A 144,179-nucleotide genomic window follows, 5' to 3' on the forward strand; every position below is an offset into this window, starting at 1 on the left:
CTGTCCTGCAGCTGTACAGATCCAAGATAAGGACAAGGCATGGCGGTTAGACTCAATCTGGGCCTAAGACATAGAACCAACTTTAGGTTAGAAAAGAGGATTTTTAATATGCTGCTAAACCACAGCAATCAGTTTGAGTTAAACACAATATGTGATTGGTGTTAATAAATATTAGTCAGTATTTTGATAGCTAAGGTTAAAAACCACTTGTGTCACTTGTGCTGTCTATTCCCACATGTGAATTATCTTTGATTAACAAATACTTATTGCTGTGTACTATTTGTATTTTCTCCCAATCCATTGGCAACAGAGGGATTTTTATTCTGAGAAACAGTGACTGACCTTTGTTTTGTTTCCTCAAATAAAATCAGTTTCTGCTCTTTACAGCGTTGGTTACCCTGTTTCTTTCTATTGTCAATGTCTCAGCCTTCATCAAGTTGTGTGATATGTAAATTTAAATCTAACTGTATGGGGAAAATAAAGCTTGTTACAAAATCTCAGAGTTGCATGGCTCATGTGTGGAACACAAACATGATTTTTTAGTAACTATGAAAGTGTGTCAGAGGTCATTATATCCTATATGTTGTGTGTGTGTGTGTGTGAGAGAGAGAGAGAGATAGATTGTTCTGATATGAAATCCAATCCAATGATAATGGTATCAGTGTTTAGTTTAATCCCGATTTTTTTTTTCTTATGTAACCGAGATGTACTGTACATACGTACTGCATTTCCCGCATGACGCTTTCCGTTCTGCCTCCCACTTCCTTTGCTAGTAGTGAAGGTTTAGTTTCACTTTAAATCGCTTCTCAAGAGGTCTGCTTGCAAATTCAACCGACAAAATAATATATTTTATGGCACGCAATCTGACAGTGGACGTTAACGAGAAACAGTTGCACGTTCTTAAAGGTAATGCCGAGGGCAAACTATGTTATATTTATTATTAATAATCTACTTATATTATTATTAAAACTATTATTTTGTCTCTAGACATCCAGCCATTATTATGCTCTTAAACTGCATGCCGGTTTTAGTTTCGGTTTCACTGGCACTGTGGAAAAAACAAGTAGCCTACTTCGACTCGAATATTTGTATGTAATAAACACATTCACTCTTGTAGTCTTGCTATCACGTAGCCTACTTACAGCACCATATTAAGTTACAGAAAGTTATTAGCGCAATGTACGTGCCCGGGCGCAATCGCTCATTTGTGTGACCGCGGCATTGTCCCGATGAGACTATTAAAGTGGCCGTAAATGCAATGTTCGTTCACTTTTAAATAATAAGAACACGGTTTTATGACTACTCGCTGACGGTGTAACGAGAAAATATATTAATAACCAAATGCTTTGCTATAGGTTTTTAAATCTTTTTTAAAAAAGTTTTAGGCACGGTGCCATCTTGGGGCGGCAACCTTGTAAACACGACCGTTGTTTCAGATGAAGATTGTGGGGGGGGGGGGAGGTGGGGCTTTCTTATGCTGCGTAGTTAGAGGTGAGCCTTACGTGAGCACAGGCTTAGCTCGCCTTGTGCGGAAACCGTTGCATTTCGTGTTTGTGGTGTTTTTATGTACAGCCAGAGCGTCTCCATTGATAGAACCACTAATTTGACTACAGAATTTCAAATATCTGAGGTTATCTGTGCAGGTGTTTGTAAAAAAAAAAAAAAAAAAAAATATATATATATATATATATATATATATATATATATATATATATATATATATATCAAAACTAGTAAAAACTGTTGATTTTGGGCTAATTGTTCAGCAGACAGCATAGGAATAAATAAAGGAACCAATACAAACTGCGCCACTTCACTCTCCCTGCGGATGCAGGTTAAACAAGCAGGCCTACTTCGTACATTGGTAATAGTTTGGAAGCGTAAGGTAAATCGTTGGCTCAGATGAGCAGTTTGCAACTACTAGATTATTCGTACTTTTTAGCTCATCAAACATTTAAGTCTTTAGGCGTCCTCATACCGTCTTGCATGTCCTGTTGACGGTGACATAGCACTAAGTACCAACATGTCTTACCAAAACAAATGCATCTATAGTCTTCAACTGTATGTACATGCACAGTAGGGTAAATAAATATAAGCGGGTGTAATGTAACCTTTTAAACTACGATAGCAGTTGCATTTACCTTTCATAAAATACAGAGTTCATCGCATTATAATTGAAATTGAAAGATGAACCTTTCAATAAACATAATCACAGAGTGATTGGTTTGTATAAACCTAAACAAGCTTGCAACTGCAGTCACAAGACCACCTTAAGAGATGATACATGGTCTGAGTTAAGATGATGTGGCTATGAAGTGGAATAAGCATTGGGGAAACATTTTTCAGGGTTCACCTGGTGAGGAACAGATATGGACACCGAGGGCCCAGTCTGGTTGGCAGATTGCCCCTCAGAGGGTAAGGTGAGGGTCAACCCCATGGCTCTCTGTGTCCTGGCTGAACTCCCACCCCCCCTGCAGGTGGTGAGCATCTTTGGACCGCGACAGTCTGGGAAATCCTACTTGCTCAACCTCCTGGCAGGCGGCACAGGTAGTGTCAAGTTTCCTGTCATCATGTCGCAAAATGACAGTATTTAATTAATGGCTTCCCACCCTCCACATCATACTATCACCATAGTTTTTAAGCAATATCGTAAGGTTTTGTCCCCTAGGTGGGTAGTGTTAAAGCAACATAAAGCAACATATGGGAGTTTCTTATCAAATATCACTTATAAAAAATGATCTAAACTCCTGTACCATAAATGGGTGAGGGGAAAAATGCATTTTTTAAACATAGGGATTAGTCTCTAATACGTCCTTTTGGTGCTATGAGACCTTGTCAGTTTTGGAGATGTGTGGAAGGAATCTGCTCATGTTAGTGCTGGTGAAATGCAAAGCCTGCAAGCTGGTTTTTACTCAGAATTGTTGCTTTGACCCAAGAATACCATATCACTGTCTTATGCCCATTATAAGAGTTCAGCAAGTGACTTTACAGTGGTAGTCATTGACATAGGTGCACTTGGGTGCCCCTATCAGCATTTTTTCTTTTAACTATTATTGTCCACATTTCCCAAAACACATGTCTGGATGCACTATTGACCATACTCAACATCAGAGACCATGCAGCCAAAAGACTTCATGGTTGCTTGCAACTTCAAGTCCAATATACATGCATGGATTTTTGGGAAAGACAAACAATAGCTCTTTTATGTGTTGTGTCTCTTATGATCAGGTTTAGTCAGTGTTTGTGTCGGGACCATTGGGAGGGGAGGGAATGCAGTTTTGAGCAGATGGAGATATATAAAAAAGTCCCATAGACATAGAAGATGACTTGCCTCAGGGTGCTGATGGCTATTAGCAGCTCTGCAGGTGTCAAGCCAGAGCAAAGTACATGTTGTGATGGGACAAAGAATGAGTTCTGTAATGAATCAGAGGGGTTCAGAATGTATGGGGCAAAATCATGAAAAAAAACTAGGCTAATTTAGAGGTGATCCCTTGATTGCTACCCAGTAGTGGCTTGCTGTTTTTTTGTTTGATTTTGCATTTCTCACGTCAACATTTCAGAGTGTTTGTCTCCTGCAAAGCTGACTGTGATCAGTAGCGCCTGAAAACAAGCTTGTGTATGTTTGGAGCCCATGTTGGAGACTCCTTGTTAAAACAGAACTCTTGACTAACATTCGTGCATTGTGAATGCCACATGTGGAAGAAATCAGTTTTAATGGAAACCTGGAAAAAGGTGAACTGTGGCCATTCTCTTGGATCATTATGGGTGATAGTATCTGCCTTTTTTGATTGGTCCTCCAGGATTCGCTGTCTCCAGGGATGGCTCCTCTAAAGATCCAGGCATCTACATGTGGAGCATTCCTGACCAAAAGGGTGATGGGCCTACCCTGGTATTGTTGGACACAGAGGGCTTTGAAGAGGACCTGGTAAGTCATGGAAACTGTGCTTTTGTCTGGTATTTTTTGAGAACATGGAAACTTTGATGAACCATCACTGCTTAGGTCAATTGGCTTCTATTGTTAAGACTGAATTGGCACTCAAGGTATAAAATAACTACAAATCAGGGTGCCCTCAGATATGATTTTTAAACAGATGGTTACAGACTTTGAAGGGAAACAATTGTGAACATGTGAAATGTGAAAAGAGAACAGTGGGATTCAATTATAATATATTAATTACATTTTTCATCATGTTTTGTCACTTACCAGATGTTCTTATCCTGAGTGACAAAGCAAGGGGTACAAATTGCATATAAGAGATTGCATTAATATCACTAGTGAATTTTCACTGGAATGATAAACTGTTACCACTTATCCATTAATTCATGAAGTCTTTAAAAATACAATGGCACTGTAAGTGGTGCACTATTGTTCATCGAGTGGAGTCTCCTGTTTTTTGCTCCTTATCTCATCTCCTGAATCACCTTGAGTCACTCAGTGGAAGGAGCATTGCTAGTGGTCTTTGAACTACAGAGAGAGATCAGACTCTGCCTGGAATTTTTATTAAAAATGCAATGAATAGGTTAGGGCTGTGCAGTCATTTCTTTCCCAAATGTTTTTTCAGGACTCTTGTGTTTCTTTGGTCCCACATGCTGATGCTTTTTAATGTTATGAACTAAAATATGTTCACTTTAGATAATTTTTGTACATTTCTCAGTTTTACTAGGTTGCACTAAATGAAACACCAGAACATTGAAGGTGATAAAAAAAGCCTGTGTTTACCTTGAAATCAAGGTCCAAATATCAGAGTGTTCTGTTTTGGGCCGTAGCTCTGAACTTCTGAAAACATTTTGTTCTTCAAAGATGAGGGATTAAATTTTGTATGGATTTGAATTTCCCTGTCTTTAGATGCCAGCAATTGTAATAAAAATTCATTGCATTCAACACATAGTTAAGCAAATAGGTCTGAAGTGTTGTCAGGTTTTTGGAATGGTCATTGATAGTGTGTAGAACTTGATCAGTTGTGCTGGAAACCCATGGGCGTAAGTACTTGAGATATGTGTGGATTGTGGATGTGTGCTTGTATGGATGATAAACACACCTAATGGCTTAGAGCTATGAAATGACAAATTAAGCGTTTGTCCATGTATCATTATTGTATGCTTTGACTGTCCTTAGGTTAGATCACTTTTGTAGAATATTTCAAGTCGGACCAATTACTATGTCTGTGTTTACAGTTTCAAGTACATGTTTTCTGCTCTTCCAAAAGCTCTCTGTCTTCTTTTATCTCACAGGCTATGGATGGTTCCTGTCCAATATTCACCTTGTCTCTGCTGCTCAGTTCAATCTTCCTCTACAACACCAGGCACCCCCTGAATCGGGACACACTTGATCAGCTTCTGTATCCTTCTCTAAAAGCTGAATACAGAAATGGTAGCTAGCTGACCCTCTATGAGGTCCTGAGTGATTGACCAGTAGTCAGCGGCTCCAAGGATATAAAGTAGAACATCACTTGCAAAGACAGTGTGCATTTAAATATGGTTCTGATGTACTCCTCAACTTAAAGGCAGTTTGGGGAAAAGAAAGCACATTTATTCATTATACTAAAGTGATAAACTTTTTTGTGCATGATCTAAGGATTGGCTCACTGTGTGAGCACGGCATGCTCAGAATTTGTTTCATAGAAGGAATAGCTAAAAGTCTTCCTTGACAACCGTTTTCCAGTCATGTGGCTATGTTTACCAATCTGGTGAGTCTTCCTGACAGAGCCTGGGCAGATGAGAACCTTCTGCCAGAATTCATATGGTGTGTACGAGACCTGGACCTGGAAATGAGTCTGGGTGATGTGGAGTTGATGCCTGCGGATTTCTTAGATGCTGTTCTAAATGATGTGGGAGGTATGCTAGCTACCTGAGAAATGTCCTTTTACTGATATTCAATGGCTTAATTGACTAGAACAAGTACTAATCCAGTGGCTTCCAATGTGGGATGTGATTGAGCGATGGACTGACTGATGGATTTTGTCACTCTTTTTGTTTCTGACATCAGACTATCAGTCTCCATCAGGTTTTATTCAGCAGCTGTTCCCCAGGCACAGGATGAAGATTTTTGACTTCTGCCAGCCAATAAGAGACAGCAGTGACGACATTGAGAGCCTCTCTCTGAGTGATCTAAACCCGCGCTTCATCAAGCAGACAGACTGTCTGAGAAACTGCATCCGCAGGAGCAAGCCTAAGACATTCCTGAGCAGCCAGGTTGTCAGTGGAAGAGGTAGGCACCGAGAGAGTTACGGACATCCCTTTGAACCAGCAACAGCGGCCCCTTTAAGGTGTTTTGCCACAGACTATGGAACAACCCAGAGTGAAGAAGCAGATTCACTTAAATCTGTATAGAACTGGCCTTTAGCATTGTACTGTAAGCAGCATGTGACCCACTAGGTCCATATGTGGTCATGGTCTCTGTGAGGTTTTAGGCTTTAGATGGTCCTGACAGCACATGTGTCTCCTCCTCCAGAGCTAGGAGCCCTCTTGGAGAGGCTTGTGGACAGCATGTCCAGGGGCTCGATCATCCAGCTGGACGATGTGCTTGAGCAGAGCCAGAGGAAGGTGATGGAGGATGTCATGGAGGCAGCCTCTCCCATGATACAGTGCGTCCCACCAAAGACTTACCAGCCAGCAGTGGAAACGGAGATGCCTCAGTGCAGCGGGTGGGTGAACACAGCACCCAGGAAGAGCTCTAGGAGTCCAAAGCTCTCATTAACCGGGGAAAAGGAGAGAGGCCTGGTGAGTTGGTGACTGGAGGTATTGGCATGGACATCTGATGTTAGCATCTTTACCAGTAAAATAAGGGCTCAAACATTATTAGCCCCTAAGGGGGGACATGTTCAAAATATAATGTTTCCCTCTTCAATCTGTAACTGCCCCCTCCCCATTTTGTAACCTCAAATTACAATTTTAACCCTCAATTTAATAATTATAGCCCTCATTGTGCTAATTGGTACCCTTGACATACTAATTGGAGCCCCTGGATTGATAATTTTTGCCTACAAATCACAAATTTGACTGCTGAAATGAATAACTCCATTTCTTAATTATGGAAATAAACTGTTGATTCCAGGAATCGTACCCTGGAATGACTAATTTGAAGTTGAAAGTGTTACATGCATTTAGGGTTTGAAAGTCAGTAGTCAGCCAAGGAATAAATCAGTAGTCAGTGTACGAATTGAAAGGGGGATCATTTTACTGCTATTTTAGCTGTTGAAATGCATTTTCAATTTGAATGAATCGTGTCTATGAAAGCTTACTTTTTAATAGCCCATGTTTAAAGCTGCATATCCCCCTCTGGGTTTTACCTGATGAGCTAATATTCAGTCATGTGAGTCAAACAAAACTAGAGAAAGATGTTGTGTGTCTTATGATGTTGTGTGTTTTATTGCGACCGCAGATGGACAGGGGGCCAGTGGCAATGGACAGGCCTGTTTGTCTCATCGACAACACAAGCGATGGTGAACTGCAGGTGAACCAGGAGGCCTTGGACATCATGAGCTCCATCAAGCAGCCTGTGGTGGTGGTGGCCATTGTGGGCATGTACCGCACTGGCAAGTCTTACCTGATGAACAGACTGGCTGGGAAGCACACAGGTATGACTGGGAATAGGTTTAATTTGTGCTGTAGAAGGATTGACAGCTTATTGTATGACTAAAAAGGTGGTGTGTGTAGGGTATGTGCGTTTCAGCAGTCCTTTAAACAGGCAAATGCCAAATGTGCTGTAGTGATTTTACTCCTGTGCTGTAGTATTTTTCACCCACTTTTCCTTCCCCAGAATACAGCTCTCTGGAAATCACTTCCGCCAACCGTATGAAAGCACTGATGCATGCAGCCAGTAATTATGTGAACACTTCATCCAACAGCTTATATCCAACATCCCTTGAAGGGATATGCAAATTAAAAATTAATAATTAGAGGGAAGCATATTTACATTTTAATTGTGTTTCAGGTATTCATCTTTGCGGAATAAAACCTGCTTCATTTCTAAGCATTTTGACAGAATTGTGTGTGATATTGGTGTCTTTTGTTGGAAGTGTCGTGGTTCTAGTGTCTTTTTGTCTAGTGTGGTTTTGTGTGTGTTTTGTTGGTTCTCTTTGTTTTTGGTTGCTCTCAGTTATCTACTTATGTTTTCAGGGTTCTCACTGGGTTCCACCATACGGTCTGAGACAAAGGGAATCTGGATGTGGTGTGTGCCTCACCCCTGCAGAGATAACATCACACTGGTCCTGCTGGACACTGAGGGTCTGGGGGATGTGGAGAAGGTAGGATGGCCCAGTCTTCATGGTGCCATTAAGGGTGTCTGCTTTTGTGGTGAGCTAGTACCTGATGACATCATATGTAGTCCATTGACATTAAATGCATCCCCATGCTCTTAAATGTCTTCATGTTGATCCACAGATGTTCTTTGTGCATATTTCTATCCAACATTTCAAAGCAAAATGCATGCTATCTTTTTACAGTATGCTTCCAAGACAGAAATTTAAATGTGCAAAGGCTTTATAACATCCCATAGGTGTGCTTGTATGATTTCCTTTCTCTAGGTAATATCTTGCAGATAAGTTTTTTCTCAAATGCAAATATGAAGTTCTTGCATGTAACAGGGAGACCAGAAGAATGACAACTGGATCTTTGCACTGGCTGTCCTACTGAGCAGCACCTTGGTCTACAACAGTATGGGCACCATCAACAATGAGGCTGTGATGACTCTGCAGTATCCTGGCAATCAGACAGGCGTGGGTTAGCTCTAACAAGGGATTCAACCACATGATCCCTATAATCTTTCCTCTCTGCAGATGTAACCTAGGTTTGAAAGACCCGAGTCAATGAATCTTTTCACCAGCTTACATGTAATTCTGTTAAAGGATTTATCTGTGACCAGTGATTGCAGGACTAAGAAAGCACCTCAAGAAAAATGGCTGTCATATCATGTGCCCAGCAGTGACCATATCAGATCATGTAAAACTGCCTATAGGTCCGTTTTGTGAGTTTTCACTAAACTGACTTTACAGACATTTTTACAAAAATTTGGTAAATATGATAATTTTAACAAAAAGAAAATTGTTCCAGCATCTTCAGTTCTTGAAATACTAAAAATGAGTAATTGCATCTGATCTTTTTTCTGGCTGTATATTAGTTTATCCATCCATATGTGTAGCAAGATTACTGAGTAAAGAGGACTGATAAATTGGCATAGTTTTACATATGTAACTACTAGTGTTCTGTCCTAGATCAACAAAACCAGAAAGCATAAACCAATGTAAAGCATTGAATGGACAAAAAAATAATCACTAGCCAGCCATCTTGTATGTGATATATTTGTGTGAATACTGGTGTTTTGTCAAAGAGCAAAGGCTGTATTTCCTTAGGGTTAATGCAGATTTTTAGGTAAACTAGCAAGAACTAGGTAATCCACCCAATTATAACAACAGTTTGTCATGTAGGTAGCTAGTTAACTAACTTCTAGCTCTCAACATTTTTGTAAAAATTCTACAAAAAGCACAAAAAGAATAGAGTTCCACACCATGGTGCTAGTCCTCATTGTAATCTTATCATTCGTGAGTTATCTTCTCACCTGATTTTAGTGTGGCCTTACTTGTTACAGTAGAATTATGTTCCATTTTTATAGTGCCAATGTGCTTCAATACTGGCATTGAAGTAGTGGTTAGTAGAACAGTGTTAATAGAGCTTCAATGTTGAATATTTTTTCTAACATAGGTCAACACATAATTATTTTTAAAATGATTTTCAATGGTGAAGTGTATGAATATCACTTCTGCATCAGACCTTCAGATATAACCACAATTTATACACATAGCTCAGATGTTGACAGAGAAGGCCTTAATTGAATGCGTAGTTTAATCACCTCTGATTATGCATCGAAGGTGGGCATTGTAGGTCCTCAAGGGATTCTCAAGGCCATGGTATCTAGTCCCATTGGGTTCCACCTTGTTCCCATCACATATATCCATTGCCTCTTCCTAAATGACTGAATTCGACAGATATGTGACGGAGCTGACAGAGCACATCAAGGTGAAGTCCAGCAGGGAGAAGGAGGAGGAGACGTCCTCTGAGTACATGCGCTTCTTCCCCTCATTCGTGTGGGCTGTGAGAGACTTCACCCTGGAATTGAAGCTTGATGACAAAAAAGTCACTCCTGATGAATACCTAGAGAACTCGCTCAAGCTGAAGCAGGGTAAAGCCAGGACCTATTGATTGGAATGACTGGAATGACACATGGCTTTGTGGATGATTCTTTGGAAGCACAACATCCTTGTTTAGTGGAAGTGCTCAGGTTTTAATCTCCAAACTCCAAAGACATATTTTAACTTGTAGGGTTTTGTAGTTTCAAACCAGAGAGAAATTGCTTTCAGATGATATATATGAACTGTAGGATTGATATGGTTTATAGATTGATTGTCAAGGTAATATTTATGAGTAGTAATTAAATTTTTTTTCAAGAACACGTCAACAGCTAATTAAACTAATCTGTGCCCATCTTTTAATTGTTATACTCACATTAAGTGTGCTATGTGTGTGCTAATATCCTCAAGCCTAACTTCCTCCCTCAAACCTTTCATTTATTTTGCTGAAGGTTACTCCAAAACAGTCACGCTCAGCAATGAGGCTCGAGAGTGCATCCGGAACTACTTCCCCAGTCGGAAGTGCTTTGTGTTTGACCAGCCAACCACTAAGGACAATCTAAAGAATATCGAGCTGCTGAGCGATGCTGACTTGGACCCTGCTTTCCTCAGGCAAACATCCGACTTCTGTAGTCACATTTTCAACCACTCCAGGGAGAAAACCATGAAAGGTGGCATCACTGTCACTGGGAGACGTGAGTTTACACGCAACGGGGCGAACAAATGACAAAAGCTTGATATTTGCTTATGTAAAAGTGATATGTCAGTATGTAGTATGATTAAATAGGTTCCTTATTTCTACTGCATATTTTTATATCTGGCAAAATATACAGGCTATATCAGACATCAATGCATACTCAGCAGAAAACAGTACCAATAGGGGACATAAGAATTTATCTTTATGGACAAGATTTCCAGTATAGGGAAGGATCGTCTAATGGTAGCTGATGTGGTAACATTATCTTTGTGTATGTTAATTGTTTTAGCTTGTTACACAGAGGTCTAATTTGTCTTATCACAAATCCGGACCATATTTTATGTTAAAATGAAATGCTCTGGTTATAACTTAAATGATTTCATGTAAAAGAAATCAAGGGCAGAGCTACCTACAGCAGGGTGCTGAGGCAATAGTATTTTTAGGGTTCATCATGTCATAATCGCGATTATGTCAGGCTTTCGATATTACCAAATGGTGATGAGATACATAAATCAGTATGTTGATTTTTCCAAAGTGGTTACCCTGAGCTCATGAGATACATAATTACGGATTTTGACATTACAAAAGTGATAATCTTGTGATAGGCTTTCCTATTGTGACACTGGTACGTTTTTAACACTTTGACAGCTTGTTTTTGTAATTGTACATACTGCAAGCTAAAGCTCTTTTACGAGGCACACTTAGGCTTGTGAAAAAGAAAAAACTTCCAACATGATACACAATGTTACATCAAACAACTATTAATATGTTTGTCTTATTGTTAATGGATAAGCACAGCCAATTATCTTGCTTAGTAGATTAACATTACAGGTTACAGAGAAACATGATAGATTCTAAATGAATTGCAGACTTAAAAAAACATCTTGCTGAATATGCTGGACTGATTTTTGAGTGATCTTTATTTAACTTAACATTCTTGTTAATGAAATAACACTCAAGAACATCTTAGGTTTGTGTGAGGTGTGTGAGGTATGTCATTCTTATGTTGTATGTAATTCAGCATCGCAGTGTTTCGTCTCCTGAACTCCTTGCTGCTTATTTGGTTCTGATTATCTCTGTGTGGGTTCAGTGCTAGGGAACCTAGCCGTGACATATGTGGATGCTATTCGGAGCGGACACATCCCATGCCTGGAGAACGCAGTGCTGGCCCTGTCTCAGATTGAGAACTCTGCTGCAGTGGAGCAGTCACACGCCCTCTACAGGCAGCTGCTGGGAGAACGAGTGGTGCTGCACACTGAGACACAGGAGGAGCTCTCCTGTGTTCATGAGGGCTGCCTGAAGGAGGCGCTGCAGCTCTTTTTGGATCACTCCTTTAAGGATGACAACCAGCACTTCCAGGAAGACCTCATGGTGGGTGGGCTTGTTTGCCTTCAGAGTGCTCTTCCTTCTCAGTTGTGCATTTAACTTGTCCGTGAAGGTTACCAAGGGATTTTTGATGAAGCTCAAACGCTTTTGCCTCACATAAAGGTATGTCTAACTGTGCTGATATCTCCTGTTGTCCGTAGGAGAGGATAAAGGAGGAGTACGAGGGGAAGTGCCGGGAGAATGAGCAGATCTCAGAGAATCACTGTACTGCTCTGCTTGTGCAACTGGAGGACAGTATGAGGCCTCAGGAATTCTACATGAAGCCCGGGGGCTACAACCACTTCAGGAAGGACCTGGATGACTTTGTTGAGTCATACAGCCAAGCACCTGGCAAAGGGGTCAAGGTACCGCCTGGGAACAGATTAGACATACATGCATTCTTTTTCCATTAATAAAGAAGCATCCAACCTGCTAATAGAATATTAGATATGGCTGATAAAATAAAGGTATGATTACTTTGTTAGATAGGTCATGGGACGGTTTGGTTGACAAAAGTTCGATTCTGTGTTTGCACGTAGTTCACCAGTAAGTCAAGTCAAGAGTCAAGTCAAGAGAGCTTTTACTGTCAGTATATCCATGTACAAGTATACAGCAGGGTTGAAATAACGTTTGCCTGGGACCCATGGTGCTACATTCAGACAGTGCAGGACAAAGACAACATAAGATGAAGAGCATAAATTCAACAAACGACAAGACAATAGGTACAATAAATACAACAAGGCAATAAATAGACCAAATAACAAGAATAAATGGACAAAGTCGCAGGCAGATGTGTGCGAGTAGCAATTCTAAACAAAATTACACACTTCATAAAGTGGCTGTGTGCATTTAAATTTTTGGGGTGTTCAGTCCAGGGGAGTGGATGGAGGCATGCTGTGCCCTGGAGGTGTGGGTCAGTTGTTGTTCAAAACAGTGTAACAGTTAGCCCATTAGACCATCTATTTGAAGTCCTTAATGCTGGCTAATGGGATGCCCATTTAATCCCCAAGTTATATGTAGCTTATCTAGCTCCTGTGCACCCCCCCTAGCAATATTTGCCCTGCCAATTTTTACGAGAAATCCAGCCTCCCTGAATCAGACAGCATCATAAACATGTAGATGTAATTCAAAATGTGTATTGTTCAGTATGTTGACGTGTGTGCGTGATATATATATATATATATATATATATATATATATATATGTATATGTATATATATATATATATATATATATATATATATATATATATATATATATATATATATATATATATATATATATATATACACACACACACAGACACAGCTTATGTATTGCCTTCAGTCTCTTATCACACAGCGTACACTGTATTTCAGGCTGAGCAGGTCTTGGAGGAATACCTAAAGGACAAAAATAACCTGGGGAAAACCATTCTGATGGCAGACAGAAATCTCTCAGAGCAGCAGCGGCGTCTCGCAGGTGAGGGGGACTTCCCACAGGCAGCTCAATAGGAAGAGCTAGTTACTTAACGTCACATGCACACACTCAAAGAAACAGGCTGACAGGTTGAGACAGCGCAACTGATAACTTGTGGCCACAGATCATAAAACTGAAAGTCTTGCTTTCATGTCTTGTGTTGGCTGCCAGTTGTGGAGAATGGTGGGGTTTTTGGGTGTTGAACTGGTTATTATGACACAATAATAAGAAGAGTATGAATCACTTAAACTCATGTAATCTGTACAATACATATATATATTACAACTAATTCAGAGTCAGTACAGTCCAAATTAGACTGTATTGCCTCTAAATTGTAGAGTATAGTGCATTAGAGTCAATACCTTCTCTACAGGGTATTAGTGTTTGGTATAAATGCAACCACAGTCAGCAAACACAATTTTTAAAATTTGAGATTTTGAGTAGTTGATCCATTCCTGTCACTCTGGAGATATGGGGCCATGGCTAAGTTCTGTTTTCTCCTGCAGAGGAGCGAACCCGTGCTGAGCTGGAGAGGCAAAAAGTGCAGGCCGCCAGAGAGCAGCAGAGGGTCATGGAGAGGAGGCTGGAGGACATGGCCAGAGCACGCAGGGAGAACGAGAGACAGCTGCTGGAGAAAATGGAGAGGGACCGGAAGGCAGCCGTTAAGGAACACCAGAGAGTTCTGGACCAGAAACTGAGGGTATATACCTAGTCCATTCCATTCACTCTCATGTGCCTCATCGGATCTTTTCATATTATGTATGGTGGGGGGGGTGATTGGCTCTGTTGGTTGCACAATTTGCTGAATCAGTAAGCAAAGACAAGAAGTTACAGTAGAATGAACGCGATATAAAGAGGTCATGTTCCTGCGGTCAGTGTTGGTTAGAGGGCTGATTACATCTTGCAGAGTGTGCTGCCTCATCACTGATCTCTTAGCACCCTATTTGTCTCTAATTATACATAATATGTATAGTATAATATCTAATATCTGAAGTGTCCTTCAGGGTTTTTTTAACTGTAATTTAGTCTGTTTCACTACAAACAGCATGCATTTGTATCCGTGGTGGTTATATTTAGCAGGTCTGGTGCTTGTTGGGTCCATTGTGAAATATTTGCACTGGCTTCCTTGTAGACCTCAACAGACAAGCAGACACCTCTATTCTCTGTGTGATAGACACCCCCGCTCAACTGTCATATTCTGTGAAATGTGAGAATCTAAATACAGGCTTTCCAAAGCATGAAACTTTGGGAAGAAGATAGTCGTCTTCACCCCCTTGTCCCCTCCTTCTTTGTGCAGGAGCAGAGTGCCCTCTTGACGGAGGGGTACAACGAGAGGGCGAGGAGGCTGGAGGGAGAGATTGCGCAACTACGTCGTGAGGTGAACCAGTCGCGGCGATCGAGTGGGGGAGGAGGTGGTTGCATCATTTCCTAAGGGGCAGCTGTAGTAAGCTCACAATAGGAAGTGTGAAACAGTCCACTTACTGGTATGGTTCAGCAAGAAATTATTGATGATGATTATGACATTATTGATTATAATCATGATTGCAACATGTTAATTCATATGATCATCAAGCTGGGCACATATTCACATTTCTCAGCATGAGAAGCTGAAGAGTTGTTTAGCCACCAGCCACATGTGTTTATGGGTATAGTAGAACAAATATATGACTTATTGGAATGGTTGTTTGTGCATACCTTAGGTCATATTATTAGATAAAATAACAATTTCAGTTCACTAATAGTTTAATTATCCTTACCATATACAGTGTTTGAAACCTTAGTCTCACACAAGTAGGACGCCCTAATGGAGATGTGTGTGTTGAAATGCTGAATTTCTGTTTTTGTTCCACAATAAAAGTCATGAAGTAAGAGCGTGGCTCCTTTCTTTGGTTTTATCAATTTGACTGTCGGGCATATCTGTAGTGTATACTATAAGTATAAAAGTGTGACAACATACACATTTTCAGTTAAATGAACACTAACATGTTGAATTAACACTTCATTTTGCTATGTATATCGAGCTCAGAACACTTCAGTTTTTTGTGTGCTTTTTTGTGTTGTGCTCATAACTCTGTGCCTGTGCCTTGATTGAGTGAGTACAGTGTCTGTTGAGGGTCATTTGGAGTGGTTGTCCATACTCTTTCCCAGGGGGGCACGCAGCCTCACGTTCGTGTCACAGTGGCTTAACAGGGACCGCCTGCAATGAAAGATTTTTGCTGTCAAAGGCAGCCCTGCAAAGATGAGCTCATCCAGCCGTGATGTCACCATGGAACCCATCGTATTCACTCTAGCCTCAATATAGCTATCATTGGGGCTTTGTGAATAAAGACAGACCCCTGGCTAGGGATTAGAGTTGCTGCTGAAAAGTTAATGCATTGTCACATAGCTCTCTTCTTAGGGGTGATGTGTTTTCTTTTTAACTTGTTGAAAAAGGATCTTTTCTCTATCTGTAAGCATGTACCATTTCATGTAAATGTAATCTTTCAGCAACATGATAGTACCCTTCCCTACCTTTCGTCCAGGGCAGCCTCTGTTATGATAACCTAGGCCTATGCTTAAGATACGCTGAGTTGAGTTTTTCTGCCATAAATGGATGCCGTTTTAATTATTTGTTAGACTATGTTAGTATTCAAAAATTAGTCAAAGGTGCTGTACCTTACATGCACCCCACCCCACAAAATAAGTCCAAAGTCAGATCTACTAGATAGGTGGCTTTTGCGCATCAAAATGCTTTTGAACAAATAAGTGTAGTTACCCCTTTCTGTCTGCTAACTGCTTATCTGCAGTAATGGGTTTTTATTGAGGTTTAGGTACTGTACATCAAATCAACATACACAGTATATTCTGTTTGTAAGACAGAGAATTTGTGTGATGTAAGATCAGTAATTTTATGGTCCAATCTGTATGGCTGTATGGTGTATTGTGATTATTTTACAATGCACCTATACTGTCCCCTTTACTGGATTGTCTGTTAGTGCCCCTGTCATAAAGGCAGAAACTTGTCTTTTGTAGTGATTTGTGTTGTGGCTGACAGATTCTGGTCTGAGGCAAATTGACTCCCCCCTCGGGAAACAGGTAATTTGTGGAAAAAGAATACATTGAATCGATGAGTCATTTCTCCCTGGGTAACATGATGACATGGCAGACCACTGACATGCAAGAGTGACCCACACAAACACGCGGATGGGGGGGCTGGGGGGGCTGGGGGGATGGTGCTGGATGGGGTAGGGGTTGTTGCAGAAACACAGCGGATCCAGATATTGGAAAACATTGGAATATGCTCAAGTTCTGACCTATTCAGTAGTATCTTGCAGCATGCCACAATCAAGACAAGAACACCAAACCTTTTGATTTGACTGAGGGAATCTTGGTAAGGACAACGACATGAAAACCACATTATTGTGAATTGTGTATTGGCATACCTAAATGTCTTAAAACCTGAAACCACAATGGTAAAGCTTGTCTCCAGTTCTCAGACTTTCTAGCTTTTTTCAGTATGGCACATGTTTTACATCAGAATCCTTAGAGAACAGGGGGAATTGTGGTGTCACACAAAAAAAATCCATATACACAAACCATCCTAAGTGTGTATGATGTGAATTTAACATTGTCTGATCAAATGTAACAGGCATGCAGTCTTTCTAGAAAGAGGAAGGGCACAGGAGGAGGCGTGTGCCAAAGTGTGGAATTTCATGAGTTGTGTAACTTCTGTTATTTCAGGCTTCATGTTTCAGTTTCTCTTTCAGTACACCAATGTCTCAAGATAAGCAGAAGTTCTCACAGCGCTCCACAGAAAGCACCTTTCCGTTTAAAAGGAGACTTAATGGTGGAGAAAGGTAATTGCTTTTCCTGTACATTAATACATAAAAATTAAATATCATATTTAATGTAAACTCTTTATATGTGATAGAATGTCTTAAAATCTAAATATGTATAAAATCTAAATGTGTATCCATTTGAAGTGTACAACAGCTAACTTTTTCAGGGAAAGGTATTACTTTTGTTATTATTACTAATACTCTTATGAAAATATTGTGAGCAATGAACAAAGAGAAGAGCAGTAAGGCATAATATGTATTTTGACCAGGAAATTAGAAGCCACTAAAATTTTCTTTTCCATTCATTGCCTTTTTTAATGTATATCTTTTAAGTTCTTTATCTTTTTGGTTTTTCATGACTTAATTACCACTATTTTGCATTTTAAATATGAAGTAATTTTATATATTTCTAAATTCAAAATCTATTGTCTTTCTCATTGATAGTTGCCTGTATGAATTTGTAGGTTGGGTCCAGGGGAGTTTCCATTACACAGTGGTCACATGTGGACAGGCAGGATTTTCCACATTGGGAAATGACAGACTCCACATTTGTACCTTTGCACATTACATTACATTCATTTAGCAGACACTGTTATCCAGAGCGACTTCCAGCATAAGTGTTTACAGAAAGGAAAAACACGCAAACATACACACACTGTACATTATGTTCCACTCTCCTCACCTGAAAACCATCGGATCTGATTGTGTTGCTTGAGCGCAGGAGTGTTATTTGTTCAGAATTAATGATTTTTCACAAAGAGACAGATAGCCTCCTCACAAATGCAGCTGAGGTGATTGATTAAAAGACATGTGTGTCCATATATTGACTCTCATCCTCCAGAGTATTCACAGTGAACGATTTCCTTCAGTTTTTCGTTACAACTGAGACCTCAAGGACCTGATTCTTTCCAGGGACCAAGACTTGCAGCCAGTGACACAGAGGCCCCTTCTCAAGACTAGTCACAGAGGCCTAAAATCTACAAAGAAACTTCCAAATAGACCCCATCACTAGGTAAGCTCTGCCTTTAACCCAATGGAAATTGAACATTCTGCATGAAGCACATGAAATCCCCTCACCTGATTGTCCTTTTGCCTTTGTGCTCACGTGCCTTTGTTGGTGCTGGTTAACTGGTTAACTGAAGGCCATTGAAGATGGATGGGCCTGTCTGTCTGATTGAGAACACAAATGAAGGTGCGCTGCAGGTGAACCAGGAGGCCCTGAACATCTTGAGCTCCATCAAGCAGCCTGTGGTGGTGGTGGCCATTGTGGGCATGTACCGCACGGGCAAGTCTTACCTGATGAACAGACTGGCTGGGAAGCGCACAGGTACTGGTTCCACATTCATTTTCGTCTTACACTTCTGCTTGGGATTTTTGCAACTTTACAGTCAGTTTCATGGTCCTCATCATTGTTTCAGGGTTCTTTTTTAGATTCCTGCACTGTTTTGCTGATCTCTGGATTCAGGTGTTTTAGGTTCCTCAAAGGTTTTATGTCTCTTGGGGGATCCAGGCTCCTCCATGAAGTTTTTATTCTGTTATGGTTCTAGGGTTTCATGGTTCCCTGTGTGTTTTCAGGGTTCTCCCTGGGCTCCACTGTCCAGTCTGAGACAAAGGGCATCTGGATGTGGTGTGTGCCTCACCCCTGCAGAGAAAACCACACACTGGTCCTGCTGGACACTGAGGGACTGGGGGATGTGGAGAAGGTAGGATAGCTTGGACTTTATTCCATTGCTAAACAGCAAAATCTGCATTTTACAATAACTGCAATTTTGCCTTGTCTGGTTAAACCAGCTGTGATTCCAGAATGGAAACTTTTCATTAAGATTAAAAATTACATGTATGTCTTGAACATAAGCCTTTTCATGTCAAGCTTCAGCACAAATCTACATACTCTTTTTACATAATAATATTTAATACCAGTTGATCCTATAACAGGGAGATAAGAGGAATGACACTTGGATCTTTGCACTGGCCGTCCTCCTGAGCAGCACCTTGGTCTACAACAGCATGGGCACCATCAACAATGAAGCACTGATGAGTCTGCAGTATCCTGGCAATCAACAGGGGCCTGCAGGGGCAGGCTATTATCCCTACCTCTTAGCAACACCTTTAATTACGACTCAGAACAAATTCATTACCTGAATTGTATGTGCATGTATTCTACCTTAAAAGCATGTGTCCTTTCTTTGCTAGGATCAAAGAAACGCTTGATTTGTTTGTTAGACATTGAACCACAGCTTAAACAGACCATTGCAATATAGGCCTGTTAGGAATCCCCTTGGCCCATCTCACAGCTTTCATTTCAGTGCAACCCTTGGGTTCATTTCCCTCAATGCCCCTGTGCAACAGCTATGTGACGGAGCTGACAGAGCACATCAAGGTGAAGTCCAGCGGGGAGAAAGATGAAGAGCCGTCCTCTGAGTACATGCACTTCTTCCCCTCCTTTGTGTGGACCCTGAGAGACTTCACGCTGGAGCTGGAGCTGAACGGGAGGACCATCACAGCTGATGAGTACCTGGAGAACGCTCTCAAGACGAAAGCAGGCAAGAGCACGGAACGAGGCCTTAGTCACACAACCCCCTCAGACTGTTCTGACTTGGTGTCCTGTCAGATTAATGCAGTATCTTCAGAACACCTTACTAAAATGTTCTGTACCTTCAGCAAACACACCATAGGTACTTTTAATGCAGAATGAGTATATTTTAGTACATGTTCCATTAGGGAGGGCTGACAAAGATTTCAGGTTTCTATGCTCTGTTGTATCTGTGCCCATCTCAGCAGTGCATCTGGTAACCTTGGGTTCATTTTGCTCTGGCAGCCTTGGCCTCCCACTTACTAACATATTTAATGTCAGAAATAAATAAATATGTTTATTCTTAAAGGAAACCTCTTCTCTGATTTCTTCCTTTGTCTGCTCCTTCTTTGCCTGCATAATGCTGTCTTTTATTTATATTATCCACTGTACCATTTGTGAAGGGAGCATATAAAAAAGGGCATGGTCTTGCTGGTGGAAGGAAAAACAGTGAAAAGCAATGAAGCAATTACTTTTGTTATAACTTTACCTTGTTCTTTGGCTGATGTTCGTTTCAATGAACTGTTTGATTCGGCAGACAATGTGTAAGCAGTTCTGTCTCTCATTTTGCCCTGAAGGTAAACCTTCACAGACGGGTCTCCGCGATGACCCCCGGGACTGCATCTGCCAGTTCTTCCCCACGCGGAAGTGCTTCGTGTTCGACCGGCCTGTCGCCAAGAGCAAACTGAAGATCATCGATCAGCTCCTTGACACGGATCTGGACCCCGACTTTATCCAGCAGGCGACGGACTTCTGCAGCTACATCATCAGCCACTCAAGTGAGAAGGTCATCGCAGGGGGGCTCGCTGTCACTGGAAGCAGTAAGTGTGAACATGCTGAAGACAAAATAATGAGCACAGAGCCAAGTGAATGCTTGACTGGTACCACAAAGCATTTAACTTGATGTCATTAAAGAAAAGTGACAAAAGTAATGTCAAATAATATCTCTCTCCAGTGTGCTGTAGCTTAACTAATTATAGTTTCCCATAGTGTACAGCTGTTTAAGAACTTTATCTTCTCAGAAGAAATAGGATGTATAGCCTAGAGTTCTCTAGTTCTATTCAAGGCTATAACAATCAACTATGATCAGGAGTCTGAAGCAATGAGACAATTTTTGCCATTTTGTGGTTGGGTGTGCTTATGTTGACCTCACTTCCTCAGCTCACCGTACCATCAGTGCATCTGAATGATTCATTGAGGTGATTTTATGTTAAGTTGTGGTCAGGGAGAGATGTTCCAAATCCTCTCATCAGTATTGGCTCTCCTGTACTGCATTGTGGGACTTGTAGTGTATAAGATATCCATTGGCTGCCATGTATACGAGGACTCCATGTCTCTCACTTAAACACCTTCCACACAGATATGGAAGGTGTTGCAGTGTGGCGAACTCAAAATCTGTTGGTACCAAAATTGTGGTAAAAGGGGGACAGTAATTTAAAAATGGGTAATGAGTGAAATATGAATTGTGAATATGAATTGTCATTTAAACTGTAAAAAGTCAGTGTTTCCAAGTCTTAAAAGTGGCAGCTGCTATGACCCTGTGACACTAGTGATGTTAATACTCTTACATGTATTTTTTTTCAAGTCAGCGCCGCGCGAAGTAACACACTGATGACCACTTTTCAATTGAATTTATTTATTTAGATGCGCAAAGGGAGACTCACATGGGTGCAGCAACAATGCGTTCCAACCGAATCTTGACATACTGGCCACAAGTGAGGGTTTAAGTACCTTGTCTGTGGTATACCAAATGGCAGGTGTGAACATTCCCATCGGGAAGTGCATATCACACCTGGATGTCCTGGGGACACCCACTGGGTCAGCTACCGGGGACATCCCTTTGAACCCTATATATGGCTGGCTGTCTCTAACAGTCAGAGGGCTATTACAGAGTGTGCGTGTGGGAACGTAAATACAAAATGTAATGCAAACAAAATGCAATTTAATGGAATGGAACTGGTTCAAACCTATCGCAAATAACATTGTCTGCATCTCTCTTTGTTTCAGTGCTGGGCAACCTGGCGGTGACGTATGTGGATGCCATTCGGAGTGGGCGGATTCCATGCCTGGAGAACGCAGTGCTCACACTGTCTCAGATCAAGAACTCTGCTGCAGTTGAGAAGTCACACGCCCTCTACAGGCAGCTGCTGGGAGAGCGGGTGAAGCTGCCCACTGCCACAGAGGAGGAGCTCTCCAGTGCTCATGAGGGCTGCCTGAAGGAGGCGCTGCAGCTGTTCATGAACAGTTCCTTCAAAGATGAGAACCATGTCTACCAGAATAAACTCATGGTATGGTTTTGGGGTTCCACATTTGACATGCAAGTAGATTTAAGGCTTTATGCTTACATGCTGCTGCAACAAAATTTACACTCTTTGCCACCCTCTTAAACATCAAGCCCAATTTTACAACACTGTGTTGCTTGGTGAATGCCATTTTTACCCCATTTACACTTGCAAATTATGGTGAAAACAGCATAGCATAACAGGAATTCATAAAGTAACTAGTATATGGTTTCCTGCCAGTCTCCTGTGTTTTCTTACCACAAATGCTGTCCGTCTTTTCTTTCTCTCACTGACCTCTTGAAAAGCTTGACAAGACATACATCACCCACAATGAATACTTCGAGAAATACAATTCCAAAGTCTGAAAAGGCTTCAGTTACTAAGAGCTATCACTAACAATTTTAAGGTCACTGGATATGTACACTTGTGTCTTCCTAAAGGGATATGAAAGAGCTCTGTATTAAAGTGCACTGTGAAAGTGTTGTGGAAAAAATTTGAACACCTATTATGTCATAACTGCGAGGAAGGTATTGCAGGTTTGGAAGTAATACACTCATTCTGGATTTCATCCTGGCCCAGGTCATGCAAAGCAGGCACTGTCTTGGAGACAAAGTGCTGATGCTTAAAGACATTGTGTTATTGTCTGTGCAGTTACAGTATGCATCACTGCGTGACTGTGTAACCCCAGCATTATTTTATGTGTCCTCAGGAGTATGTTAAAAAAGACTATGAGAGAAAGTGTCAAGAGGTGTCAGAGACTCGCTGTACTGCTCTGCTGCAGCAGCTGTGGGCCACTCTGGATCTGCAGTCCTACACGAGACCAGGAGGATATGCTGACTACAGAGTCCAGCTGGACTCCATCATTCAGCAGTACAGAGACACACTTGGCAAAGGCACACAGGTACTGTTAGGGTGACGTGTCTCACACAATGTTAGCAGTGTGGTGTAGTGGTAAGGACCAGAACTCATGAACCAAAGCCTTCTGGATTTTCCACTGGAGTGCTGCTGTTGTAGCTTTGGGTAAAGTACTTAACCCAAATTTGCCTCAGTAAATATCTAGCGGTATTGAAAACTATGAAAGTGGCTGTGGATAAGACTGTCTGCTGTATGTCGCATATCATGGGATGTCTCAAATTTATTTCCTAATCACAGAACTGACCTTGCGTTTCAGGCCGAACATATCCTGGAGGCATTCCTTCAGGAGAAGGACGACCAAGGAACAAGCATTCTGACAATTGACAGAAATCTGACCGAGCAGGAGGATCGTTTACGGGGTGAGTAGAACAGAGTGATCATGTGATATTCTAAATTTTGAGAGCAAAAAAGTGAGACTGACAGTTAAGTGATGTTTGCGCCTAATGTGTCCATATATTGTCCATATATCACTGGTGCTGATAGGAAACAGTTATAGTTGGAATTTACTGCATCATAAGAACACCAGTCATTGTGTATACCATTGGAAGTATTGGATCCACAGCATCATAGAGCTACACCACATTTTAAACTGCTGTACATCTCACAACTCTCACAACTTGAGCTTTAGCAGAATAACAATGCTAGAAACAGCTCTACAATAGATGAATAAATTCCACCTTGTAATTTTAAACATCTCAGAATAAACACTGTGCTATATTTTACAGTCTTTTTACAGAAATTTTCCCATTCCTCTACACAACAGCTTCATTTCAAGTCTTTGTGTCCACTTCATGAAATAAAGTAACTCTGATGGGGAGGGTACTTTGCCTGGTTAAATGATGTATTCTATAGCCAGTTTAGGAGAAATAGTCATGTCGTCACTAAATTCATTGATGCAGGGATAGCCTGTTCATAATGCAGCCAGCATTATGGAAAACTTGCAGTAGTATATAGTATCTTTGTATTAAAAACACATTTGTCAAAAATAATAAGAAGCGGGCTGCTCTCTTAAAAATTAGGTTGAATAATTACCAGAGTGACGCGTGTTGCCTTATACATTTGAAAATACAAACTAGTATTTAGTCCAAAGGCAAATGTTTCAGAAGAATCATTGCAAAAGACATTAAATAGCCCTTATTGTAATGGTATGTTTAAATGTACTACCCCAGAGGAGAGAGCTCGGGCTGAAATGGAGAAGCAGAAAGCAGAGATGGCTCGGCGGGAACAGGAGGCCACAGCTCAAAGGCTGGCAGAGATGGAGCGCGCCCACCAAGAAAAGGAAAGGCTGCTGAAGGAGAAAATGGAGAGAGACCGGATAGCGGCCCAAGAGGAACATGAAAGACAAGTGCAGAGGAACCTGGAGGTACCTATCCAGTACATGTTTGGCCATTCTCATCTAGGCTTGTGACTAATACTTTATGAATGCGTAAATTGGGCTACACAACTAAGTTTACATATGAAATAACATATTGTGAAATTTATATGAATGGAAGTTAAATCACCAGGGTTGTGGATTTCAGATGTTTTAAAAGACCTTTTACGTGTTAAATATCACAGTAATTTTTGCCATTGTACACCACTAAAAAAGGGCTGTTCTTATGCAAACCACAGGTAGCTTGTCTTGCAGTTAGCAAAGCTGTCATTCTTACTGAAAGGCTGCCCTTCCTGTAGTGAACCACAAAAATGAACCTACTGCCAAGTATATTTCATGAAAAAACTTACATTTTTCTCACTTATTACAGTTATGGACAGGGGGAATCTTGTGCATTTGAATATGTGTCTGACAGAAACCTGCCATTTGGAAATGAACGTGTGCCTTGTGTGAGTGGTGCAAGACTGATGATCCTCTCTCTCATTTCACTGGCACAGGAGCAGAGAGCCAGGATAGAGAGAGAGCTTCAGGAGAGGGAGAGAGCAAAGCAGCTTCAAATCGAACAGTTACACGCCATTCTGGGAAATCATAGCGGAGGTGGAGGGGGAGGGGGAGATTGTGTGCTCTTTTGAATATGGAGAAAAATTAGGTGCTGCCCTGAAATTTTGTTATGAAGGGCGAGACGATGTTGAGTTGAAGGTTGGTGACGGAAAAGAAATGAGTTGCCAACCAGGTTGTACCTCATTCCTGAACTGTGTTTGATTTTTCTGTATTTCTGTTCAGTCCAATAGATAGTTGTAAAACACACATAAAAGAGAAACACTGAGTGTGATTTATGCTTTCAAACCAAAAGGTCTATGCTTCCGTTAAAATAGAAATATGTATTTAGTATATGTATGTGCATATGTATATGTAGTTAGTAGAAGCTCTTATCTAGAACAATTTACAGAGCTTAAAATGCAGGTGGAGTACCTTGGCCAGTGGAGCAACAGCAAACCAGCAACCACTGTGTTATAAGCCCTGTTTGTTACCCCTGTACCATCCTGCTGCCCAAACAGCTGCATTTAGTAACATTAAAATGTTTGTAACAGCAGCAACATGGTGGAACACTACTGATACTTATTACTGATATGTATTACTTGCAGACATACTTAAGAGTGAAACTGAATCAAATGGGGATAAAATATGATTTTTAAAAAATATGTAATGACTTACTGGAATGCTGAGTCACACAGCAATGAACATAAATAAAAAGAATATAAATACATATACAACCCAAGTACTCTGCTGAAAATGTTTCTCCGCACCCAACTCAAATAAGGCATTGTTTGCACTTTACCTACTTTCCTGTCCCAAATCACAGAAACGGGCAGACTTAAGGACATCTAATAACCCGATCTCACAGATGATGTCTCATCTTCTTATCTCTTATGTCTGATTTTCTTATTGGTTTCCCTCAGAATTAATTGAAGAAAGTTGTCTGTCTGTAACTGGCACAGTTAAGTGGATCCTTCCATTTTTGTACAGTTTTATTTTTGCTGTTGTCTTTTTTGCTAATTTTTAGCGAACAAGACAATATTCAGTGCAATAATGATATAGGATTAACAACCCTTTTCAGGACAGTGTGGCTTCCAAAGTTTTCATTTACATTGTATTTTAATTATTACATTATATTTTAAATATACATATAACATCCCAATCATACTTTTTGATCAATACACACCATGGTACTACCGTTTACAAGGACATCATACTACCAGCAAATACAAGTACCCGTTGTAACCCTTGGCTTACAATTTCAAATCAACAACTTCTATGAGCACAATGAGAACCATTATAAAGCAAACAAAAGACTTCATAGTAAATAATGTATGTATATCTTTTTTTCCAACTCAAAGAGAAATCTAAAATACCAGACAACAATTTCTGGGATCTTCAGGTGAAATTTTTTATTGCAAATCATTATCAGCTTCCCCAGTCTAAAACAGTTAGTAAGATGGAAGACATACTCCTAAATGGTGAGAATAATAAACACCCTACAGGAAAAATATACAAAGTGGTCTATAAAACGTGCTAAAATTAGAAAATTAGATAAAGATTCAGGAAGAAACAATGTGGCAAAAAATAACCTCTGGCAGTAAAACAATCACCACCAAATGAACATTTACATCTTGTCCAATTTATATTAAAGAAATGAATTATTTTATAGAATAAAATTCATAATTCCATCAATCAAACTTTAGAAAATGATTCTTTTTTGCATTCCTTTTGGTGTTGTGGGAAAATACAAGTTTTGGAGAGAGTTATACAATTGGTTATCAAGAACACCGAAAACCATAATAGGCCTCTCTCCATATATATGTCTAATTCACTCAATTTATTTGATAGTTGTGGAGAAAATGAGGGTCAAATAGATTTGGGGCATAGACTGAGCCAAAGCTAAATTTAATAATCTCATTAACACAACTGACATGAACAAAACATAAGAACATACGAACATATTATGATGAGAACAGGCCGTTCAGCCCAGCTAAGCTCGCCAATTAAAGAGAATCCAAAACTGCATCAAGTCTGGACTTGATCACAGAAAGGGTCTTTGCGTCAACTACATTACCTGGCAACCTATTCCATGTATTAATAACTCTTTGCCAAAAAGCATTTACCCACATGTAAGTGGACATTTTATTTGACCAATCAAATCACTGATTCCTACAATGTCATTGATTGGGTGAATAGCTCTTGGGCAAGAGGCTGTTGGCATTGGGACTGTTCAAGTTGAGCAATACTTACTTTAGTATCACCCAGGTCCCTGCAAAATACCTTTCACTTCTGAAAGGATTTTTGCTTAACTTCCATGCATATACTCTCCAATGGTTGACTATGTATCAACATCCATCCTCCCAGTAACAGGCATGGGGTTGATTGTTATACACACACCATGAAAGGCTAATATGAAGCCTGGCTACCCCAGTCAATGAAGGGATCGTATTTGACCTGTTGAGCCCTATTCATTATCAGTTTGTTTAGGCAAAATATTGTATGAGTTTTGGGGTTCCACTGAAAATGGATATGAAATTCTGGGACCATCAGGTCCTCCCCCTTTGCAGTTATCCACCATAAAGGTCCAAGACACAGAGTATTGTTTACTGGGCAATTTCATTAAGAGTACATTCAGGTTTTAATAGTTCCAGTAACTAGTGAAGGTAAGGGGACTCCAGGGAGGCCACCAGAGATGAAGGGAGAACGTAAGGAATTGGCATTTAATTAAAGATCAGCAAGAGTCTGCAGCAGTAGATGTAACATGTAAATGAAACAGCCTTCAACAAACACATTTTCTTCACTATCCTCGGTTATAAATTACATGTTGCTTTCAGGATGAGTAAATTTCAGATCAGAAAGCTGTTAAATTTCTGTGTGTATTTAATTTGTTGCTATGGTTGGAATATATTTGCAAATATAAACAGGTCATTCCATTAAATATATGCAGTTTCGTATTTAAAAGTCTTTTGAAACAAGTTTGGCTTCTTCTGACAGAACTTGTTGTGATGAAGCATTTACCTGCAGTGCAGGTTAATACATCACGTGCAAAGAAGTGTGCAAAGAAGCCTAAAATGGTAGTTCTGGAAAAAAAAAAAAAAAAATAAACAGGCTAAATTTTTCAGTTTCTGTCACTTTTTATCTTGCAGTCTGATTTACAGTGATTAGTGCATTTTATCATCAGCAAGATAAAAAGAAGCACTCATCATCATTAATTAACATATTTCTTCCTCCATTAATGGCCGTCAACTAATCAACAGTCAGAAATATGTCATTTACCCCATGCCCTTGAGTAAGGAGCAAATCAGATATCTAAATTCTGCAAAAATTATCATTTGTATTTTTCATTTCAAGTTAATATGTTTAAACAAAATGAGTGTTTAACAAAATTAAAGTATTAATGTGCCTCTTTTTATGACATTTTCATTATCAATAGACTACATACTAATAATTCCCTTCTGGACCTTATGTGTGTGATGAACCTCTTTCAAGTCATATAACAATCCATTTTGAAGGAGTTGTATCTTTAAGTCATGCTGTAAGTTTGAAAACCTTTGAGGCTATCTGCTGTACATACAATATTGTGCATACAGCATTTTGAAGAAAGAAGAACTATCTGGAAGAGCGAAGATAACATCGTAAAAAATACTGGATTGTGCATTTGTTTGCATTTCTGCTTGCAGAATGGGCAACTGGAGAAGTCACGGACTATCTGTCTCATTCATACTATAAAGAATGTGAACTAGGAGGCCCTGGACATCCTGAGCTCCATCAAGCAGCCCGTGGTGGTGGTGGCCATTGTGGGCAAATACCACACTGGCAGGTCTTACCTGATGAACAGACTGTCTGGGAAGCACACAGGTGTGACTGGGAAAATGGAGAAAACTGTATCCTTCTCATGTTTACAAATGGGGTAGTGCCTCTGTGTACACAGGGGTGGCAGGTATGTCAGGTATCACACAGTGACTTTATTATGATATAGTACTGTGTCCAGGATACTGGAATTCAGACAGATATTTCAGGGCAACCTCTCAACTCAGATTGGGGCACATTGGCACCCATATTCATTTATGTGGAGACAAATTCCAGTTTGAGAGGAATTCCAAAAAGAAGAGAAATTTATCACCTTGGGTGAATGTTGTCACATTTTTTGGATCATGATGAAGTAATAGAACTATTTATCAAACGGAAAATGACCTGGGTCAGGTGCGCATTAAACTAAGCATTAACTAGCATTAAATGACATTCTTCATTTTATGTGGAATTAACAAAGGTTGTTACATATTACTTGGGTCCCAGGAACATCCAATGTCACTAGGAGGTGAGAGGGTACATTTCACAAGGTGAGTAAATTTGGGTATTACAGATTGTGAGTTTCGGTTTCTCTTTGGAGAAACTAAACCTTATGGTAAAGGCTTGTGTCTTAACCAATGATGATATTGACTGTAAAATGCTAGTGAACTCTGACAACATTCAAAAGAATCTCTGAAAGATGATTTAGTCAAAAAATTCTGATTACATCCACTCAAAGTTATTTGGTGAATTCCTGGTGAATTAACCAAATTTATCCAGAGGATTCTATCTGTAGGGCAATTTACAGGACCACATCTCCTGAAAAACCCACCAAAGGAATCAGAAGGTCAGGAGGGTGCAATAGTTATCTGGATACCTCAGTTACCATGCAACACCCACCAAACGTGACTATTAAGCAACTCAAGCGAGGGGTGGCTGCAGTCCACCCCTTGCCGCTAATCTCTGGTCAGCAGGTCACGCTAAGGGCAGCTGCATCCTGCACTCTGGACTCTGTCTGCTGCCAGGCAACCTAGAGCACAGCCACACTCAGGTCCCTGTTCATCTCTTGTCAAAAGTATGGAATATGGTCATTCTCATGTGCAACATAATCATATTTGGTGTCATCTGAAAGCTAATTTCACATGCATGTCAATGATGTATGTAGCAGGGAGGTACGATGGGTTCATAACAAAGATTGTAACATGTGGCACAAAAGTGTTATCTTTGCTTTCCTAACACCCCTTCGTCCCCCCCCCCCCCGGTTACCGCAAGATTTGCAGTATTTATAATTGCTGAATCATGACTACACTGTTGTTTCAGAGCTTATCATGTTTGGTCACAGCACCAAAGTCCAGATACCACATTTGATGTTTGGGTATATGGGGGGGGACTGTCATAGTTTGGGGAGACTCGTTAACACAACCTCCTGCACACCTTTGCGTATAGCCCATTCATTATTCTTTGCCTCTCTGTTGTACTCTGTTGCTTCCATTGCATTGTCTACTGTTCATTACTTTGGAAGTTCATACATTGCAACAAATAAATTCATTTCTCTTAACTCGATGCTCATTGTCCGTCTTACTCGCTGCAGTTGATCACTGTACCGTAAGATAACTGCTATATAGAATCATTATGCTATTGGTATACTCCGTAGTCCCTCGCCTATACAACTAGCGCCATTTGTGGTCGAGCTCAGGCCACAGGCATGTATGCAACTCTATGAGAGACTGCAACCCGTATAGAGCAACGCTACACGAGCCCAGAGGCTACAGTCCCTCTGTTGCTTATAAGCATTCTGTCTTAGCGATTAGCAGAGAGGCATTTGAGTGATTCGGTTACTAAGTTAAAATGTGTTAACACCTACAAAATTTGGAGTCAGATGAATTAAAATTATATGTTATATTTAATGAATCCTGTTCCCAAACCGCCAAAGGCAAGACAGCATGCCATCCTTTGCCACTCGGGCACTTCCGTCATTGGTGTGATCAAGTGAGAGCTCTACGGGCAGCTCTACATGTCTACATGGGTTTTTTTTCTTAGAAAATCTAGAATATGGTCTTACTTGTCACATTTATTTGGTGGTGTTCTTGTCAAGATTTCCAAAACAGTAGTATCTGCATGCTGTGGTCTTTTTGTATATGATTTTACACATCTGGATGAACAAGATGACTGGAATAGATTTAAAGGATTTGCAAGACCCTTAACAGCCCAGGATACAGTACTCTCCCAAAACAAGGAGCTCAAGGCTACCATGAGACAAAGCTATGATGACACGAGAGCTTTATTTTCTAAGAAGCAAAGTGCCCATTTTAAATTGCAGAAGAGGTCTGTACTGTATGTTCGCACTGCCAACTGGATTGGCTGTCTTCAGTTCTTATCCTCTGTATGAATGTGCACTGTGGTGTCTGGTTACAGGGTAGCTCAGTGAAGATGACCCAGCCTGTTTGCCTGATTGCAAATGAAAGTGGAAGTAAACTGCAGGTGAACCAGGAGGCCCTGAACATCCTGAGCTCCATCAAGCAGCCTGTGGTGGTGGTGGCCATTGTGGGCATGTATCGTACTGGCAGGTCTTACCTGATGAACAGAGTGACTGGGGAGCGCACAGGTACTATAGGGAATGTGGACTTTGTTGTGGATTTGGTGAAGCTGTTGCATGTGGTTTGTGGTTGTACTGATTTACATAATATGGCAGCTGAAGTCTGACACTGATCACACTGATTTGTGATGTGGAGAAAAATCTGCTACTTCACCCTGAAATTTTGTTATGAATGGTGAAAGGATGGTGATTTGGAAGTTGGTGATGGAGGCAAAAGTGTGATGTAGTGGTAAGGAACAGGGGCCATAACCTAAATGCTGCCAGTACAATCCGCTACTGGAGTATCGCTGATGTAGTCTTAGGTAAGGTACTTAACCCAGAATTCTCCCAGTCAATATCCAGCTTTTAAATAAACAACATGTAAAAGTTGTAACCTATGCTTCAAAAATTAAATGTAAATTGTAAAGGAGACAGGTGCAGAGAGCCCATGTTGGGCATGGAACAGACACAGGAAAAGAATTCTCTACATGTTAGCATGAGCACATCTGGAGTGGGGCACAGAAAACCTGGAGCAGAGTGATTACAACTGGAAAATGGAGTCTTGACTTTGATTTAAAGAAAACCAAAACAATAGGACATTTAACTGAAAGGGGCATGTATTTGGGCATCTTGCATTTTACCAGGGTTCTTTGACCAGCTATAGTTGGCTATGATTGTTATTATTATTACACAAAAGCACCCACCAGAGTGGCTAATGACCCCGCAAATTTCATCAGCCAAAAAGAAAATCTCACCTCACCAGGTCCAGAATAAGAACAAGTCTTACCTGATGAACACACTGGCTGGGAAGAGCACAGGTACAGCAGGGGATGTGAAGGTATGGACTGTGAACTACAGTATGGTCTTTGCATGTCAACATGCATACTCTATGAAACTGACTTTAATAAAGATAACAATACAGGCATTTGTCTCTGTGTCATTGATCCTCTTGGTGCGACTGGTGGTGGATGTTTGTGGGGGTGGTCAGGGTTTTTTCCTCATTTTTGTATAGTGCAATTTAGAAACAAGTTGTCACACAGTGGTTCCCAGTTTCTCTCTTTCTTTCTGGTTATCTCTTTAATCTTTTTTAATGGGTCATCTTGTTTCTCACAGGTGACAAATGCAGGCTTTACCAAGAAATTTTCTGTTGTATCTTTCTCATCATCATGTGACGTGTTTCTATGATTACATAGTCAATTATTACACTTTATACCATACTATAATCTGTTTATCATTGACAGCTAAAACCTGATGTTAGCAAATAAATGCCATCAAGCTGAGCAAAGATACCAGAGACAGCAAGGGGGAGACGCTTCATGGAAGCAGGAGAAGGCACCATGCAGGAGCCCAGTGTGAAGGTAAGGAGGCTCCCAAGAGGCTGCCAGAGACAGGTGCATGTGCACAGAAAGGGAGATCTTTTTTCAGTCATTAATGCATACCAATAATTCCATTATCTCCATACCTCAAGGTAATGAGGCATGTTTATAAGCCTTTGTAGCCATACAAAATGTTGCTGATTTCCTGGTGTTAAATTGTACATATTGTGTTGATGGTTTTGGGGTAGATTTGCTCCAAAATAGGAAATGGCATGTTGAAGAAACTGGAGATGCCAAAGCCAGTCTGCCTCATTGAGTCAATGCAGAAGAATGACTTTCAGGTGAATCAGGAGGCCCTGGACATCCTGAGCTCCATCAAGCAGCCTGTGGTGGTGGTGGCCATTGTGGGCAAATACCGCACTGGCAAGTCTTACCTGATGAACAGACTGGCTGGGAAGCACACAGGTGACTGGGAAAATGGGGAAAACTGTATTCTTCTCATGTTTACAAATGGAGTGGTGCCTCTGTGTTAAGAGGGGTAGCAGGTCTGGAAGAGTGTGCTGGTGGATTGTACGTATGCAAAGTGAAAAGAAATGATAAATAAGACAAGTAAAGTAAAGGCAGGATGATAATGGATGATGGATAATGTACTCATGTGGATCATGCAGATCAGGGCTGCTCATCTCCAGAGGGGGCTACAGTGCCATGTAACAGGTTTAGCTGAAATAAGCGTATGACACACTCAACCCTCTACATACATACCCCTCATTAAATAGGAACAGAAACAAATTTACACCAGCTTTTACTTTTCTTTCCATCATGCTATTCTACTGGGGAATTCTGGCCTTTCCAGTTTTAGGATCTTCTTTGTTGTCCCATATTTCTGCTTTGCTCTGATTTCAGGGCTGTAATATTTCAGGATCATCTTCATCTTTTCATTGTTCTTTCAGGGGGTTTCATGTGCCTCTATGGGGATTTCATTAGGGGGATTTTGTGCATGTTTTCAGGGTTCTCCCTGGGATCCACCATCCAGTCTGAGACAAAGGGCATCTGGATGTGGTGTGTGACTCACCCCTGCAGAGAAAACCACACACTGGTCCTGCTGGACACTGAGGGACTGGGGGATGTGGAAAAGGTAGTCCACTCTTATTATTATTATTAATTTGATAATTAATTTGCTGATTAATTTATTTATTAATCAGCAGTGTGATGTGTGAGATCTGGTGACCATTGATCACATCACATTGGAAATGTATAAATTGATCATAGAACAAAGATATGTATGAAGTCATGGTAAAGATTGGTTCTCTTTCTCATTGTACAATTCATATTGCTCAATGTATGTGTTGTTAGTATGAATACATAGCATGAAGTGACACAGGAAGGTAATGCAATACGTTAGATGCATTCATCTTTACAGGGATTCAGATGTCTAGCAGATGCTTTTATTTGGAGTGACTCATCTATATAACACCATTTTATGTGTAATGTATTTATACAGCTAGCAATTTCCTGAAGCAATTTAGAATAAATACCTTTCTCAAGGACGCAACAGCAGGGCTGTATTTGGGAAGCAAACCTTTCCTTCTTTCCAAATCCTCTGACATCTGAAGTGAACCCATGTACAGCACCCCCCCTTTAGCAAAATAGTGTGCCCTGGACACATTTATCAGAACATAACCTTCATACCAATTTGAAAACTATCAAAGAATGAAAGGTGCATTTACATTATTGGCATTTAGCAGATGCTCTGATCCAGAGCAACTTACATCAGTTACAGCTTTTTACACGGTGTTCCATTTATACAGCTGAATATTTACTGATGCAACTGCGGGTTAAGTATCTTGCCCAAGGGTACAGCAGCAGTGCCCCTGTAGGGAATTGAACCAGCAACCTTTCGGTTACGAGTCCCACTTCTTTACTGCTACGCTACGTTGCCGTGTAGTGATTCTTTATTAGGTTTGGACTTTGACCAGGACCGGGTTGTCTCGACTTAATTATTTGCATAGGGATTGTATAAGTAATCTGTTTTATACAGTTTATATTTTCAAGCATGTTGTCTTTTTGGTCCAGACATGTTAGTTGTGATCCACAGATTCACACTGACTGCCATACAAAACTTAGCAGTTACATAGTGAAATGACAATGAAATAATATTTTTACAATGATTGTTTTATACCACAATATTTTCAAAATGAAACTGGTTTTAGTGGTGATCTGCCAAACTCAATTCCTGTAGCGAGTGATATACATAGCATTGTCTTTTTAACAGGGAGACCAGAGAAATGACACCTGGATCTTTGCACTGGCCGTCCTCCTGAGCAGCACCTTAATCTACAACAGCATAGGGACCATCGATGATGAAGCTGTGATGACACTGCAGTATCCTCCCACCCTCACAAACTGGGCTGAGATCTCATGAGCTTCAGATCAGTGAAATGGGCCTCTTGCCCTATTTTCTGCTTGGAAATAGGAAACTACTACTTTCTTCAGGAGGATATTACCAATGTTTATGCTCCATAACATTTCATTAAATTACTGACATTTATGGCTCTTATCCAAAGCAACTTACATTAGTTGCATTTTTTTTTTAACACTGCTAGCCATTTACTGAGACAGTTGTGAGCTACATGCTTTGCCTAGAAGTCTAGCAGCAGTGCCCCAGTGAGGAATTGAACTAACAACCTTTCAGTTACAAGTCCTGCTCCTTAACCACTATGCTACACTAATTCCCACTTTTGGCAGTGACACTGATGATTTGTAATTGTATCTGCTCCTAGCCTAACCTTTCTGTTTTTACTTATGTAAGTAACCCTAGATAAGAGATAAATTTTTAAAATGGTATTAAGATCAAATTCTCACATAAATTAAGGTGGCTTCTGAATAAGTCTTATCATCTGCCCTAAATGACCAGAAGCCCACAGCAAATTGGCTTTGTTCCGGGGTAGGGGTGGGTTCCATTGTTGCACCTCTGTTGGCACCCTGCAGCACCTTTGAGCAGCTATTGCTCACTCGCCCCAATATATAAACCCACAAGAGGAATTAATACTGAGTGGGTTTTGCTCATTATTGTATAACTGGATAAATTACATTTAGAATAAAGAGCTGGAAAAGGTATCTTGAATCTATCTTGAAGTGCATCAAATTACACATTCTTGTGAAGATCTTGCAGTTTGGTCATTCGGTCATTTTTTCATCTTTTCATCTTTTTATTTTCTCCATATTTGATAATAAGCATACCCGAGTGCCTCAGATTTGTGAACAGTTCTTTATAGGACATGTGACCTTTGTATCTAAATATCTTTTCCTGTGAGTCCATTCTTGAAATCCCTCCTGTTCTTTCTCCTTGATGATAGTGTATAATAGTTATGTAACCGAGCTATCTAAGCACATCAAGATTTCCAGTGGCAAGAGTGAGAAGGAGGCCTCTGTTGAGTTTGCCCATGTTTTTCCCCACTTTGTGTGGGCTGTGAGAGACTTCATGCTGGAGCTTGAATTAAATGGAAAAATCATCACTGCTGATGAGTACCTGGAGAACTCACTAAAGATCAAAGTGGGTAAGTGCATGATCTGAAACTACAGGCCAAAAAAGAGTCCTGAAAGAGATGAAAAATTTCCCAGGTTGACAATGGCTTCCATTTTACATTGATGCAAGGCATGTGTCTAGGCTGCACATTATAATATAGTATTCCTCTCATAGCCATGCAGTAATTAGCTCTCTAGCTAAAATGTACTGTGTCTGAACACCTTGAGAGTGAGTTTTATTCCACCTTACAAGAATATTAATCAGAGCGTAAAACATAATTACATAAAGAAGGATGACTTAAGAGTAATTTGTACTGCTAATTATACAAACTCAAATCAAACTACTACATGAGCAAGGTTTCAGCATTGTTTTGAATACTAATGATGGGTGGTGATGTGTAATGATGTGTAATATTCTGAATAATATATATATGTAATATATACCAAGCTTTGTGCAATTCATATACAGTAGCAACCTTATACTTTATTGTCTCACTGATAATATAGATGGATATTCAGGGTCATCTGAGCATTTGCTAGATACATAAAACACCATGAGGAGATACATCAATGTGCCAAGAGCCATGAGTATTGTATATTGCATGAAAAATATTAGTCATTACACCAGGGAAAACAAATAGTATATGCTATAAAATTATAAATAATCCTTCCCTTCTGTGATTTTGCTTTCAATGTCACATTACAGAAGCATCAAACAGGAAGGACCCCCGCAATTACATCCAGAAGTATTTCCCCAGTCGGAAGTGCTTTGTATTTGACCAGCCTGCATCTAAGGCAAAACTGAAAAAAATAGAGCAGCTGAGTGACAATGACCTGGACCCTGCATTTGTTGAGCAAACATCTCACTTCTGCAATTACATTTTCACCCATTCCTGTGAGAAGATCATTCAGGGAGAGACCACAGTCACGGGGAGCAGTAAGTTTCAGATGCTGTAGCCAGGAGAGGATGAAGGAAGACTGGTATAATTTTTATAAAATTCCACACAAACTGAACCTTTTGGTCTTGGAACCAATAGCATTAAGTTACCATCTAAAACTCAACATTCACAAATACTTACATACTTTACACATCACTATGAATACTGAGAATAATTAAATCATTATTAATCTATCATATCAATCTGTCATTTATGTACATATTTCTACATTTATTCAATCCTGTATTTCTGCATCCAATATATTAATGTGTTGGGCCATCCTAACCTGATTCTACTGCACCATTGAGCAAGTGAGTGAGGGTAGAGGTACAAGACATAAGCAACCAAAATGCTGAATGACTTTACTCCTTGTAGCTTCTATGAATGTTGCAAACACAAACATGTAGTGGACCAAATTGATAACTATCAATGCCTGTCAGAAGGAGCTGGTGATGTAGTACTGCTAACATCAAACAGCAGCTCTTTAGCTAGATCTTTACTTTAGGTGCTTGATGGCACATGCTTGTGTGCAGCTAATTAGTCATCTTAACTAATTAGCAACCAAAATGATAGGAAGAGTCATTTTTTCAAATTGTCACAATAATGCAATATTCAGAGATTTTCACCTTAATAAAATCCAGAAAGGAAACCAAGATGCTAGCTGATTTGAATATAAAGTCAAGTGTTTGTCAATTTAAATGTTACATTAATCACCCAACCCATAGATCATAAACTGTTGTGAGGAGAGGGAGGATTATTTCAGAACGCCCATGCCTGATCTGCTTGTCTTATTTAGAAAACATTAAAATTCCAACAACTCTGTATCATTGAACTGGAGAAACATATTATTTCAGTCACTCAACATCAGTGGGCTGTTAGCAAGTTGAAAAGATAAGTTGAATGCCAGTAATGCTACATACAAAAGATATATGATTTAAAAAGGAGATAATGTTACTGATGTGTGTGATAATGCAGTTCAGTTATCATTTAGTAGTTAAAATGGTTCTTTTAGTGTGAGAAAACATCTAAGTAGGCCAAAATGTTGTTTGTGACTTTGCTATTCACGAGCTTGCAAGCTAGATTTGTCTGCATTCGCTAGCTTGCAAGCCAGATTTGTCATTATACTCATCTAAATTCACTGTGGTCTCCTGGCTGACTAGCTTGCTTTGACGTGTACAGTTTTACCTGATATGAGGGATGTCTATGCACTTCTACATTCATTTCTTTTTTATACCAGAGCCAGAGGTAAGTAGGTCAACCAGGGTCGCCTCCCTGCTCTTCCTTCAACACATCTTGTGTAGGTGCCTATGAGTTACCTAGATGCACCTGTCCTTTGACATTGTTTGCCTCCTGGTGCACTGTTGGACTTTAGGGTGAATGATTGTTATGGTAGGCATGTATTTATTGAGGGATTTCACTCACCTTGCCCCATGCTCCTATGTGAGTTCTGCCAATTGTTGCCTGAGTTGGTGAAATTGTGATGGAAAATTGGTGACTGCTAAAAATAAGTTGGGTGAAAAAGGGGAAAAATGCAAAACAAGAATTAAAAGTATTTCTTGGTGTTGCTAATAGTAATTAAACTTTATGTTAGATGTTTATATGTTGTGTATGTCTAATTTTTTTTTTTTCTGTCTTGGTATGATGGCATTAGTGCTGGGAGGCCTCGCAAAAATATATGTGGACACCATCAGGAGTGGGGAGGTTCCCTGTCTGGAGAATGCAGTGGAGGCCTTAGCTGAGATAGAAAATTCTACTGCATGTGAGCAGTCATTCACCCTCTACAGGCAGCTGCTGGGAGAGCGAGTGAAGCTGCACACTGAGACACAGGAGGAGCTCTCCACTGTTCATGAAGTCTGCCTGGAGAAGGCGCTGCAGTTCTTCCTAGCCCACTCCTTCAAGGACGAAGATCTGGTCTACCAGAAAAAACTCAAGGTAGGAATGGAATTTTGAGCAACATAAAACAGAAACACAGGAGGGAGACGTAACTCCTTTTTTTTTGTTGCTCAAAGTTCCATTTATGTGCTAAATGTGGAGAAGTACTAAGGATGACGATACAAATAGTTTGGAGGCCTTTATGGAGTGTCTCTTACTTCTGATCCTATGTACACTGTTTTAATTATCACGTGGCCTTCAAGAGCCCAACTCAGCACAAAATTCCAGTCTAGCTGTGGGTTCCTATGTCTACCACCTAGCATCAAAGGGGTGAATTCTTATGAGGTCCATGCGTAATTACAACAAGATAGATGTGAAGAAGAGGAGGCATCCAACAAAGACTGAGGAAACAGCACCTTCTCTGCATGCCTTTCCCCATGGTTATCCTCACAGACATCCAATCTCTTCAAGAGAGATGAATTACAGTAAATGGCACACTTCCCTGAGAGTGCAGACAGGAAGTGGGATCTCACCCTGTTCATCACATCAGGCACAGAGCATTCACAGTCTCCATTTGTACATAGACATAGCTGAAGGTGTCTCAAGACCCTTTCATTGCATATATGACAGACAGCCAAAAGCTGGAAGGACAGAAAGATTAGGACACCTACTTTAGCAATCTTGCCTACCCTTCAACATTCAAAATTCAAGTTCTTTTAAGCATGAAATGTAAGCTTGTAAGCACAGAGGGTAAAAGTTATGAATTATCCCATTCTGTATCCCAAGGTGTGTATAATAGAAGAATATGAAAGAATTTGCAAGGAAAATGAGAAGCTTTCCAGGGATCACTGCATAGCTCTTCTGCAGCAGCTGTGGAAACATTTGAATCCAGAGTCATTCATGAGACCAAAGGGCTACGCTGATTACCAACTAAAACTGGACGAGATCATTAAGGAGTACAGAGCTGCACCAGGCAAAGGCATTACGGTACTGATTCTGACTGTGTAATGTGATGGGTAATGTACTGTGTTTAAGGTTGTGCAGATGATGAAGACAATTTTTCTTCCTAATGTTGATTTGCTTACAAATTAGAGCTCAATTAAAAAAGACACTTATAGGCACAATAAACATCCTGTAGTCAGATAGATTATTATTGTTAGCTACAGGCCTTCTCTATGATATATCAGCAGTGGCACATCCAAGTCTCACCATGAATGCAAATGTAAAATTTTGACAGAAAGAATTCCAGTCTTACCAAGAACTTTTGCATTAAACATATTTTAAAGACAATCCAGGCCAGGACTGTAATCAATGAACTTCACTTCCAGGCTGAAGAAGCATTGATGGCATTCCTGGCAGAGAAAAGTGATGTGGGATGCAACATTCTTAAAGCAGATTTACAGCTGACTGAAAAAGAGAGACTTCTGGAAGGTGACAGACTGTCAATGCACAACTTTAAGCAAAAAAATGCATTGGCCATCCCGTTCAAAAGAAACCATTCCTCTCCTTCCATGAAACTCACCCATTCATAACTCATTTTCTTAACTATGATTAATAATGCAGAATTATGTTTTACAACATTAAAATAAGTAATATTTAACAATTTAATATTTTCTATTAACAGCAGAGAAACATAAACAGGAGCTGTTGAGACAGGAAAGAGACACAGCCAGGCAAAATGAAGCAAACCTAATGGCAGTACTTGAGGTAAACATTCTCTTATATGTAACTGTTTCCATGTTGAGCATATACAAGTTGCCATGCTTTTAAATTTCCCCAGATTAGCCCTTTTTCCTTTGAGGCTGTTTTAATTTTGTGTTAAGCATGTGTAAGTGGACATTCTGAAAGCTATGAATGGGTATACAAAACTCCAGTGTTTTCTCATAAAACACCTCACTTACCCATTATATTGATTATAATTCCAACATCTCTTTTCTCAAAATGTGACATTGAGCATAAATTTAATTGTGAATGGAATTATTACCTTACCAGTACTTAAATTATCACCTCAAATACTATTTCAATCCACAAGTGTGTATCCAAATAATTGGTGTTAATCAAATTTGAATTAATATTTTATCTACTTAAGGAATTTTCAACAACTCAGTTTTAAAAATGGTAGTAAAGCTGGAGTGATTCCTACCTTAATTTCATGGTCAGTGAACTGAATTAAGAAAGTTACATTTTAATTAAGATATTTTGGTAAAATATCCACATTTCAGTGGACTTCAATTCAATTTGGCTTGCTCTTTCATTTAGTTCGTCTAATGGCTAATCCAACTTACTTCTCTGTGCAACTGCCTTGTGCTTGTGTTGTATGACTAGCAATATACAGAATAATATCAGATGGATGGTTTTGAGGAAATATCGTGAGCTTCATATTGCAGCAATGTGTCCACTGTAGTTGCCCTGGGACCAAATGTGATTGAACATGGACTTCCTGTTGGTCCTTTGGTCACTGAGAAACAAATAGATAGTATTAATATGCATATTGTAAAATTTGAAAATTTCTTGTTGCTACTATGATATAATTATGATACTTATTCATACATTGTTTCATAAATATAAAGTTTAAACATTTTATTAATGTAGCTCACATAAAAATGTAGCTGTAGAGCCATACATTATTGGTTTGTGGTGATAAAGAGCAGTATGGGTTCGACTCTGTAACATATTTTCTATTTTTGCCCTGTTTACAGTGCGTTTGAAATCCTCTGTGCTGATTCCTCTCCATTTGTATCTGGTTCATAATGAGATTGGGTGGAGGGTCTGTGTTTGGGATGCTCTGTGCTTCTCAGATACAGGATGATTTTACTGTGATCAGTGGTTGGGGTTTGGCTGACTGTAAATGCATGATGTTCTCTGGGTCTACAGCTGTTATATGGCATGTGGTATACATGATGTAAAACACTGCATAGTGTAGAGCTTTTGGGGAGCATGTCTAGTCCTTCCTTTCCTCCCTTTTACTATATGGGAGGATACATGCTCAGGCTATTTACTGCTCCCATTTACTGTACAGGAGATCACCAAGTTACGATGGGGTTCCGTTTTTTTTTTTTTTTTGGTGTCGTAAGTTAAAAAAACATCGTAAGTCGCTTTTTCGCCTCTACCGGCGTCTGTAGCGGTATGTAGCGGCAGTTACGATAACGTTTATCATATATTTAACAATTCTATGCATTAAAAAAACATTAAACAAACGTTTATTTTCACTAAACAATGCACATACCAACCTTTGGTGAATATATTTACATAAGAAATACATGTACCAATATACATATACAAACCTTTGACAAATAAATAACCAAAATAAATACACACCTTACCTCAAATACACACCTGAATCAACGCTACGCTAACTGGAATACGCCGCTGAATCTGGTCCTCCATCCATATAAATTCGAAGTTACGTCGCTCTCTCCATAGACCCCATTATAATTTTATTATGGCTTACGACGAACAACGATCGGCGCACTACTTTTGTCCGCGCATCGAGAGTAAAGTCTTGCGCCGATTGACGGTATCAACCATCATCCATGATAAAGCTCGAAAGCTTCTAGAGCATATGAAAACAAAGCTGCCCCATTGAAAGACACTATCATTTGTAAGAAGTGTACCTCCCTAGTTATTGAGATGGAGAGCCAGTTGATTCGTCGTTACTCGGTGACCTCCTGTATATAGACCCAGGGTTTCACATAGATTCAACACTCTGTTTCGCTCTCCTGTTGGTCACAGTAACATGGCTCTTTGTCTTTTTCTAGCAACAGAGACAACATTTTGAAAAACTAGCTAAGGAAATGAGGAGGATGAAGAAGAGAAGATGGTATCACTTTTTTTAAAAATTCATGCTAATGGATGGAGAGTCTTGGAAAAATAAATGAAGAACAATTTTGTGTTCATAGTTTGTATTTTTGTAGAATTGTTAAACTAAAAAATACACAAAGAATTAGATTTTTATTGATAACCATAATGAAAAGATTTTTTTAAACTTTGTAAATTTTTGTTCACTGTATAATCTTGGTGGTGCCAACACAGAACAGGTGTAAACCAGGAATTTTTCTGCATTGGACATACAAGGCACAATTACTAGGGTGCAAAAAGATGTTCCAATGATCAGACACAACTAGTTGAGGCAGAACTGGATTAATATATGGACCTGGTGCAAATGGCACAAAGAAGTTACTAAGATAGATACTGAGGTTGCTATTTTCATCCTTGTGTTTCTCAAGGAGTGTGGACTGCAATAAATGTAATGCACAGTAGTACTTTAATGGTAATATATGTAAAATATGTTTGTAATGCTAATGTATTGATCTGTTATACCAATGATTGCAATGATCTGTTATGCAGTGCCAGAAAATTTCACAGGGCTGTCAAGACAAAATGAAGATTTTACAATGTGCATGGCATAATCACACACAGATACCATTATAGTAACACTACAGTGACACAGTGACAGTGATACTGTATGTTATATTAAATTAATTATTCAATTATGTATTCAACATTCTGTTTGCAACTAAAGAGAAAACAGTTAAATATGATTTTTTAAAGCACATCAACAACATGGAAAGCTTGGTAATCAAATATATGCTGTGTCACCAGATCCTTGATTTTCTGTTCCTCAGAGATCAATCAATCAAATCTATGTTGCCCTGCATTCACTCTTCTGAGGCAGGGAATACAGAGCCCTCCAAGTTTATTCATGCCCCTGAGCACAGAAACAAAAAACAATGCGTAACTGAAAATGTGAACTTTGTTTTGTTTTTTTTTGCTTAAAGAATCTTAAAATGATACACCTTAATCCTAATAATGTTACACAGGGCAAAGTCATGCCATCGTCATTAATGAATTGTGTTCCACAAAAAAGTGTCACATTTATTTAGACCCCTGTGGTTAGTATTGTAAGAGTTGAAACTGCTTGTAATGTGTTCTCTTGTTAATCATGTTAAGAGCTGTTATTCTGAAGAGATGTTGTTGATTAGGTTTGCATTGATGTTGATGTTCAGCGATAGTTGAGTACTGTCCAAAGAGTAATCAAAGGAGATACAGTAGGGTTTTGGAATGGCTGCTCTGTATGTTCTGTAGGCTTAAGGCAAGTAAACGACTTAAAAGAATCTGTGGTCTCCCAAAAGATTTATTTGGTGTCGCACACATTCTCACATGCAACATAATCAACCAAGAACAACAAGTATTACAATATTTTATAAATCCTCCACCGGATTACAGGGTTACTGGATTACCTCCTTTAATGTTTTCTGAGGTTCACTTCTTAGGATGGTGTTAAGGCTCAGGCAAGGACTCAGTCACAGACCACGAGAGCTTCGGGTTCCAAACGGGTTTATTGTGATCGTCAGACAAAATCGTGAATCAAAAACAGGCAGGGTCGAGACCAGGAAGGCAGTCCATGGGCAAAACCAGGATCAGGAACAGGGGCAGGCAGGGTCGAGAACCAGGCAGGCAGGCTATTAGGTGATCGGGGCAAGGTGGCAGGCAGGAACCGGGTCGGAGCTCAGGCAAGGTTGAAAACCGGGAACAACACAGACGGAAAACACGGCGGGGGTGAAACAGGTGAGAAACACACTGTAACGAACTAGCAACAGGCCAGAGACATGCAGGGAAGATATAGGTTAGGGCTGACAAGGGGATGGGAAGCAGGTGTGCAGGCAGGCAGGTGAAGGCAATCAGGCAACCAGGTGGGTAGAGACAGGGCGGGGGGCGGGGAGCGGGGCAGGGCTGGAACACAAGGAAAAACAAAAGCACATCGACCGTGATAAGAGATGGGGAAAACAAAAATACAACAGCTAGAGGTCGGGAGCACTGACAGAGGGATTTTTGACCATTTCCATTTTGACCATGTAAATTTAGCAAATGCCACGCACACATACACTATATGGACAAAAGTATTTGGCCACACCTGTTTTTCAGGGTTTGGGCTTATCTCCAGTGAAGGGCAATCTTAATGCTTCAGCATACCAAGACATTTTGGACAATGCTATGCTTCCAACTTTGTGGCAACAGTTTGGGGAAGGCCCTTTTCTATTCCAACATGACTGTGCCCCAGTGCACGGACTATAAAGACAAGGTTTGATTAGTTTGGTGTGGAAGAACTTGACTGGCCCGCACAGAGCCCTGACCTCAACCCCATCGAGCACCTTTGGGATGAACTGGAATGGAGATTGCGAGCCAGGCCTTCTCATCCAATATCAGTGCCTGACCTCATAAATGCTCTACAGAATGAATGAGCACAGATTCCCAGAGAAACACTCCAAAATCTTGTGGAAAGCCTTCCAAGAAGATTTGAATCTGTTATAGCTGCAAAAGGGGGACCAACTCCATATTAAAGTATATGTATTTGAATGCAATGCCATTACAGTCCCTGTTGGTGTAATGGTCAGGCGTCCGAATACTTTTGTCCATATAGTGTACATATGAATACACACACACAGACACACACACACACACACACGTTTGCATGTGTGTATGTTTGTAGTGTTTGTAGAACTGACTCATAAGATCACACAACTTCTTGCACTTTCTTCTTGATTTTCCTCCTCTCCTCCAGTAGCAACATCTGCTCCCAATAGTAACTCTGTAGCCAATTTCAGGCCAAAGAGAACATTAATGGCTAAATTCCAAATGTTTCCAAAGTGTGTACATCTGATACTAAATAAGTCAGTTGGAGATATCAGAAAACTAACAAAAAATCTGAATGGCCACCATGTATTTGTGCATCTACAAATACATACTGTGCATTTGTTCAAGTAGTCTTTACTAACTTACAATATAGAGAATACAGGCTTACTTATCCTTTTGTATGGTGGTGTTTTTGTCAAGATTTACAAAAATTCAAATATCAGCTGATTCCTTTTACTTGAAAAATACTTGTACACGTACAGTATTAGTTGCACATTGTGATCATTTTTTTGAATGATTGTAAACATCTGGATGAACAAAGTGACTGGGGAAGATTCAAAAGAGTTCCATGACTTGATCTTAATGACCCAGGATACAGCACTCTCCCAAAACAACACATCATGGATGACAGAAAGGGGACCTCAAGGCTACCACCATACAGAGGTACAGGGAAAGAGCATTCTTTTACCTGAGAGCTTTATTTTGACAGAAAGCAGCAAGGTAATGTTTGTGCAGTATGTTAGTGCTGCCAAATGGATACTCTGTCTTCACCAATTACCTTTTACACAGTAAAATTCACATACCGATAACACATGTCCTTTGAAAGCACAGGAAGGTAGATTTGAAGAAAGACCATTGCTCCTTTATCAGTTCAGAAGTCCATATATGGTCTCAGTAGACAGATATGAGTTGAGCTCCTATCCTCTGTATGAATGTGCTCTGTGGTGTCTGGTTACAGGGTAGCTCAGTGAAGATGTCCTGGCCTGTTTGTCCGAATGAGAATGAAACTCTCAGTAAACTGCAGGTGAACTTGCAGGTAAAGCTAGCGAGTGTGTTAAGCCATTGCAGCCAAACCATTACAACCAAACCTTTATGTTTAAACCATTACAACCGAACCATTACACCATATCAATTTGTTAAACTATTACAGTACATTAATTGTGTTATGTTATTGCTGCCTGTGGAATATGCCCTTTTAGGTAAAGAGGCACACCCTTTCAGAAAAAAGGGAAACAGAGCTCTCATGTTAAAATCACACCAAGTGCACACATGGTGACATCTGGTACTTGGTGGAATTAATTATGCCATTGAGCTTAACTAGTGCCCCTGGACCACTAGACATCAATGATCCACCTCCATATTTGATAGTAGCTATGAGGTCTTGTTCCGCTGAACATGCCGATGGTGTGCATGGCCAAAAAGTTCTCATCTGACCATAGCGTTCTCTTTCAGTCATAATATCAATGGCGTTACGTGAACTCTGAATGCTTGATATTATTTCTTGTGCTCTGTAAGGGCTTCCTTTGTGCGATTTATTTACAATAATTTTGACACCTATCAATAAAAAATAATGAAACATGAGAATAAATGTATTGAAATAAAAGTATATAGTATTACCATGTTTGAACATAACATATAGAATATTATTTGTATTTTTATTATCTGCAGCCTGTTTTCTTCATTTTTATTGGGGGGAGGGGGGGGGACATTAATTCTGGACCTAACTCTATCTATAAATGCAAGTAATTGCTGTATATTTGTATTCTGGTAGGTTTCTATGTTGATTACCACTCTGTAATTGTGTTCATGTTGCACTTGTGATATGCATAATGAGTTCTGCAGGTACAGCCTTTTATGTCATTGCAGAGAACCTGCCAAATAAAGATGTGTTTGTTCATAACTACACAGGTTAGTTCCCATCTCCTCTCTCTGTCTTGGTTTCTCTCTTGTAAGGTACATTCACATTTACATTTATCAGACGCTTTTATCCAAAGCGACTTACATAGATTACAGTTCTTTACAATATTATCCATTTATACAGCTGGATATTTACTGAGGCAATTGTGGGTTAAGTACCTTGCCCAAGGGTACAGCAGCAGTGTCCCAGCGGGGATTGAACCAGCAACCTTTCGGTTACGAATCCTGCTCCTTAACCACTATGCTACACTGCCGCTCTTGTAAGGTAGTCACTCTTGTAAGTTATGTAGTTTCTCACAGAGAAGAGCACCGGCTTTGGTGAGAACGTTTTTGTTTTGTCCTTCTCATCACCAGTGACTTGGTTTAATCACTTAGCCTGTTATTACATTGTACAGGTATATCACATTATAATCTGCTGACTATTCACAGCTAATGCCTGATGTTCTCATTAAGTAGCATACTATTTGATATCGTGATATATGGATTGGTTGATGTGTGGTATGGTTGAATGCTTGATGTATAGCTTTTATCAATATCCGTCAACCTTTTTTCTTTCTTTATAAATCAGCATTAGAAAGCTGGGGTTACTTTTTTCCAAACCTGAGGTCTCACCTAGAGAAGCCAGTGACCACATTTTCCAAATAAATGCCATCAAGCTGAGCAAGGATACCACGAAGCTTCATGGAAGCAGGAGAAGGCACCATGCAGGAACCCAGTGTGAAGGTAAGGAGGCTCCCGAGAGGCTAACAGAGACAGGTGCATGTGCATGGAAAGGGAGAAGAAGAGTTCTGGATTCTTGGAATTAATGAATTGATGTAGAATTGACCAGAACTCTGATCAATAGAGATTTTTAACTCACTGTCATTGGTTATAAATCATGTGCTGTTTTCAGGAGTAACACATTTCACAATATTCCATTGTATAAACAACATTTTGCTTACATTAGTTATATGGTATTAAAATAATTAACACAGAAAAAGCAACAGGAAATCTGAGAATCTGTACATGCATACCAAATTTGTGAATTATGATTTTTGGATGTATGCTTGAATTATTTGTTTGAAACAATCAACTTTTTATGAATGTATTGATAAGCATATGAGGCACCATGTAATGCAATTCAGACTTTACCTGGCACACATGAAACCCTTACAAATTCACATGAAATGCTCATGTAGCAGAGCTGAAGTGATTAGCTCGTGTGAGTCCTGCGTAAAGCCTTAGGTAGTGGGTAGCAGGTAGCCGAGTGGTTGCAGCAGCTACGTCACTCCCCCTGAGACCTGGTTAAATAGCGTTGTCGCCAACAGGCTAACGGCAATTTGCCTTTAGCTCAACTGGCAACAACGCTGGCTTTAAGGGGTTGGCAGCGAGCAGTAAGAACCTCAGTTCGAAACTCGCTCGCTCGCCGACCCACGTAACATCACATTAAAACACAACGCAAGAGACCACCCGTTACACTCACACACTGCTGAAATCCTAGGACATTCATGTGAATACACTTATACATACACACACATATGAAACCCTTGCATTTTTCTCAGCATCCATTCACAGCAAATTTTAGGTGCTTTGGATTGTTCAACACTGTCCAGACACAGGGTCCACCTTGGAGTTACATTACAGGTCTTTACTGTAATGTCCACCGTGACTTAATCATAGTGGTCACAGATATTTTAGGAAATGCTTTCAAAGCTGGCAAGACATACTTTTTCTGGTGTTTGTCCCTCTACCAAGAGGTCCACCCCACCCTGATCCCACCCCAACTATCTAACTGGTGTGGTGGAAAATTTTTGACTAAGTGTAGATCCCATATGTAGATTCTAAGCATTGCCAGTTAGTTTTATAACATATATAATTTACATATTACATATATAATTTATAACATATATAATATATATTATAATATATATGTTAGTTTTTGACTTTAACCACTTTATTTTTACTATGCACAGATAATTTAGTATGTTTACCTTAAATAAACTTCTTGCTTTGTTTGCATGTGAGTAAAAACTAAAAGGAAGGGTCAGAAGAGTACAGAAGACTGCAGGAGGGGTAAGCAGCTATAAGATACCTGTATGCCAATTAAGGCTTGTTATTGGGGCTTAGCTGGACATTTTAAGCTGTTTTTTCATACATTGTTTTTGAATTGTCTTTTAAGGGAGATAAGAGGAATGACACCTGGATCTTTGCACTGGCCGTCCTCCTGAGCAGCACCTTGGTCTACAACAGCATGGGCACCATCAACCATGAAGCTGTGATGAGCCTTCAGTATCCTTCCATTCCTCCAGTCAGGGCTGAGATCTCGTATGCTGTTCCTATATTTCAGTGAGTCAGGATATTCATATAACATAGCTACTGCTACTGATAATCAAATAACTAACTCATTTTTGAAATGTCTAAAATATAAAGCTAGAAAAAATGTTCCGTCAATATGCATATTTAAAGAAATTCATCAGGGGAAACATTTCAATGAGTTTACTACCTTTCCTGGTTGACTTATCAGTTGCCTAGTTAGCTTGCCAGGGAGCTAGCTGAAAATAGTCTGACACAGTTGATAACATATTGCAAATGACTGAAATTGTTCTGAATTCTGCTGAATTGACATGCTGTATAATGCAATTTTAAGTTTCAATAATTATACAATAATAATACATCCATTAACTAAAACACAAACTAACCACTTATTTTAGCTCTTTAGCTTACAAAATTTGTTTTGAACATTAATACATTATTAATAGAGCGATGCTAATTTGGAAAGTCTATGAAGTCAAGTATGACATCATTTGTGGTGTTATATATCTTAAACTTAACAAATGTCCCTTGCTATTGAAATGTTTATGTCAGTACTCCGGCCCCCTAGCTGTTGTGTTTCTGTTCTCCCCATCTGTCATTGTGCCCATGTGCTTTTGTTTTTCCTTGTGTTCCAGCCCTGCCCCGCTCTCCGCCCTGTCTCCACCCACCTGATTACTGTGATCATCTCCACCTGCCTGTCTGCGCACCTGCTTCCCATCACCTCATCAGTCCAGCCCTATATCTACCCTGCTTGTCTCTGTCTTGTTTGCCAGATTGTTGCACTGTTTATCGCCTGTTTTGTTCCTGCCATGTTTTTGCCTGTACCTTGACCTTGATTCTGCTTGCTATCTTGCTCTGTTTGCCTGATTTTTCTGCCTGCCTGGTTACTGACCCTGCCTGTTCCTGTTTTGACCTTGCTTTGCCCTTGGACTGCCTGCCTGTTAAGAACACTGCCTATTCTGGTTTTGCTACTTCGCCTGACGTCTTTATTAACGCTCTTGGAACCTGAAGCTCTTGTGTCCGCGCTTGAGTCCTTGCCTGAGCCCTGACAGTTTAACTTATTGAATTTATCAGGCTCTGACATATAATGGCACAAGGATGTTGTAATCTGACAGTCACCCTTCTCCATGTTCCAGCACAATTTCTGTAACCTGCTGGTCCATGCTGCAGACTGGTCAGAATATCTGCTCTGATTTTAGACTTTCAGGCACGCCTAGTAGTGAGTCCTATTGTGTGAAAGCAAATGGTTGCTGGAATAATAATTACTTAAATTACACTGATAATTAAATGCCTACAGTAACCTCTGGTGGAGAATGACATGCACAAAACATTTCCAACCCTAACCATATTACATGCTTTCATCAAGCCTTAAATTAGCCTTAAATTTCCTAATGGTAGGCAATACAGAGGAAAGTGGTAGATTAAGGTTTTGTGAGTTCCTATGTAGCCATCTGTCAACTTGTGGAGGTCAATGCTTATTTGGCTGCTATATTGGGATAGCTCTCTGACCTTAATCTTTAGGTCTGCATGTTACATCTTTTTTATCCCCCAAGACATTGGATGCCTCTGTATAGTTTCATATACTTCAACTGAACTTCCAAAAACCAGAAGGGTGGTGTAGATTCGTTTTTGGATTTTATTGAAAAGATTACTTAAAGGTGTGCTTAACTATGCCCCTCACGGTTCATGGAATAAAATGTATCATGACCTGAATCTGCTCCATGTAATACTGTTAATGTTGAACTATAACATTTTTAAATGTTTTAAGCAGAAAAAAATACAACATACTAAACTATGAGATGTCTGAAGGTACCCAGTGTAAAAAGGCTGAGACTCAGCATAGTAGTATAAGGTATCTTTATTATTCAGTATACAAGATTCTTGTGGTCATATAAATATTTGGAAAAACAAGTTTTAGAAAAAGCTCAAATAGCAAAAGATTATAACATGGAAAATTGCAATATATAGTTGTCTAGCCTTTTAAGTGCATACTAGCTCATGATATGTAAATATGTTTTAGTGCCTCAGACCTTAGTAAACAAATATTCTTTTACACTGTAATTTATATGTAAACTTAATTTGTTCGAATTGATTCCTGCAATCTGTTCTGTTCCTCCTCCTTAATGAATCTGTAAAATAGCTATGTACATGAGTTAGCTAAGCACATCAAGGTGAAGTCAAGTGACAACGGTGAGACTGCGGCTTCTGTTGAGTTCATACGCATCTTCCCCCACTTTGTGTGGGTTGTGAGAGACTTCATGCTGCAGCTTGAATTAGATGGAAAAACAATCACTGCTGATGAGTACCTGGAGAATGCACTGAAGAATATTGTGGGTAAGTGAAGAATTTGAAACTGCTGTACAAAAAAGGGGCACTGAAAGAGATGAAGAAATTTCCTGGCATGGCAATGGCTGACATTTCACTTTACTGCAACATTCTACCAGTGACATTGAATGAGTTTTGTAATGCAGATCCACTTTCATCAGAATTTCATACTTCCTGTTGATCCTCTTTTAAAATTATGACATGGGCCCTTTACATGGCCACCTTAGTTTGCATTCTGATCAATGTAATCTTAAATGCCATTGAGTTCTCAGTTCTCAGTGATGTTACACATAAGGGGAGAAGGAATTTGGCTATTTTTATAATCTTAGTCAATGTTTTCCTTTTTTCCAACTTTTTGAATGCAATGACTCACTCAGGACACAAAATGGTGTAAAGAAAGATGATTAAAAAGCACAATTTACCCTGTTAATTATACTAACATAAGATTTCCAAACTTCAGTAGAATGAAACAAATTTCTTAATCGATCAGCCTAAGCTTCCACCACCAATTTCAATTTATTACAATTGGAGGCACTGATCTTTGGTATGGAGTAAAGTGATGGGATCACATCTGGCCATAAGGCTAAGGTAGTTGACCCTCCTTTTGGACATCATAAACAGGGAAAAAAGCCAGGACAACTGGGATGGAGGGGGGATGCAGTGAACAGCTGACACAGAAAGGAAGTGGTAAACTGAATTTTCATTTTCATGGACAGGGTCGGTTCATATTGGTTTGGTTTATTGCATAGGGATTGACAGAAAAATTCTCTGGAAATTCATTTGAAACTACACCAGGTAGCATAAATCCTTATACTGAGTGGCTGTTATGACTACAAAATCTTTTGCAAGACATCTAAAAATAGGTCAATGATTGGAATTTTAGGTGTTCTTCAATGCCTGTTTTAAATGATGTACTACATTTACATTTACATTTATTTATTTAGCAGACGCTTTTATCCAAAGCGACTTACAAAAGTGCATACAGTAAGTACAGTGACAGTACGGGGACAGGATGTGTACAGTTCCACAATGAGACAGTTCTCAGCTGAGAGCAAGGTCTGTTTGAGGACGCAGTACTACATGTAATAGTGGTGATGATGACAGGGTTAGGGGAACTACATAACAGAAGTCTGTGAAAATGGCTGTATTACCCGTCCAGTAATTTGGTAAGATAGGCCTTGTGTACAGTTGACAAAACTGCCTTATCTATTGAATAATTGCCCTAGTTAGCTATTTATTAGCTAGATACAGATAAGGAATCAATGCAGAAAGAACCATCAACATCATAAAATACCGTTAACTTGTGCTATGCAAGCATTCACAAAATTAACTCACAAAAACATGATACAAACTCCATGTTTAAAGCATAACAAAGGTCTGACCATGTATCTGAGAAAATCAAATGTTACATATCAAGTACCCTTTGCATCCTGCAATCTTGTTTTCACTCTCAATGTAATATTTCATAAGTATCTGACAGCAACAACTCGAGAAAGTGCATCCAGAAGTATTTCCCCAGTCAGAAGTGCTTCGTGTTTGACGTCCCTGCCTCTAAGGAGAAACTGAAGATAATAGAGGAACTGAGCGATGAAGACTTGCACCCTGAGTTTGTTAAGCAAACATCTGAATTCTGCAATTACATTATCGAGCACTCCTATGTGAAAACCATTAAAGGAGAGACCAAAGTCACTGGGAGCAGTAAGTTCCACAATGCCACATAGAGGAGTTGTTGATGTTTTACAGTTTTTGCAAAGATTCCATAGAAACTGTCATGTTAACTGGCCTTTGAACCAACACCATTACATAAAGAGAAGGTATATACCCACTAATGGACAAGGTACAAATAGACTGGTGCAAATTGCTGAAGTGAAAGATTGAAAATCATCAAATACTGTATGTGGAGGCCTGCTAGCTTCTCAGAAATTTCCTTGCATTATTATTTGTAATGGTAATATATTGCGGGTTTCTTTCTTTATAAATTTGTTTTAATAGTGTTCGGAAACCTTGCAAAAATATATGTGGATGCCATTCGGAGTGGGCAGGTTCCATGCCTGGAGAATGCGGTGGAGGCACTGGCGCAGATCGAGAACTCTGCTGCAGTTGAGAAGTCACACGCCCTTTACTGGCAGTTGATGGAAGAGCGAGTGAAGCTGTCCATTGAGACACAGGAGGAGCTCTCCAACGTGCATAAGGAATGCAAGAAGGAGGCACTGCAGCTATTTATAGGTCATTGCTTCATGGACAATGACCAGCACTACCAGAATAAACTCAAGGTAGTCTTTCAGTTGGCATGTAAACCTTTTATGATGAATGAAGAATCCATATTAAGACTTTGGTCAAGATATAGTAACTTCATTAGTCTGCATGTTTAACATGTCAATATTTGTTATCTGTCAAAATTACCTGTGTAATATACATACAGGTTTATGTTTAGGTTATGGATGTAATTATGGATCTGTTAGTTCAGGGCTGCTCCAATTACAGTGCTTCATGCACAGTATCCCCAATATCAAATTGAGGGAGTTGAGCAGATTGCAAGCAATGCATCGCCAGTGACCAAAGGCATGATGCAAAAGTGGCGTAGGGACAAAGTATCTATTATTCCAGTGTTGTGCCTGTGTGTCCCATAGGAACATATCAAGGAAACATATACTGGGATTCGTGAGAGAAAACAGAAAATTTCTGAGGATTTCTGCAGAGATCTTCTCCGACAGCTGTGGCAATGTGTTGACCTGAATTCATACATGAGACCAAACGGTCATGCTGATTTTCAATGCAAATTGGACAAAACTGCTCAGGAATATAAAGCTACACCTCATAAAGGCATGAAGGTAATATTCAGTTCTGATATAACACATCAGTACATTAATTTGACTGTGTTGTGGATAACTTAGTGAAGGTACTGAATGTTTTTGTTCCTTTTGTTTCAGATGAGAGCTTGAAATAAAAATATTGTTGAACAAATGTCCTTATCCAGAATAATTTAACAATATTTTCCTTCAATTCAAAATTAATGTTCTGTAGCCAACTGTTAGATACAGCCTTTTACAATGGCAAAGTAGCAATGGCACACCCAAACCTCACCATCTATTTAAGACAAATATCAAACAATGTTACTTTTTGATTGATATCCAGCAATGTGTTCTGTTTCAATTACTTCCTACTTTGCAAAACTTTAGCTGAATGATAAATGGAAAATTTCATGAATCCCAGTCTCAGTTTTTGCATGGAATTTACATATATGTTTTGAAAAGACAAATCTTTTCCATGAACCAGACACTGCAGTATCTAAGAATTAAGCATGCGTCTATATACATGAGCCACATTATATTACATTAGTGTCATTTAGAATATGCTGTAATCCAGAGCTGCTGACATAGGTTATAATTTTATCCATTTATTTTAGCTGAATATTTACTGAGGTAATTGTGGGTTAAGTCCTTGCCCAAGGGTACAATAGCAGTGCCCCAGCAAGGAATTGACATTTATTCATTTGGCAATTGCTTTTATCCAAAGCGACTTACAAGTGAGCTACAATACAACACAAAGTGAGGTACAATACAACACAAGTGAGGTACAATACAACACAATTGAACCAACAACCTTTTTTTGGGTTATGAGCCCTGCTCCTTACCCCTATGCCACACTGCTGTCCCACATACATGACATCTTTTCCCTCTCACCCATGCTTGGATTGTTATCAGTGAACTTTACTTCCAGGCTGAAGAAGAGTTGCAGAAGTTCTTGGAGGAGAAAAACGTGCAGGGGGGAGTCATTAAAAATGCAGAGCAGGAATTGGAAGAAAAAGAACGATGTTTGAAAGGTGAGAGATTGTCAACACATAAATTTATGTTTTAAAAATGCATAGGCCATCCCATTCAAAAGAAATCGTTCTTGATTAATGTCTCATCTGAGATGAGTATCTACTGTTTTGTGTAATCCCAATACTTTCTCATTTAATATCAAGTATATCTTTTTACTGAAAAATATCTTTAATTGAAATGGTAATTCATGATCCATGAAGAATATCTATATGGCGTCTTTGCTCATTGTAAAGCATGACATTTAATCTTATATGGATCAGGTTGATTTACAGCAAATAAACAATCACAGTGGCTGAATCAACAAGGTGTTTGCTTTGAACGCAGCCCTGTGGCCCAGGTTTGAAACCCGCTGTGTCATTTGTCAAAAATGACGAGGAGCCCACAGCTGTGAAAAAAATAGCTTTTTCCACTGGGATTTTGGTGGGTTGGTCAGTCAGGGCATGCTTGTCTCACCACTCTCATTCATCCTGTGACTGATCAGGCACCTGTGAGTTGCTCTGGAGAGCCAGTGCAGTAGCACTTATCCTCTGATGAGCATCCAGTCCACTGTAGTATGCTGTGTGACTTGTAGAGTGAAAAGTAGCTGTTGGCTGTTTGAGTGCATATCAGAGGATGGCATTTGTCTTGCCTCAGCACTGCTGTGCAAGTGCAGAGGTTGCCATGCTGAGATGAACCTGGTATACACAGAAAAATTGGAAATTCCCAAATAAGGTTGTATAAAAGGAGGTAATAGCATAAAAAATTACATATGACTGATAATGAAACCCATTCATAAATTATTTTCTCAGTTAAGATTAAGAATTAATAATCATGATTATATTTCTGAGGTAATACTATATATAATAAAATATATTTTCTATGAACAGAGGAGAAACGTATCCAGGAGCAACTGAAGCGTGAAGCAGAATTGGCCAAGCAGGATGCAATTAAGGAAAAAGAAAAGTGTGAGGTAAGTCTTCTCTTCACTGCGAAAGAGCTCACACAAGCCATTAATACCTATTTGCAAACATTGACTATGATTTTAAATTTACCCAGATTTGTGATTTGTCTTTTGATTTTTGATTTTTTTTAAAGAAAATGTAAATGAATATTCTGAATTCTATAAGTAAGAAATATTGTGTTTTATTCAGAATATCTCACTTACCTATCAAAATAAATTTTCAACATCTGAACTGTACAGTTAATGTTACAACACAAAGTGCCTTAAAACAGAATAAGCGCTCAGCTAAGAAAACCAGGCTCACTGCCACTGTAACATCTACAGGGTAACATGCACCATTATGCAACAAGAAAAACAATTGTGTGTAGATGCCTGTATATCCTTAGAGTTATATCATTTGTTGTTTCATGAAGTTTGGCCCAGGACACCTTGGGAAGGCTCAACAGGTAGATCTGGTGTCCCTGAACCACCATACTTGCTCTCACCACCTATGCTACCCACTTATCCTACCTAACAGCTGACTGTATAATTACCTAAATGGCTCCCTGCATGCTCTTCTCTGATCAACCACACTGAAATACACACTGCTAATAGAGCACGCTGACTTTGTCAACCACTAATAGAACATGCTAACTATGCTAACTTTGACAATAACTCAAACTTTAACATATGGCATTAAGCATCAAATGAGTCTCATTGGAGTGTTTGGGGAATTAATGCTTTGCCAGGGAAGTTTTCTTCTTCTTGGCAAGTCCTCGTACAAAGCTAGATGTGATTCAACCAAACTTGAACACATTCTGCAGCAACATCATTGTATTCTGCAAGACCCTGTGCCGTGCATTGGACCCTGTGCTCCATGGTTTGTGGTTCTGCACCACATTTACAAGTGAGATCCTGGTATCCCCATTTATTTAGGCACACTTTTGAACATCTTAATCTGTTGAGGCATGTCCACTTTGTCCAATGTAAATGAGAGCCTGGTGGCAGACCTTCTTGTATACTCAAGAACATTTTGTCTGCTGGTGAGAGGTGCTGTAGTCTTTCCTCCCACTTTAGAACTCTGGTACTTTCTGGTGAGGCTTCAAGCAGGTTGACAGTGCAGTTCTCAGGGGTTGTTCCTGACTATGTAGCTTCAAGCTTGCACTTCGCTTCACGATTTCTGAGGTGGAACGCACACATCTATGTCTTGCATAGATTATCACAAAGGTGGTTTTCTTCATAGTACGGTGTCAGCTTGGGTTGTGCGATATGTCTAAAATCTCATATCCCGATATAGGTCATTTCATATCCCGATAACGATACATATCACGATATAGCACATTTTCTGTAAATTCAATGAATAAATAGTTTATATAAAATGACCACATGGAAAGGGCTATTTCTGATTACATTTTGAATTATATTCTCGACAAATAAAATGCACGCACTACATAGCATAAAAATAAGTTACATGCGAAAGGGTTAAGCAAGTAACAAAATATAAAATATTAATGTATAAAATATAAAAAGGTAAACAGAAAACACTTTTCAACTATAGTTCTGTGTCACATTTACTCTCCTCCATGTTTGTGTTGCCTTCATACTAATTTCTTGCCTGCATCCGTGCAGAGTGGAAGAACGCAAAGCGTCGTCTAAATGACGAAAAATATTGCCGTAAAATGTGTGTGATTTGTGATACAACAAAATAAACGATACAGCATAATATGAAACAGACGTTTTTCTATCGTCACACGATATATATCGTCATATCGCACAGCCCTAGTGTAAGCTCATTGAGAGCATTGGAGAGTCTTTCTCCAACAACTCTGAAATCGGTGTCTTGAGCTCCTACACGAGGTTGTCTGCATGAATGAACCGTCTGGTTTCCTCACTGTGTGGTTGGTTGGTAGTGTAGATGTTGAAGAGGAGGGGTGCTGGCACACTTCCCAGTGGAAGACCATTCTTGAGTGTTCTCCTTCTGTTGTCTAGTGGAAACTTCGAATAATGACCACACAAGTGTCTTCTCCAAAACACATTTACTGACTGACTACATGGTACATAAAATAAATGAATCAAATAAGCAGACTCGTGCATTCGCCATTGCAAGCCTTGAAAACCTATTATCAATACCGCAAGAAAGCATAAAGCTCTGGACAGGTCACTTCCTCTCAACTTCAAAATGAAAGTGTCTATAAATGCAAATCAACCCTAAATGCATTTCCTGTTAACCTGTCAGCATTATTTATGCTGTTCAAATAACTATTAAATTTCTTGTATAAACATCTGTAAATACTGTAAATATCATATTTTCAATATTTTCACGTCTTTATCAACCATTTTAAACTAATGAACTGTCTTTAACTAAAATAAGTCACAACACCATCTACTCTTCTTCCCACCCGATTAATCAAAAAACGCTTGTTAGCTAGCATGCTTTTAGTGAATTCCGTCAGCTTGATGTCCTTAGTGATCTCTAAGATTTTACAGAGAAGGCATCTGTGGTCGACAGTATCATAGGCAGCTAACAAGTCAATGAACACAGCTCTGGTTACCTTCCCTTCCTCATAGCCATCTTTGATGACTGTGTGCGGTTGAGTACTTAGCTAGTTGTTCACTTGCCTGGACGGAAACCTTGTTCGGGGATGAGGTGTTCATCAATGGCAGGAGCAACTCTGTTAAGAATGAGGTGCTCAAGAAGCTTGTAGGTGTGACTCAGTAGCGAGATGGGCAAATAGTTCTTGGGAACTGATGGATCTTTCCCTGGCTTTGGCAGAGTGAGAACATGAGCTTTCTTCTGGATGTTAGCTCATGGGATCTCAAGCAGTAGTTGTACAGTTTTAGAAGCCAGTTCTTAGCCAAAGTGCATGATCTCAAAGTGCATGGTCTGCTCAGTTGCAATGTCATCCAAACGATAGCTTTGCCAGGTTTAAGTGAAGAGATGCCTGCGTTCAGCTCTTCCATGGTGACAAGTCTTGTGACACCAGGGTCATCGCTGTACTTTTTGTGGTTGAGCTTCATCTTGTTCTTTCTCTTTCCACTTCTACCATTGACAAGCAGTTGGTGGGCAACTTGATTAGCAGGAACCTTTGGGTGCTGAGGGATTGTTTTTGGGTCATCACGAAGCTTTCTGATGGTTTACCATGCTTTTTTGCTGTTGTGTGTCATGTCTGTTGACTCAATCAAGGAATTCCAGGTTTTCTTGCATCCCTGAGAAAGGATTGGTCTGGTACATGTCTACATAGTCATAGAGTTTAGCACTTTCTTTAGAAAGTCCAAGGATGTATTCAACTCTACAGCCTCGTGGGATATGTCTTTGAGTGGTCTTCTTTACTAGATCAGTGAACTCATCATAGGTTATTTGAAGTTGGGACAATTCTCCTAACTTTCTGATCTAGTTCTTGTGTGAAACCATTTCAATTAGCTTTCTTGTAGATGAAGCACCTTCTAAAAGGCACTATTGTAGGTGTTACTGCAGCATTAACTTTAATGCTGATTAGGCGATGCTGACTCTGAGGGATAGGATCCGACAAACTTTTTGCACACTCCAGCAATGGTGTTGGTGACAGCGGAAAGATCTGGGTTGTAACCGTGTCTCCAACGGGTACTGTGAAACAAAGATGGGAGCTTGGGGTCATGAATGAGACTGAGTTGGTGGATGTCCATCCATTTCTCTACAGCTTCACCATCCTTGTTGGTTTCTTTGTACCCCCATTGGGTGTTATGGCTGTTAAAGTCTTCAGTTATGATTTGTGGTTTGTTGTGTACACTTGGAACAGAGTAGGGGAACTTAAAGTCTGCTGGTGGTGGTTTATAGACAGAAGTTACTACAGTGCCATAGCTCAACTGTAAGAACCTTGAGGTTATTTTCTTCAGACAGTGATGTTGCTTCTATAACTGAGTCTGCTTTAACAAATATGGCACTGACATATTGTCGGTGAGGGCGTTGAGTAACCAGGACCATACCAGGTATGGTTGGGTGGTAGTTGGAACTTCTGTGTGTCTCCTGAAGGCACACAGTGTCACACAGGAGATTGCTCTACAGCTCTGTTTTGCAGTAGAAATCTCTTCAACGTTGGCAGAGATGACTGTGAGTACAGGTCTTAGAAAAGCTCTGCGCTTACGTCTGCTTGCGTTTCTGGGCATGATGTTGTTGGTCCACGATGTTCTTGTGGTTGCTGTTGTTGTTCCTGGTGGTAGTAGGATTGGTTGGTTATCCAGGGCCGCGTGAACAGATGCTTGGATGTTCCTACCATGGCCCAGCCAGGGAAGTGCTAAAAGCTGAATGATCTCGTCTCAAACATTTCACTGCAAACATGTGTATTAATGAAATTAAAAATATCAAATTGTTAGGTCGTCTTGAAAACACATGAGTAATATGGGTATGTATTTTTCATTCACTGCAAAGTAAGTGAACTGAAAAAGAATATTATTCAGATGAATTGTTAAAATGCCACACGTTAGTGAAGAACTCAGTCAGACTTATTCTTTGAATTACTTGGCTGATCCAATTTCTGTGGATTTGCTTTATTTTTGTTTTCTTTGACCTGGAACTTTCTATCCAGTGTAGAGCTGCCTGTAGAGCTCTCACTCAAACACACCAATGAGGGAAGTGCCCAAGTGGTGAAGGATGGCGTGTCGTCTTATCTTTGGTGGTTCGGGAACAGAATTCATCAAATATAACTGTTTTGATATATCTGACTCCAATTTTGTAATTGTTAACATATTTTATTTTAGTAACCGGACTACTCAAATGCCTCTCTGCTAATCGCTAGGATAGAGTGCTTATATATGCAACCGAGGGACTGTAGCCTCTGGTCTCGCGTAGTGTTGCTCTATATGGGTTGCAGTCTCTCATAGAGATGCATACATGCCTGTGGCCTGCGCTTGACCTAAAATGGTACTAGTTGTATAGGCGAGGGACTATGGAGTATACTAATAGCATAATGAAATTATGAGCGCGTAATTAGCGGTTATCTTACCGTACAGTGATCAGCTGCAGCGAGTAAGACGGACGATGAGCATCGAGTTATGATGAATGAATTTATTTGTTACAATGTATGGTTATCCAAATTAATAAACAGTAGACAATGCAATGGAAAAAAACAGAGTACAACGGAGAGGCAAAGAATAATGAATGGGCTATACGCAAAAGTGCGCAGGAGGTCATGCTAACGAGTCTCCCCAAACTATGCCAGTTCCCCCCCTATATACCCGAACATCAAATGTGATACCTGGACTTTGGTGCTGTGACCAAACATGATAAGCTCTGAAACAACAGTGTAGTCATGATTCAGCAATTATAAACACTGCAAATCTTGCGGTAACCGGGGGGGACGAAGGGGTGTTAGGAAAGCAAAGATAAGTGCATTCCTCACTGTCCCCTTTTGTGCCACCTATCACAATGTTTATTATGAACCCATCGTACCTCTCTGCTACATACATCATTGACATACGTGTGAAATTAGCTTTTAAATGACACCAAACATGATTATGTTGCACATGAGAATGACCATATTCCATACTTTTGACAAGAGATGAACAGGGTCCTGAGTGTGGCAGTGCTGTAGGTTGCCTGGCAGCAGACAGAGTCCAGAGTGCAGGATGCAGCTGCCCTTAGCGTGACCTGCTGACCAGAGATTAGCGACAAAGGTTGGATTGCCGCTACCCCCTCGCTTGAGTTGCTTAATAGTCACGTTTGGTGGATGTTGCATGGTACCTGAGGTATCCAGATAACTATTGCCCCCTCCTGACCTCCTGCAAGCCCAGAGGTAAACACCTGAATTCTTTTGGGGGATTTGCAGGAGATATGGTCCTACAGATATTGCTCTACACCAGAATACAGCAATAATTATGGAATACCATGACTCTGGCCAATTTAGATTTGCTGTAGGTGCCCATTTCTGACAGTACTGTGACAGCAGCCCCTCTTTTGTGCAAGCAGGAGGACTTGGTATTCTGCATACAGCAGCAATTTAATTTTAGTGCTGAGTAACATTGTCAGGATGGACTTGATTGATGGATGTCTCCCACTCCGACTGCAGCGAGATAACAGGGTGACATGGATGGGTGTGGGGGTGGTATATTGATGGGACCTTGAGTAAAGACAAGTAAGAGTGGTTTGATTTGCAAAGTTTCTGACTACCCTATTCACTGTAAGTATAAGGTAGGGAAATTCATCCAACAACAGCATCCTCACCACCAATCTAGATGTGTTTACAATCCATTTTTTCAGTGTGATCAAAATGTACACATTTGTTCACAGGAAAGTTTATCAATGTGTGTGTGTTTTTTAGAAATACACGAGTTCAAAGTAAAATTTTTGCTTGTTTAATTTACCGTATTTGCCTATCATATTTTTTTTCTTTCAGCAAACTTTTGGATTCTTTGCATTCTTTTATAGTAAATGAGATCAATGTGATTTCTGTTGGAAACTGCCTGCTGGTTTTTCTAGAGGATTCTCATTTTGGATTTTTGGTTCATGCTTATTTTATTTCAAATATGCTTACTTTATTTCACATTTTTGCTGTTTTATTGTCATTGTTTATTGTTTATGTCATTTAAACTCTTTGTCATGAAATTGATTCCTTTAGAGTTGGTTGCAATGTGCTGATTTAAACTGTCCATCATTTCGTTTTAGTGTTTTAACATCCTCTCTACTGGTTTGTGTCCATTTGTATTGGGTTACAAGGGGATCTGCAGGCAGGTCTCTGGTGGAATGCTCTGAGAAGAATGTCCATCTGGTTCTTCTGTTTACTACATATAAACTTAATCCTTTACTGAGATGCAGTGCCTGTTTCCTGCTCTGTTGGTCACACCATCATGGCTGTTTCTCTGCGCTGGAATGTCTGTGTGGTACAGAGAGGTGTCTCGAAACAAATTTTTCCCTCTGCACTGATGTTGTCTCTCCCTCTCTTTCTCTAGGAACAAAAGCAAATTTTTGAGAGACAGGCTGAGATGCAGAAGGAAGTGTTAAATCGGGCAGTGAAAAAGAAGAAAAACTGTGTAATTATCTGAGTATGACAAAGCGCATCGTTATAACTGCTAATGAAAAGGGGACATTAAAAGATGATCCACATGCAAAAATTATCCAAAACATCAATAATTTGTGAAAAGTATGTATCCTTTGTTCAGTGTATTCAAACTATGTTAAAATTTAACACACAGGCCTAAGCTATTTAGTGTAATTGTTTTTGCCAAACCTTTTGTCTGTATTTTTCTCTCTGTTTTCTCCTTTATTGGTCACACTGTCTCACTGTATCTATGGAAATATTCTTTGTTGCCTTGGATAAGATAGTTTACTATGTTTGTACTAATGTGTCTCTTCTTTTTCCCCTTCATAAAGGATGGTTCAAAGGAAAAAAAAGACATTCACAAAAATATTCATAGTTCAATGCTACAAAACATGCTAAAAATGTGATATTTTCAGTTTTGATAAAAGAATTCTTTGAAATTACTAATGTCACTTTGTTCATTGTACAGAAATGGAGGTGTCAACACAGCTCTAGAACACACCATTGATACAGATTATCAATGTGAAAATAAACATCAACTGCCTTTGCATGTGTTGTCTGGTAATATGCCATTCACTGAAAAAGTGCAAACTTTGTTTGTCCAAGCAACTTACTGTTTGCCATTCTGAGTACTCAGTACTCTGACCTTTCCAGCATATCTAGCATATTCAGAAAAGTAAATATTTACATATGTCACTTTGTCTAACATCCCTTTGGCTACCACATTGGCCTGTATTAGGTATAAAACCCTGGTGGTGGCTTACAGGTCAGAAAGAGTTAATGTTCAATATTACAGCATGGAGGCTGCTACCAAACAACTCTGGATCAGGACCTTTACTAAATGACAGACTTAAACACTATTGTTAATATTTAGTGATTGATGTGTTGAAAAACATGATGGAGTAAAAAAAAAAAAAAAGAGGAACAGTAGCAAGTTGAAGCTCACTGACAAGGACATTTAACCAGCTGACATAAATAGTGACTAAACTGACTTGCTCATTTAAGTCTCCCACATCCTTAACAAGTCCATCCCAGACCATGCAAGCATAAACAAACCTGGAGTTGAATAAAACAGTCGATTGTTCATTTACACACAGTTCACTCTGATGGTTTAATGCACCTCAGTGTCTGAAACATTTTGGCATGAAAAATGTGATCTGCTTGACCCACAAGAGGATGGAACCTGGCAGTGAATGTTCCAATAGCACAGATCAATTATTTTGTTGATGTCAGTTTTATTGCCATACCTCAGAGTTAACAACAAGCCAACTTTTATACAGGGTAACCACAGGGTACTTGGGCTGACAGGATGGTTCTGTCTGTGGTTTGTGAAATAGTGACAAACTCTGTGAAACATGTTCACATGTCACTGTATGTTTGCAGTGTCCTCAACATGAACATTATTTTAAGTCAGACCCCTGCAGGTCAAAACCATCTAATGCAGTCAAATCCATATAAGATAAATTCCATTTAACAGAAACAAGCCTCATCTTACAGGAAATCAGTAGGTAACATTCAGATGCAATATGGCTAAAAGTGACAGATTTTTACATGTAATATTTGTAGATAGTGAGCAAAACCAACATGTCCTTCAGCTATCTTTACATCAATGCTTAGATTTGATGGTTGGGTTATGCAAAATGAATTTGCTGCAATGTTAGTATTCCTTTGTTGTGTCATTGGTCATAAAAAGATGCTGGTATGCTGTGGTATTTACTCAGTCATGTTTTTGTCTTGCTTTTAAACACTAATAACTCAATAACTAAACTCTTATAACTGTTCTTTGCAATGTAATTTACATATCACCACCCATTATTCTAGAGCAGTCTATCTTACATGTGTGATCTCAGAGGGAAATGGGGTATGTGAGACGGTAAAAATACTATTTTTGTAAAGAGGCTAATAGTAAGAATTCCATTTTTTTTTACTGAAAAGCAAAATGAATAAAATGATTTATGTTGAAATTCAAATTTGTGATCGCACAAAAAGATGGGTTGTTATTTTAGTCCTTGCTTCATCTGACCTGAGGGAAATGTATTATCTCTGTGATAGTGATGTTGGATTTCGGTGAAATTGATGCACTTGCAAGATAGCTAATAAGCTGTTACACAAAGAACTTCAGTCTGGACCTTTGTTGCAGAAGAGGCAAAAGATGTTTATTGATGATCTTCAGTACAGCAAGGCTTCACAGAGTTTCAGATGTTACACGCACTAAGTTTCACACTTAGAGGCTTACGCCTTACACACTCATCAACCTCTGACGGTCCGGTCCGTCTCAGCTGCGGGGCAACTCTGCTCACAAAGAACATCTTATAGCATCCTAAATAGTGGGAAACTGATGACATAAGCTGTGCAGAATATTTAATTATAACTGACCTTGCATCGCCTACAGTCTGGCGCCTAATTGGAAAAACATTACTTCAAAAGGTACCCTTGGATTGATCGGGGAGCACACACTGACCCGACTCCTCTTTGTCACAAACCCAGACAAGGGAGGCAGAGTGGGAGAAAGTTCAGCCAGGTAGAAAATTCCTATATCACCTGAGAACAAAACCTTTAATGTAAGAAGCTTCAAAGAACTGAGGTATTTTGGTTGTGATATATGCATTGATCTATCTGATATGAAGTGACTGACCTAATACTGAACTACAGCTATATGAGTGCTCGAAATCATAGGCCTCTACGTTGGGATGGTCTTGTGCCACGTATACACTTTCAATGTGCCTGTGTGCATGATTAGTTCAAAATAGCAGCATCACTTGGAATGTAGGTCATAGGTTGTAACTCTGATCAACCTAAAAACTACACAGAATACAATCATCATCATTGTCCCGGTGTATACTGATTCTACTAAACCACTGATTCCCAATCCTGGTCCTGGGGCCCCTCTGCTCCGCACGTTTCCATCTTTCCCTGCTCTACCTACCTGGCTGAACTCATCAGTGGCACTTTTGATTAGCTGAGCACACCTGATTTAATCAAGAGCAGGTTAGTCATTTCAATCAGGTGTGTCTGGAGCAAAGATAGATATGCAGGACAGGGGGTCTCCAGGAGTAGGATTGAGAAACTGTTAACGAAACCAATCAGTCTATTGATATAATGATCACTAAATAATCACCACTATTCTTCAGTGAAAATATTATTTTGGTAAAGAGGCACACAAAAAGGAAGGGGGACACTTGTAAAGAAAAAATAATGTGTTAATTTTTTTTTCTTTCAATGAATCTGTTAAACAGTTCCAAAAATTCTTATGTGGGAATCCTCTTAATGAATAAAAAAAAGTTTTTATTTTAAATCTGGGATTTTCTTCACAGTGTGAACTTTGAGATGTCAGTATAGAAGACACATTCTAGACTAGAAATGTTCATGAATTGAACATCCAAGTCCCAATTATGAGGGTGCAAAAAGGTTCCAGTGATCACACATAATTTTAAGGCAATAATGGATTAATATGTGGACCTGATAAAGCTGGAAAAAATGATAATAGCAGTGAGGTTGTTATTTTTGACCTTGCATTTCTGAAGGAGTGTGGACTGCTGTAAATGTAGCACACAGTAGTACTCCAATGGTCATTTAGCTAAAATATGCTTTTAATGCTGGTAAAATGTTCTGGTACAATAAATGTGCTTTTAATGCTGGTAAAATGTTCTGGTATAATACCAGCACATTTTCACAGGACTGTTATGGCAAAAATAAAAATTGATGATATATATCCACACCACACCATATCACAATATTAACAATACTTTACCAAATTAAATATTTACAATGTATTTTCTCTCTACCTGTTTTCTTTTCAGTGGAAGATTAGTGATGAAATTTGTCCTGTGTCACAAGTTTGATTCCTTGTCCCTCAGGAATGAATCAAATAAATGTAACCATGCATTCTTGATATTGCAGGACAGTATACAGCATTTCAAATATTTATTTATAACCGTGATTATATGAATAAAAAACAGGACATAACAATCTAATGCACACAATGGATCAAAATTTTATTTAAAATGACATTTTAATCTTAATAGCATTGTACGGAAGTCGTATTATTCATATATGATTTTTTTTTATCCCCAAATCACAACACATTTATTTAGACCAGTCCTCCTCAGGCATGGATTACAGTGGCAGAACATTTCTTGTTTTTTCACTGGGCAATTTCAAAAGGGGATTTTTGACTTTCACTTCAGAACTCTCTATGGCTCAGGTTACATGTCACATTATTATAATACAGCACTGTATCCAAGATATGGGAGTTCATACAGATATATCAGAACAGCCTCTGCCTTCATTGTGGGGTACATTTGGGTACATGCTTCTTCATGGTGGGGCAAATCCCAGTTTGATAGGAATTCCAAAAACAAATTTTATGTTGAGTGATAACAAATAGACCTATTTATCAAAGGTAAAATGCCCAGCTAACTAGCATGAATGACACTATTCATTTCACATTGGAAAAAAAAAAATCATTGGTGCCAATAAGTAAGAAGAACACAACCAAAATGCTGTTCTTTCTGTTTATGTGTGCAACATAAATAACATCTAGTCTAGTGAAAAGGTTTTTACAGATTGGTTGGGCGTCAGGACAATCCATTTTCAGCTGGAGGAGGGACGGCACTGAAAAGGGCACCTGTCTAAGATAGACAGTTACGCAACTTCTCTTGCAGGCTGTTGGTTTCACTTTGTGTTTGAGGAAACTAAAATTTCGTAACAAAGGCTTGTGACTTAAATAGTGCTAAGACCTCTGACAGTATAAGAACAACAATCTCTGAAAGCAGAGCTATTGTGGCTCTAAAGAGTTTTCAGAAGAAGACTCACCTTAAGGACAGGTATGTTTGTTTCTCATTTTCCACATGTGTGTATATATTCAAGCCATTTAGATTTGTGTATATGATATAAAATATAAAAACAGCCATTGTCATAAGAGGATGGTAGATGGATTTTTAAAAATTGATGAAAAAATGCATACATCTTAAAACATCTTTCATACAAATAGGCAACATCCTGCACTTGTTCACAAATGAAAAGTATATCAGAAATCAAATGTCATACATCTCATTTTCCTTTCTTGGTTTAATTACACACATTGCAGCAACAGCTGTACAGAAAAGCATTGAAGAAAAGTGGATTTATTGTTGCTGTGACGTTTTAAAAGGAGGCTTAACAGAAAATACAGGAATGTGTGTTCCTTGTTCTCATTTTCCGTTAAAATGACGTGCTTACATATTCAAGTTTGTTAGATTTGTGCTTATTGCATATAAAATGGGGAATAAAACAGCCATGTTCAAGATAAGGTGATATTTGAATTTAAAACTAGTTTATGTTGATAATGATGAATCAATCAATAGTCAGGATTGCTGTCATTTACTGCTTAAGTACTACTTCCCTTCAAGTAATCTGTCATTTTCTTGCACCATTTCTGAATCATGACAGGAGTGCTTCTATGTCTTTTATGCACTCATGTGAAAGGGATTTTTTTGGGAGTGTCTCAAGAGAATTTCCATTACAGTGGTATTGATATATCTGCTAAGTGACAAAAAGTGTCTACATATAGACATGAAAAGTAGGGATGCACGATATAGCCATCGCGATGCCTCGCACAGCTATTTAGCGGAACAACAGCTGTCCCCGGTATGTGGCGTTAGGTTTTTTCCCCGTATGTTTTTCAGTGGCTGCGGGTGAGCTGGAAACAGGGGAAGCGGAAACAATACCTTTAAATCATTACTTTCAACCTGTTCCGTTTATCCTTCTTGATTGATAAAACAAATAATTCACAGAACTGACACCAATCGTAAATAAATGATTATGCTCACGAAACAGCGCAGATTGTCTGTAGTTTGTGTGCTTGCGAAAGCTACAACATGAGATTGTTTAATTAACAAGGATGGCAATTTGCATAATTCAGTGCCAAGTAATCCCAAAGCTTTCTCTTAAATGTTCTACATTATAGCGTTCTTGTGTTACGAAATTCAAATTACAAAACGGAGCTAAATTTAGTTAGATCGATTTAAATTACTGAGAATAAACTTTTAGGTTAAGTTGAGTGCAATGAACAATAACTTAGTAACACAGACCTCACAAAAGCTGTAATGTGTCATGAGCATTTAACGTAATTTAAATTGATAAATGCCGTCTATGTTAAACAATCTCACGTTGTAGCTTTCGCAAGCACACAACCTACTAATCTGCGCTGTTTCGCGAGCATAATCATTTACTCTATTTACGGGGTTTGTGTCAATTATTCTGTTAATTTGTTTTATTGTTAATCAAAGAGGATAAAGGGGAACAGTAATGATAGATTTAAAGGTAGTGTTTCAGCCCCCCCTGTTTCCAGCTCACCAGCCGCCACTGGTAGTATTTAACTTGGAGCGTGGAAAGTCATGACGTTGAATACTTTATGAGCTACGCTTTTGCAAGATTGTGTAACTTCCTGGCCCTTGCGTTTCACTTTCAGTTTTGAGAAAGCACGGCTTTTTCACAAACTGCAGACTCATGTCTCAGTAGCCTCAGCTTGACTGTGAGAAGAACATTTTTGAAGAGTGAAAACCTCACACTGAGCGCAGATTTCTGTCAGGTTCGTGGACCGCTGCATAAAAGAAGTTTGACGGGTAGGGTCAGCAATGAATTTCTTTACCGTAGGCATGAATCCAGCGAGACGCGATAGGATGTGTTTTTTTTTTTTTTTTTTTATAGTTGTACATGAATATACCATAAAGTGTAGCGTAATAATGAGGAAATGAGCCAAGCAAGGAGGAGTAATTTGCATTTGAATAAATAGCATTAAAGATGTCTTTTTTCTCAGACAGACGATGAGAGCACTAAAGTATTTTTTCTTAGCATTTCTATTTAGTAGTTTCTCATTAAAATGAGAACTTAATGTGTACATATTAACCTTGCTGTTGTATTTTGTGAGCAAGCAAAAAGAAAGCAACATTCAAATCTATAAGACGCGTGTGTTCGGCATGTGTGCACCATTTCAATTCTTGTAAGTACAATAATTCATTTGAATTAGTTTAATATAAATTACTTCAATGTATATTTAAATCAATAACATGTAATTCCTTGTATATACTCGTTTACAAGTTTAAAGTTTACAATTTAGGGAATGCCCAGAGTGTTTGACTATAGCCCCTTTCACACATGCACTGGACGCCGGAACGTATCCGGCCCTTAGCCGGAGGACCTGTAGGCCTATGTGAGAACGCAAATGTCCGAATCAGTCGGACTGGACATGTGACGGACTTCGTTCTGCCAGCTCCCTAGTACAAAGTCAGTCTCATGTCGGAGTGAGCCCATGTGTGAATCGAGCAGGCAACGTTCCGGAGAGTCCACGGCCAGCGAGTGGACGTGTTGATGACGTTTCTATTATGCTACTGGCGCGAAACCGGAAGAATACAAACATCTGCCTCGTACCCTTTTCCGTGTGCCTGTACATAGCTTTCCACTGTTTAGTTGACATTGCGGATATGTCCAAATACATGCCATTTTGAGTCCAATGATCATTAGTTAGCTATAGCTATACTGTCAAAACTTGTGTCTTACGATGATTAATAACTTTGGTTAGTAGTTTCTGGTTAGTAGCTACCTAAGATGTAGCCAAATAATAGTGATAGGTATAGTGAGAGGTGAACTGGTGACCCATCATTACATAAACAAAAACTTACCTTATTGTTATAATTAATAGACTGTACTGGTAGCAGCATTTGGATGTCTGGGTTTTTTATAGGCTACCCAAAAGTACAATAGCTGTGTTCGCCGCCTTCTCCGTGCCACATTATGTACCCGTACCACCGAAAGGTAAGACATTGAAAAGAAAAAAAAGAAAATACTTCAAATCTTTAGGTGATCTCGTCAATACTTTTCACTCGTGAGAATGCAAGTGGCGTCTAACTGGAATACCACGAGGAAATCTGGACGTTTCTAAACTCGTAATGATTTCAAGCGACAATGTAACATACTACAAATGTACTTATTAATGGTCGCATACTCGGTACTACACTGAAAAATAGCATACACTATACAGTATATACTTGTGTAGCACGCAGTACACAGTATGCAGTAGGCGGTTTCGAATACAGCCACTGCGATTTCTGCAGCGTACTTTTTGCGTCATGTCCTGCCTCCTGCACGGTCTACCCAGGCGCCGCCCCTCACCTAAACCAAACCGGAGTATTTCCTGTAGGTGAGAACGCGTCTGTCACGGACAATCTCCTGTTGCGTGCTACATGTGTGGAAGGGCAATTCCGACCACGTTGCGGACCTGATTCTCCGCACTTTGTCCGGAGTTCACACCCGAAAACGGCTTGTGACAGTGCTCAGGAGGTTGTGGGAGTGGCAGTGGTGATGCGGGGAGTTTCCACGAGAGGGAAGTGGAAGGTTTAACTAAGGCAGAGTATCCTTTGTTCAGTCGTCATTCAAAACATTCAGACACAACCAAATTGGTACAGAGTATTAGTGCTGTGACAATGCAGTGGTTTGATGAAAATCATCTACTTTCTCACCACATTATGAATAGAAAACACTTTTCACTGCAAAGTACAAAAGGGAGATTCATTTTTATCACAGGGTGAGTCTAAATGGTAAAAATCACTCCATTAGGAGTGTAACTAAGATGTGGCTGTGTAAGAGTCACATGCATTTACTCTTACATGAGGACATTTTTTTCAGGATTCAGGAGGAGAATTTCACACAATCCCTCTGCAGTTAATCAAACCTACGGTATATAAACCGGTTGTTTACAAGTATAAAGTTTCTCCCATTTATGCATGTGTATGAGTTTCTTATGTGCTAGCATTTTCTTCAAGGGCTGACTACCCCTACCAGAGGGCTTTCATTTCTGTTTTCACAGAGGATAAAGGGGAACAGGTTGAAAGTAATGAGATTCAAAGGTAGTGTTTCAGCACCCCCCCCCCCCCCCCCCCCCAAAATTCACAGAAATCATTTTATTCCTGAGGGAACTGTGCACGTCAGGTCAGATTCATAAAATGTGCTGGACCACCCAATTTCATTCCTACCTTCGTATGATGATGAATCCCAGCTGCTCTTAAGTTAGATGTTCATCCATGTTACCTGTAATTAGGATAAGTGACCACTCAAAAAATGAGCACCATGTAATGAAACGGACTGGGATCCAAGTGCAGTTAATCACTGAAGCCAAAACGTAGTCAGGAGCAAACCAGGTCGTCAACAGAAGCAGCAGTACAACAACCATATCCAAAAGCACAATCAAGGTCCAAAGAACAAGCGAGGGTGAAAACACAGGGATAACACTATGGAAATAGCAGCAAGCAGGCTTGGTAAAGTCTCATGAAACAATACCTCACAATGAGGCAATTGAAACTGAGTCCTTATATAGGCAGGGCTTGATTGAGGAATGGGTCACAGGTGCACTTGATGAGTGGGTGTGGTTGAGCCAGGTTGAGCTGGGCGTGGCTGAGCTGGCCGACTGGGAGCGGGTGTGACACACCATATATGGGCAACTCGTACCAACAAGAATAACTTGCTAACTTGCTAGACATTTGAAGGTTATGAAATCCTGAAATAATAATAAAAAAATATATATCAAAAAAGTAGAACAGTGAACCAGTGCAAACAGCCCACTGAAAAGATTCATTCAAAATTATTTTAGTCACAGAACAACACTAATTTCCATACAGAGCTTGAATACTGCCTTGCAAGGAATGCAGCCGCTGCTTCCTGGGTTGGTCATCATATGGCCACAGAACTTCCTTGTGATCTCTATGTCTCATTTAGTTCATGTGTGTCATCTATGTTGATTAATTATTGTTTACAACTGTTTGTAGCCTATTTCAAGTTGATAAGAGCATTAATGACTAGATGCCATTTTTGTATAGTGGAGCTTTTGTCAAGAGTTACAAATACAGTAATTCAAATGTCAGCTGATTCTTTTTAAATGAAAAATACTTGTGCATGTAAAGTATTAATTGCATGCTGTGGTCATTTTTGTAAGAGATTTTACTCATCTGGATGAATAAAGTAACTGGTGACTGTTCATTTTCAAGACTAGTCCTTAACAGCCCTTGACAACAAGCCATGGATGAGTCAAAGGGACCTCAAGGCTACCACCAGACAGAGGTACGGGGAGAGAGCATTCTTTGACTTCCTACTTTCTGATAAAGCAGCAAGCTGATTGTCTTCTCCAAAGACCCTTTACACAGTGAAATTCCTATACTGAAAAAGCACAGGAAGGTAGATTTGCATAAAGGCTGGAGTTCCTTTATCAGTTCAAAAGCCCATACAGGGTCTCAGGAGGTATATACTGTATGAGCTGAGCTCATATCCTCTGTATGAATGTGCGCTGTGGTGTCTGGTTACAGGGTGGCTCAGTGAAGATGCCCCAGCCTGTTTGCCTGATTGCAAATGAAAGTGGAAGTAAACTGCAGGTGAACCAGGAGGCCCTGAACATCCTGAGCTCCATCAAGCAGCCTGTGGTGGTGGTGGCCATTGTGGGCATGTATCGTACTGGCAAGTCTTACCTGATGAACAGACTGGCTGGGAAGCGCACAGGTACAGTGGGGAGTACAGAGGTGTGTGTTTGGTAAAAATTCCAGGGGCTGCAAGTGGTGTGTGGTTGTATTGGCTGGTAACATTCTTACCTCTCTATGGCAATTGAAGTGTGAAATATATACACTACAATATTCAGTGCAAAGCTGCCATTAATGTTATGATCACCAACTATTATTAATGACATTATTTGCTGTTGTTTTTAGATGCTTTTTTGTCTGTGGTTACAGGGTTCTCCTTGGGCTCCACCATCCAGTCTGAGACAAAGGGCATCTGGATGTGGTGTGTGCCTCACCCCTGCAGAGAAAACCACACACTGGTCCTGCTGGACACAGAGGGCCTGGGAGATGTGGAGAAGGTAGTACAGTTCAGTCCTCATTAACTTATTAATTTGCTTCATCCAATACTGCTTGGGCTGGTTACAGTCTTTGGTGTTACTTTGGGCGCATTCCCCACCTCTGGTACGTATATATCATGGCATACAGGAAACGTACATTTATTTGATCAGTTTTACTCCACAAACATAATGTGCATAATTTCTTTAGGAGTGAAACGTTACTTTTTGTAACAGGGAGACCAGACAAACGACACCTGGATCTTTGCACTGGCCGTCCTCCTGAGCAGCACCTTGGTCTACAACAGCATAGGCACCATCAACAATGAAGCACTGATGAGCCTTCAGTATCCTCTCATTCCTATGGTCAGGGTTTATATGATTAGTTGCATGATTTTCTACAAGGAGAGCATTTGTTTCTCATGATACAGCAAAACTGACTAATCAAGTCGCAAGTGGCTCAGTTGCTAAGGTGTTTGATTTGAGCACAGGCTAAGCTCTATGGCCTGAGTTCAAAACTGGCTTACCCACATTGATCCCACATCTCATAGCAGAGAAACAAACTGGCTTTTCTCCACCAAGGATAGGGGTGTGTAGGCCTGGTTGGTCTGGATTTCCCCATTTCACTGACCTCAGGCCCCTGTGAGTTGTTTGGGTTACTCTGGTATAGTGGCATCTGTAGTGATCTCCCACTTCAATGCATGACTTGCAGTGGAAAAATAGCCTTTTGCTGCATGCAGATGTTATTGATAATTGTATTTATTGCATTTTAACGCTCCTGCAAGAGTGCAGAGTTTGTCATGGTGACACAAGCCTAGCATATATTTCACAGTAACTGGCTAATTAATTATTCACCACAAAGCTAAATCCTCTTTTGGTCCATATTTTTTCATGATAGCTCCGATAGCTCACCAGGACCCTTGCCTTCATATGGGACATTTTCTTTATACACCAAAAAGGACGTGATCTTATGAGAGTTTCCCAGAAGACCATTTCAACCTCTTGGATATATCAAATCTCTCTGTCTCAGTGGACTTTTGTCCTTAAATTTCATTTAAATGCAATTGTGACTTTTGTGCAAACATAATTTTTTACCTTAATTGTGATCATCACTGAGCTCACATAACTGATGTTGTAAATAGACTGATAAAAATATTAACACCCCCATTCATCTGTGAGTCAAAGGTTAAGGTCATAAGTTGTTTGAATCCAGAAGGCAGTCTTTATGTCCGTTTCTGTTACATAGCTGTGTCATCCTTAATTTGTACAACAGCTATGTGACAGAGCTCACAAAGCACATCAAGGTGAAGTCCTCCCAGGAAGCTGAAAGTGAGGCCTCTTTTGAGTTCATCCGCTACTTTCCCTCCTTCGTATGGACCGTGAGAGATTTCACTCTGGACCTAGAGCTGGATGGGAGGGCCATCACATCTGATGAATACTTGGAGAACTCTCTCAAGCTCAAACCAAGTAAGTCCCCTGTGTGAGGCCAAGAACTAGACAATGTAATGTAATGGTGATTACATAAATATGACAAATCTTTTGAGAGGAAGACAAGACCTTTGTGGTAAAGCTGGACATTCTCATATACAGTTACAACAGTTACAGTTATGTTCTCTACAGTGTTTCAAGAACTGATGGAAAAAGAAAAGCGATGAATATTAATATGGAGGACAATAACTGACTCATTTACACTGCAGTTAATCTAAACACATGACGAAATACAAACTGAACAGGCATGATCCCAATCCAATGTTATCCAATATTTCTAACCTTATGTGTTCAACTTTGCCTTTTGTTTTTGACATGTCTTTCCAAATTAACATATTAGCTTTAATTTCACTTTTGGCCTTTATATGTACTACAGTACCTTTGGCAAAAAAAAGCTTTTAGCATACAAGTGGGCTAGGTTACCCATTCGAACATTCAGTCTGGCTTCAGGGCTAGTCATTCCACAGAGACTGACCTATTCTCCATTACTGAGACTCTTCAATTAGCCAGAGCTTCCTCCAACTCCTCAGTCTTGATTCTTCTAGACCTTGCTGCAGCTTTTGACACAGTTGACCACTGTACTTCTTTGTACGCTGGCTATATTAGGGAGTGTTGACATTGCTCTGGGTTGCTGCCAGGTTTCTGCATGCATCTCGGCTTGCCTGAAACACATTTCACAGTGGATGTCTGTACTGGTCCCTCAGTGGTTAGGACAGCGGAATCTCTGGCCATCTTCTGTCGCAGACTGAATACCCCCCTCAGTTCCACCTCAATCCCTGCCCCCTAACCCCCAACCCCATGAGAGGAGGAGACATTTTCTCCAAAAGGCAACAATAACAGTAGTGCAAGATTTTCACCGTTAAGAAACCCAAAAAAGAAAGTAGACATGCTAGTCATTTTGAATACAAAGTCTATTGTATGTCGATTTAAATTTTACATCAATTTCCCACTGCAAGATTTTTAGATTTTAGAAGAATTCCCATTATTGTTATGCAGTTAGAGAATGAAAGAATCCTTTTGAACAAATCTATTTCAACAAATCTTTTTAGTTTACTTTATGTAGTGGTTCTCTATTCTAAAAGATGCATTCATTTGTATTAGAAAGCACATTGAGGATGTTGCCTGACAAATGAACAAATTATATAGAATAGTGAATTAGTACATACAGTACAAAAAAGATTTGCTCAAAATGATTTGTTTCTTTGTGAACTTCATAACACTATGTAATATGTATTTGCACATAGCATTGTCTGTATCTCTGTCCTTTCATCATTATTGAGAGGATAGCACAGATGTCTGCACTACTTTCTCAACTTAATCACTATGTAATTCACGTGATTATGTTTTTATCATCCCGGGAACAGATTTAAGACATTGTCTTAAACTTTCTGTGATAATAATGTTTTACATTCCTTCCCAAAGGTAACTCAAAAGTCAATGCCCCACAAATCGCTCTCAGTAATGGCCCCAGAGAGTGCATCCGGAAGTACTTCCCCCTTCGAAAGTGCTTTGTGTTTGACCAGCCCGCCACCAAGCGCAAGCTAAAGAAAATGGAGGAGCTGAGTGATGCTGACCTGGAACCTGATTTTATCAAGCAAACCAAAGACTTCTGCAGTTACATTTTAAGCCATTCAAAGGAGAAAAGCCTCACAGGGGGGATCACAGTCAATGGAAGCAGTAAGTGTAAAAGTGTAAAAGCGGAATATTACTGGGTAAACTGTGATTGGAACTGTTGCTTTCTTGCCTTAAAAAGGCATCAGTAATGCACTCTGACCCTTTCTTTAAAAGGTCTTATGGTGTTTATTATTTTATTGTGTGGTTGGTAATGACACTAAATTGTACATATATTTATTTGCTTAGTTGATACTTCTGAGCAACTTACATACTGTGTCTTACAAGCTTTCTTAGCTTTTCATCGCATTTAAATAGTTTTCCAGTTTTTCTCTTACAATATTTAGCATTTAGCTGTCAGAATTTTCACCTGCCCAAGGGTACAAAAGCAGTGGCCCACCTGGGAAAAGGCAACTTTTGAGTTATGTCATAATAGTACACCACACTATTCCTTTATCTACCCAATAGACCTATAACCTTACAATAACCCTTATCATTCTATTTCTTTGATTGTGTTTCTATGTGGTTTCAGTGCTGGCTAATCTGGTGGTGACGTATATGGATGCCATTTGTGGAGGACAGATGCCATGCCTGGAGAACGCAGTGCTGGCTCTGTCACAGATCGAGAACTCTGCTGCAGTTGAGAAGTCACACGCCCTCTACAGGCAGCTGCTGGGAGAGCAGGTGAAGCTGCCCACTGAGACACAGGAGGAGCTCTCCAGTGTTCATGAGGGCTGCCTGAAGGAGGCGCTGCAGCTGTTCATGGCCCGCTCCTTCAAGGATGAGGACCAGCTCTACCAGGAAGACCTCATGGTCAGTGAGCTAAGCAGATTTCTCTATTTTAGCTGATCTTATGAGAAGCAATGTGGGATTTCATTGACAAAACTGTGTTTTTTCCGGGGGTTCATAGGAGCGTATCAAGGAGGTATATGAGGAGAAGTGTCAGGAGAACGCAGATCTCTCCAGGAAGCACTGCATTACTCTGCTGCAGCAGCTGTGGGAGTCTCTGGACCAGGAGTCCTACATGAGACCAGGAGGATACGCTGACTACAGAGTCCAGGTGGACTCCATCATTCAGCAGTACAGAGATACACCTGGCAAAGGCATACAGGTACTGTCTGGATTCATTCTACATCAGAATATATACATCAGTTGTAATCATTTGCCCACCCACTCCCCCACCACCAAAAAAAGAACAAACAAAGCAAAACAAAACAAAAAATGCCATTTTCAGTCCCCTCATTTTTGTCAGTGAAGTAGCGTATGCTAAAAGGCATACATAGTAAACATAGTACACCTTATAATAACTCTGTTATTGCTGATGGAACAGTGCATAAATGTTGTTCCTAATGTGCTAATAACACCCAAAGACCTTGTTATAATGATACACAAGCTGAATTACAGGGTGACCATGCCTTGGAGGCCTTCCTGAAGGAGAAGAGTGACCTGGGGAGAAACATTTTGATGGCAGACAAAAGTCTTACTGAAAAACAGCAAAACTTAGAGGGTGAGGAGACCAGCCTGGTGGGAGTTCCTGACAATGAGTTCCAGCATCAATCACATGAGTTTAAGATGAAAGGGATTGACCCTTGGTTCCATTTATCACTTCCTCAGCATTGACTGACAAATACAACGTGAATGCAAACATTACTTTTTTGCAGAACAAAGTGTCAGTGTTGGAAAAAGCTAAACGTGTTAGTTTGCAAGTCAAATGTAAGCACAAATGTTGATTGAAGCCAGGGATAAATTTCATGACACTGTCACATTTTCAAAAAAATGTTTCACTAGCATCTGTACTGAAACAATTACACATGTGCTGAAAAATGTATGAAATTAATCATTCAGTATGTTTTTGTTTTGTAACAGCGGAGAAAGCCCGTGCAGAGATGGAGAGATTTAAAGCAGAGGTAGCCAGGCAGGAACAAGAGGCCATGGCTCAGAAAATGGAAAACATGGAGAGAGCGCACAGAGAAAATGAACGGCAGCTATTGGAGAAAATGGAGAAGGAAAACAAGGCAATGATGGAAGAAAATGAACGAGTTCTTACCCAGAGATTGGAGGTATTCAGTCATTTCAGCCTGTTTGTCTTTAATGGCACTGTGACATTCATACATTTACCTTGTGCATGTCCTCTATTTGACCAACGGATCAGAAATCTTGATAGCAGCAACAATCAAAAACAGTCCACTGTTGCTCTGCACCAACACTTGTAAAGATTAGATACTAGAAAACAGACTTAACCTGACTTAAATACAGAAAGTATTTAATTTATAATATTTTAATCAATATTCGTTGTAGTTATCGTATCATATGGTAATGCTGGAGATATTTGACAATCATTATTCTACTTTATTATTTGCGATCAATGAGGTGAGATCAAGCAAAACTGTGACACACACACACACACACACACACACACACACACACACACACACACACACTGCAGACTCAGAGGGGAGGCTTGGGATCTCACATCTATAAACCTACAAGTGACAACGCACTCAACCCCCCCCCTTCTCTCTCACTGAACAGGAGCAGAAGGCCCTCATAAAGGAGGGGTACGAGCAGAAGGCAAATGAGATGGAAGCTCAGATCAAGAGCCTGCAGCAGAGGGTTGCATCCAGTGGTAGTACATGTCGACGCCGACGCCGACGCCGAGGCTGCGTGATTTCCTAAGCCTCTCTGCCAAGGAAATATAAATATTAACTGCCTATAAATATTAACTGCCTTGCATTCAGTTTTAAGCCATTTTATTTCTATATTCTCTTGTTTCTTATCAGTAATGTGCATGTACTATACTGTACATAGTATTTCAGACATTCCCAAAATGGTCCTGATATAGACATACAAGTTCTTTTTTGGATTTTTTGGGTTACTTTGTTGATCAGCAATGACCACTGGAAGCATTGAGAAGATAATGTGTCTGTCTTTTCTATAAAGGAACACATGGAATATAAAGTCCATATCTCATAAATTGATCTGGATAAAAATAACATAATATGGCTCTTTCACAGGAAGAAGAAAAGATAAATGTGAAAGTATAGTTTGTGTTTCACTGTTCTTAAGGAAAAGAAAAAAAGGCTGCTATTTTGAATAAACCACAATCTCCTGCTTTTTTGACATCACACACGAGAGACATGGTACTTTGTGATATGCGTCTGCCAAAGTTATTTTCAGGTGTTTATGTAATGATGAAAAAAATAAATAAAAATTTTAAAATATTTCAGTAAAAAGGTCTGTCTTTAAAACTGAGTTTTAAATCAAGGTGAGTTAATTTAACCATATGGCCTAATACAAACTGAGCAAGCATGTTCCCAAAGTAATGTTACCCAATGTTTCTTAAATTATCTGTGTAACTTTGCCTTGTGTTTTTGATATGTCTGCAGAGAATGTAGTCTTTCTACACTTTACATATCAGGTGTAACATCTGGCTTTTATTGTATGTACTACAGTATCTATGGCAAAAAAAGCTTTTAGCATACAAATAGACCAAGTTACCCACTTGTACAAATCGTATATCATCATTACATTACATAATTGTCATTTAGCAGACACTCTTCTCCGGAGCAACTTACTGAGGTTACAGTTTACATATTTACACAGCTGAATATTTACAGAGGCAATTTGGGGTTAGGTACCTTGCCCAATGGTACAACAACAGTGCCCGAGGGGAATTGAATTGGCAACCTTTTGGTTATGAACCCTGCCACTTACCACTACACTACACTGCTTCCTATGTGTCCTCCATGTTCTCCTCCATATGTCAGTACATGCACTCTTACAAAAATAGGAGTGCCACACAAAGTTTATATATCTCTCAAAAACACTTTCAGTGTACATCCATGCCAACTTACTCAAGGTACAAATCATATATAGTGTAAACAGCCATAGCACTGATAAAGTATTATGGTTAAAATAGTCTGGCTGTAAGAAACAAATTCAGGTGTGCTACACAAGACCACATACTGGGAAATATGATTTAGCTAAACACCAGTTACGCATGTAGCCTGTACATGGCATGCAATACCACAGCCATGTAGAATCATGGCTTATTAATCACTGTATTAATCTGATGTTGTGGCCCTTTTGTCTGTGAGATAATTTGGTAAAATTTGTTACTGTTAAAAATCTATTGGTAGAACTATTTATGCAAATGTGTATATGAACTAGCATAGCATAACATTTACATATGACTCAAATTCATTTCTCCCTTACACTTTACAAAAGGAGTGGACTGCATGATACAACTCTTAGAATTGTGCAGCATTGTGCAGAACTTGGCCTTAGTTGCATTAGCTAGGCAGGATATGACACCACACACTGTAGCACACTTTGCCTCACACACAGTTGCGCAGCAAAACAATACAGAAATGAGCATGACTAGTAAAAGGGCTGACATGGATCGCAACCAGGCAACTTGCGGTCATGAAATACTTTGGACATTGCAGCTGTGCAAGTCTGTGTGCCATTGGACCTATGACACAGGGGGCCCTCTGCATTGAGGCACAGTCAATCAGAGGTGTATAGGTCCTGTCTCCCATGGGCCTAGAAGGCTGGTGTAACCAGGCATGAGGGTTGGAAAGTCCCAGATAAACTTTCAGTAGTAGTAATAAATCTTATGGTCCCCGAGGGGAAATTTGGTATAACATTTGTTACGGCCGGCTTGTCGGACCGCAGCATAAAAAAGGGAGGCGGACAACAGAACTGACTTTCAAACAAAGAGTAAATTTATTAAAGTTACTAAAAGAGAAAGAAAGTGTCTAGGGGAATGAATGGGTGTGCGTGTGCGTGTGCAGGAGTGGAGTAGACAGGTGCGTGTGTGAGGAGAGGGCCTGTGCAATGTGACGAGCTATCCCTGGAGAGACGCCTGCTCACGTTCTTATAGCTCACACCGGCGCCAGGTGTGACTAATAAACAATCAACAGTTCCCACCACGACCTGCAACCTAGGTGTGGCCATCACAGAAACTACAGGGTAAGCAGGGGGTCGTAATACATTAATCAAAAACACATCTCAAAGGTCACGCACATCCATGCAACACATACTATACGCATGATCACTGTGTCAGTAAAAAGAGAACAGAGAAAACTGCCTACTTGACAACTGCTGAAATTCATGACTCAGCGAACACATGCTTCCAATTTCTGAGAAATGCCCAGTTAGTTCTAGTAATACCATTGCAAAAGAAAAATTGCCTCAAGAAATGAGTATTGCAATAGCACAGCAGACAGTATCTGTCTAACAGTTTTTTGGGGAAGTGAAAGTTGCCCCACAAGAAGGAAATTTGCACATGGGAATATTAGAATATTTATTAGAATATTTAGTTATATTCAGTGGCGGCTGGTGAGCTGGAAACGGGGTTCCCCTTTATCCTCCTTGATTAACAATGAAACAAATACTTAACAGAATAATTGACACCAGTCGCGTAAATACAGTAAATGATTATGCTCGCGAAATCTCATGTTGTAGCTTTCGCAAGCACACGAACTTGCAGACAATACAGACAATCTGCGCTGTTTGGCGAGCATAATCATTTACTCTATTTACGGGATTGGTGTCAGTTATTCTGTTAATTATTTATTTCATATTTCATGTTAATCAAGGAGGATAAAGGGGAACAGGTTGAAAGTAATGATAGATTTAAAAGTAGTGCTTCAGCCCCCCCTGTTTCCAGCTCACCAGCCGCCACTGGTAGTATTTAACTTGGAGCGTGGAAAGTCATGACGTTGAATACTTTGTGAGCTACGCTTTTGCAAGATTGTGTAACTTCCTGGCTCTCACGTTTCACTTTCAGTTTTGAGAAAGCACGGCTTTTTCACAAACTGTAGACTCATGTCTCAGTAGTCTCAGCTTGACTGCGAGAACAACATTTTTGAAGAGTGAAAACCTCACACTGAGCGCAGATTTCTGTCAGGTTCGTGGACCGCTGCATAAAAGAAGTTTGACGGGTAGGGTCAGCAATGAATTTCTTTACCGTAGGCATGAATCCAGCGAGACGCGATAGGATGTTTTTTTATTTGTACACGAATATACCATAAAGTGTAGCGTAATAATGAGGAAATGAGCCAAGCTGGGAGGAGTCATTTGCATTTGAATGAATAGCATTAAAGATAAGTGTCTTTTTTTCTCAGACAGACAATGAGAGCACTAAAGTATTTTTTCTTAGCATTTCTATTTAGTAGTTTCTCATTCAAATGAGAACTTAAGAATAATTCCATTAATTCAGACCCATGACGCTTTAAAAAATGTGTACATTTTAACCGTGCTGTTATATTTTGTGAGCAAGCAAAAAGAAAGCAATATTCAAGTCTATAGCACGCGTGTGTTCGGTTAGCATGTGTGCACCATTTCAATTCTTGTAAGTATAATAATTCATTTGAATTAGTTTAATATAAATTACTTCCTCAATGTACTTTTAAATCAAATGACATGTAATTCGTTGTATATACTCGTTTACAAGTTTATAAATTTAGGGAATGCGCAGAGAGTTTCACTATGACAGTGCTCAGAAGGTTGTGGGAGTGGCAGTGGTGATGCGGGGAGTTTCCACGAGAGGGAAGTGGAAGGTTTAATCAAACCTACGGTATATAAACCGGTTGTCTACGAGTATCAAGTTTCTCCCATTTATGCATGTGTATGAGTTTCTTATATGTGCTAGTATTTTCTTCAAGGGCTGACTACCCCTACCAGAGGGCTTTCATTTCTATTTTCACAGAGGACAAAATCATTCAGATATTCAAAGAGACAACAGAGTGTGAGATCTCAGTAGAGATCTGTGGGATCAGAATATTTCTGAATATGAAGTTAACAACACAGCCATTATGAGTGACACAAAAAGAAGTACAGACCACCATAGGGAGGTAATTGTGGATGCATTATTTAAAATTAAAATTCTTGTGAACATTTTTCATGTATTTGTGCTGGATTTGGTTTCAGGGGGAACCAATGGCAATGGACAAGCCTGTCTGTCTGATTGAGAACACGAGCCAGGATGAATTGCAGGTGAACCAGGAGGCCCTGAACATCTTGAGCTCCATCAAGCAGCCTGTGGTGGTGGTGGCCATTGTGGGCATGTACCGCACTGGCAAGTCTTACCTGATGAACAGACTGACTGGGAAACGCACAGGTATTGCCATTATCTCAATGCTGTGTGTGGTGATTCAGGGAATTACATGTAGTCTTAGAGTGTAGTTTGGTGTTTCTTGGTTTAGAGTGCAGCCCTAAGCCCTTAATTGTTTTAGGATTTTAGCATACCCTGCTGACAACTTCACCTGTGTCCTCACAGTTCTGCTCTCGTGTGTCACTACTTTGAAAACGCTGCTTGCACTCCAATGGTACTCACACCATTGTTGTCCTAATGTTGGTGGATCTAAATGGAGATTACCATTTACCATTGACATTTACTGTTGAATAGGTAATGGTGGTCACCTTGTTAACCTCTTGACAGACTCTTGACATCCTTAGGCTGGGGGTAGGGGGTGTGCATCTTTATGAGCCTGTATCAGTGATGTTTATTGCTGTTGTATATTAACAAATGAGTTTAACACAGCAAAGCCCTTTTAATGGTTTAATTCCTCTGTCAGAGGCTTCAGGGTTCTCTGTGGAAGTCTGACCTGTGCCCCAGTGTTTTGTCTGCAGCTAATATGGTTCCAAGAGCCTTGTGTCTCAATATTCTGTTTTTGAGAGTTTTCACTCTGCTTAAAGAGTTGTAGTGTTTTATGGTTCTCTGTGCATTTTCAGGGTTCTCTCTGGGCTCCACCATCCAGTCTGAGACAAAGGGCATCTGGATGTGGTGTGTGCCTCACCCCTGCAAAAACAATTGCACACTGGTTCTGCTGGACACTGAGGGCCTGGGGGATGTGGAGAAGGTAGGACAAGCCAGGCTTCATGGCAGGGTAAAGGGGAAACCTTGGTGCCATGATGTAGTGCATGATGAAGAGTTTTATTCAGTCATCAGTACAATCAATATTTTGGTCTTGAAACTTAAAATGACCAAGAATATCATGTATTAAAATCCATTTTTATTTTCTTTATCATTCCTACAGGGAGACCAGACCCATGATACTTGGATCTTTGCACTGGCTGTCCTATTGAGCAGCACCTTTGTCTACAACAGCATGGGCACCATCAACAACGAGGCTGTGATGAGTCTGCAGTATCCTAGCAATTACGCACTGCATGTGGGAGGTTCCTAAAGACATCTCTTGTATCAATTCCTGGTAGAACCCAAGAAACGACCACTTTGGACCACTGGAAATTTGCATTTGAGAACTGTGTAAATTTCAATTTGGCAGTCAAATATTATTGTCCACCATTCCACAAATGCAAAGCAACTGCTGGAAAATATTTCAGACATTTTGCAAAATGTGTGATGTCAAAAATGATACACTTAGATATAGGTTGACAATCTGAAACAATTTAAGATGTCACCAACATCTCAAGGTCAGATATGTAACTTCTGAGTCCAAATTTTTCACCAGGCCTTCAAAACGTGACATGACAAGATGGACTTGGTTTTCATCCTTCCTGCAAATATTTGTAAATAGTAATAATTAGTAAGTAATTAATTGGATTGCTTAATTGTACGGGTAGTTTAATCACCTCTGTCTAAGGCAGGTATTTAAGGTCCTCAAGAGATTCTCAAAGCCATGCTGTCTGTTCCCATTGGGTTCCCCCATCATAAACATCCAGCACCATTTCCTAAATGACTGAATTCAACAGCTACGTGACGGAGCTGACAGAGCACATCAAGGTGAAGTCCAGCAGGGAGAAGGAGGAGGAGACGTCCTCTGAGTATGTGCGCTTCTTCCCCTCCTTCGTGTGGGCCGTGAGAGACTTCACCCTGGAGCTGGAGCTGAACGGGAGGACCATCACAGCTGATGAGTACCTGGAGAACTCGCTTAAGCTCTTGAAAGGTAGGTGCAAACATGATGCTAAAGCCTCTGTACAAATATTCCTTTTTTCTCTAAAAGCGCAAGTAATGTTCAGTGTCATGACTGGCTCTGTTTATCTAAACACATTTGTCTTTGCAAAGGAAAAGTGCTTACAATACACCATGTGAGCAGAAGAGACAGAACTTCCTCTTTGCCTTGTCCAAGGCATTTCTTGAGCATTATTTTAAAGGGAGTAGTTGGAATTCAAGCCAAAGTGACAAAGTGTGATTAACAAAATTGTCAACTATCTCATACGTTCATGTCAAACATGAACCTATTCAGGCTATTTAATACCAATTTTAACTAAGTAGGGTATCAAATAACCTGGTATCAAATAACATTAAACAAACATTTAATTAACATTATTTTTTATATTTACATTTAAATATAAAATCCTATGCATGTCATTAAGCAGTATCACATAATCACAGAATTTTTTTGCTTTAAGATTATTGTTAATGCAGGTTATTTAAAAACATATTACACACAAAATATTTGCAATGTAATTCTGTCATTGTGTTCTAAAGGTCACTCAAAACAAATTGCGTTCAGCAATGCGCCCCGCGAATGCATCCGGAGTTACTTCCCCAGTCGGAAGTGCTTTGTGTTTGACCAGCCTGCTCCTAAAGAAAAACTGAAGGTGATAGAGCAGCTGAGTGATGCTGATCTGGAACCTGCATTTGTCAAACAAACGTCTGACTTCTGCAATTACATTTTCAACCACTCCAAGGAGAAAACCATCACAGGGGGATTCACAGTCACCGGAACCAGTAAGTGTATTATCATGGATGCATTTATTGAACAAACTGGAGAATAGCTGTAATTAATAGCTATAATGTCCTGTGTCAAACATTCAAGTAATGACAGTTATAAAGCTTAAATGTGCCTAATAAAATCAATTCAGTGCAATCTGAAAGTGAAGGACTGAAAGTTGTAAATGTGGCATTTAGAAAGAATCAGTTCGTTAATAATCTTATATTCTGTTATTCCTGTCTTTCTGCTCTGTTTTGAGTGCTGGGCAACCTGGCAGTGACATATGCGGACGCAATTCGAAGTGGGCAGGTTCCGTGTCTGGAGAACGCAGTGCTGGCACTGTCACAGATCGAGAACTCTGCTGCAGTTGAGAAGTCACACGCCCTCTACAGGCAGCTGCTGGGAGAGCGAGTGAAGCTGCCCACTGAGACACAGGAGGAGCTCTCCAGTGTTCATGAGGGCTGCCTGAAGGAGGCGCTGCAGCTGTTCATGGCCCGCTCCTTCAAGGACAAGGACCAGCTGTTCCAGAAAGACCTCATGGTAGGCTTTTGAATTCTGTACCCTCAAATGGCGCTGGCATTCAGTCTAAGGAGATGTAAACTTCATTATTGGTTACCTGTAGTAGAGTTCTTAATTATTAACCAAACTAAAAAATACAGTTGTATACATGTACATATATGTATATGTACTGTACATGGCCCCAACACAATATATGTTCCCTAATGGCTAATTAGCTACTGAACACCATTGTCTCTCAGTCGATTTTCAGTTAGCCTGCTAGGTTTAATTGCTAACTAGCTCACTAGCTCACTAACTAGCTAACTAACTTATCTCATAATTCTTCTTAGCACCTTGACCATGTTCCAGATGTACTCAAACGGAGGCTTTATTAATTTGAAGGTGGCCCATTCCTGCAATGTCTCCACAGGAGCGTATCAAGGAGGAGTATGATAGAAAGTGTCAGGAGAACGCAGATCTCTCCAGGAAGCACTGCATTACTCTGCTGCAGCAGCTGTGGGAGTCTCTGGACCAGGAGTCCTTCATGAGGCCAGGAGGATACGCTGACTACAGAGTCCAGGTGGACTCCATCATTCAGCAGTACAGAAATGCACCTGGCAAAGGCATACAGGTACTGTCTGGATTCCACTCTGTTCTGTTGGCCTTTAAAACTTGAATGGAAATATTCATATGCTCCTTCTGGTTAGTTAATAGGAATTAGAATTAAAAAGGAATATAGAATTAAAACTAATATAAAAGGCTTTGATTTCAATAACACAACATTTATCTGTCTTGCAGTCTATCTGGCTGTCTCTGTCTATCTGTCTATCTACCTCTCTAGATAGATATTTCCTTGAGTTGTAATATACACTGTGCTTGTTTGTGAGTGTGCAGATGTTCCTCTGACTGCTTTCCTTTCCTTTCCTTTCCTTTCCTTGCCTGAAGTCTTGCCTTTATTGTAGTGGTTGTCCCTCAGCTGCACTGTCTTTTTTCAGGCTGAATATGCTCTGGAGATCTTCATGAAGGACAAAAATGACTTGGGCCTGTCCATTCTAAAAGCAGACAAAAACCTCACAGAGCAGCAGAAGAAATTAGAGGGTGAGATTGTAAAGCCAGTGAGATGTTGGGAAGCCTTGCAGTTATGGATTATTCTGAGGACTTTTGTTTAAAATGTTTTTTTTTATTTCATTATCAGAGGAGAAAGCAAATGCAGAGATGGCGAGATTTAAGGCAGAGGTGGCCAGGAAGGAGCAGGAGGATATGGCAAAAAGACTGGAAGACGCAGAGAAGGCCCACAGAGAGAATGAACGGCAGCTGTTAGAGAAGATGGAGAAGGACCAAAAAGCTGCCTTTGAGGAGCATTCAAGAGTTCTCGACCAGAGGCTGAAGGCATGTTCCCACTCTGACACCAGATACTTATTTTATTGCACATTGTTATTCAGCCACTATACAATGTAGGTGAATAATTTATCCAGTACATTTGAAGGAGCCCATTATTTGTCCAAGCTGTGGTACATCATGACATCATCCATACAGATAAGATGATAAACAGTGGAAGATAGGAGACAAAAGCACTTGTGTTAATAGAGATTCCAAGCGAATAAAAGGGAATACATAATGGTCATAGTGTGCTGCAGCACGTTCTATGGTCCACCAAAAGAGGGTCTTGTGGCCTTCAGGGGAATACCACAATGCAGACTTCCACTGACATCGTGTCTGAGGCCCTCATTCTCCTTTCTCCCTTCCTGTCGATGCAGGAGCAGAAAGCCCTGATGATGGAGGGCTTTGAGTCAAAGGCCAGGCTCATGGAGGCGCAGATCCAGTCCCTGCGCTCAGATCTTGCAGCAGCGAGGAGCGGTGGAGGAATCTGTGTGCTCCTTTAATTACTTCCTGCAGAGCAAAGGAAACGCTGCACTCTGATAGTACATCAGTATGTCAAAGTTAAGTCTATGTGAGTTTAATGTATGTTATACAAAATTATTTTAGACTTTTAAATTATTCACACCAACTATCATTTTGTGCCACCAACATCTGAGACTCAGAGTGTCCAAATTAGCTGTTTGGAAAACAGCCCAAGTCAGTGACGCTTGCAAGGATCAATTTATTAAAATTTTATTTCATAGTCCAAACAATCACTTTCCCTTGGTTTTCTGTTGTCATACTGTTGATCCATCCACGGTATCTTATATTGTTTTGTTTTTTTTCTGTGAGTGGTATTTAGTTGGCTGGCAGTGTTTTTAAGGAAAGTCAGTCGGTGTTGGTCGTGCCACCAACCTTTGCACCACTTTATAAAATCAGTGTTAAGCTGCAATATTTATGTATTTAGACATGTATTCAAATGACTATGTACCCCTTTTTGGTAGAATGACAGGCACGTGCTATGCGAACACAATAGTTTCCTTTGGTGTCCATTTTCAAATTATGACTGTTTTTGCAGTCACTGTTGTGTGATGCCTAAAAAAATAATTAAAATAAAACTTGCATAAATAAATGATCAAAAAATTACAAAACAGCAATAGCAGAAGATATGTGTCACCCATTTCTATATTCTATGTTTGAAGACTTATAAAAGCACTATATGAATAATTAAAAAAAAAACAAAAAAGGTATGACCAGGCAGGGCGGCCTCTCCAATACCCAGACCTCTCACCCCTGCCAACCCACACACACAAGGTCACGTGTATCTGAGCTGAAGCTATCACTGTCTGATTACCTACAGATCCAAGAGAAAGCCAATTTACACAGAAAGACTATTCAATGGAACAAAATTGATGCAACAGTAGGTAAAATATGCCATTGGTCTGCAGGTCAGACAATGTTTCCAGTTTATGCTAGGTCCATTCTGGCATCTTATTGGCTTCTGTGGATGCGGTTGCTTTGTTAAATTAGTGGTGGACGATAACCTTCTGTGCCTTTTGTGAAAGCGATTTTGATGCATCCTCCTTCCGTCGGTCACAAAAGAGATTCCTCCCTGGTGGCATTTATCAGGGTGGTTATCTTGGCTGGAGACGGAGTTGACCTTTCAGCTGGTGACCTGGAAGGAAAAGTCAGGGGTCGCTGGATCTGTCTGTGAAGCTTTTAGCAGTAACCCCCCAGAGTGGGACACTCACACTCTTATTTCTTAGATGCTACACCAAATCAGAAGTGATAAAACCTGTGCATTTAAACTGGGAAAACACTATGGAGAAAGACAAGAAATAGCTTTTCATAATGCTGCTGAGTGTGTCATTGTTTGTGGGTCCTCAGTTATGTGGTTGGTTTGGTTTTGATCTATATTTTTAAATTTTAGAACAAGTGCTGTATTTCCTCTCTTCCTCTTCATGGTGATTGAATAATGATCCACAGTCTCAGTCTTCTCAATGTCACGCACACCATGGCATTTCCAAGGCTCATTTACTAACGGCCACCAGATCTTGTTGCAGCGTCCACCGCTAACTGTGCCTGATTTTTCACATGGCAGCCCCTGACTGTAAACCTGCACTGCTCTCCCCCTTTGTGTGTTCAGACCTTTGATTCCAGTCCTTTCATCCTGCATTCTTCTGTAGTGAACGCTACACTTGGAGAGTGGAGCCAGTCCTTCACAGCTTGTTTGCCTGTGGATGAAAGGGAAGATTGAACAAATTCTGGGTGATGGGGGTGGGGTTGGTGGTGGTGTGGGGGGGTGCTCCAGGGTTGCCATGGAGAGGACAGCACAGCACCAACTGAGCAGCAGATTGACAGACAGGAGTTTAATGTCTCTGCGATGGCAGGTTGAGAGGTTCTCACCCACAGCTATTTATTCATGGTGCACAGGTTTCAATTATGGTTTTGAGTGCACACAGGACTGCAGCCAGGAGGAGCAGGAGCTAACACAAGAGCAAAATAGTAAAATATCCCACCGATGGACATGTTTGCAGAGATGCTGGGATGAGAAATTGTTTAGCATCCAAACACATTTTTGATTTTGGCATGCATTGTAAGTGGGAGAGACAACTGGAAATTCAGTGTTTAAGAGGCTGTATTTCATGAATTCCTCAATAATGAGACCTTTTCAATGATAAATCAGAATTTTTTCACAGATGTCCAGGGTGTGGCCATTTGTGATCTTGCAGCTATTTGGAAATATTTTGGTCATGCAAACAAGCAGTGCATTGCCAGTGTCACCATTACTGTGCTTAAATTGCATGAGAGTCACAAGCTATGCTGTATTTATCATTATAATCACTAATCAGTATTTCTAATTTATTTCTTGCATACATACAAATGACTTGTGCTTTTGATTTAATTGGTCTCATACAGGTAGTTTAGCATATTGAACTGCATGCTTGTTATAGCCAGCACTGGTCACTCCTCATTCACTGGTCACTGTACCCTGAAAATTCTGAACAGGTAGGTAGGAACAGGCAGGTAGGAACAGGTAGGAACAGGAACAGGCAGGTCCACCAGAACACTCTGGTGGACCTGCCACTCACATAACATGATGTGGAGCAGTTCACAAGCACGCTAGTAATGTCATTATGTGTCTGACTAGAATGTGTCTCAAAGACCATAGAACAAATGGAAATTCTACTCTGTGTGTGTGGTCACATAAGAGGCCAAGAATATTTAGTTTCTACATCATTTAATGAATGTAACATATTTGGTCACATGACCAAAACATGTTTTTTGGGTGAATTCATCGTTTTGTTATTATTATTAAAATTGGTGCACTTTTTTCCACGTACTTACCAGATTCACTCAAGATACCTGCACAAGTAGCTGGCTAACAAGTAATACAAACGCTTCTGGGGATAGGGAGTCAACACAGCACACACTGCCATATTATCTACATTAATGTGAAATGACCCCCACTACCACCTCTCACTTGAGCTCCAAGGTAGGTCATTGCCCCGTGTCTTTTGTGCAATACCAATCACTATGAGCTGACCTCTAATTTTGTCAACAGGACAATTAATTCCTTGCCTGTGAATATTTAGAGGATACTTGATACTTCTCTTTCCATTTTTACTTCGGATGAAATGCAGCTGAAGGAATGAAAAGTGGTCTGTGCATGCTTCACCATCGTTCTGGACAGAGGTTTGAATTTTCTCTACTCTGTGCTTGAAAGAGTTAATTAAGCCAATAATATAAATAAAAGCTGACAGATGTGAAACTAGGCTTAATAACATCAAAGCAACAAGAGGTATTCCAAGCTGTTTTTAAACATTGATCATTTCATCCCAAAAGCCAATACAAAATGGCAGTCTCATTTGACAGGGCTTGTTTATTTATCTTTAATGAGTAGTGACCTCACAGAAGCACACTCTCACACACACTCACTCTCACAGATTGTGTGTGTTTCTTGCTGCCCACACAATGTGCTTTGACCAGTGCTTACTTTTGTCTGTTTTGTCAAGCTGGATCAAAGAATGACCTTCACAAGCAACTACAGTCTAGTATTGTGAGATGCGTCTGAGATGACCTTTTGACTTGATCAGTAATGCCAATCATGTGAAAATTGGTGATGTATTCACTGTGTTAAAAAAGGTATCTTGATATAGATTTCCACTAAGCTTCTTTAACCCACAGATGTCACATTTCATATTACGTGTAGCTGCATTAAGCATACATAAAGGTTACACAATCATGGTATAACAGCTGCATTAGGCATTCATAGTACATTTTACATGAGGCACTTTGACATGCTGTCCATGTGTGATAGAGCCTGTCATGTATCAGGAACAATGTGTCATGAATGCTTAATGCAGGCGTTGTGACATGCTTATGTAGGTTTTACATATTTCCACCAATATAAGCCCATACGCACAAAATCACAAGCAAGTTTGGGGAAAGAAATCCTTTTCACAACAGCAACAACAACATGCTTATTCTTACAAGACGATACTTGTATTTTCCTCTACACCAGGGGTGGCCAGCCCTCTCCTGGAGAGCCACTTGTCCTGTATGTTTTAGATCTCTCCCTGCTCCAACACAGCTGATTCAAATGATCAACTCGTTATGAACTCCTGAAGCTTCTGAATAACAAACTGATCATTTGAATAAGCTGTGTTGGAGCAGGGAGAGATCTAAAACTTGCAAGACAAGTGGCTCTACAGGAGAGGGTTGGCCACCCCTGCTCTACACAAAATATGTGTAAATAGCATTACACATTCCATCATAAATAAATACAGTATGTATGTATTATATTTTCATGTTTTCCTTTTTGCATGAATAAAACCAGTAAACCACTCACTCTTATAATTACACAAAGACACATAAATGTCTTTGTGATTGAGAGAGATGTTAGCCCTGTTTGCATGAGGTTCAGTTTGGGTTGGAGTATCATTGTGAAGAACATTACCTTTCTGTAGCTGTTATCCAGACCCTGACAGTTCACAGTCTACAGTAGATATCATCTACTTATGACATGACAGGATCAGCTCTACATCATAACTGCTTTTCCATGTCTCTGGTATTCTAAACTAAAACCTAACCACATAGCCATTGCATTTAAGAGGACAGAATGGCAAACCCAAAACATAAACTGTTAAATGTGTCCTGTTCAATGTTATTACAGCCTGTGGTTTGGCATTTGGTTTGAGTGCTGGAGAATGAGGGAGACCTGCAGTAGCAGGAGGATTGAATCCAAGCTGAATCGGCTGAAGCCAAGATTTGTTGATCAGGGTTATTCTGCACACACTCAGGCCCGAGGTCAAGCTTTAGAATGAGGGATGCAGTCAGATTTAAAAACCTGAATGTGTGCTGTGGTCCACAGGGGCCACGCGCTTCCACCAAAGTGCTCTTCTGAGTGCTCTCTGTTTACATCCCCTCCGGCGTCAGAGCTGGTCAAGTGAGGCTGCGTAGCCTGTACCCGAGGGAGGCCGAGAGAGTGGCTTTTCATCTAGGCCACTGTGTCTTAGATCTCTCCCCTTTGTTCCCTCTCCTGCCTGTACCAGCCTAATTGATGTCTCTCAGGTGATCAGTGATTGTAAGCACGTACCTGTGTTCCACAGAAAAGATTGCTCCACTGGAGGGCATATGCAGTTTGAAGGTGTCATACCAAGTGGGAAGCAAGCTAGTTACAGTGCATTGTGTTAGCTTAGCAGACATTCTTATCCGAAGTGACTTACACAAATCTTAGAGTTGTTTACATGTTATTCATCTATACAGCTGGACATTGACTGAGGTCATTCAGATTAATTACCTTAATTAATTACCTAAAGACAAAGACAGCACTATCCCATCTGGAAGGCAAAGCAGGACTATGAGCCCTGCTCTTTAAAATTAACATAAACTATATGTACACTATCCTACTGTGCATTGGGCACAGACGATGAAAGCATCCATCCATAATAAATGTTAAAATCACGTACTCACAGAGATTCAGTTGCATTAGAAGCTCCAAATCAGCTGCTACATTAAGTCATGGCCTCTCTGTGCCCTGTTTCAAAATTATAATGGTGAGAAAATTAAGATTAAGCCCAAGCAGCGTGTTGTGTTTAATCAGTCAAGTCTGAGGAGCTCATTTCTGGAGCTGTGCATCATGTCACACAAAATGATAATCATATCACTCTTCAGGCTGTTTTTCTTCACTGCAAAGAGACTCATTACCTTCCTCTAGATTGTTCCACCTAATCCCATGTATTAATTAGAATTGACACGGCTGAACAAGCTCACGGGCTCCTGTGAGTGACTGGGAGCTTGTGAGGTAAGCAGCTGTGACCTGTCTTTTTTCTCCAGGTCTGCCATGTTGCTGATTCTGGAGGGCTGTGAGAGGTTTCTATGCCAGTCGTGCCTACCTTCAATCCTATATAACGCAGGTGATTCTTGGGTTGTCCTTAAAGTGCTGTTCATCACTGTAGCCACATCACGTGCTGAGGACTGACGCTGTGAGACCAGTTCAGTTCAGTTCAGAATGGGCATACATGCTGCATTTTTATTATCTTAAATGGAGATGCTATGTGAATGTCAAACATTTATTGACAAGCCTGTACCCAGTAGAGGTCCTTTAAAGGACACTATCTAAGAGAGTGTAGCATAAACTCTCAGGGACTGTCTCTGGTGACCTAAGAGATGTGCATTAACGCTGTGTTCAGTCCACATGTTAGTCTGCACAGCTAGTCACTGTGGCAACGCACAAAGCACAGTATGTCCTTCACATGTGTGCTGAACATAACATCCATGGCAAAGAACACTGAACCGCTACCAAACCTGCCTATAGAGGCCCACTGTGGCATTGAGTTACATTAAGGCATGCTAAGTTAAACTTGTTTTTCTTTTCTTAGACTAACTGGAGAATAGGTATTACACTAGAACTTCAAACTTCCATCAACATCTACTGACCTGGAAATGTAAACACTATGCTTATGCTTCCATGTAGTGTCAGTTTATTATTTCAGTTAGTATACAGTGTGATGATAATGAACAAACATTGATTTTTCAGTTTTGTGTATAAATGAAATTAGGCCTGAACATGATGTCCTCGTTGAACACAATTGATCTGTTGTGCTGAGCATGGCTGTACCATCCTCCAAAATGATGAATGTGTGAACAGCAGGTGTTTTAATATCTGATCAGTACATCTGTAATTGGGAATGAAATGAATAAAATAACTCAAAAAAATTCAATATCACTGCCTTGCAGAGGTTAATATTATGCATCCATGGATCCTAGATTCTCGGACATAAGTTTGTTCATGTATCCTCTGCAACTGTTTAATTCCTTAAGATACCACACACCCAGGTCTGTTCAAGAAAACAAAAACATTATATTCTCTGTCATTACATAATAGTTACAAGTAATATGGATTAACTTCTTAAATGGAAGGCTTAATGAGTAAAATGATTTGCTGTCTGCCCCACAATGCCTTGGATATTCAGTCTGGCATGCTGTAAGTCTTCTCTGTTGATTTGGATTAATTCCACATAGTTCATTAATTTGAAGCAAATACTTCAAGGTGTTGCACAAATCTGATGTACAAGTCAAATGGAAGGATTTGTGTAACACTGGTCCTCACCATAGGTGTCAGAGTGTTTTTGAGAGAACAGAAAATCCCCACAATGCACCACTGACACATAACTCCCAAAGCACCTGAGACAGCTGGTTAAGGACCACTCAAATTATTTGGATCAGACAAGTCAGACAATTGCCTAAATAAAGCAAATGTCAAACTTACACTGCCGTCTGTAAAAGTAACATCAGTGAGGCTGAGGCAAAAATAGCTATCCTCACCTGCCGTCAGTAGCTAGTGATGCATGGCGATGCATGGTGATGCACTTATTTGGAAGTGATGCATAGTAATACACTTATTGGGAAGTTAAATCGCGTAATGTAATGTAGCTGTACCAGACAGACCTTTGATTCTTCACCCCTCCATATCCCTCTGATAGTTAGAGTCCTGATTACTCTGCTATTGGGGCCTAAGCTGGTTTGGATCTGTTGATCTGCGCTATTTGTCATCTGTGGCTTTGGGCCGTGTACTTGATGAACTAATCTGATGACTGTTTCTGTCACAAACCCTAAAAAAGTTGTTAGAGTTAAAAAAAATGTAGGTTCATATTTTCTTCTCATACCTTTCCTTATGCTTTGCTTGCTGGTTATTCAATAGGCACTCTCTAACTTATCTGACCCCATTGACTCACAGATTTATGATGTATATAACATTATTAATAATTTACATTAATAATCTAATATAATCTAGTTGTATACCATGATCCATAGAAACACTATTTAACAGTCAGGTATCCCAACTGTAACTAATCCCCTTCTTCAGAGACAATTATCAATATTCTACTATGCATTAAATGCTCATGCATTTCATAAAATTCTGCCAGATGCACATCCCACTAGTGCAATCAGTCTTTCCTCCTCCATGTTTCTGTGAGCTCCACCATGATGTGATATCAGGTGACTGCATCACCACCTTGGAAAGGTTCCATTAATCAAGTGGAGCGCACTCCCTGAAATGGAAAAAATACTGTAACTATCCATAGACAGAGTAATGGGCATGTGACTGAAGGCAATCTTACAGAGAATATGCCTTCCCATACCTTACCTTATATCTATAACAGGAGTACCTTACCTCCTACTGTTATATTAGCTTGTATAATAATTCAGTATCTTTAGCAAACATTTGCTTGGCCCCAAGGGTGTTTCTCAGCTGTTTCTCCATCTGTGTGGTGACTTCCTTGGGCTGTCTTTTTCTCAGCCTTTTTCTCTCAGCCTTACTCTCACTAACCAGAAACAGTCTTATGCATAAGGGAGTCCAGACCTGCTGTGTGAAATTGTGTTGGGCTGACTAGCTGACTATTCGATGGGAATGCAACCACTAAAATTAGTGAGGTAATAAAACTATGACAAATGTGACAGATCTCTAAAAAATCCTAAATTCTTTCAAGGTTTGATGTGATCACTGGAGCAGAATACAGGTAGTAAGCTGCTCCCCTGCTGTGGAAGGTGTCTATGGCTGTGACCAGCATATCTGTATTGAGTATGTAGCAGGAAGGGTGGAGTGGACTGATTGTAGCGTTGGAGCAGAGACTGGGTACAAAACCATAATGTTTTGCATCCATTCCTCCTGCTTCTCTGAGAGAAGGAACACAGCAGATCCAACCCAGAGCAGGAGCCAGAGTTTATCTGTTTGGACCAAAATTCAAATTTCAAAAATTCATATATTATAAGGACTGTCAAATACTTTTACTACCCATCCACTGATTTTTTGAGTGAAATGCATTTGAAATGAGGGGTGAGGTGGTGGGAAGTGCCCTTGTGCCAAAGTACACCGCAGTTCTGTTGGTTTAATGCCACTGGTGAGACAACAGCGATAACCTAAACATTGTTTGCTCAAGAGTGTACTCACTTCTATCTACACTATAATAACGTTTGGCATAGTTCACAGGACACCAGCCTTTACATTGTCAATCATAGCTGGTTTCTCTCTAGGTGAAGCTCTGAAGGCACAATGCCCTAGGGCAGCGTTTCTCAAACCTCTCCTGGTGGCCCACTGTCCTACGTATCTTCTATCTATCCTTGCTGCTTGATTAAATCAGGTGTGCTCAGCTAATCAAAAGTGCCACTGATGAGTTCAGTCAGGTAGGTGGAGCAAGGATAGACAGAAGATCTGCAGGACAGTGGGCCGCCAGGAGTAGGATTGAGAAACACTGCCTAGGGCCTTCTGGTGCCCACACACTGTCTGCAGTGAGGGAGGCAGAGATGAATTTGGCTGTGCTGCTGACAGGCCTTTTCATCATACAGTAGCCTGGCATGGTGGTGAGGAGCACAGCTCATAACTCATGGTCACCAGGCTCAAATCCCAGGAGGGGCACTGTTGTTGTGCCCATTTTAGAAAAGAACTTAGGAATCCCAAATTGCCTGACTGTACGCTGTAAATAATTGTAAACTGTAAGATGTATAAGTTGTGGTGGATAAGAGCGTCTGCAAAGTGAGTGTTATATTGGTATACAAGTGTATGCAATGTAATAAAGCTGGTAAGTTGATTGTCAGAATTACACACGGCAGTCATCACTCTAAAAAAGATTAAAGTAACGCTTTGTTATGTAGGTGTTGAAGAATTAATAATATGAGATGAAAGCATCTTAAGGGCAGGTTTGGAAAGAACAGGGTAAAGCCATTTCATTCTATCTCCTGTCAATTATTTAGAATCATTTCTGAATGTACAGAAATGTCTGTCAAATATATCACACCTTAAACTCTATGTGTAAATGCTATACTTTGCATTTCAGGTAGGTTTGAAGGTTTGAAAAGATTCAGAGAAATGGGTAACTGACTGTAGCATGTTTGCGGGGAAAGGGAGCCAGGGTGGAGTGCAAACTGAGAGAACTGGTTGAGCAACTGGTAAAGTTTGCTGAAATGGAGAGTGAGGAAGTGAGCAGCAATGCAAGTTATTCAGCAGCCTGCCCTGCTCAAGAATTCTGTGTATGAGAGTCAGATGTGTTCAGTCTGCGTGACAACACTTAAGGAAATGTGTTCATTCACTGCTGCAAAAAAACAGCCACACTCAGGTGTGTACAGGCCAGGTGGTGCAGATGGATGGCTTGTTTTTGCGCACAACAGACACACTCGCTCATGCTGAGCCATTCATTCCTGTTGGTAACTAAAGAAAATATCACTGCTCAGCTGTTGGGCAAAGGGCAAAGGGCCTCTCAAGAGAGAGGCAAAAACATAATGTTTCCTCTTTCCTGAAGAATTGTCTCAACAGCTGCCTCACTGATAAATTCCCCTGGATAGAATATCATTCAATAGAGTAAAGCTCAATGAATAGAGCTCAGAATCGTTCAAATGAAGAGTAGCAGCCTTTTAGATCCCCTTTCTTCCGTTTCAATGCACCTCTCTGATGCCAATACATTCAGAAAGGCCACAAGTGAGATGACTCATAGATGCTATCACAGCAAGCTCATCTCACTCCCAGAATGCAGTGTTAAAGGGTCTTTGTCAGAGTCAGTTGTTTTGTGTAAATCTGAGCCTGCTGAACTTTCCTTGAACCTACAGAGCATGAGATGAAACTGAAATCAATATTTTGATCTGTACATGGAGCGGGTGTTCATGACATGAGTAGGATTTGTTCTGTAACATTCAAACAGAGGTTTTAGGGTGTGTGATAAGTTAATGTTGTTACTGATGTTATGATGTGATGTGATTTTTGCTTATTCTTGAGGAGAGGTCTGCATTTTTAGTGAAATAATGAAAAAAATAAAAGCACTTTCGTCATAAATGTGGATGTTGTCACAATATATTAAAAAAATCACCTTTAATCAACTTCAGAACTTTTCTTTTTATCATAGTTTCAAACCTGAAAGCTGATTAACCAGTCATGACCATGATCATGTGTCATGATTTCATTTTTTTGAAAACTGAAAATACATTATTCAATTTCACTCACAGAATCTTTTTCAGTATCTCCATGTCGGCACTCTTTGTGGTAGTGAGAATTGATTCATTAACTTTTCAGTGGATCAGTGTTGGTCATGAAACAGGGAAACATAAATTGGGGTTGGAGAGGGACAGAACCGCAATTTGCTCATTTGCACGGAAATGTTCACTTCAGCCCTTCACTTTCATTTAAAAGAATCCCAGCCCTCAAAATCAGATATATCCACGTCCAGTGAAAATAACAGTCTATGAAAACGTTGCTGTGTGGCAGATATAAATAGCCTCAGATCACCAGTGATCAGTGTTCATTTATCCCGACTGAAAATATTTACTGGTTAAACTAATTTTACTCCACATGTTAATGCATATATGTGATGCAGTCCTGATGTCTTGTTGTTAGACAGAACTGAGTAGGATATTCACCTGACAGGAGGAGAGACAACAAATCACAGGGGAACTGCTAACAAATGAAGACAATGAACTGATTTTGCATTACTGTATATGTCTGTTCAGCCCAGCAATGGAAGCCTTCTGCCTGAAGTCTCAGCCTCAGCTTGACTCACAGTCCTATGAAGACCGCTTGCTGCCTAGCGTAGCCACGTTTGCCCTGGCTGCAGTGAGCCTGCTTCCATGGCACACTCGCACCTCCCTGTCAGTGTTTCCTAATCTTTCTCATAGATCAACGCCCCCACGATACCACAGTCCAGCCTTGTGGAATCGGCTGCCATTTACCAACAGCACTTGTTTTTCAGTCTGTCCTGATACCCTAGTGATTCCTAGCTGTGTGACAAGATTAAAGTTAGGTGGAGTCATTGTGTCTAATTCTCAACTAAAATGAATGAATATGCTTGCTTCTCCATACGACTGTATTCACTGTTGACACTGAGATGACATCCTCTGTTGTTTGTATGTTACTTATTCCGAGCATTTTTAATGTAATGATATTTAATAATGTACCAATATATGTAACTGTATTTTAGTTAAGTTGAATCAATTATTAGCTTTTTGTAGACAATAGAAATATCTATATTGCAATGTCAGCATCCAGCAACACCATGGAGTCTCTTATTTAAACTACACCTTCCTGGCCTTATCTCTAACTCTTGTCCCACTCTCCTTTGAACTCTGTGCAGTACATTAAATGAAGTGATCCTCAGGAAACAGAGGAAGCAGAGAGTGAGTTGAGTCTGAAGTACTTCTTATTTCTGTTGAAACATCTCCTAGTTGGCAGTGCTGAAATCTCAGCAAAGTTGATAAAGATCTTGATTCTCTTTTTCCGGTACTCCATTACGATGGAGAGGGAGCCATAACCAAGCAGTACTGTCTCCCCTTGAACTTGCTGGCTAATTTCGCAGGCAGAACTAATCAAATTAGAGAGCTTTATGTGCCGTGCTAATGGGATCAGAACTCTTTAAACAGGCTTCAATCCCAGCTGTGTTTCATTCTGTGACTGCCAGGCCTGTCAGTGCAAATTACTGGCCATCCGTTCCCCTGCAGTCACGGTGTCAGAAAACAAGCCAACCCACATGAAGAAGTTCTTGTTTCTAAGCAGAGCACAAGGTGTCAGTGCAGATCTGACTGAAAGCACGGGGCCTGTGAGGTGACCATACCATGAAATTGATGCTGACGGCTGCAATCCCCTCAGTGATTGTAAATGACACTCCCCCCTCCTCTCACCCCAAGCACCACCACCGCCACCCACCCTCCCTGCCGGACAAACTGCTGAGCCCTAATGTCTGGAACATGCATAGCACAGCAATTAAAAGTCAGATAAGGTGAAGAAATTCTGACCAACTGATCTTTGACAATCAGTGCCTCTGCTCTTTATTAGACATGAGTCATCAGACATTTTTTCTGTGAGAGGTGAGATAAGTGCTTTGTACATTCACTGATAAGTGATGCTGCTATGTTGAACTAATCATGCACACAGACACACTGAAAGTGTTGATTTCGAGCACTCATATAGTTGTAGTTCAGTACTGGGTCAGTCACTTCATACAGTATTTAACCATTTGGGTTGATCAGATAGATCAATGCATATATCACAACCAAGAACCTCAGCTCTTTGAAGCTTCTTATATTAAAAGTTTTGTTCTTGGATGATATAGGGACTCTCTACCTGGCTGAACTTTCTCCCACTCTGCCTCCCTTGTCTGGGTTTGTGACAAACAGGAGTCGGGTCAGTGTGTGCTCCCCTATCAATCCAAGGATACCTTTTGAAGCAATGTTTTTCCAATTAGGCGCCAGACTCTAGGCGATGTTCATATAATGACTCTAGGTCAGTTATAATTAAATATTCTGCACAGCTTATGTCATCAGTTTCCCACTATTTAGGATGTTATAAGATGTTCTCTGTGAGCAGAGTCACCCTGCAGCTGAGACGGAACAGAAGAGAGACCGGTGAGAGGTTGATGAGTGTGTAAGGCGTAAGATTCTAAGTGTGAGACTTAGTGCGTGTAACATCTGAAACTCTGCGAAGCCTTGCCATATTGCAGATCATCAATAAACATTTTCTGCCTCTTTTGCAACCACGGTCCAGACTGAAGTTCTTTGTGTAAAAGTTTTATTAGTTAGCTTGCAAGTGCATCAATCTCGGGAAAAAATCCAACATAGCCCCTCAATTTTTTAGGGACCAAAATCAACTAAGCACATCAATTAACTAATAAACTAAGCTCATGAACTCCAAACATAAGATGCATTTAGAATATGTACAGTATAAAGTATATTTGTTTGTTTCATAATAAAATTGTGCCCAGTATCTCCCATGAATACTTCACACAATACACAATATTGGGTTTTTTCTTAATGTTAAAGTATATATAATTATGATATAACATAATGAATATATAATAGAATACATGTATATCTGTATATGTGAGAAGAGGAGGCAGGAGACAACAGTTATTAGTGTGTGTAAAATTGCATTTTTGCCATTAGTTGGATTAGCCATCACTACTTCCTGCTGTAATTGCTTTGATTTACTTATCATCAAGCCCATTTTTTGTAGAGGGTTAAGGTCTTTGTTCATTTAAAAAAAAATTTATGTTAACGTGTTTAATGTATATTACCATGTCTCCTCTTCGAAGCAGAACGGTTGTTCTGTGCACTGTACTCATAACAGCACCGTGTTTATGCTGCAAAGAGGTCTCTGATAAATGCACTTCATACTATAACAAGTTTACATCCTTTGGTACAGCAGTGGCCCTGCTGGTGTGAATGACAAGACGTGGGAGGTAAATGCATTCTCCTTGTCGATGTAGCTGGAGGGGGACACAGCACTGCTGACTGTAGACACGGTGAAGAACCAGGCTCATGGAGATCCCGTCAAGATTGCGCCCAAGGCGACAATCCCAAACCTCCCCTCCGTCTGCCAACACCCTCCTCCGCCTCGTCGTATGCAACTCCCAGCAGCACGCCAGTGGATTATCACTCTGAACACTGCCTTGAGCCCATATGCAACTCCACAGTGGCCTGCCCCCTGCTGGAGACTGCTGGAACATTGCTCTCCTTAACCTGCTCCAACTGTCAACATGGAAGAGGGAGGTGTCTGAGGCCCCCAGCCTCTTCCTCCTCTCCCTGCTGTGGGGGAGCAGGTGTGATCTTTGAATGTGTGAGTGTGGCATTTTGGGCAGGCAGTAAGGCAGGCTCCTCGCTCTGGGGATTGTTGCAAATCAAGGCTCTCCAGGAACACACCACGTGGGGTTTTTGTTTGGTTTTTTTAAACGCTTGACTACAATTCAGCGGAAGGGGAATGGCATAGAAATATGCAGTATGAAAGCATGCCATAAAAATAGACAGGGTGGTTCCAGCTGTGGAAGGCATCAGAGTGCAAGAAGCTCAACTTAGGCAAAACCTGCAGGGCAAAGAAAGATTCATTTGTTCATGGCGCCAACCAGTGGTCAAAAAAGGCAACACGCTCCACTAAAGCAGACAAAAAATTTAAACTGAACTCAGTAAAATACAAACTTACACAGATTATATAACATTAGCAAAATGTTTCAGTGGCATTTAAGTGTTCTATTCAGCAGTTAAAATACAAACATCAAAGCACCTGTTCATGTGTCTTTTCAAAATACTTTTTGGTTTGGGCAAAGCGATTACCTGGCACCTCTGCAGTAATCTTAAGGCACATAATCGAGATACATGCATCTTACCAATATAAGATACAGCAAATACACAGCAAAATGAGCATAGCCAGATAGTTACGTAAATAGCTAAATAAAATTTTGCTTAGGCTAATAATTTCAGCTAATTTAGCTTACTGGGCAAAGTTGATACTGATACTGATATCTAACTATAGCTAGTTTGCAAAGCAGCTCATCCATTCACCAAACAAAGGAAGCAGCTACATAGAAAATTATTTTAAAGATGATGTTTGTTAAGTAAAATTCAAAATAAAATGACTGCTCAAACCATGTTTTCTTAGGCTCAGAAGGCTAGTTCTGTAACTCAGACATGATCTGTTTTATGAAACCTGTGATAGTCAGCTAATACGGAACGCTGAGCACTCTAGGTGAGGTTGAGAATAATAGCAATGCATTAACAGAGTAGTACTGCATTTTTGTTTATTGTTTTAAATAATTTAATTTTTTTGAAACTATTGTTTTTTGTCAAGGCTGAACATATGATGCTGTATAACTACCAAAAAAGTAACATTTTCTTAAATAATCAAGCACAAAGGGAACTGGGATTGGATTGGATCTATTTTGATTTAAGTCGTGATGGTAAAGGCTGCTTTCTTTCATTTGTAAATTAGTACTCTGCAGCCTATGTTTTTGAGCAGCTGATTATGTGAGCAGCCTGACCCAGGGCAGGTGTTCTCCTCTCCTTTCACTCTGGGGTCACTTTGTGGGTCCTGTTGGCATGGTGTTTTTGTCATTTTCCCAAAAGTGGCAATGGTCTCTTAGCTATGCTATGATCAGTTCTCATACAGTTCATACAGAAGTCCAAGCGAAGCCAGATGATTTTGTCTAAAAAAAAATACCTAGGTTCCTTCACAAAGATCTCAGTCTATCAGCAGTCTCACAGCAGGGCCAATAAAGCAATAAAGCTCACTATGTTTAATGGTTCAACAAAACAGGAATCATCTAATAAATCTAATATGTGATTATAATCCACTGTGAAAGTCACTAAGTCACTAAGCACAATTCAAAACAGAATTTACTTAGCTTGCTCTGTCTAAATGAAACCTTGTGAGCTATATTCTATGCTTCACGCTGAGGCAAAAAGGTCTCCTTTCGATTTAAGGTACCATGTGACTACTGTCTTCCAGTAATGCCCATTGTCTCCGCCAGGTAGCATACATTAGGTTTTTGTGGAACTCATTTGTAAAATCATATATTTTTGTGCTTTTCTGCTCATTCAATCATTCCTTAACTCTGAGTATTACTGCATGTATGCAGAAAAGGAGCAATCACTCCACCACATGTAAAGCAAGCTTGCAGTTACTTAAATTTGTAGAATGCCAGCTTTTCAGGGGTTGCTGACACAGAAGGAAAATAGAGCTGCTATGTTGAGCAAACATCTCACTTCTGCAATTACATTTTCACCCATTCCCGTGAGAAGACTATTCAGGGAGAGACCACAGTCACAGGGAACAGTAAGTTTCAAATGCTGTAGCCAGGAGAGGATGAAGGTATAATTTTTATAAAATTCCACACAAGCTGAACCTTTTGGTCTTGAAACCAATAGAGCTGCTATTTTACAATAATACAATACTGAAGCCAAGCTGCTTTCATTTTTTCCCTGAATACTTTGCAAATTCCAAGTGAGATCAGTGTAAGGCACTGTGCTGTCTGTCTGAAGACGATGTGTACTGTCATTTTCTAAGACATTTTTTATATAAATAGCTATATCTGCCTGTCTCATTTCATCTACCTAGTCAGGTGGTATAGTTGTCCTGTTGGGATCCAGATGCCTCAGCATCAATTGCACTGCATCTGTTCACAAAAAACATTGTATAGGGGATCTATATATGCGCAATGCCTGTTCATTAAGGGGCGTATTCTACCATACGCACCTTTCAGCCTACGCCTATAGAAGTTATTCATTGACGTCACTTTCCCGCCGGAATACGCCCCCTCAGTCGGACTGAGTGGCAAAACATCCTGCAACACAGCTGCCTTTAGTATGGGAAACTGCGAAACCGGGAGTAAAACAAACGATTATCTGCTTAAATTAAAGGCAGTTGGACTCGACAGTGATCCTTACAATTTACCAAAGAACCAGTGGTCCATGGACATTGACATGTGGCCAGGAATCTGGTTTCCTGACATTTATATGTACCTGGACGCCGGGGAAATACACAAAACAAAACCTGAAGGCATACAAAGCCGGGACATTCTAAAACGCTTAACGTGGCTTAGTGTTCCAAAACTACGATCAATGATCACCAAATTTCTCTCAGACATCTCTTGGCAGAAACACTTCCTCCTGTCAAAAAATCAAAACCGAAATCCTAGGAGTATGGTCGTTATCTCATGTTAAGCGTTTTTCTCTGCATTGACGCCCATTTTAAGGAAAAAGCTTAACGTGGCTTAATGTCCCAAAACAGCGATCACCAATGATCACCAAATTTGTCTGACATCTCACATATAAACACTAACACTAGTCATAAACACTATCTTCTAGCAAAAAAAGCTAAACTCTCCATTGACGCTCATTATAAGGAAGACGCTCTGTAGCTTAATTTTCCAAACAGCGATCAACTAACAAAAAAGCAAAACTGAGAGGACAGCGCTTTAACGTGACGTCGGCCTAACTACCATATTTCTTGGATTTTAGTTTTGCTTTTTTGATCCATTTGCTTCTCATTTCTTTAGCTTTCGGCAGTCTGTAAAAAGATAGCTCCGAATTCTTGTTGAATCTATTTGTACAGTCAATCGCAAAACAGCTCTTTCCCAGTAGCAGTAGCAGTAGATCCAATCGCACCGCCATAACCAACCCGGCTTTAGACTGAGGTATAGGACCACCCACTCAATTAACATACGGACACAGAAATACAGGAATAAATAAAAGTGGAAATGTAGAAAAACAGAAATAAATAAACAAATGTAGAAATACAGAAATAAATAAATAAATGTAGAAATGCCGTAATAAATAAACAAATGTAAAAATACAGAAGTAGCCTTTTTCATTACCAAAATGTATTTATTTTTCATTCATTTATGTATTTATTTATTTCTGCATTTATTTATTTATCCATGCTTATGTCATTTTTTGTCCTCCATATTTTATTCCACTTATTAAAAATATTAATCAGAGAGTAAAACATAATTACATAAAGAAGGATGACTTAAGAGTAATTTGTAGTGCTAATTATACAAACGCAAATCAAACTACTACATTAGCAAGGTTTCAGCATTGTTTTGAATACTTAATGAAGTGGTGGTAACTAACTACCTGTCATAAAATTTGATCCATCAAAATTATCATCCTATGTCTTCCAACAGCTACAGTATATATATATGCCAAGCTTTCATTGTGCAATTCATACACACTAGCAACCTCATACTTTATTTGTCTCACTGATAATATAGATATAGAACATATATCACATACAGATACATAAAACACCATGAGGAGATATATCAATGTGCCAAGAGCCATAAGTATTGTTTATTGCATGAACATATTAGTCATTACACCAGGGAAAACAAATAGTATATGCTATAAAATTATAAATAATCCTTCCCTTCTGTGATTTTGCTTTCAATGTCACATTACAGAAGCATCAAACAGGAAGGACCCCTGAGATTACATCCAGAAGTATTTCCCCAGTTGGAAGTGCTTTGTATTTGACCAGCCTGCATCTAAGGCAAAACAGAAAAAATAGAGCAGCTGAGTGACAATGACCTGGACCCTGCATTTGTTGAGCAAACATCTCACTTCTGCAATTACATTTTCACCCATTCCTGTGAGAAGATCATTCAGGGAGAGACCACAGTCACGGGGAGCAGTAAGTTTCAAATGCTGTAGCCAGGAGAGGATGAAGGTATAATTTTTATAAAATTCCACACAAGCTGAACCTTTTGGTCTTGAAACCAATAGCATTAGGTTAAAATCTAAAACTCAAAATACACAAACACTTACATACTTTACACATCACTATGAATGCTGAGAATAATTCAATCATTATTAATCTATCATATCAGTCTGTCATGTATGTACATATTTGTACATTTATTCAATTCTATATTTCTGCATCCAATATATTAATGTGTTGGGCCATCCTAATCTGATTCTACTGCACCATTGAGCAAGTGAGTAAGGCAAGAGGTACAAGACATAAGCAACCAAAATGCTGAATGACTTTACTCCTTGTAGCTTCTATGAATGTTTCAAACACAAACATGTAGTGGACCAAATTGATAACTATAAATGCCTGTCAGAAGGAGTTGGTGATGTAGTACTGCTAACATCATACAGCAGCTCTTTAGCTAGATCTGTACTTTAGGTGCTTGATGGTACATGCTTGTGTGCAGCTAATTAGTCATCTTAACTAATTAGCAACCAAAATGACAGGAAGAGTTATTTTTTCAAACTGTCACAATAATGCAACATTCAGAGATGTTCACCTTAATAAAATCCAGAAAGGAAACCAAGATGCTTGTTGATTTGAATACAAAGTCAAATGTTTGTCAATTTACATTAATCACCCAACCCATTGATTACAAACTGTTGTGAGGAGAGGGAGGGTTACTTCAGAACGCCCATGCCTGATCTGCTTGTCTTATTTAGAAAACATTAAAATTCCAACAACTCTGTATAAGTGACCCTAACATGAACTGGAGAAACATATTATTTCAGTCTCTCAACATCAGTGGGCTGTTAGCAAGTTGAAAAGATGAGATGAATGCCAAGTAATGCTACATCCAAAAGGCTGCTATAAAAAGAGATAATGTTACTGATATTTGTGATAATGCAGTTTATTTAGTTATCATGCAGTTATCATTTAGGAGTTAACATGGTTCTTTTAGTGTGAGAAAATATCTAAGTTAGCCAAAATGTTGTTTGTGACTTTGCAATCCATTCACTAGCTTGCAAGCTAGATTTGTCATTATACTCATCTAAATTCACTGTGGTCTCCTGGCTGACTAGCTGGCTTTGGCGTGTACAGTTTTACCTGATATGAGGGATGTCTATGCACTTCTACATTCATTTCTTTTTTACACCAGGGCCAGAGGTAAGTAGGTCAACCAGGGTCGCCTCCCTGCTCTTCCTTCAACACATCTTGCATAGGTGCCTATGAGTTACGTGTACCTGTCCTTTGACATTGTTTGCCTCCTGGTGCGCTGTGGGACTTTAGGGTGAATGATTGTTATGGTAGGCATGTGTTTATTGAGGGATTTCACTCACCTTGCCCCATGCTGCTATGTGAGTTCAGCCAGTTGTTGCCTGAGTTGGTGAAATTGTGATGCAAAATTGGTGACTGCTAAAAATAAGTTGGGTGAAAATGGGGAAAATACACAGCAAACAAAAACAAGAATTAATTAAAAGTATTTCTTGGTGTTGCTAATAGTAATTAAACTTTATGTTAGATGTTTATATGTTGTGTATGTCTAATTTTTTTTTTTTTCTGTCTTGGTGTGATGGCATTAGTGCTGGGAGGCCTCGCAAAAATATATGTGGACACCATCAGGAGTGGGGAGGTTCCCTGTCTGGAGAATGCAGTGGAGGCCTTAGCTGAGATAGAAAATTCTACTGCATGTGAGCAGTCATTCACCCTCTACAGGCAGCTGCTGGGAGAGCGAGTGAAGCTGCACACTGAGACACAGGAGGAGCTCTCCACTGTTCATGAAGTCTGCCTGGAGAAGGCGCTGCAGTTCTTCCTAGCCCACTCCTTCAAGGACGAAGATCTGGTCTACCAGAAAAAACTCAAGGTAGGCCATCAACCTACATGCAAAAACGTCTTACATGCATAAATATGACAATGATATTGTTGTTGTAAGGAGTTACGTCTCCCTCCTGTGTCTGTGTTTTATGTTGCTCAAAGTTCCATTTATGTGCTAAATGTGGAGAAGTACTAAGGATAATGATACAAATAGTCTGGAGGCCTTTATGGAGTGTCTCTTACTTCTGATCCTATGTACAGTTTTAATTATCACGTGGCCTTCAAGAGCCCAACTCAGCACAAAATTCCAGTCTAGCTGTGGGTTCCTATGTCTACCACCTAGCATCAAAGGGGTGAATTCTTATGAGGTCCATGCATAATTACAACAAGATAGATGTGAGGAAGAGGAGGCATCCAACAAAGACTGAGGAAACAGCACCTTCCCTGCATGCCTTTCCCCATGGTTATCCTCACAGACATCCAATCTCTTCAAGAGAGATGAATTACAGTAAATGGCACACTTCCCTGAGAGTGCAGACAGGAAGTGGGATCTCACCCTGTTCATCACATCAGGCACAGAGCATTCACAGTCTCCATTTATACATAGACATAGCTGAAGGTGTCTCAAGACCCTTTCATTGCGTATATGGCAGCCAGCCAAAAGCTGGAAGGACAGAAAGATTAGGACATCTACTTTAGCAATGTTGCCTACCCTTCAACATTCAAAATTCAAGTTCTTTTAAGCATGAAATGTAAGCTTGTAAGCACAGAGGGGAAAAGTTATGAATTATCCCATTCTTTATCCCAAGGTGTGTGTAATGGAAGAATATGAAAGAATTTGCAAGGAGAATGAGAAGCTTTGCAGGGATCACTGCATAGCTCTTCTGCAGCAGCTGTGGAAACATCTGAATCCAGAGTCATTCATGAGACCAAAGGGCTACACTGAGAGAGGGTTCTGGAATGGCTGCTCTGTATGTTCCGTAGGCTTAAGGCGAGTAAACGAATGGAAAGAATCTGTGGTCTGCCCGAAGATTTATCTGGTGTAGCACACAATCTCACATGCAACATAATCAGTCAACAACAACAAATATTACAGTATTTTGTAAATCCTCCTCCGGATTATAGGGTTACTGGATTACCTCCTGTAATGTTTTCTGAGGTTCACTTCTTAGGAGGGATTTTTGACCATTTCATGTTACTGCTGTCTAAGGCACAGCTCTCTAGGGCCCGTCTGCAAAATGACAAAAAATGTAAAGGTAAATGTCAATATAATTATAGCCACACACATGTATGAATACACACACACACACACACATACACACACACACACATTTGCGTGTGTATGTTTGTAGTATTTCTATTTCTATTTTAAACAACACCAAACACTTTACCATTGTAACCGATTTTCCCTGAGCAGCAAACACATGAGCCCAACTTCCATTAAACACCCCAATACCCTGAACACTGTAGCTGAAAAACCCTTGGGAATTCCCTGATTACATCCACTTGCAACCTATTTGGGGAATTCCTGCAGAAAGAATTACATTTATCAATAGAAGTCTGTCCTTGAAAATGTTTTGCATTCTACCATCTGAGCTCAGTGTGTACATTTGTGATACAAAATAAGTCAGTTGGAGGTATCAGAAAACTAACAAAAAATCTGGATGGCCACCATGTATTTGTGCATATACAAATACATACTGTGCATTTGCTCTTTACTAGCTTACAATATAGAGAATATAGGCTTACTTATCCCGTTGTGGTGTTTTTGTCAAGATTTACATATAAATATCAGCTGATACTTGTACATATACAGTATTAGTTGCATCCTGTGGTCGTTTTTGTGAATGATTTCACACATCTGGATGAACAAGGTGACTGGTGAATGTTCAAAAGATTTGCATGACTTGATCTTAATGACCCAGGATACAGCACTCTCCTAAAACAACACATCATGGATGACAGAAAGGGGACCTCAAGGCTACCACCAGACAAAGGTAAAGGGAAAGAACAGTCTTTGACCTGAGAGCTTTATTTTCTGAGAAATCAGCAAGGTGATGTACAGTATGTTAGTGCAACTGAAAAAAAGGATTGTCTGTCTTCACCAATTAGCTTTTACACAGTGAAATTCACATACCAATAACATATGTCCTTTGAAAGCAAGGGAAGGTAGATTTGAAGAAAGACCATTGTTCCTTTATCAGTTCAAAAGCCCATACAAGATCTCAGGAGGCAGATATGAGTTGAGCTCATATCCTTTGTATGAATGTGCACTGTGGTGTCTGGTTACAGGGTAGCTCAGTGAAGATGCCCCAGACTGTTTGTCTGATTGAGAATGAAAGTAAAAGTAAACTGCAGGTGAACCAGGAGGCCCTGGACATCCTGACCTCCATCAAGCAGCCTGTGGATGTGGAGGATGTGGAAGCAGCATGTACTGTACTGGCAAGTCTTACCTGAGGAACAGACAGACTGGCTGGGAAGCACACAGGTACTACAGGGGATGTGAAGTTGAAGACTTGATAAAAATTCTGTGTGTGGTTTGTGACTGTACTGATTTAAGTAATATGGCAGCTGAAGTCTGAAATGTGTATTCTGCAATATTCATTTCAAAATCATCATTACCCTTACTGCTACTGTTATTCAATCAGTTGCTACTGTTATTCAATTCAATCAAATCTGTTGCTGTTGGCGATTGAAAAAATTAATCTAATTAATTGCATGCTTTGTGATTGCTCTAAATTAATCGCAAATATCAATCTTTGCCATGAGAAGCATTTTATGTTCAAATTGTGCTTTATACAACAGTTCCAACCAAGTAATTTGATTGGACAAGAGGCATTCTGTGAGTGCTGATATTCAGTATAACAGCACGGGCACTTTTAACTATACATGTATAACTCCGCTTTACAGATGTTCCGATGCAATCGTTGATTACACCAATGTGAACTTAATTTGCATTTACCGACAACGGAAATGTGGATATGTTTCCGTGTATGATATGAAACCTAGCTAGCCTGCAGTTGATTATGATAAATGCTGTGATGTATGGGGTCAAGGGGCATCATAGAGTGCGATTAACCTGCGTTAATTTTTTTGACGCTTTATTTTTTCTATAATTATATAATAAATTCTATAATAATCGAAATTAACAACCATCTAAATTCTACAATAATCGAAATAATAATAATATATTAGGGTTGGTATTATTTCTTGTGCTCAGTAAGGGCTTCCTTTGTGCAGCTCTTCGAAAGAGCTTGTTGGTATGGGGGTGGTGTCTTCTGGTTGTTTTTGAGACGTGGTGACCCAAAGATGCACCCAAGCTCCGCAATTCTTGTACCGTGATCTTTGGGTTCTTTAATGCCCTCCTCACTATCTTCCTCACCATCTGTGGGAACAACATGCACTTGTGTCCTCTTCCTGGCAGGTTTGCAACCATTCCATATGTTTAAGATTTTTTGATTATTGCTCTTTACAGTGCTAAGTGGTATGTTCAACCATTTATGTATTTTTTGTACCCATTAGCAGACTTGTGAAGGTCAATTACCATCTGTCTCTTTTGAGGTGACAGTTCTTTGGCCCATGGTAATGGATGATAAAGGGATTTTGCCTGCGTATTACCTAATTTTTATACCCTAGTGAAACCGGAAGTGATGGTCTGACACAATATAGTTCCTATCTTAACTTAAATTAATTTTTAATCCCAGCTTAACTTTGTTTGATTTTATGTACAATAATTGTTAGGTGTGCCAATAATTAATTAAATGAGAATAAGTGTACTGAAATAAAAGTATATAGTATTCACATATGTTTGAACATAATATATAGAATATTATTTTTGTATTTATTATCTGCAGCCTGTTTTCTTCATTTTTATCAAGGCGGGGGGGTGGGGCGGGCAATAATTCTGGACCTAACTCTATATATAAAAGCAAGTAATTGCTGTACATTTGTATTCTGATAGATTTCTATGTTCATTACTGCTCTGTAACCATGTTCGTGTTGCACTTGTGATATGCATAATGACTTCTGCAGTTATAGCCTTTTATGTCATTGTAGAGAACCTGCCAAATAACTTCTTCAAACACATGTGTTTGTTCATAACTATACAGGCTAGTTCCCATATATCTCATCTTTCTCTCTTGTAAGGTGCTCAGTCACATAGCTTCTCACAGAGAAGAGCACCAGCTTTGGTGAGATCGTTTTTGTTTTGTCCTTCTCATCACCAGTGAATTGGTTTAAACAGTTAGCATGTTATTACACTATACAGGTATATCACATTATAATCTGCTGATTATTCACAGCTAATGCCTGATGTTCTCATTAAGTAGCATACTATTTCATATTGTGATATATGGATTGGTTGATGTGTGGTATGGTTGAATGCTTGATGTATAGCTTTTATTAATATCCATCAGCCTTTTTTTTTTTTAATAAATCAGCATTAGAAAGCTGGGGTTACTTTTTTCCGAAGCTGAGGTCTCAGCTAGAGAAGCCAGTGACCACATTTTCCAAATAAATGCCATCAAGCTGAGCAAGGATACCACAGACAGTAAGGGGGAGAACCTTCATGGAAGCAGGAGAAGCCACCATGCAGGAGCCCAGTGTGAAGGTAAGGAGGCTCCCGAGAGGCTGCCAGAGACAGGTGCATGTGCATGGAGAGGAAGGAGAGTGCTGGAAATTCTTGGATTGAATGAATTGATGTGGAATTGACCGGAACTCTGATCAATAGAGTTTTTTAACTCACCATCATTGCTTATAAATCATGTGCTGTTCACCCCCCTAAGTGAATAAAATTGTAACATACAGTATGTAAGTCACTCTGGGACAAAGAGCATCTGCTAAATGACAATAATTTAATGGTTTTGTGCACCTGTTAAATAAAATTGCACAGCTGGCAATTACAAGCACAATTGCACTGCATATGTTCCAGACTCTTCTCATTCAACTAACTGCCAGGTGAGAAAATTTTGCCATAACAGTACATCCAATGATGTGCACACAAAGGCATTAGACTCAGCATTGACTCGACTGACAAACGTCTCTCTCTGTTGACCATTGGATGTTTGGGTATCCAGATCATATACCTCTTTTATTTCGTTTATTTTGCTGTAGCTGTTACTGCATATATAGTTGCTAGTTTGTCAATTAAATCATTAATGACTTTTGCAGTCATGTGCGCATGATTTTGGACTTGCATGCTTGCATGACAGTTGCCTCTGTCTCTGTCTGCACAGACACATTGACAGGGAAGGGTGTGGGAGGCAATATATTGATGGGACCTTGAGTAAAGACTTTACTTGAACTTCATCAGGCTGACAGTGGTGTTCAGATTTGTCCTCGTATGTACATATGAACAATAATATTAGATTGATTTGGAACCCTGCATCTGTCAGAGTTCCTGACGCTTCTCATTCACTGAAAACTCAGGGGGTTTTGGGAGTCCCACCAGCACTTTACCTTTACAGAAACTACAATGGGCAAGACAACAAATGTCTCTACTTCCTCTGGGGTCGTAAAGCGACGCAATGACCTTTTAAAATGCACAAAGAGCTGTCAGTCAGACAGTCAATTGTATCCAGCCTCTCAGTCTCCCCCACTGTGACATTGATGGGGTGAACTTTAGCATCCTTTATGTGGTGTTTTAGGTTTGTTGTCTCACTGCCAGCAGCTTACTCTATGGCTAACATTGTGGAGACAAACAAACTCGTTGGCAGAGACATTGGTGATGTCACAGCACAGTGATTTGTGAAGAAATCAAGTTAAAGACCAAGATCAAGTTAAAGTTTCAGATGCTGTCAATGGACACCTGGGCAGGTGCTGACTTTTCAGCATTTTCTTAATGAATGAATGAATACTATATTAATACGTCCTGCATATAAGATGCTTACAAGACACACCCATTGTAAACAAGATGCAAACATAATGGGCATAATGTCCATAAGAAATGCCTTCAGTGCACAAAAACCCTGGGTTACTCATAAATGCTGAGATTTGTAAAAATAGAACTGAGATGTGAAAGAATGTAGTGAAAACTGGGCAGGTTTACTCTGGAATAGTGCTTGTACAGTTTGTGTGATGTCATATCATACTAATTTACTAATTTACACATAATTTAATACTGGCTATATTATAGCAATAGTTTTAATGGCAACACATTTTTGCAATATTACTCACTTATAGAGAATAAGTGACTAATATGTGTCAGTGGGTTTTTCTTTTTTCGTGTTGAGGTTATTTTGGTAATCAGTATTATGGGATAGAGTGATACTATGCATATGAACTGATGTAGCATAACAGAAGAATGGTGACAGTATTATTTTTCACAATAGGTGTTGAGTACCTTGATACCTTTATAAATCTACTGTATATATCATCTATTCATGCTGACACTTGGCTAAAAGGGAAGAGATACAACAAATTTTACATTCTGTAATCAAGGTGCCTATAGCAAGTGAACAATTTCACTAGCTGTCTGAAAATTAAATAATCTTGGTAGCAAGCAGGTATGATCCATACTCAACCTTATTTGCTAGCTAGCTAGCCAGCTGGTTTCCTTTTCCTGTGGCCAGACATTTTTCACTTATTATTATTATTTTACTATTGTCAGTTCACAATTTCAATTTACTAATTACTTTCAATTACTATCTGTTGTTCTTGGTCATACTGGGTACCAAACGAAACAAAACAGAACATACATTTACAAAGAAAATAAGACTCAATAAAGATACAAACCAGTTCAATTCCGGAAACCTGCAGTTTATCAGGAAACACATTCATTACCTCAGCATGAGAATCAGCTGAAAGATGGAGACATATTGCACAGACTACTGTGAAAATTATAACATGCAGTCTCTCCCCTTGAGTGTGTGAGTGACTCCAGCATTTCCATAACTATATACAGATACCAAAAATTCCATATGTTTTATATCAATTAAGTGAAATTCAGAGTTTCAAGGATTCGGCTGCTGCTTCCCAAGGTAACTGCCAGATGGCCAGGTGACTTTCTGTGTCCTGTGTTAACGTCTTTCACCTGTGTTACTTAATTATTGGTTTCACCCATTCTTTCTGTTATTGAAGCCCTGCCCTATCCACATATTTGCTCAGTCTAGAGTTGCCATGCTTGTGGTGCATGAACGCTTCTGCCAAGCCTGTTTTCTCTCAAGCCAGTAAAGGAAATGTCATTTTCTTTGAATCAAGCCTTCTGTGTCCTGAGATACCTCTGTGCTTGGATTTGCCCTGTTCCTTGTTACACAGAGGTTGAGTAACTTCTGTTTAGATACAGGAAGTCTAGAAATCTGTGGCAGGTGAATAAAATGTTCTTTTAGTAACATGCACACCTGTCACTGTTCATCTTTCATATATTAAATCATAGACCAAAATTCCACATTTAAATTAATACTTGTATCATTCTGAATTAAAAACAAAATTCCCATTTCCTTAGCTATGCCATTTGGTTTTCTATGTGTCAATAAAATTATAAATTAATTGCTACATTAGTCCAGGACCCAAGTTTGACTGTTATTACATGTCTTTAATCGTTTTTCTACACCAATTGAATTTGTCTCCCCATCAGCTTCAATAAACAAACCAGCAGTAAGCATGTTGAAGCATGCGGCAAGATACTACATTACATCACAGAAACAAAGACAAGCAGTCAGCCAGCCAACTCATAACACGGTCATGTAAACTTCCTGACCAGCTTGAAAGTTTAGCTTGTTTGACTCATGTGCTCCACAAGCTTGTTTACTTCTTCAGAGAAACATGGTCTTTATTTTACATGCAGTGATGCTAAATCCAAGCCACCACCTACATTCAGAAACGAAATCAGCCTTCAGCCTTTGAGTAATAGTTTAGAACTCCAAGCAACAAGAATAGAATTGTCCTTTTTTATGCAGTATGCTGCCTGTCAACCTGTAACTTGAAATGTAAACTGGTTATGTAGATTTAAGAATGTTTACAAGAAAGTAATGAATGTAATGGAATGCCAGTTCAAAGACATTACAATACTATCTTGTTCTGACCAAAAAGAGTACTGCTACGAAATGGTAACAGCTAAAGCCAAATGTTAAGATATACGTCAGAGAAAACCGTTAGTTAAGGAGACATACTAAGGTAGGGTGACCAGACATGCTGTTTTTCCCGGGACAGCCCTGTATTTCGGCCCCATTTCACGTGTCCTGACTTATTCTGAGAAAATCTTGATTTGTCCTGTATTCTTACCATATTTCAATGGGTTTTCTGACAGCAGTTGCCATTACTGTAGGTACTGTACAATACTGTAGGTTATTGTATTATGCACACTGCCCTGTCTGCTGAGAAGAGTATGTGTGCTATCCCAAGTGTCACAGAGTTTGTTGTGAGACAAAATTCAGAACCTGACAACGTTTATGCAAGTGAAGGACTTTTTACGTATCACCCAGTGAACAGTTTCCGATCTAGTGACTGCACAGCTAAACTGGTCAAGAAAATTTATGATCCCAAATTTTTCTCTGCACGCACTAAATCCCAGGCTATTGTTTGCAACATGCTAGCCCCGTCGTCAGAGGAAGAAGTGCGTTGTGATTTGGACAAGTGTTCATATGTCACATTAACCGTGGAACACAAATTTTGGTGGTGCTCATGTAACGGGTGGTCTCTTGCGTTGTGTTTTAATGTGATGTTACGTGGGTCGGCGAGCGAGCGAGTTTCGAACTGAGGTTCTTACTGCTCGCTGCCAACCCCTTAAAGCCAGCGTCGTTGCCAGTTGAGCTAAAGACAAATTGCCGTTAGCCTGTCAGCGACAACGCTACTTAACCAGGTCTCAGAGGGAGTGACGTAGCCGCTGCAACCACTCGGCTACCTGCTACCCGCTACCTAAGGCTTTACGCAGGACTCACATGAGCTAATCACTTCAGCTCTGCTACACTCACCCCCCTTTGACCTCCTCTGACTCCTCAGCGACCTCTGGCGGCCAAGCTGTGCTTTAGCCAGTGATCCGAGTCACGGCACCAATGTAACGGGTGGTATCTTGCGTTGTGTTTTAATGTGATGTTACGTGGGTCGGCGAGCGAGCGAGTTTCGAGCTGAGGTTCTTATTGCTCGCTGCCAACCCCTTAAAGCCAGCGTCGTTGCCAGTTGAGCTAAAGGCAAGTTCCCGGCAGTTTTCTGTGCTGCCTACAAATTCCCGCGAACAGTCGTTAACCTGAACTTCCACGGCAATTTACAGTGCTGTTTACTGACGAAAATCCGACTTTTCTAGGGCTGCCCCCTGAACGTCGACGAGTCGAATCATCTGTCGGAGACCCTTCTGTCGATTGAGATTCTTCAAGTCGAGCAGTCTTTTTTTTGTCAGTCAATATGCATTACAATAACAGGATAAAACAGATAGACGCTTACTAAAATGCACAGGGATAACATTTCAATGAGGAATTACAAAGAAACATTTCTTTTAAAGTTTGTTTTAGCTGTTTATTCCATTTTAAAATCCTGTTAATGTTTTATTGAAATGTATTTAATAAATAATTTTTCTTAATTATATTTTTTGTCATTTGTTCATGTTAACTTAGTCTAATATAGGCTACTCGTTTCCCCAGATTCTCTATAGTTGAGGTTAGACACTCGAACTCAGCGTGCAGTTTCATTGAATGTTTGGACATGACGTTGTTTGTTCCTACATCACGGTGTAGACAGAGGGGTGAAGATCAACAAGCATTGGAATGAGTTCAATAAAATTCCGTACTTTACCAACAGGAAGACTGTAGGTAACGGCATCGGGGAGATCGAATCTGACGAATCTGACGAATCTGACGATGGAGTCACCCACACACAGAATCTCAGGATCCCTGCCATTGCAGCTGCTGTTGTTTACGCTAACAGGCCCAGTTTAAGCCGGGGGAGTATTCTCCTGGTTCAATGTCGGCAAGGAGGGAAGAGAAACAGGGAGGATGACAGCTGCAGGATTGCTGGATGCTGAAATGGAGGCATCTCGGGGCTTTCTACAGCAGGGACCGATATCCGAAGATGCTTGTTCCTGGGAGAGCTGGACTGAGAACTGGAGGCACTACAAGGAGAGGTGCTTCCCCGGTCTCCTGTAAGATGAAGTGACTGGTTCGATATCTTCTGTGAGCGAAGGGGCTTGTAGATGCATCAGCGATCGACTCAAGATCACCAAGAGAAGCGTAACGGTTTCTCAGCTGCAGAATATCGTCTTCTCCTTGGGGGTCGAAAAAAGGGAGAGAAATCCTCTTCTTCCTCAAGCCCGTCAGAGATGCCTAGGTGGTTGAACAACCGGGAGCGGCTTCCTTATCAGGTAGATGTCGGCTCTCCACAGACTCCAAGTGGGTTGGCCAGGAGTTGAGCTCCGATTGTCGTCTGAGAAGATCATTGATGAGATGTTTGATAGACTGTATCTCCACCATGATGTTGGTGACTTCGGCTTCTGTGATAGACGATATCTCCGCCATGAATTTAATTCTGCACCACACAAAAGAGAGGGAAGAAAGCAACAAGAGAAACAGCAGTCAGCAAAATCACGCTATATGGGGGACAAGCAGACAAACTGATAACAGCCAGTTCCTTATTTAATACAGAGGCCAATCTGTTCAAGCCAGAATGAACACCGGCGTTGCCCTCCAGCTAACACTCCAGGTTTGGGTCCTGGCTGGGTCCTGGTGTGACACAGTTACTGTAGAGATACCAATTGGTGATGCATCTGGCTTTCACATCTGGTATTTCCATTTAATATGTAAGCTGTGCATCCATCTGAACAGCAGCTGTTTACAGTGAGATTTAGAAGCGGGAAGCCAGTCTGAAGCCATATGTTGACTCATATTACATAATTCAGAAACTAACAGAACACTCAGGAATGAAGTGCAATGTAGCAGAGTGTCTAAACTGTCTCTTAGAGAATGATTGGCTGGTTGTAAACCTGTAATCATGTAGATGAGCTTGTGTCCTCTCTTCCTCCTTAGTGTATGTGGATAGTCCCAGGTTAACACCAGACACAGAGCTGTTGACTTGGAGGTCACTCACTATCTTTCATCACCTTCTAAACACTCATGTCTGAATAAATCTTCCAGATTTGGGGCATCCTGAAACTAACTGTTTGTAGGAAAACACTCAGATGGCAACAAAATCAATATATTCATAAAAGGACAGGTGACTGATTTGTATTGTACACCTAGTACAATACAGCTGTAGGATACTGTAGGATACTGTACACCTGTAGGATGCTGCAGGTAGTAGTTGTTTTGCTTTAGTAAATTTAAAGTATGTCATTCCTGGAACTGTAGATTAATTTATTTCTAAAATAAAATTTGTAGTAATGTCTTCACTGCATTTTTGCACTTAAAACCACTGTTAATAAGTAGTTATTGTGAATTACTATTGCTCCTTTTTCTTCAAACCTTGCAAACCTTGCAAAACTCGCACATGCAAAAACACTGCTGAGGGACAAAAGAGACTGAGATTCAGTTTTCTGTTAATGCTGAGCTCTGATCATTTTATTTATCATTGCTGTTACAGCTCAGTCACACTTTTGATCCAGGTCAAGTGGAAGCACACTTATGCTATGTGAATATGCATGGAACCGGCAACCTTTCCGTTGCAAGTCCTGCTCCTTAACCACTATGCTACACTGCCATTTCATATGTTTGCACATCATAGCTTTTCCTGTTCCCATTGCAGTCTGTTCCTGGGTTGCATGAAGTTGTGCCAGTTCATATATTTTACACGTTACACATGTTTATTACATGAGGATGGTGAAATCAGTAGTCCGCAGACCCAGGACACCTATTTATTGTTGAGAACGGCCAAAATGTGATGCTCCAAAGCCCATTCGTGTGGTAGTGTGTGGAAGACAGGAATTGACAGGAATACACATATACCTCAAATAGTAGGATTTGTCCCAACAATAAATATGCAATGGCTTAAATGAACAAATACGAAATCTACAAAAATTGTGCATAAACCTATATATTCAAAATGTCATTATTAAACATTATATTCATTCATCAGGGAAATGCTTAGTAAGACTCTCCTGCAAATTCCAACACAGGGTGCAAGTATTTAACTCCTTTAAGCCATACTTGGCTTTTACGTATCAGTCTTGTTCAGGCCATCCACACAGACTCCTGTCTCACCACAGCTGTTGTTGGAGAGACTGAATTGGTCAAGGTGGAGAACACCCAGCCCCAGCAGCTCAACGGCAGTAAACACAGAGGGAATCAGAGAAGCACCCCTCCCCCACACGGTCGCTCTCTGGAAGGGAGTCCCACGTCTCGATCCTCCCTTTTTGGGTTCTGCTGCTGGATGGAGGCTACCAGCACGCAGCTTCCCAGCCCTGCAGCCACAGTTAAGATGCCTTTGTTTCACTTGCGAATTTGAAGCGCATGCCACAGTGGTAACAGCAGAACGCCACAAACCAATAAAATCTTCCTACGCACCAACTTTGCAGCCCTACAGGGAAAGACTCTCACCCCCATTACTTTCCAATCAAGGCACAGGTGCGCCCTATTCCCCAGTACCAATGGCCGTGTCCCTCTCTCACAGAGCCACTGAATAGGCCCTGTAAGTGAAACCTGTAAATATGTAAAACCACCTGTAAGTATAGATGCTAAGAAAGCACAAAGCATGCTCACGGATTTTAATCAAACATCCAAGATGGAGGGATAATGTAGCTGGAATGAATGGATAAGAAAAAGCAGAGTTTAGTGAGCTCGCAATTAAAATCTTGCTGAAATGCAAAACTGTCATGTCCCACCAGTGTAATGAGCGGACATAACAGACTGGATGTTGAGGTTAAACTGTTTTTATTTTATCATCATAACAAAGTGTGTTAGTAGTTAGGCGAATACCATAGATGTTGCAGTATATGTGACCAGAGAGGGCACTAAAGATGTTTTAAATGTTAAATAATGCTGTCTTTTTACATTTATCGCATCATGGGGTTTTACTAATGAGTCAAACTTATATGTTGGGCAAATAATATATCAGCCCACCTCTCACAGTTTAATGTACTGCATAGTAGTTCATACAGTAACTGCTTCCTCTGAAAATTCAGCATCTGAAGGCAAGAAAATATATGATTTCCTTGATAACCGAATGGGCAGAGTGCCACCTTCTGGTGTTGTTGGTGGTCTTGGCCTTGTGTTTTTGACACTGGCTCTTGTTCATGTGTGGATGATGGTTGCATTGTTTGTGTAATGTTTTTCTTGTTTTGCTGGATGCCTTTTGTATGCTTAATTTCTGGAGTTGCTCTGGATAAGAGTGTCTACTGGATGTCAACAATGTAAATGTAATGTTTTATGCACTCTTCTTGTACATTTCTTGGGATAAGTGCATCTACTTGGTGTCTGCAATGTAGATGTTTTGTTAAACATACTCCTCTTGTTCATTGCTGTGAATAAGAATGTCTGCTAAGTGACAAAATGTCAAGTAAGGTAATGACTAAACAGCAATATGGAATTTCTCCTGTCTCTCTGAGTCATTTCCTGATAGGAGAGAAAACACTGATGAGGTGTTACAGTTCATTTATATCCCAGACTCATTTACAACAGCTAGAAAAGTAACATAAAGGGAAGCTTTTCTTCTGGGGTCCTTGGGTTGACCTTTTTTTTTGTCTTTGACTGGCTTTTATGGCAGCAGCCAGGCTGGTTGGGCTGTTGAATCCCTGCCCCTTCAGACCTTCTGGAGAAGAAGGGGCTGTTCCCGGCTGTAGGACAAGGCCGGTGGAAAACAAACCAGGAAAACAAAATGTCCTCACAGACCTCACAGAGAGGTCAGAAGTTTTGCAGCTCCTCATGAAGGAAAGTTCTAGCTGGTTTCCTGCCTTGTGGGGTAGGTGTGAGATACAGGATATTTCATGTCATGTAATATTTAATATGTTTAATAAACATAAGCCATACGTGTGTGGTCCTGTAGGTATACAGGTAATCTTGAATGTCTATAGACACCACCCCATTTCATTTTTTTTTCCTGTACTGTATTTTAACTGATCTATTTGAGTGTAGAACACACAAGACCACCTGTGGGTATTTAAGATGTAGGAACGCGCTGTGTTCTTCAGTTGGCAGTTGACATGAACTGAAGTAAAAAATCAGCCGACCCACAAATATTTGTTCATTCATTCTTTCAAGTGGGTAGATATCACCATAACCACTCGTTGTATTATTAACGTACGTCGTCTGGGTAGTGAAACTGTTACTGTCATGTAGCTTGTTGTTATTACTATATATAGTAGAATATACTATCCTACTATATATAGTATAGTAGATATACTATATATAGTAGTCTATAGTAGAATCGTTAAAATGTTACCGATATGTGTATGGTAGCTTGCTAGCCACTAGCTTGCCATTTACGTTATCAAACCTGGGATCAAAACGAGTAGGAGTGAGTCAGATGTAACGTTTGCCTTGCTCCACGGATACCAATTCAATCACAATAATCCAATAACAGACTGTTTTTATGTTATATGCTGTGTAGTCTGATTATTTATGTTTCCTGTAACTGTAATAGAATGTTAACAGTTTAGCCAGAGATCGAACGGCTGACTAGCCGTTTTAATTTATTGTTGCCAAGGCAACCGGGCAGCTCACTAGCTGTGAGATGTCACACATAAACAGAGAGCATGCCTGAGATAATGAAGCCTAGTTGGGGTGTGACTGAGAATAAATGGGAATACAGTGACTGTTTCACACTTGCAATGACTTGTACAAATTGTAGATAGTCTAATGATACAGAATAATAAATTTGCCTTTATATATGATAAATGATATATTATATATGATAATTTTCCAATAGCTTACTGTCATATAGAACTGTATTTCATCTTTATTGTGATTCCATTAGCCTATGGAATTTAATGGAAACATCTGTTGTATTCTGTGAGAGATTTTAATACTTTTATGATTCTGATACAATGTTGATACTGTTACACTGTCATTTGTATTGTGTTCTTCAGTTGGCAGTTGACATGAACTGAAGTAAAAAATCAGCCAACCCACAAATATTTGTTCATTCATTCTTTCAGAATCTACCTATTAAAAATATGTCACCTGTGGAGTCATCTCACACTCCATATGCGTAACATAGGCAAAGACTTTGTCAGGGGAGGTGGGAGATGTGGAGGGGCGTGTGCATGCGTGCATACGTGCGTGCATACGTGTGTGTGTATGTGTGTGCATGTGTGCCCCAAAACTACTCTGTAGTGTGAAAAGAGTGGGATCTGTCACACTGTAATGTGGGACCTTGGAGAAGCTTTGTGGTGTGGTACAGTGAAATACAGACCTGCTATGCATTGTGGAAGGTAAAGTTAAGCTTTAGGGGGGTTTCCCTAGCTAGTAGAGGACACACTGCTAACAGCAGTGCAGCGTGCAGTGGAGTGAGTTCACTCTAACCTTAAGAGAGCACTTCAGGGCAGGGAGGGAGTAGATCAGCAGGCCTTCTGGCTATATGTGTTCATTATAGAGAATTCTACTGAAGAGTTCCCCTGTATTTTCCTCCACTTACCTGGTCCTTGTGTTCCTGGTGGGCTGGATGGATAGACCTGTGGAAGGGGTGAGGGCCATGGGACGTCCCACAGTGTGTAATGTAACCTGGTCATATTTAATCTTATCTGCACATTTGGATGAAATTAGTGTTATCAGACCATTAGTGAAGCTAAATCTAAACCACTGCTTCAATTAGTGGACCACATCAGCCCTCTCCCTTCTAGTAACCTTGAACCCCAAGCAAAAATGGCAGAACTCTGTCCTTTATAGGTATGACTATATGCTGCCATCCAACCTATGGTATATTCTACACTGGCTGTGCAGCTAAGTTTATACCAGTACAAAATAGTGGGCAGCAGTATGGAGTAGTGGGGAGGAACAGGGCTTGTAACCCAAAGTTTGTACTGTGCCCTTGGGCAAGGTACCAACCGGAATTAACACAATTGTAAATATCGACTTCTATACATGGAAAACATGCAAAAATTGCAAGCTACATAAGTCGCTTTGAATAAGAATATCTGTTAAGCAACTATAATGTAATGAAAAAAGCATTACAAAAGATAAGTAATAATGAAACACCACTGCAAAGCCATTACAATAATGTCTTTGGACAAGACTCTTTGTTTACCATGATTATGATTAAAGGAAAATATTAAAATGAATTCCACAGAAAATTGGCTTTGTCAGTGTCAGGAGACGTAACCAAGACTGGTATCAAATGATATGAATTGATTTCAATTTATGGCAAAGCCTTAGTTTTACACTTGACCACTAGAGGGTGCTGACAATTAAGTGTTGAAAGGATGGAATGAAGTCAGAATGCAGTCATTCTGCAGTAATTAGGCATATTAATTACAGGTAAATGTAATAACAGACATTACAGTCAACGACCTCTGTTCTGTGCAGTGAAGCTATGCATTGAGTATCTGAACTGCGCAGTCTCTGACCAGCTGTACAGTCCCTCTCTGAGCAAGAAGGTAGCATAGGTGTGAGACAATGTTCATTCTTCTTGGAATTTTGGGATCTTTTTCAAATCTTTGGATTAGCTAATTGTAAATCAGGCTTGAGCATTTGGGAAGGAGTGAATTATTTTGAATGAACTTTCAGTGGACAGCACCTACTGGTTCACCATTCTTAAAGATCTGTTCCTTTGACTCACCACTCAGGCAACACCCTCACTGAGTGTAAACGTCCCCAAGCACTGAACAAATCAGCACCCAGTTCGATGACTTACTAAGCGTCTAAGGTTTGTTCATTCACATTCACACATGACACAATGGGTTCCAGCATGCACTCAAATCAAGTTCCTTCCCAACTGAGCCATTCAGGAGCCAGAATCACCATCAATAAACATACAGTTTAATTAGCTGTATAATGGTTCACACATACTATTTCTCCTCACGTGCTGTATCTGAAGACATTCTCTCTGAGACTGAACCATAGGCCATGAATAACCTGTATATGATGACTAAACGTCTAGCCATCAGGAATCATCCTTTAATATCAATACTTTGTGTTGATTCAAGTTAATTTAGTCCCAAAGCCACTCCTTTGGTTATTAAAAGATTTTTTGAGGATGTAGCAAAGGGCGTGAGCAGTCACTGCACCCAGCCTTGAACCTGGGTCTACGGGGTACCAACCATGCGAATTTGACCACAATACCAAAGAACCAGGCTGGTTGGTATGGCAGTTAGAGCGCATACTCAACCATAGTGACGGCACTCCGTCACAGAGGAGCAAAATACAGTATAATCCTTACCTCTGGAATTTTTGCCTCCTACTGGCGAACTGTTGGCAACCACCACAGAGTGCTGATGTATGTCATATTCTTCATTATTCTTGGTTGATATACTGAGAAATTACACTGATTACATGTTATTTTTTTCTTAAATCTTCTGTAATTTTTCTGATGTGTCTCATGTCAGTGCAGATCCATTTAGAACCATGTCAAAGTAGTCAGTGAAATTTACATTTACATTTATTCATTTAGGAGATGCTTTTATCCAAAGCGACATACAAAAGTGCACATAGTGGGCAAAGAGGCACAAGGGCAAGATGTGTACAGGTCATACAATGCAGATAGTGCTATTTAATTTATTTAAAAATGTAATACCTTGAATGCATCTGAATGTGTAATTCAGCCATTTTGGCTTTTCATGACGACTTCTACTCCTTTGTGAGTCAGTGCATTTTAAAATGAACACAGTTCTCTTGTCAAGGGCACTATACCAATTAAAAGTTGATTTATTGATTGAAGATTCAAAAAAGTAAATAACTGTTTAATATTGCTACTTTCTTTTTGACTGTTAAGTAGCCCTACTGTTTGTAGTCCTTTTCCACTTTTTTCCAAATGTACTGATTTTGACGCCTGGTGTACAACCTATTCATTAAAAGGTCTCTCTCTCGCACATTTAGACGTCATTAAAATTATAGTGGAACAGAGGGAAAATAAAAACAAAAACCATAAGATCCAGTATCAAATTTGTAACTGGTCACATACAACTACATCCTTTCTTGGGTAATAAGAATGCACTTTGTACCTAGCCACATATAAGTGCATCCTTTCATTGGTATTCATAAAGTTTTGACTCATTATCTAGAATTGCAACAGTCAAATTGTCAAAACTGTCAAAATAGTCCTTGAGAGACCATCTACTGTAAATATATTGTCATGTATTGTGTAATGAATGTCAAAAGACCCAAGTGCAGAGCTCCAGTACTTTTAGTACAGAGTACACAAATCCAAATCATCTTCTAGAATGGTCCAAACACAAACCAGGGTCAAAGAACTTGGAGGGCAAACAGTAGTCTCAAACAAACAATCCAAATTGTCAGACAATAAGCAGGGTCAAAACAGGAACAGAGCAAAGCACAAACACCAAGAAACCAGTTCAGCATACAAGTGCAATACCTCACAAAGAGGTGTCTGAACTGCAGTACTTAAATCCCCCAGTGGTGATTAACTGAATTTGCTGCAGGTGTGGTTAAAACTGTGGTGACTCAAAGCATGGGCATGGCTGAACAGGGAGCTGGCTGGAGGCGGGTCTGACATCTTGAGAAATGTGTTGTTCAGTCCAGCAGTATATTGCAATGACATTTGGAATTAAGAATTTGAATTTATGTTGGTGCAAATCAGAAATATATTGCAGTATAACAAAATGACAAGAATTTACATATTCTAAATCAGTGAGCTAAAAATATGTTCTCTGAAACAATTTCTCAATATATTATATTGCAATGCTATATTTTAATTTTGAACGAGATTTCAATGCAAACTGACAAAATTCAACATTACATATCTCAGGCATTTCATCATAATTTCTGCTGAGATTTTACACAGTAAAACTGACAAGCAACAAATTGCAACCATAGTTTTTTCATTATTGCAAACTTTGCTCTCACATACCAAAGAATTTACTGAACAATTTACTCTTAAAATTTCAATTGATTTATACCATTGATCGTTACTCCCCCATTGGAGTTAATTGCGTTTGTATAGCAACATTCTAACAATTGTCCACCAGGAACAATAATTATTTAGCTTATACAATGCAAGCAGTCCTGATTCATAAATACATAAGTGCAAGGAAGATGCACATATAACAATGGCTAACACATATCCTGGGCTGGGCTAATTAGATAGACAATGTAGACTATCTAGGTTGTCTTGCTAAATCACATTATTCCAATTGCCCAAGCAGGCAAAGTGCCATTCTGAGCATGTAAAACCTCTTACCTGATAATGTGCCACTTTCTGCTCTGCATTTGCATCTAAACATAAGACACATATTCTGTTTGACACAATTTGTATTTGTTAATACATTTGTTTTGGATGGGTTGATACAACTAGGATGTATCTTTAGTGTGAACATTAAAAACCATCATGAATTAAACAAGCTAAAAACACACACACACACACACACACAATGAAGATTCTAAAGTCTGCAAACTCAGAACAGTGAAGAATGAGACTGGGTTTGCTCTGACAGGTGATCTCTGATCATTTTATTTCTCATGGATGTGCATTCATCTCGTTTTGGATCCACTGCAAGAAGTGGCACACATTTACAAACTGGCTTCTCAAACTTGGTCCATTAGGATCAAGCCAACAGTGCGAAACAACCACTCCATACACCGTGTTCCTCCCTGTATGGACCAGACCTCCTCCAGAGTCAGCCTGGGAAAGAGAAAGAAAGCAGCAGTATGTGTCTGAATGTGAGGCATTTTAGTCCTTGTAAAATCCAATACTCCCCTATGCAACAGTAACAGTGAACTCATCCAATAAATTGTCATTGTAAAGTTCTTGGCTGTTCGCAGCCCCACGTGCACTTAAATTCAGTCAAAGTTTACTGATCATATAATTAAATAAAATGGAGCAAACTTATCAAACAATTAACAAAGATGAGGGGCAGGGGTGGTCGGACACTGGATTTTGGGCTCATGCACTTTTTGTTTGTTTTCCTTTTTTTTGGGTGGGGGGAGGGGGTGAAACTAAAGACTCATTTATTTGCATTTATGAGCCCAAGAATGGAGTAAAGTCTCTTTTAAAGGGAACGTGGAAAGTGTCCTGATCAGCCAGTGAGGGGGAACGCATTTTTCTCATACTCTCTGCTGGTAAAAAAAGATTAATCACAGCCCAAGTGCGCTTAGCACCAAGTGCAATTTTTTTAAACATAAAATTGGATTGAGACACACCAGCTTGACATTAGTACTAGGATTTAGTATTGAATATTTTCTTGCCACTGACTGAAAATGAATCAATTTCTGCTGTCACTGCACCTAAGCAAAGGCAAGACTTCTCTATACTAGATTCTGATAATCTAATAGATACAGTCACATACAAGACATAGAAGCGGTGAGTGATGACCGGAGACACAAATGCAGTTACACCTGCATGTAATTAACAATTTTGGCCAAAAGGTAGTAAAAACTGAGAAATCTTTACAGCAAGCCAAGAAAATGTAATGCTTATTTATTTATATATTTTGCATTGCTGAAACCCGGTATCACATCAGAGGTAAGTAAATACAAAGACGTGAGGGAAGCACACATAAGACATAAACACACAGTACATTTTACATTTAAATTGATTACAGAATTCTGAAACAGAACAGACCGGCAGACTGGTAGACATTTCTGCTGACACCGAAAACTGGAGATGCGGAAAAAGATTCTTCCACTCCAGAATCTAAGTCTGCTTCAAATACTTTTCTTTTTCCTATTGTTACATAATCAATAGCTCTGACTGGTTGATGGTTGACTGGCCATTTTCATTCACTTTGTATCCATAGATGCATTTTATTGTTGGAGGTGTCTAAATACAAATGGGGATATTTAATTGGATTGAAACTGGCTGTCTGTGACTGATGTCCATTACCTATTGCCGCAATTTTGAGAGTAATTGCACATTACAGGTACAATCATTATTAGCAGCAAGCAATGCTCCTCAGTAAGTGTAGTGTAATGTACTTGTATTCATCAGAGGCCTTTAGAGAGTAAAATAACACTACTTACTTCACCTGTCCCCTCATCTGCTCTCCCAGCACAAAACTCTGCTTCGGCTAAACTTGTAGTCCCTTGGAGCCTCACACATTGGAGTTGTAAAGGATAATTTCCGTTTTCTGAGGAAAAAACAGACAGGAGGGATTAGTCCTGTTCAGAAATGTTATATGATTGGCCTTTTCCAGTTGTCTTACCATCTTCTCCCCAGCCAGCAAGGAGAAGGGCTGTGGTTTGTATGTCATTTGGAGGCCTGTTGTTGATGCAGTCAGTAGGAAGATGAACAGTTGAGCTACCAGCTGGAGCATCCTTATTCAGCTTGATGAGCATGAGGTCAGGGTCCATGTTAGGGCTAGGGTATGGATGTGGAACACCCGTATAGGCCCTGGACGGGTCCAGAGTTCCGCGATCACGAACACCAATGTACACCTTCAGATTGCTGAAAAAGGAAATCACACATTTTAAAAAGCTTCAAAATTTCAAAAAAACAAAAAAAAAAAACAGAACAAAAACATTGATCTGATGGCTTAGGCATTTATAAGTAATTTTCATATTTTTAATCTTCATATAATCATTAACATTTTTTAATTGAGAACTGAATTCAATAAACATTTGTCCTTAACCTTTGTTAAATTGTTTTTCAAAATAATTTTATTAGGTTAATAATAATGATTTATGATTATTATTATTGAAAAGGGTAACACTTTGCCTAAGTAATTAACTTTCTTCCAACGTGTAGAACAGTGTCTCCTGCCAGAGCTGATTTGTTATTTCAATGAACACTTCCAAGTACTTCCAAGTACAGACGTTTCCAGTTTCAAAATGAAAATATACATGTATGTGCACACGAACACACACACACACACACACAGATGCAGATACGTCTAAAATGAATGTCATTGATGCTAAATTTAAAGATTAAGGCTCCAATGAACATTAATTGTTATCTTTAAGGAGTGAAACTGTTTTGACTGGTGATATTACATCTCTGTATAATATGGGCAGTAATAATAACAGCCACACAGGTTGTTAAAAAGGGCCACATCGCTTTGTCCACCCCTTTGTTTGCCTGTATTCACACACCATCTCCACCTCTCACAGACCCTTTGTTTACAAAGCAGCTGAAAACTGCCCAAACCCCTCCTGCTGCTCCCCCTATCAGCAGCACCCCCAAGGACAGCCCCCAGGTCACCATTTACCCTCTGAGCTGTCCGTATCCATTGGCCACCAGTAGGAGCCTCAACAGGGCCATGGATTTTGGACAATGTAAAACATAGTGACTTCCCCCACCTTAGTGCTGCACCAGTTCCTGTGGGGTGAAGAACTGGGGACATAAAACTCCTGGGGACAGACTGTGTGTTGTGTGTGTCTATGCCAAAGGAAGTGTCTTGCCTTCTGTAAAACTGGTTATGTTGCAATTGTGCGTAGAGAGGGGAGGTTGATATGTACCCATGTTAAACGTATATTTTGTGTGCACTGTAATTACAATCATGTTCTTCTATTATTTATACAGAAACAAAATGTTTATTTGCAGCAGACAATGCGTTAGCATCGCGCATTGTTTTTAAAGTAGACTACACTGCTGCGGAGCAAATATCAGATGAAACAATTATTCTACCATCAGTCCAGCTAGCTACCATCAGCCATCCCTCTGCATCCATGTGATGCAATGTACTGAGAACAGTACACAGGTATAGCCTCACACGGTCGCGGACAGAACTGCATCTCATTGTTAGCCTTGTCGCTTATGCGCAGTAGTGTAAAGTGGCGGCCTCCTTAGCAGTAGTACTCACGTAGGGTTGCCACCTGTCCCGGTTTCGCCTTTTATGTCCCGGTTTTAACTTTTATGACAAAAAAAGGTTCACCAGAGGAAGACAGGATAGCAATAGCGGAGCTTAGCAGTGTATACCAGGGAGTGCTTTACGGTCAGCTACTTATCTACGGATTGTGGCAATAAAGTAAGTGCGGAAAAGAGATGAGAAATGTCAGTGTTAGGTTGTCCAAATTCATTAAGTTAAATAGTTGTTTATAATCTATTATAATACATCTAATCATGTTTTCATTTCAAAAGGGAGTATACCTTTGGACATATGATTAGATTTTATAGTAGATTATAATTAGACAGTATATATTTACACGTTAAAGTAAAAAATCTATTTAATGTAGAAAGGGACAGCAGCAGACAAAGGAGTCCAGAGTGAGTGCAGCTGTGTCAGGGCGTGCGTCTGCGTCAGGACAAATATAGGTAAGAGGGGCAATAGGGAGTCCTACAACTGTTAACATAGTATATTTGCAAATATGGTGAAGAAAAATTTGGTGCAAGTATGCTGGTTTTTCACAAATCAAAGGTGGAAACCCTATACTCACGTAATTCCTTTTTTCTTGCTCATTCCCTAGCAAGAAACCACACACACTCGCACACACACACTGCCACACCACACAACCTCCAACCCCTCAATAAAGCTATGAACTGAAAACCTGCTTCCTGTATGCTGCCTGACACACCACTGCGACAGAAGCCTTTTCCTGAACCCAGTTCACAGGTGAAACTCCCCCCTCAGTTTCACAGGTACTGGCACGGATATTAAATGTTAGTACTTTTAATACAAGTTATGAAAAGCTTAACAAGAATAAGAATGCATTTGAAATTTGAAGCAGCTACTCTGCTAATGAAAAGCTAGACATTTTTGTATTCAATTCATCTCTTTATTGTAATATTTGCTCCTTGGTACGTGGCTGCAAACACATTCTGACAATGCTCAGAATATTCAGACAGGACAGTAGTTATTTCTGAGGGAAACTACTGTATAGATATGACAATATGCCACTTTGTAACCGACCTGGATATTATATCTGCCATTCCAATCCGATGGAAATCTTTTGAAAAGTGAATAATCCAGAGATTATCACTGCTGCTTTTGCTTTGGGCAACACCTGGCCTTGATTAATACTGACGTGAAGCAAATCATATGCTGAATAGGTCACAGTACTTCAATATTTACAACAGCATCACAGTGTCCACACCACAGTACTCACAGATTATTGCAGTGTTTAGAGGTGAGGACCCACTTGCGAGAGAGTAGAGAGCCTCCACACCACTGAGCACCGATACTGACAAAGACCTGGTACGTAGCTTCAGTGGGTTTACACGCTCTGCCTCTCCTGACCCTTTTGTACAGTTCCGCCGGGGTGCCACCAGTAGACCAAACTAGTGTGGCATGAGAATGAGGGGAAAACATTTACATTTATTCATTTGGCAGACGCTTTTATCCAAAGCGACTTACATAGGTTACAGTTCTTTACAATGTTATCCATTCATATCCATTCATACAGCTGGATATTTACTGAGGCAACTGTGGGTTAAGTACCTTGCCCAAGGGTACAGCAGCAGTGTCCCAGCGGGGATCGAACCGGCAACCTTTCAGTTACAAGTCCTGCTCCTTAACCACTATGCTACACTGCTGAATGAGATGAATTAAAGGATTTTTTTTTAATTGAAAACAAACTTTTCACAATTCATGTACTGTACTGGTTGTGGTTATCCCGATTAAAACCTGTATTCATTATATTTTGACGTTTAGAGTTTATTAATCTGTTGGAAGTGCTGGTACCTTCCCATACCACACTCTTAAAATCCAAAAAAGTCCAGTAAATAACCTCATAGCTTTGCTTAGCATCTACGGATCCTATGAAGCTATATGTCATTTGAAAGCTACTGGCCTTCAGTATCCGATGATAATACTTGTTTCATGATTCGTAAAATTACTGAACTGCTAAAACAGTGACCTGAGTGAGTTACCTCATTTGGAGCACCCTCTATTCCAGGCATATTGTCACTATCATATTGTAACTCCTTCCCTTTACCTTTAAAAATACCTATTCACCACACTAATAATTATATTTTGTAAACATTGTGTTTGTCAATAAAAAAATGTTGTGTCTATGAAACATGTTGTCTTGATCACTCAGTAAGTTGATTACAGATTTACCGCCCTCTCCCCTCAGATCAATAAATCATTTCAGTAAATTCTTCAAATGGTCAGGTTAGATTCCTAAGATAGTACCCTGATACGAATATAAATTTCAGTTATGAATGAAGAGGGAATGCTATATTCACCCCATTAATTGGTGCCTCATGTGAGGATAGCCAAATATTCAACAGCAAGAGTAGATACACCATGTATTTCACTGTTTATACTTTCAGACATCATAAGTATATTCCTTAATTAGGAGTCTACTTAATAAGGCTTACCTGCCAACCCCAACAAGGTGAGAAGGAGAAGAATTCTCATGATGAGTTTCTCTCTGCAGTGTTTCACTGAGTTAATGAGCTGTTAACTGAGTGTCAGACTTATACACACATCCTGTCACACACCCTCTCCTCCTTATCACAAACTGACCAATGTTGGCTGAATTGAGCTATCTGACGAATTAACATTTACATATTCTTCTCAGAATGAATGGAAATATATTTTATAAATGTATCCATTTGTATGGCTTTTAAATAAAGCATTGTTATGTATACATTTTCTATGTATAAACCTCTTTACAAGTGTCAATTATTCAGGGCCTATATGAGTCTTGAGTGTTTTCAGCCACACCAGTTTACACTTTCATTATTCATTTACACAGTAAAAATATTCATTTATCTTAAAAGGCACAAAGTACTGTACTACTGTAAAATGAGGCTATCCGGTTGGTCTATGCTTACCACATCCAAACACCAGTGATAAATAGAAGCACTGCTAATTTATAGAGTAGCCATAGGGTTGTCCTTGAAATAAGGTATTACAAAAACATGATCTAAAGCAGCAATGGATACCGCCAATCCTCAAGGGGAGCATGTTTTTGGTGGGATTCAGACTTTAGTTTGTTAAATTTAAGTCATAATGTAGGATGGAAGCCTCGTCTAATGAACCAATTCCAATTCCACTGTATGATGTTGCACGCTTGTCTGAGCTCAGCAGGCAGCTTTCTCTTGTTTGAGACCAGCCAGACAAACTTCCTTTTAACCCTTATGTTTCAAACTTGTTTTAGCACAGTGTATACTTGAAATGTGCTTGCAGTTCAACCTGAAACCCTCTACCTTTTGATCAGATCTTAAGCAATGTATTTTCTTCCTATAATTATAGGAAAGGAATAGAAAACAGACTAACAACTGTAAATAGGTCATGGCTCCAGGGGCACTACCCCCATCCCAGTAACTGAAAACGTTGTGTCCTTTTTGTATTGAATAAATTGTTTTTATTTTTTTTTTAACTTACTTACCCATAGAGCAAAACTTAATTCAGTTTAATATATAAACAAAGGGCTTCAAAGACAGCAACATGTTGCAGATTATGTTGAAAACATATGAGAAACAAAATCTCAACTCACTTTAAAAGGGCAGTGAACATGCAGTCAGTGGTCCCGGTACAGGTGTCATATCCATGATTGCCTATTTAACAGTAAAAGTAAGACATGTAGTTGAATGTTCTTGCTGGAAATAAATAAATAAATACTCTTGTTTGATGCATCACAAAGGTACCCTGTTAGAGAATATCACTATCAGCAGTTTGGGTAACATATAGAACAGATTCCTCGAGCTTTTCAATGCAGCTAATGGTTCATCATTCACATTGATGGTGGCAAAAGACTAGTTTCGCCTTTCATGATGCTTGAACACAGCAGGGTTATTTCCATTACCATATCAATGAATGTACTGCTTATTCAACTAACTTTCATACACAGGCTTTAACCTCTTTTAGAACTATATCTCACAGCACAAGAAAAGATGTTGACACTCTGTGTTTATTAATCTGTTGATATATTCTGTTTGCCCCTCCCCTACCAGCCAGTCCTTCAGTGACTGGCTGGCTTTAGCTCTAAATGTTAAATTTTAACTCTTCACACACCCTGCTCCTTCATTTCTATCGCTTATCTTCGAATGGGCATTTTTGAATATCGGTGAAATGGAGCAGAGAGCTGATAAAGCTGGGAACAGACGTGGTACTCTTTCACTTCTGTGTAATTTGTAGATCGATCACTGAAGCAATATACTGCTGTCCTTTCAACATTATTCAAAATGTCTGGAATGATTACTATGAAAAGCTGTGGCTGTTATGTATGCCTCAGTGATATAGATAAAGCCTTCTCTCTGCCCAGAGAAGACACTCCCTCTGTGAGCATTATCAGATGAATGTTGATACATTGCGTGTAATGCTTTCAAATATATTGTTTTACATCACTTCAAGCTGTTACTTAATCTGTGCTTCTGAATAACATGTTAACTAATATAATAAGCAACTCACTAATAAGGAAATGACTTGTCTCACTGGCTGCCTACTTCTTTAACTAACAGAGCAGTAATACTGCAATGTCCTGTTCAGGACTTAACGCTGGCATCACATGTCTACTTTTCCATACTGCTGGGCCCTGTCCCTTTCTCTAGGAGAGCAGCATTGTGATAATTATAATTCTATAATAATTATTATTATTTCAATGTTTGCCTTGCCCCTGAAATGATTCAATTTTCAATATTCTCTGTGCTACAGAGAACACTCAACTCATCTAAACCAAGAGCAATTAGCAGTTACCACGTTACCACGTTATCTCACTGTTCTATGTCAACAGTTACAGTAAGTAAGAATGTTTGTATATTTAAATATAAAATGGTCCATTTTAACATTCATTAGTGCATGAAACTTTGTTTTACATTTTATTTCTTTTCCTCACTGCTGTTGAGATGATGATTCACACTTAACGTTCTTTAAATATTGTGTGTCATTTCAGAGTTGGTCGTCACTATTACACTAGCTCAAAGTTACTAAGATCTGTGAACTGAGCTGGTTACAATAAGCCATTGTAATGCAATCCACTAGGATACTGTAAAGAAACACTTAAGCATCTCAATCTTGTCCTAATGTACAGTTTATTTAAAGTATTTAAAGTCTGAATTAGCATGCTTTAAATTAAAATCACATTCACCTTGATTCATTTCATTCAGAAATATAAAACTTTAAACGTAAAGACTTGACTTCTGCAAATTATCGTTAAATTTTTTTTAGGTTGGGGGTGAAGTTCTATGATGTCTACAGTATCAGCAAACACAATTTATACAGAAGTCCTCAAGTCCACAACGTGACAGTTTTTATGATTGTGTAATCCTAATGAAAATATGCTCAGGAATAAATGAGGGACGGGTCTTTACTAATGGACTGCAGTTGCTGCCTGCAGCTGGGAACAGCTGGGTACACCTGTGTCTCATTAATATAACTTTGGGGAAGCGGGAGACTGGAAAGGTGGTGTGTGGTTAGGGAGGCTGAGGACTCCTGAGCTCCTGAGGACTCCTTGATTCTTTACTTTTCGGACCCCCGGAAGAATAGCAGGGCTGTACGACTTGGCTAATGGGGATCCTATAAACAATAAACAATAAACTCCTGAGCTACAGCGGGCTTATTGGCAAAAAAGAGGTGATGCCTGAGTGTGATTTTCAGTGTTTTGTGTGGGGAGTAGTGACTGGGTAAACCAGAGGAAGGAGCTCCTGTCTTCCCCACCCAGTTTGGTTCATTCTCCTGGTGTGGGTTTGTTGTCATTCTTCTTTGCACCTGGTTGTGGTTGAGCTCCTCCAGTCCTGCATCTCCAGGTAGCACCCAAGCAGCAGAAACACAAAACATCAACATAGACACAGACAAAACTGTGTTATCACAGGACTGTTCCCCCAGTAATCCATCAGGGAGTCAGATGCCAACCCTAACTGTACTCGTTTTTACTCCCCTCAGGCTGCCAGTTTTATCCTGCCAGCCCAGCTAAGCACCGATTAGAAAAATGTAAGCCTCATTTATCTGATGAGCCTAGTCTGGCGGACCCTGCTCCCCTTCCCGCTCTTGGTAAGCAAGCTCAAGTGGACATCAACCTTGCAAAAGGCTACAACAGCAGGTGCCTACCTGGAAATCAAACTGGCAACAAGACAGCACACTGCTGCTAGGATTGGGTAGGAAAGGAACAAATGTCAATAAAGGTCCCATCATTGAATAGCTGATGGGTGGAATGGTAACACAACATTAGGCTAAATGCCCCCCTCTGCCCACTCTTGTGCGGGGAAACAGAGTATATGCAATGACTGTCTGAGACTCTGTGAAACAGCAGTTTAGGCACAGAGTAACTGGGACAACTGGGACATTTTCTTGGCAGGGTTTTGGCAGAAGACTGCACTCCCACTCCACCTAGATATGTATTGTGGAGCCAGCAGAGGCATAAAGTACTGGGTGTTCATTCTGGGGGCGGATGGTCTTGTTATGAAAGACTGGAAGGCACTTGAAGGAAAGGTGAAAGGGAGGCTCCAGAGGTGATATTGGCTCCTGACTCAGCCCTATTACAGAGGAAGGGACTGGTTTTGCTTGTGCTGTACTCTGCCTCACTTGTAAGTCGCTTTGGATAAAAGCATCTGCCAAATAAATAAATGTAGCTGTAATGTAAATGATACCAACAACCTCCACAGCCTCAGTTATCTGACAACAGTCTACAGTTCTGGATCAACCTTTGGGCATGCTTGAAGAGATCCAAAGTGCGATTGATATTTCTTTCTTCTTGAAGCCAGACATTTTGCACAGATTGTTCTCTGAAAGAGGTCATGGCCTCATGAACTTAAAGAGCAGAATGGTATGCTTTCATCTTCACATGATTCAAAGGTATTTGCGCTCTCCAACCTCTGTACTCTGGGTTTTCTTTTGCCTGCACCCTCTTCAGAGCAATAGTGAAGCTGGGGTTGGATCAGCACCTCTTTCCGCTTTCTAACCAAGTAAAGATGTATGTGTACTGTAATAACCCTGAGAGAGGAGAGTCCAGAGAGGTTGTTTCTATAAGATCACAGTGTAGTATTGTTTGAGATGAGACAAAGAGCTTTATTGGCATGTTGTCGGTGCCTCCAGAGACTAGACAGCCTGGACTCTTGACCCAGTCTTGGGATGATCAGACGGGGTTTATCTGACATTGCTGAGTGGTGGTGCAGCTCTAAACTCCTATATAAATATAACCACCTTAACCCTCTGTATTACCTTTTAAATCACTGTTGGCCCTGGCAGAGTGAGTTAGAGTGCATATGATTTAACACAATCTCATACTTTCCAGCATTCTACGCAAGTCTTGAGTCTCAATTCAGACTGTCTTCACAGACTTTAAATTTAAGACTCTGAACTTGCGCAAGCTAAGTAGTTCATTTTATTCAGTAGGACAGATCTAAAGCCCTTACTCCTTGATATCCTAAGCATGCCATCTTTATGTTTTGGCATTGTATGGATTCAAAACTATGCTCTGATCTGATATTTTCTGTTCTATTCTATGCTCTTAGTCTTATCCTTTTCTTTGCTCTGTCCCAGTGTCTCATTTCTTTTCCACAGAGCCAGTTTGAATGTCAATAAAACTACAGTTGAGAGGAGAGCCGATAAGCAAGCAATTAGGATAAGACCCAGTCTGTTCTATGGTTGTCTTCTATGACACTGTGCATTCCTGCAAACCGCTGTCATAAGAGAATTGTTCTAGATTGAATCCCATTTCCTTATACAATTTTATAATCAGGTGTCACATTCCTGGCTTGAAATAGATTTTTTTTTCCCTAAAAAGCTAAATAAAAGTATTTATAATGCATTAATATGATACAAATATTTGTGTATACAACATGTACACATAAAAAGATTGTTTAAGCATGTCTTGGCAAGACAGATATAGTTAGGTCTTATCTCAAATGGTTAGACTCTCAACTGGTTGAATTTGAGTGAGCATACTTTTAAAACTCCTCAAATTAGACTATAACTGGTGCTTAACTTTGACCTATTTTACTTAACTAATTAATTAATAATCTCAAACATTAGGTTGAAGTGCTAAAAAAATGTACTAATCTGATATGTTTGCGTAATGATTTCATACAATGTGTGTGTTTTGGAGGGCCAGTACTGGTACAGTATTATATGTGGGTCAATTGTATGTATTCAGTACTGAGCAGTGCTAACTGGTACTGTACTGTATGTGGCTCCACTGTATGTATTCAGTATTGAGTAGTGCCAGCTGGTACAGTACTGTGAAAAGTACCTTTCCATGCTGGTGCTCTCTGCTCTTTGCCCTAAGAGAGGGCCTGATACATACATGTGCAGTTGTCCACCTTGATATAGCAACATAAAGACGCTAATTGTATTGGTTCAGTTGATAGCAGCTGTGTCAGGACCCCTGCCTGAGGCCCTTCTCTTCCATGTGTTTTTCCCTGTCTGTCTGTGTGGGTGTGTCTTTTGTTTTTGTTTACAGGTCCTTGTGTTTAATTGCCCCGCCTACCTCCCCGCCCTCCCGTTACTTGGCCACGCCCATCACCTGAAGCCTGTTCCACACATCTGTGTCACGGTACCTCATCACCTCCCTGCCTACATATACCCTGCTGTTTTCTTTGTCCTTTGTCAGATTGTCTCAGTAACTTGCTGTTTTGTTCAGGTTATTTGTTTGTTAGGCTGCTCTGTCTTTGCCTGTTCTGGATTTCTCTTTTGCTGCTGTTTTTGGATACTGCCTGTTTTCCATTGGATTTTTGGTTATTTGGACTGTGTTTCTGACTTCAATTTTGGTTGAGATTTTTGGATTTGCCATTAAAGACCTGCCTTTTCGTACTGCCCGCATTGTCTGTGCCTTCCCAGAAAACCCTGACAAGTTGATTCCTTCAAGGTATTCAATTTGAATATCTCCTATAACCATATCTCCAATGTGAGTGACACTAAGTTGTATGCAAATTGAGCAAACATGTTCACACTCATCTGATTTTTTACAAAGGAGTCACTTAAAATATGTTCTAATATATAGTCAAGCTCATGCATTTTCAGAATGTTTTGAGACAAAATTATTTATTACAAAACATTTTTGTGCAAAATAACACGCATATAAAAGACATGAGATAACAGGATCACTCACTTGATAATTGACATAAACAATCTCCATTATGTGTATGTATTTTTAGTGTCATTGTTTGATCCTAGTACTACATTAATCACTATATATATATATATATATAGTACATAGTCTACTGCAATTTCTGATCAACAGCACTTTAATAGACTGACTCAAACTTTGTAAGAATAATGTTCTTAAAGTAAATTTTCTGTTGAATAGAAAAAGAGCTTATGAAGTACAAATGGAAATTGAATGCCATATGAATATTATTTATGCAGTACATTTTGTGCATTTCTTAAATTATTATGCATACATTGAAGTGCATTTTCATCTGTAATATGGTGTTACTGTATGTATTTGATACTAAACTCAATATGAAATTGAGATATCTCTGAAACGATAGTAAAACAGAGGCACTTAAAGGGCTTTGTATTTAACTATTAAGATAAAATTCAGTTCACTTTCACAGTGGCAGCTTGGGGAACTAAAGTGGGTTGGATATATCATATCCAATCAGCTGTTGGGGAATGACTCTGTGAAAGATGTATGATCCAGAAATCCAAGGTTAACATTCTGACTCTTAAAGTGCCAGGGCATGTTCCAGGGCCACAGAGAGTTATGGCTTCAGTCTGGCATCTCACAAAAACTTCTACAACACAGTGCCCTCATCACTGCACTGGGGTATTCAAATAATAATTCAAATAATACTGCCCCCTACTGGCCACACAGCATATCATGTTATTGTCAAAGCATATTCTTGGTATGAATTCAACAGATTCAGTACTGTTTATATTTTTTTGGTCACTGACTATTTTTCAGAAATCACATCCTATTTTTAAATGATGTACTGTTCCCTATTAGAATTTAAGCCACCGAGGAAAGAATATGTCAGAGTGCGTCATCTTCTTACATGACTTAGTCACACATGCAGAAACATGAGTGGTGAGAGCACTGTAGAAGGAGAAAATGCCAGGAAAACATACAGTTTCACTGAAGCAGGCTTAAGAGGTGAAGTACTCTCTTAAATTGTCTCTTTACCTCTTTCACTGACACATGTTTAACAAGTCTCTCACAAATTATGTTTACTATTCATATTTGCCCTGTTTCTGTGACAGTATGCCAGATTTAAATATGTATAACATATATTTTAAATTTGCCCTTTGCTATGTGTCATCATTCATTGCTTTTTCGCCCAAGCATAACATGCAAGCATAGACAATTTTCAGTGACACTGGATTTTATATATGTAAGATTTAAGTGTCTTTGAACATGCATGGCAGTGAGCACCAGACATGCTGGTATCAATACATCAGAAACAGCAACCTTACTGGGGTTTTCATGCACAACAGTGTCACGGGTGTATCAAGAATGTCCACCTCCCAAAAAACATCCAACGAATGATTGTCAGACTTTCAGGTAGAAGGACCCAGGCGCAGACCAAGATGACAAACCAGGAGTTTATTTGAGTAAAATCCAAAATTGTAGTAACAAAACAGTCCAAGTCAAAACCAGAGAATCCACAGGCAGTAAATCAAAAAAAAAAACAAAAAAAAAAAGGCAAGTACAAAATCCAAAGAAACAGGCAGCATATCAAGAACCAGAGTAAGCAGAAATCCAAAAAACACAAGGCAAG

The 144,179-nt window shown here is 39.8% G+C and overlaps 7 protein-coding genes across 7 annotated transcripts; 6 read left to right on the forward strand and 1 right to left on the reverse strand.

Moving 5' to 3' along the window:
- Window positions 1-813: 813 nt before the first annotated feature.
- On the forward strand, window positions 814-15,440 carry LOC118769734 (guanylate-binding protein 1-like). Its single transcript, XM_036517021.1, has 17 exons — window positions 814-906; window positions 2,347-2,547; window positions 3,801-3,925; window positions 5,233-5,339; window positions 5,663-5,835; window positions 5,987-6,208; window positions 6,452-6,720; window positions 7,382-7,577; window positions 8,119-8,246; window positions 8,586-8,695; window positions 9,984-10,177; window positions 10,577-10,819; window positions 11,912-12,192; window positions 12,348-12,551; window positions 13,545-13,647; window positions 14,151-14,344; window positions 14,942-15,440. Exons 2-17 carry the CDS (start codon window positions 2,370-2,372, stop codon window positions 15,074-15,076), a joined length of 2,862 nt encoding a protein of 953 aa, XP_036372914.1. The 5' UTR covers window positions 814-906; window positions 2,347-2,369; the 3' UTR covers window positions 15,077-15,440.
- Window positions 15,441-18,372: 2,932 nt separating this feature from the next.
- On the forward strand, window positions 18,373-25,309 carry LOC118769605 (guanylate-binding protein 1-like). Its single transcript, XM_036516794.1, has 11 exons — window positions 18,373-18,474; window positions 18,605-18,789; window positions 19,038-19,165; window positions 19,398-19,507; window positions 19,812-20,005; window positions 20,613-20,855; window positions 22,042-22,322; window positions 23,026-23,217; window positions 23,488-23,590; window positions 24,401-24,594; window positions 25,101-25,309. Exons 2-11 carry the CDS (start codon window positions 18,615-18,617, stop codon window positions 25,233-25,235), a joined length of 1,755 nt encoding a protein of 584 aa, XP_036372687.1. The 5' UTR covers window positions 18,373-18,474; window positions 18,605-18,614; the 3' UTR covers window positions 25,236-25,309.
- A 7,786-nt stretch (window positions 25,310-33,095) lies between these two features.
- On the forward strand, window positions 33,096-40,166 carry LOC118769341 (guanylate-binding protein 2-like). Its single transcript, XM_036516373.1, has 7 exons — window positions 33,096-33,288; window positions 33,831-33,958; window positions 35,096-35,205; window positions 36,190-36,380; window positions 37,055-37,285; window positions 38,938-39,218; window positions 39,945-40,166. Exons 1-7 carry the CDS (start codon window positions 33,096-33,098, stop codon window positions 40,164-40,166), a joined length of 1,356 nt encoding a protein of 451 aa, XP_036372266.1.
- Window positions 40,167-45,204: 5,038 nt separating this feature from the next.
- LOC118769342 (guanylate-binding protein 2-like) lies at window positions 45,205-63,863 on the forward strand. The gene is made up of 7 exons (XM_036516374.1): window positions 45,205-45,240; window positions 46,531-46,608; window positions 49,648-49,793; window positions 51,922-52,115; window positions 53,577-53,804; window positions 54,099-54,379; window positions 63,771-63,863. The coding sequence occupies exons 1-7, from the start codon at window positions 45,205-45,207 to the stop codon at window positions 63,861-63,863; spliced, it is 1,056 nt and encodes a 351-aa protein (XP_036372267.1).
- Window positions 63,864-73,881: 10,018 nt separating this feature from the next.
- Window positions 73,882-80,489, forward strand: LOC118769343 (guanylate-binding protein 1-like). Its single transcript, XM_036516375.1, has 12 exons — window positions 73,882-73,951; window positions 74,194-74,383; window positions 74,611-74,738; window positions 74,952-75,061; window positions 75,988-76,194; window positions 77,567-77,578; window positions 77,662-77,879; window positions 78,346-78,626; window positions 78,724-78,924; window positions 79,218-79,320; window positions 79,680-79,873; window positions 80,346-80,489. The coding sequence occupies exons 1-12, from the start codon at window positions 73,910-73,912 to the stop codon at window positions 80,487-80,489; spliced, it is 1,830 nt and encodes a 609-aa protein (XP_036372268.1). The 5' UTR covers window positions 73,882-73,909.
- A 4,266-nt stretch (window positions 80,490-84,755) lies between these two features.
- Window positions 84,756-90,378, forward strand: LOC118769461 (guanylate-binding protein 1-like). Its single transcript, XM_036516567.1, has 10 exons — window positions 84,756-84,939; window positions 85,554-85,681; window positions 85,859-85,968; window positions 86,535-86,728; window positions 87,274-87,516; window positions 87,759-88,039; window positions 88,428-88,628; window positions 88,993-89,095; window positions 89,193-89,386; window positions 89,755-90,378. The coding sequence occupies exons 1-10, from the start codon at window positions 84,759-84,761 to the stop codon at window positions 89,878-89,880; spliced, it is 1,761 nt and encodes a 586-aa protein (XP_036372460.1). The 5' UTR covers window positions 84,756-84,758; the 3' UTR covers window positions 89,881-90,378.
- Window positions 90,379-130,134: 39,756 nt separating this feature from the next.
- LOC118769417 (kallikrein-4-like) lies at window positions 130,135-135,947 on the reverse strand. Its single transcript, XM_036516484.1, has 4 exons — window positions 135,897-135,947; window positions 131,842-132,083; window positions 131,660-131,766; window positions 130,135-130,322 (listed from the first exon to the last, which is right to left on the reverse strand). Exons 2-4 carry the CDS (start codon window positions 131,987-131,989, stop codon window positions 130,158-130,160), a joined length of 420 nt encoding a protein of 139 aa, XP_036372377.1. The 5' UTR covers window positions 131,990-132,083; window positions 135,897-135,947; the 3' UTR covers window positions 130,135-130,157.
- Between the last annotated feature and the right edge of the window lie 8,232 nt (window positions 135,948-144,179).

The sequence above is a fragment of the Megalops cyprinoides genome, chromosome 22, assembly GCF_013368585.1.
Source record: "Megalops cyprinoides isolate fMegCyp1 chromosome 22, fMegCyp1.pri, whole genome shotgun sequence".
Lineage (NCBI taxonomy): Eukaryota > Metazoa > Chordata > Actinopteri > Elopiformes > Megalopidae > Megalops > Megalops cyprinoides.

Excerpts from the sequence above, each read along its gene's own strand:
- LOC118769461 (XM_036516567.1), top strand. The coding sequence starts at position 84,759 with ATGGCAATGGACAAGCCTGTCTGTCTGATTGAGAACACGAGCCAGGAT. Across the intron at positions 88,040-88,427 it reads TGTTCCAGAAAGACCTCATG|GAGCGTATCAAGGAGGAGTA; the intron begins GTAGGCTTTTGA and ends ATGTCTCCACAG. Across the intron at positions 89,096-89,192 it reads GCAGCAGAAGAAATTAGAGG|AGGAGAAAGCAAATGCAGAG; the intron begins GTGAGATTGTAA and ends TTTCATTATCAG.
- LOC118769417 (XM_036516484.1), bottom strand. The coding sequence starts at position 131,989 with ATGGACCCTGACCTCATGCTCATCAAGCTGAATAAGGATGCTCCAGCT. Across the intron at positions 131,767-131,841 it reads TGCTGGCTGGGGAGAAGATG|AAAACGGAAATTATCCTTTA; the intron begins GTAAGACAACTG and ends TTTTTTCCTCAG. Across the intron at positions 130,323-131,659 it reads CAGATGAGGGGACAGGTGAA|GCTGACTCTGGAGGAGGTCT; the intron begins GTAAGTAGTGTT and ends TCTCTTTCCCAG.
- LOC118769341 (XM_036516373.1), top strand. The coding sequence starts at position 33,096 with ATGTTGAAGAAACTGGAGATGCCAAAGCCAGTCTGCCTCATTGAGTCA. Across the intron at positions 33,959-35,095 it reads GACTGGGGGATGTGGAAAAG|GGAGACCAGAGAAATGACAC; the intron begins GTAGTCCACTCT and ends TCTTTTTAACAG. Across the intron at positions 36,381-37,054 it reads CTCACTAAAGATCAAAGTGG|AAGCATCAAACAGGAAGGAC; the intron begins GTAAGTGCATGA and ends GTCACATTACAG.
- LOC118769342 (XM_036516374.1), top strand. The coding sequence starts at position 45,205 with ATGACTGTGCCCCAGTGCACGGACTATAAAGACAAG. Across the intron at positions 45,241-46,530 it reads GCACGGACTATAAAGACAAG|GGTAGCTCAGTGAAGATGTC; the intron begins GTTTGATTAGTT and ends GTCTGGTTACAG. Across the intron at positions 52,116-53,576 it reads TGCACTGAAGAATATTGTGG|TATCTGACAGCAACAACTCG; the intron begins GTAAGTGAAGAA and ends ATATTTCATAAG.
- LOC118769734 (XM_036517021.1), top strand. The coding sequence starts at position 2,370 with ATGGACACCGAGGGCCCAGTCTGGTTGGCAGATTGCCCCTCAGAGGGT. Across the intron at positions 5,340-5,662 it reads GACACACTTGATCAGCTTCT|TCATGTGGCTATGTTTACCA; the intron begins GTATCCTTCTCT and ends ACCGTTTTCCAG. Across the intron at positions 6,209-6,451 it reads CCAGGTTGTCAGTGGAAGAG|AGCTAGGAGCCCTCTTGGAG; the intron begins GTAGGCACCGAG and ends CTCCTCCTCCAG.
- LOC118769343 (XM_036516375.1), top strand. The coding sequence starts at position 73,910 with ATGGATGAGTCAAAGGGACCTCAAGGCTACCACCAGACAGAG. Across the intron at positions 75,062-75,987 it reads GAAGCACTGATGAGCCTTCA|CTATGTGACAGAGCTCACAA; the intron begins GTATCCTCTCAT and ends TTTGTACAACAG. Across the intron at positions 77,880-78,345 it reads GATCACAGTCAATGGAAGCA|TGCTGGCTAATCTGGTGGTG; the intron begins GTAAGTGTAAAA and ends ATGTGGTTTCAG.
- LOC118769605 (XM_036516794.1), top strand. The coding sequence starts at position 18,615 with ATGGATGGGCCTGTCTGTCTGATTGAGAACACAAATGAAGGTGCGCTG. Across the intron at positions 20,006-20,612 it reads CGCTCTCAAGACGAAAGCAG|GTAAACCTTCACAGACGGGT; the intron begins GCAAGAGCACGG and ends TTTGCCCTGAAG. Across the intron at positions 23,218-23,487 it reads CACTTGGCAAAGGCACACAG|GCCGAACATATCCTGGAGGC; the intron begins GTACTGTTAGGG and ends CTTGCGTTTCAG.